The sequence below is a fragment of the Oncorhynchus keta genome, chromosome 29, assembly GCF_023373465.1.
Source record: "Oncorhynchus keta strain PuntledgeMale-10-30-2019 chromosome 29, Oket_V2, whole genome shotgun sequence".
In the NCBI taxonomy this organism is placed as follows: Eukaryota; Metazoa; Chordata; class Actinopteri; order Salmoniformes; family Salmonidae; genus Oncorhynchus; species Oncorhynchus keta.
In genome coordinates this window covers 32,692,147-32,835,340 of record NC_068449.1, presented here as the reverse complement: position 1 = coordinate 32,835,340, position 143,194 = coordinate 32,692,147, and the positions used below count along the sequence as shown (strand labels likewise).

At 41.8% G+C, this 143,194-nt stretch overlaps 7 protein-coding genes across 18 annotated transcripts in view; 5 read left to right on the top strand and 2 right to left on the bottom strand.

The window, feature by feature from the left end:
• Positions 1-22,885, bottom strand: part of sec23a (Sec23 homolog A, coat complex II component) — a 26,152-nt gene extending 3,267 nt beyond the window's left edge. The window contains exons 1-14 of one of the 3 annotated variants that reach the window (XM_052486454.1): positions 22,866-22,885; positions 21,174-21,409; positions 20,743-20,887; positions 20,101-20,417; positions 19,826-19,970; positions 18,563-18,721; positions 18,163-18,278; positions 17,743-17,866; positions 12,531-12,611; positions 9,798-9,887; positions 5,412-5,518; positions 4,481-4,634; positions 4,256-4,333; positions 2,435-2,596 (exon numbers count right to left, since the gene is read on the bottom strand). In XM_052486454.1, coding sequence (XP_052342414.1) covers positions 2,435-2,596; positions 4,256-4,333; positions 4,481-4,634; positions 5,412-5,518; positions 9,798-9,887; positions 12,531-12,611; positions 17,743-17,866; positions 18,163-18,278; positions 18,563-18,721; positions 19,826-19,970; positions 20,101-20,417; positions 20,743-20,887; positions 21,174-21,394 — 1,899 coding nt within the window. In that variant the 5' untranslated portion in view covers positions 21,395-21,409; positions 22,866-22,885. Of the gene's footprint in view, positions 1-2,434; positions 2,597-4,255; positions 4,334-4,480; positions 4,635-5,411; positions 5,519-9,797; positions 9,888-12,530; positions 12,612-17,742; positions 17,867-18,162; positions 18,279-18,562; positions 18,722-19,825; positions 19,971-20,100; positions 20,418-20,742; positions 20,888-21,173; positions 21,410-22,028; positions 22,643-22,676; positions 22,842-22,865 lie in introns of those variants that run through there. The other 2 variants (XM_035743318.2, XM_052486453.1) reach the window with 2 other exon arrangements.
• LOC118362741 (adenosine receptor A3) lies at positions 6,265-9,779 on the top strand. Its single transcript, XM_035743320.2, has 3 exons — positions 6,265-7,101; positions 7,788-7,941; positions 8,551-9,779. The coding sequence occupies exons 1-3, from the start codon at positions 6,408-6,410 to the stop codon at positions 8,828-8,830; spliced, it is 1,128 nt and encodes a 375-aa protein (XP_035599213.1). The 5' UTR covers positions 6,265-6,407; the 3' UTR covers positions 8,831-9,779.
• A 932-nt stretch (positions 22,886-23,817) lies between the features above and the next one.
• On the bottom strand, positions 23,818-35,310 carry LOC118362738 (signal recognition particle 54 kDa protein). 7 transcript variants are annotated; one of them, XR_008086285.1, is made up of 17 exons: positions 34,241-34,664; positions 34,050-34,147; positions 33,826-33,917; positions 33,627-33,711; positions 32,906-33,010; positions 32,727-32,793; positions 32,572-32,629; positions 32,293-32,443; positions 31,949-32,097; positions 31,722-31,822; positions 31,525-31,611; positions 31,294-31,367; positions 29,534-29,642; positions 25,017-25,187; positions 24,637-24,732; positions 24,226-24,371; positions 23,818-24,083 (listed from the first exon to the last, which is right to left on the bottom strand). XR_008086285.1 is itself a non-coding variant. In XM_052486450.1 (17 exons), the coding sequence occupies exons 3-17, from the start codon at positions 34,125-34,127 to the stop codon at positions 24,280-24,282; spliced, it is 1,515 nt and encodes a 504-aa protein (XP_052342410.1). In that variant the 5' UTR covers positions 34,128-34,147; positions 34,241-34,347; positions 35,005-35,310; the 3' UTR covers positions 23,818-24,279. The 7 variants fall into 7 exon arrangements, 5 of the variants coding, with proteins under 5 accessions (XP_052342410.1, XP_052342408.1, XP_052342411.1 ...); XM_052486450.1 differs by adding an exon at positions 35,005-35,310 and having other exon boundaries at positions 23,818-24,371; positions 34,241-34,347; XM_052486448.1 differs by adding an exon at positions 35,072-35,310 and having other exon boundaries at positions 23,818-24,371; positions 34,241-34,347.
• A 16,755-nt stretch (positions 35,311-52,065) lies between these two features.
• LOC118362737 (bromodomain adjacent to zinc finger domain protein 1A-like) lies at positions 52,066-96,503 on the top strand. 4 transcript variants are annotated; one of them, XM_035743313.1, is made up of 26 exons: positions 52,066-52,224; positions 52,513-52,664; positions 54,162-54,440; positions 61,976-62,116; positions 62,330-62,428; positions 62,557-62,644; positions 62,807-62,941; positions 63,225-63,294; positions 65,053-65,198; positions 65,336-65,431; positions 68,430-68,568; positions 68,761-68,907; positions 69,097-69,192; positions 69,864-70,088; positions 70,211-70,579; positions 71,574-72,152; positions 72,820-72,992; positions 77,559-77,704; positions 80,241-80,407; positions 80,876-80,950; positions 82,553-82,800; positions 90,120-90,307; positions 90,430-90,812; positions 93,171-93,343; positions 95,180-95,267; positions 95,439-96,503. In XM_035743313.1, exons 2-26 carry the CDS (start codon positions 52,552-52,554, stop codon positions 95,609-95,611), a joined length of 4,536 nt encoding a protein of 1,511 aa, XP_035599206.1. In that variant the 5' UTR covers positions 52,066-52,224; positions 52,513-52,551; the 3' UTR covers positions 95,612-96,503. The 4 variants fall into 4 exon arrangements, with proteins under 4 accessions (XP_035599206.1, XP_035599203.1, XP_035599204.1 ...); XM_035743310.1 differs by having other exon boundaries at positions 93,168-93,343; XM_035743311.1 differs by having other exon boundaries at positions 52,088-52,224; positions 52,478-52,664; positions 93,168-93,343.
• A 205-nt stretch (positions 96,504-96,708) lies between these two features.
• On the top strand, positions 96,709-100,209 carry LOC118362736 (cofilin-2-like). The gene is made up of 4 exons (XM_035743309.2): positions 96,709-96,877; positions 98,049-98,356; positions 98,522-98,598; positions 98,977-100,209. Exons 1-4 carry the CDS (start codon positions 96,875-96,877, stop codon positions 99,087-99,089), a joined length of 501 nt encoding a protein of 166 aa, XP_035599202.1. The 5' UTR covers positions 96,709-96,874; the 3' UTR covers positions 99,090-100,209.
• A 5,204-nt stretch (positions 100,210-105,413) lies between these two features.
• LOC118362735 (sorting nexin-6-like) lies at positions 105,414-125,091 on the top strand. Its single transcript, XM_035743308.2, has 14 exons — positions 105,414-105,531; positions 105,686-105,736; positions 113,540-113,644; positions 114,303-114,413; positions 114,716-114,837; positions 115,049-115,172; positions 121,081-121,176; positions 121,465-121,570; positions 122,452-122,527; positions 122,645-122,684; positions 122,887-122,973; positions 123,155-123,314; positions 123,670-123,755; positions 124,021-125,091. Exons 1-14 carry the CDS (start codon positions 105,526-105,528, stop codon positions 124,072-124,074), a joined length of 1,224 nt encoding a protein of 407 aa, XP_035599201.1. The 5' UTR covers positions 105,414-105,525; the 3' UTR covers positions 124,075-125,091.
• A 200-nt stretch (positions 125,092-125,291) lies between these two features.
• Positions 125,292-132,162, top strand: eapp (e2f-associated phosphoprotein). Its single transcript, XM_035743307.2, has 6 exons — positions 125,292-125,498; positions 125,959-126,146; positions 127,697-127,807; positions 127,948-128,065; positions 130,067-130,192; positions 130,348-132,162. Exons 1-6 carry the CDS (start codon positions 125,428-125,430, stop codon positions 130,652-130,654), a joined length of 921 nt encoding a protein of 306 aa, XP_035599200.1. The 5' UTR covers positions 125,292-125,427; the 3' UTR covers positions 130,655-132,162.
• Positions 132,163-143,194: the final 11,032 nt, after the last annotated feature.

Sequence of the window (143,194 nt, the reverse complement as noted above, 5' to 3'; positions counted from 1 at the left end):
AAAAAATCTGTCAGTTTAAGCTAGAGATATCTTTTTTTTGTTGCACAGGCTGGGTTTGTCTGACCATGATAGATCCCAAAAATCGGTATTCTCGTGTACCGTCGGAACTATTATGACCCCTCTATGGAAAGGTGAGACTCTCACGAAGGTGTTCTCCGTTTTGCACTGCAACCTCAAAAAGCAGTACCAGTCAAAAGTTTGGACACACCTACTCATTCAAGGGTTTTGCCTTTATTTTTTACAATGTTTTACATTGTAGAATAATAGTGAAGACATCAAAACTATTAAATAACACACATGGAATCATGTAACCCAAAAAGTTTCAAACAAATCTAAATATACTTTATATTTGATATTCTTCAAAGTAGCCACCCTTTACCTTGATGACAGCTTTGCACACTATTGGCATTCTCTCAACCAGCTGCATGAGGTAGTCACATAGAATGTATTTCAATTACCAGGTGTACCTTGTTCAAAATTCAAAAAGCACTCGCACATCTGAGCAAACTTCTTGCAGGTGCATGGCAACAGTTGAACAAGATGAATGAAAAAGGAAACCAAACACTGCTCTTGATAGTATCACTTACGTATTGGCCTCACGGACTTCGTCAGAGCCCTGATATGTAAGCTTATTAAAGATCAGTGATACTATCAAGAGCAGTGTGCAGTTTCCTTTTTCATTCAGGTGTACCTTGTTAAAAGTTAATTTGTGGAATTTATTTCCTTCTTAATGCATTTGAGCCAATCAGTTGTGTTGTGAGAAGGTATGGGTTGTATACAGAATATAGGCCTATTTGGTAAAAGACCAAGTCCATATTTTAATGCAAAAACAGCTCAAATAAGCAAAGAGAAATGACAGTCCATCATTACTTTAGGACACGAAGGCCAGTCAAAGCGAAAAAAACCCATCAAGCACGATGATGAAACTGGCACTCATGAGGACCGCCACAGGAAAGGAAGACCCAGTGTTACCTCTGCTGCAGAGGATAAGTTCATTAGAGTTACCAGCCTCAGAAATTGCAGCTCAAATAAATGTTTCAGAGTTCAAGTAACAGACACATCTCAACATCAACTGTTCAGAGAAGACTGCATGAATCAGGCCTTCATGGTCAAATTGCTGCAAAAAAAACTACTAGGAAAAAGGAAAGGAAAGGGTACAACTGAAAAGGGTCTTCTGCATTTAACCCAACCCAGTGGGTTAACTGCCTTGCTCAGGGGCAGAACGACAAATTCAAGGACACCAATAATAAGAAAAGACTTGCTTGGGCCAAGAAACACAAGCAATGGACATTAGACCGGTGGAAATCTGTCCTTTTGTCCAAATGTGAGATTTTTGGTTCCAACTGCCATGTCTTTGTGAGACGCAGAGTAGGGTGAACGGATGATCTCTGCATGTGTGGTTCCCACTGTGAAGCATGGAGGAGGTGTGATGGTGTTTTGCTGGTGACACCGTCTGTGATTTATTAATAATTCAAGGCACACTTAACCACAGCATTCTGCAGCGATGATTCCATAGGTGTTATTTCATAGTTTTGATGTCTTCACTATTATTCTACAATGTAGAAAATAGTAAAACTAAATAAAGACGCTTGGATGAGTTGGTGTTCTAAAACGTTTGATTGGTAGTGTATATATATTTTTTTTATATACCATAAGGGGTCCTAACATTCTAAATCAAATAGCTAAATGATCCTTGATAATAGCTAAATGATCTCTGCCCCGGCTTAAACTCTTAAGGATTAACTACTGTTAAATAACTTACCCTTTTCAGAGACGTGTGTACTACGCTGTCACTCTGTAAGGTGTTAAAATCCAAACTGTTGATAATTGCACTGAAAGGAGCGCTGGTCCGGAACACACTACTGTACTCACACACTACACTCACATCATTAACAACATAACCTCAAGCTTATCTGTAAGAAAAGGACCAAGGTATTAGTGCTCTCTCTCTCTGTTGACCTAGGCAACACAGATAAGCCTGCAGAATGTGAGTGGGAGGGGGATGAGAAAGTCAGAGATCGCAATCTTAATGTACGAGCTAGTCTTCTTATGACATTTAATACATAAGACTAGCTACAGTAAGCCAAAGCAACCCTGATTTATGTTTATAAAGAGGAAGGAAAGCAAATTTCATGTTTCAATAGAAATAAAAATATGTGTGTCCAACTGTGTGTGTCCAACTGTGTGTCTCCCCCGTCCCCGTGTCTCCCCATGTCCCCTCCCCGTGTGTGTCTCGTGTATGTCTGTCCGTGTCCCCGTGACTTCCCCCGTCCCCGTGTCTCCCGTCCGTCCATGCATCCCCCCCGTCCGTCCGCCTGTCCGTGCGTCCCCCCCCTGTCCATCCGCGCGTCCGTCCGTCCGTCCCCCCCCTGTCCATCCGCGCGTCCGTCCGTGCGTCCCCCCCCTGTCCATCCGCGCGTGTGTCAGGTCTTACCTCTGGGGGCCCGTTGAAGGAGTAGGCGTAGAGAATGGGTTGTATCATGATGAGAGACTGGGTCAGGTCCTGACGCATGAACTGGTGTCTGTAGTATGAGCTCTCATCTGGGCTGTTGTTGAACACTTGCAGGAAAGGAGATCTTCTTAGGTGGAACATAAACTGAGGGACAAAGGAAAAGCTATAATGTGCTTTTTTTAAATACTCTTTATATTAAGCCTGAAACATTACTTTAAAATAAAGATGTTAGCTCAAAGATATGTATCATACATCTGTGTACAGTCCTGGCCTAAAGTTGAGAATGACACAAATATTAATTTCACAAAGTTTGCTGCTTCAGTGTCTTTAGATATTTTTGTCAGATGTTACTATGGAATACTGAAGAATAATTACAAGCATTTCATAAGTGTCAAAGATTTTATTGAAAATTACATGAAGTTGATGCAAAGAGTCAATATTTGCAGTGTTGACCCTTCTTTTTCAAGACCTCTGCAATCCGCCCTGGCATGCTGTCAATTAACTTCTGGGCCACATCCTGACTGATGGCAGCCCATTCTTGCATAATCAATGCTTGGGATTTGTCAGAATTTGTGAGTTTTTGTTTGTCCACCCACCTCTTGAGGATTGTCCACAAGTTCTCAATGAGATTAAGGTCTGGGAAGTTTCCTTAGTTATCACGTTTGCCTTATGGCGAGGTGCTCCATCATGCTGGAAAAGGCATTGTTTGTCACCAAACTGTTCCTGGATGGGTGGAAGAAGCTGCTGGAGGATGTGTTGGTACCATTCTTTATTCATGGCTGTGTTCTTAGGCAAAATTGTGAGTGAGCCCACTCCCTTGGCTGAGAAGCAACCCCACACATGAATGGTCTCAGGAAGCTTTACTGTTGGCATGACACAGGACTGATGGTAGCGCACAACTTGTCTCCCAGGACAAGCTTTTTTCCGGATGCCCTAAACAATCAGAAAGGGGATTCATCAGAGAAAATGACTTTACCCCAGTCATCAGCAGTTCAATCCCTGTACCTTTTGCATAATATCAGTCTGTCCCTGATGTTTTTACTGGAGAGAAGTGGCTTCTTTGCTGCCCTTCTTGACAACAGGCCATCCTCCAAAAGTCTTCGCCTTACTGTGTGTGCAGATAGATAGATGCCTGCTGCCATTCCTGAGCTGGTGGTGCCCAGATCCTGCAGCTGAATCAACTTTAGGAGATGGTCCTGGCGCTTGCTGGACTTTCTTGGGCGCCCTGAAGCCTTCTTCACAACAATTGAACTGCTCTCCTTGAAGTTCTTGATGATCCAATAAATGGTTGATTTAGGTGAAATCTTACTGGCAGCAATATCCTTGCCTGTGAAGCCCTTTTTGTGCAAAGCAATGATGACAGCATGTGTTTCCTTGCAGGTAACCATGATTGACAGAGGAAGAACAATGATTCCAAGCACCACCCTCCTTTTGAAGCATCCAGTCTGTTATTCGAACTCAATCAGCTGATCTCCAGCCTTGTCCTCGTCAACACTCACACCTGTGTTAACGAGAGAATCACTGACATGATGTCAGCTGGTCTTTTTGTGGCAGGGCTGAAATGTAGTGGAAATACTTTTTGGGGATTCAGTTAATTTGCATTGCAAATAGGGACTTTGCAATTCATCTGATCACTCTTCATAACATTCTGGAGTATATGCAAATTGCCATCATACAAACTGAGGCAGCAGACTGTGAAAATGTATATTTGTGTCATTCTCAAAACTTTTGGCCACGACTGTACTAGCTACAAGTGTCGTTCCACTAAAGAGCCAACCAGCCTCTCAGCCCATGATCACTTACCTGGGGATAGAGAGAAAAGGTTTCTGAGAAGCGGAAAGAGTTGGGATCATCCTTATGATAATCTCCAAACTTCTGACACTAGAACGGAGAGGAAAAAAGGCAATTCAAACCCATTATAAACCCTGCCTGCAACTGAGTCCACACTTCAAAATGTCACACTTAATCCCACAATTTCCCTGTGCCTGCTAGCCTGGAAATTTCTACTTTGCCCCGTCTCAGTCCTACCAGCCGGATGAGCTGCCTGTCCAGCCAGCGAAGCACATCAGGGCCCTCCTCGGTCTCAGCGCGGTACACAGCCAGTCTAGCCATCAGGATGGCTGAAGCCTCCTGGTCAAATGATGCTGCAATAGTCTGGATCTGGGTCCCTGCATCTGCCCAGCTGGGGGGGGGAGGAGAGAGTGAGGAGAGAGCTCAAGAGAGAAACAACCTACATAAGCATTGTTGATCATTTGACACACTTATGTTGTTTGTTTGTAAGGTTCTCCTCCACAATGAAAAAGTAATACCAACACAATCTCTACCATAGATTTTATGGAGAAATTAGTTAAGGGACATTACGTCAGATGTTACGGTTCTGGTTACCTTGGCATTGAAAAGCCCTTTGCCATAATAAAGCCGGTAAATTAAATCCCATACTGTAATTTAAGTCTAGATAAATTGAACTGATCTTTTAAAACAGCCTGGGAATTACTTTTTATATCCACACACATTTCCTCTCGCAACTGCCCTGTCACATGTTAAGCATTGTAGCTAAATAAAGGTTAAATAAATAAAACACGTCTCATGCTAACAAACATGAACTGCATCATTGATCATAACCCATTGAGAGTCTTTACAGTAGTCACATGACTGAGAAGAGTCAGTCAGTGTCTTCTAAATACATGTGTGACACTAACAACCAAGACCATCTCCTCCTCTGACCAGGGGAGAAGACAACACAACAACCACTTTACCCCTACCGTGTTGCTATGGAAACAAGGTGAGCTTGCAGACGCAGCTCCATAGTGGAATGAAAAGTGGCAGATAAACCTTAAAGTCCAGCAGTTACTTTGAAAAGAAGACGTGCTCTTAATGATGAATCAAATCCATATGTTTGTGTAAGTTTTTATCTGAAGTGAGACAAATCTGTAGTGTGTGTGTGTATACATATATTTACTTTCTGGCAGTGGTGGTGACTCGAATGCGTTTCTGTCCACTGGAGTGTTGGTACTGTGTGACATACTGGACCGCTCCTCGGCCCCCCTGGGGAATAGGTGCATTATGCTACAGAGACAAAAACAGTTAGGAAATAATCATTAGAAAGGCATCCCATTAGAAGTGCACATTCTATAAAAATGTAAATTACCCATCTATATAAACAAACATACGTGGTTCTTGCCGGTGAGCTTTATTCAAATAATTTGCCGTGTACAAACACACACAACTGCTACGACCTTATGGACAGCCAGAGAAGAATAACAACTTTCAGAAGAATTGAAATAATTAGGCTATATGAGGGGGCTTAAAGCAGAAAGGAAATAATGAATGATTGGGCACTTAGATTGAATTAGAGGCACACTTCTTGCCAATTAACCCAACAACACTCCAGAGTCAAATGGCTCATTAACTGTGCGGCAGCCATTACAGTGGAGAGGATATTGGATCTCAAGCTTCTGTGTACACAGGCAGCACAACTCCTCTACATCCTCTCTCCCTCTCACACAAGGCTGCGTATCCACACACCAGCTCCTTGACTGTTTGCCTCCATACTTACACCATTAGGGCTGAATATTTCGGTTCTCATAGTTCTGCTGCTTGAGAGGCGGGATGTGCCGGGCTGTTTCACCCTCCCTGCCTCAATCTGAGGTAGAGAAGGTGTACAGCAAGGCAGAGAGGAGCTAGCTCAGCCCTTCGAAGGACAGCTAGAGGACTTGGAGAGGAGCCTCCCCTCCCAGAGCACAGCGGGAGACTGACACAACAACAACCCCACAACCCCCCCACCCCCCGAGGACCAGCCCACGACACACACAGAATAACGTGACTTCACACTTCAGCCTCAGTCAGTCAGCCAGCCAGTCGGGTCAGTGGGAGCTCATGGCCTGAACCAGGCGGGAGGAGAACGTGCAGCCAGGCAGCCCAGGGAGGACTTCTCTTCCACCAGGAGGTCGGGAGGATGCAGCCGGTGGCCCTGGTATATGCAGCTCTGATGGTGGTCTCCAGTCTGTTCTCTGTGTGTGGTAACGTGGTTCTACTTCTGGTGGTTCTTCTCAACAAGGAGCTCCATACCGAAACCTGGGCCCTGACCTTGAGCTTCTGCCTGAGTGACCTCGCCCTGGGTCTCTCAACCATCCCCTTCGGAGCCCACAACAGCCTGCTCAGGCCGCAGGGCTACCCCAGCGACGGGTACCTCTGCCAGGGCAGCGCCTTCCTCTACCTGCTCCTTCAGCTGGGCTCTATCCACTCCCTAACCTGGGCCACCGTCGACAAGTTCACAGAGATCTGCTTCGCCCTGAGCTACAGCACCATCTGCACGGCCAGGAGGACCAGGGTGGTGCTGGTCCTGGTGTGGCTCTACGGTCTGATCAACGCAGCCTTGCCACTGCTGGGCTTTGGCCGCTACACCTACAGCAGCACCAGGTTCCTGTGTGCCCCCAGCTTCCAGCCAGACTACAGGGGCTTCAGTCTGCTCTTCATAGTGGTCGGGATCATAGCACCCATACTCATCATGTGCTCCATGTATGCGTACATTGTGTATATTGCGAGGAAACAGGTGCGCCGAGGGACGTTTGTTTGCAACGACCAGCACTGTTTTTATGTCCCTGCTAAAAACTACTTCAGGAGCTCCATAGTGATGGTGGCAACTGTGGGTGAGTCTCATTGGTGGTTACATACCAGTTCTAACCTTGTGAATAGTACAGTGAAACTCTCGGTTTGGTGCTGTATTCAGACAAAGCAAGGCATTTGAGATATATGGTCATTCTGAGCAGATACACAGATTAAAAGCCTTTTAGCAGATAACATTTCAAGCAGATAACATTTCAAGGTTGCTGTTATTATTGACATTTTTCTGTAGGCTACAATTCTGGTCAAATTCAGTATTTTTGAAATGGTCAATGTGCTATTATTAAACAATAAGGCTAAGTGCTGCTCTTTCGTCACGACGCAACGCGGAGTGCCAGGAAACAGCTCTTAACCGTGGTATATTGGCCATATATCACAACCCCCCGAAGGTGCCTTATTGCTATTATAAACTGGTTACCAACCTAATTAGAAGATTATGTTGTCATACCCGCGGTATACAATCAGCATTCAGGGCTCAAACAACCCAGTTTATAATAACATAACACACTAAAATAAGGTTAGTTATTTTCGAAAAAATATATATATATCATGCACACACTAAATAGACTTCTTCATATCAACATGTAATGTTACCGAAATTAATCTAATAACTCATTTCAAGAAGATTACTCTTGACTCGCTATTCCAATATATATATTTTTTAAACGTAATTACTCTAATAATCTCCCGTCTTAATGCTCTCCATTGTCAGTGTTCCTGCTGGTGTGCTGGCTGCCTTACATCACCACCTGTTTCTATGAGACGTTTAGTGGCCATGAACCGCCAGCAGCAACCTCAGCCGTAGCCACCTGGCTCGTCCTCTTCACCTCCTCACTCAACCCTTGGATCAACTCCATGACGCAGAAGTAAGTAATAGCGCAATAGCCCCAAACAAAGTCACAGAAATATAAAGAGTCATTTCAATGCCAAGAAGAACAAGGCTCAATCTTATGAAGCTGTTTCACCTCAATATCCCTGTGGCCCATCAATGGCCACATAAAACCAAAATCAGACGGAATTTATTAATGATCAACTCCATGTGCAAGATATAAGGAATAGCCAATGGCCCAGTCATTCAATAATATACTGTCATTCTCCCTTATTCAAAAAATATGAAGACTAGTCCAATTTCCCCCCATATCTCAAGAGTAAGGCTCAATCTTGTGCAGATGATATAACGTAATAATATGAAGGCCCCTCAATAGCCACTTGAAACCAAAGTCAGAGCGAATTGAGAAGCTAGCTCCAATACATTTCCAAATGAGGGCTGCTGAGAGGTGAAATAGCTGAGAGCGTGAGATGATGAAATGAGCTTCTCAGTGTGGGAGCAGAGCCGTTTCTGGCTGCACTACAGATGTTATATGGTTAATGGTGGCTTATTTTCTCTCTCCCTGATTAAATCTCCATCTCCCTCCATTCCTTTCTCTTCCCCCCCTCTACATCTTGCTCTCTCCATTTCTCTCTATCCCTCTCAGGCGGTACAGAGTAGCTCTGCAGAAAAGTTTGAATAAAATACGACAGCTGCTTCAGCACCGGCTGATGAACGCCCACCCACAGAGCAGCGCCATCCAACTGGAGATAGTGAGCCATAATCACCACCACATCGCCAAGCCATCACTATGGTCAGATGATTCCAAGCCAGGTTCACCAGAGACTAGATCCATGTCGGAGGTGACCATGGAGGATAGTAAAGACACTGGGGACAGTAAGGGCATTACACTGGACCAGGTCTGTCCCTGTGGAACCATCTGTTAAAATTACTAGACTAACTACATACTTGATTTTATGGATCCCAGGAATCTCTGGAAGACAGTGGCAATTGTTACTATCCTGGCTAAATAAATACAAATCAATGAATTAAATGAAAGGTTGGGACTAATCAACAAGGGAGGACTATACCAAGGAACACTGTGGCGACAAGAGGCGACAGTCTCCAGTTTGCCGAATGTGAGGTCATTGTGGTCTTTAGTGGCCATACACCAAGACTGACATTGCTATCCTATCTGTTCAGTTTCGGATGAAAAAAGTTTGCTTACAATTTACATTGTTTGTTTGAACTACAATGTTTAAACTACAATATTTGAATTACACTGCCGACTGTGCTAAACTATTTATAGAGAAACACTGTCAGAGATGAAGTCAATCCGTTTACAGTCAATAAATATTCATCAAAACAAATAATACGGATTCATAAAATGACAATTGTGTTCTTCGTTAATGAATATACCATGGGCAACACAGTCTAAAATCATTGACATCTAGCTACCAGATTAAATCTACCAGATTAGCATAACTGAAAATACTGAGTTAGAGTGAATGTGATCATCTCAATGACATTTCAGAACCATCTTGTGCAAGCTACTGTTGGTACGCTTTATAAAGAGGCCAGTGGTTTCATATACGAGCACACCATCTGGTGGCATAGTGATGAAACTGGCCAGTACAGCAGTAGAATATCATAGTACCAGAATAGCTAGTATGCCCTCTGGTGGTGCAATTCAATTATCTAAATCTTTGGCACAAGTGAAACATTTACATTTTAGTCATTTAGCAGATGCTCTTGGCAAACATGGCTCCGTGGGCCGCCTAATCTCAGATTTGTGTGATATAAAACGACTACTCAGGATCCTTCCTTCTCACTCCTGATCACAACAGAAAGCAAAACATGGCATTTGACAAGTAGCTTAGTGATCACAATTCAGAGTGTAATATGAACGCATACCTGATTGACCACCTCAAAGTACACTGCCAGAGTGGTGTTATGATCAAGACCACAGATCTTCCATTGAGAGGTGCCCCCTGTTCCAATTTCCTGTTAGGAAACAGACAGACGTTTTCATAATCAGAATGACATTGTTCTAGAAGAGATCAGAAAGGGATCTCATTCAGTAGAAATTCAGGACACAACATTCTGGACCACTTCATTTACAAAAAAGGTTCAACTGGATAAAAGTATCATTCAAAACATGATTACTGTACTGTTCTGCATATCTGCACATGGATGTAGGTCATTTCCATTGAAAAGGACCCATGAGCACCAACATGGGAAGTTCATAGCAGCATGTCAAATGTAAGATAAGAGTATATTTGAGAAATTAAGGAATATATGTTTTCACCATTTCCATCTTAACATTTTTTTTTTAATAAGCAAAGGCTTTGATTTCTTGAAAAGGGATCTTAGAAAACATTAACATTATCATAAAAAGTCTTAAAAGGATATTATGAATACGTCAAAACACATTGTGTTTACACAATGAATATTAACATTTATATTTAGGATCATTTTTCCTGCTTTCTGTAAGTTTAAGAAACATTGCCTTGTAATATTACGAGATAAGAAGCTGTTGATAGACACTAAATGCATTTTTCTCAGATGGCAGAACAGCGCTTTATGTGGCTATTTGTGCCTTGAATGTTTCGAGAGCTGTGTTAGCTAGTAAAATTTGTGCTGTCTTTAGTTTGGCTTGCAGACAAAATCAATGACGGCCCTTTTAGGCTAAATACAGCTACCAAAACATCTTATAATATTATCTTATAAAAACACTATACATGGTTAAAACATTTAAGGGTACATCTGGATCAGTAAAAGGACTGGCAAAATATGTTGCTTATGCAAGGACGAACACTGAACACGCAAATAGTTCTGTGTTTTGTGCACCAGTGTTATACAAATGTAACCAAGGTGAAACATAGTAACGTCAGAACGTTGCTTGGTAAATTACCCAAAGACATGCTATGATTTTGATTCTAAAAATCTGAACTTCGAGAAATAAATGAATATGCAACTTTTACAAGTTTTGAACCAGTGTTCATATTCATAACACATTCTAAACATAATGATGTTGAAACGTTCCAGTTTGGTTTCCTGGGTCACGGAACAACAGATTTTTGGTGGGTGGCCCTTGGACTATTTAGGACACATTACCATGAAGAGAATGACATTCTAATCCATAATTAAGCATTTCTGTGTAGTACAGATTAGGGACCCATGATGAAATTCCATTACCAGGGGTTTAAATCCACTAACATCCAACAATTTCAAATATTTTACTGAGTTACAGTATATAAAAGGAAATTAGTCAATTGAAATAAATTCATTAGGCCCTAATCTATGGATTTCACATGACTGGGAATACAGACACGCATTTGTTGGTCACAGAAACCTTTAAAAATATATATATTTTTTTAAACTGTCAGTATCTGGTGTGACCACAATTTGCCTCATGCAGCGCGACATCTCCTTCGCATAGAGTTGATCAGGCTGTTGATTGTGTCCTGTAGAATGTTGTCCCACTCCTCTTCAACGGTTGTGCATTAGTTGCTAGATATTGGTGGGAACTAGAACACGCTGTTGTACATGCCAATCCAGAGCATCCCAAACGTGCTCAATGGATGACATGGCTGGTGAGTGTGCAGCCCATAGAAGAACTGGGACATTTTCAGCTTCCAAGAACTGTGTACAGATCCTTGCGACATTATCATGCTGAAACATGAGGTGATGGCGGCGGATGAATAGCACGACAATATGCCTTGGGATCTCGTCATAGTATCTCTATGCATTCAACTTGTCATTGATAAAAATACAATTGTGCTTGTTGTACGTAGCTTATGCACGCCCATACATCAGCAAACTGCTGGCCAACACTACGCCATACACTTGGTCTGAGGTTGTGAGGTCGGTTGAACGTACTGCCAAATTCTCCAAAACAACATTGGAGGAGACTTATGGTAACGAATTTAAACATTCAAATCTCTGGCAACAGTTCTGGTGGACATTCCTGCAGTCAGCATGTCAATTGCAAGCTTCCTTAAAACTTGAGACATCAGGGAAATTGTGCTGTGTGACAACTGCAAATTTTAGAGTGGCCTTTTATTGTCCCCAGCACAAGTTGGACCTGTGTCATGATCATGCTGCTTAATCAGCTTGTTGATATGCCACACCTGTCAGGTGGATGGATTATCTTGGCAAAGGACAAATGCTCGCTAATAGGGATGTAAACAAATTTGTGAACAACATTTGAGAGAAATTAGCTTTTTGTGCGTATGGAACATTTCTGGTATCTTTAATTTCAGCTCATGAAACATGGGACCAACACTTTACATTACACAACAACCAAAATAGATGGATTTCAAAGTCAAGGTGTCAGCTGACACCCCCTTCTTTCTGCAGACATCTTAATTCAGAGCAGATATTTAACAGAGTTTTGGGGAAACGTGGTCACAAACTAAGGGAGAGTTTACAGAAATTGTGTTAAACTTTGCATCTGTACAGTTCTTCCAGTAAATGTTTTTGGACCATTTTCAGTATAAATTGACAAAAGTAGTCCTTCTACATAGATTTGTTTTACATTTGAAAACCAATGATTTTTGTTTGGCATACATTTTGAGTACCGTTACCGTGAAATTGCCCTGTAGATTATTAGGGCACTGGTCTATGTATTTGAAGTGGACTCACATTTTCAGATACACACGGTCCTTTGGCATTTAATGACACACATGGCCCGATGGCTCCTGAAATCTTGATCTCTCGAGATGTCTGAAATTAAGAAGGATATTACAACATGCAGTTGAAGTCGGAAGTTTACATACACTTAGGTTGGAGTCAGTAAAGCTAGTTTTTCAACCCCTCCACAAATTTCTTGTTAACAAACAATAGCTTTGGCAAGTGGGATAGGACATCTACTTTGTGAATGATGCAAGTAATTTTTCCAACAAATGTTTACAGACAGATTATTTCACTGTATCACAATTCCAGTGGGTCAGAAGTGTACATACACTAAGTTGACTGTGCCTATAAACAGTTTGGAAAATTCCAGAAAATGATGTCATGGCTTTAGAAGCTTCTGCTAGGCTAATTGACATCATTTGAGTCAATTGGATGTGTACCTTTTATTTAATTTATTTGACCATTAACTACGCAAGTCAGTTAAGAACAAATTCTTACTTTCAATGAAGGCCTAGGAACCGTGGGTTAACTGCCTTGTTCAGGGACAGAACGACAGATTTTTACCTTGTCGGCTCGGGGAATCGATCTTGCAACCTTCCGGTTACTAGTCCAAAGCTCGAACCACCTGCTTCCCCGCCCTGCTGTACCTGTGGATGTATTTCAAGGCCTACCTTCAAACTCAGTGCCTCTTTGCTTGACATCGTGGGAAAATCAAAAGCAATCAGACAAGACCTCAGAAAAAAAAGTCTGGTTCATCCTTGAGAGCAATTTCCTAACGCCTGAAGGTACCACGTTCATCTGTACAATCAATAGTACGCAAGTATAAACACCATGGGACCACGCAGCCGTCATACCGCTCAGGAAGGAGACGCGTTCGGTCTCCTAGAGATGAACGTACTTTGGTGCGAGAAGTGCAAATCAATCCCAGAATAGCAGCAAAGGACTTTGTGATGATGCTGGAGGAAACGGGTACAAAAGTATCTATATCCACAGTAAAATGAGTCCTATATCGACATAACTTGAAAGGCCGCTCAGCAAGGAAGACGCCACTGCTCTAAAACCACCACAAAAAAGCCAGACTACGGTTTGCAACTGCACATGGGGACAACGATCGTACTTTTTGGAGAAATGTCCTCTGGTCAAAAATAGAACTGTTTGGCCATAATGACCATCATTATGTTTGGAGGAAAAAGGGGGAGGCTTGCAAGCCGAAGAACACCATCCCAACCGTGAAGCACGGGGGTGGCAGCATCATGTTGTGGGGGTGCATTTCACAAAATAGATGGCATCATGAGGCAGGAAAATTATGTAGATATATTGCAGCAACATCTCATGATATCAGTCAGGAAGTTAAAGCTTGGTCGCAAATGGGTCTTCCAAACGGACAATGACCCTAAGCATACTTCCAAAGTTGTGGCAATATGGCTTAAGGACAACAACGTCAAGGTATTGGAATGGCCATCACAAAGCCCTGACCTCAATCCCATAGAAAATTTGTGGGCAGAACTAGGTCCCAAGAAACAAAGAGATCTTCTGTTGAATCTGACAATTAATCTTGATAGTTGTACAGTCGTCTCAAATAAATAAAACCGTTACTCTGGACCCTGATCTCTCTTTTGACGAACATGTCAAGACTGTTGCAAGGACAGCTTTTTTTTCATCTATGTAACATTGAAAAAAATCTGAAACTTTCAGTCCAAAAATTATGCAAAAAAATTCATCCATGCTTGTGTTACTTCTAGGTTAGACTACTGCAATGCTCTACTTTCCAGCTCCCCAGATAAAGCACTAAATAAACTTCAGTTAGTGCTAAATATGGCTGCTAGAATCCTGAATAGAACCCAAAAGAATTGATCATATTACTCCAGTGCTAGCCTCCCACACTGGCTTCCTGTTAAGACAATGGCTGATTTCAAGGTTTTACTGCTAACCTACGAAACATCACATGGGCTTGCTCCTACCCATCTTTCCGATTTGGTCTTGCCGTACATACCTACACGTACGCTACGGTCACAAGATGCAGGCCTCCTAATTGTCCCTAGAATTTCTAAGCAAACAGCTGGAGGCAGGGCTTTCCCCTATAGAGCTCCATTTTTACGGAATGTGAGAGACGTACCCATGTGAGTGACGCAGACTCGGCCTCAACCTTTAAATCTTTATTGAAGACTAATCTCTTCAGTAGGTCATATAATTGAGTGTAGTCTGGCCCAGGAGTGTGAAGGTGAACGGAAAGGCTCTGGAGCAACGAACCGCCCTTGCTGTCTCTGCCTGGCCGGTTCACCTCTCTCCACTGGAATTCTCTGTCTCTAACCCTATTACGGTGGCTGAGTCACTGGCTTACTGGTGCTCTTCCATGCCTTCCCTAGGAGGGGGGGGCGTCACTTGAGTGGGTTGAGTCACTGACGTGATCTTCCTATCTGGGTTGGCGCCCCCCCTTGGGTTGTGCCGTGGCGGAGATCTTTGTGGGCTATACTCGGCCTTGTCTCAGGATGCTAAGTTGGTGGTTGAAGATATCCCTCTAGTGGTGTGGGGGCTGTGCTTTGGCAAAGTGGGTGGGGTTATATCCTTCCTGTTTGGCCCTGTCCGGGGGTGTCATCGGATGGGGCCACAGTGTCTCCTGACCCCTCCTGTCTCAGCCTCCAGTATTTATGCTGCAGTAGTTGTGTCAGGGGCTAGGGTCAGTCTGTTATCTCTGGAGTTCTTCTACTGTCTTATCCGGTGTCCTGTGTGAATTTAAGTATGCTCTCTCTAATTCTCTCTTTCTCTCTCTCAGAGGACCTGAGCCCTAGGAGCATGCCTCAGGACTACCTGGCATGATGACTCCTTGCTGTCCCCAGTCCACCTGGCAGTGCTGCTACTCCAGTTTCAACTGTTCTGCCTGTGGCTATGGAACCCTGACCTGTTCACCGTACGTGCTACCTGTCCCAGACCTGCTGTTTTCAACTCTCTAGACACAGCAGGAGCGGTATAGATACTCTTAATGATCGGCTATGAAAAGCCAACTGACATTTACTCCTGAGGTGCTGACTTGTTGCACCCCCGACAACTACTGGGATTATTATCATTTGACCATGCTGGTCATTTATGAACATTTGAACATCTTGGCCATGTTCTGTTATAATCTCCACCCGGCACAGCCAGAAGAGGACTGGCCGCCCCTCATAGCCTGGTTCCTCTCTAGGTTTCTTCCTCGGGAGTTTTTCTTAGCCACCGTGCTTCTACACCTGCATTGCTTGCTGTTTTGGGTTTTAGGCTGGGTTTCTGTACAGCACTTTGAGAAATCAGCTGATGTAAGAAGGGCTATATAAATACATTTGATTTGAACTGAAAAAGCGTATGCGAGCATGGAGGCCCACAAACCTGACACAGTTACACCAGCTCTGTCAGGAGGAAAGGGCCAAAATTCACCCAACTTATTGTGGGAAGCTTGTGGAAGGCTAACAAAAACATTTGACCCAACTTAAGCAATTTAAAGGCAATGCTACCAAGTACTGTTTGAGTGTATGTAAACTGCTGACCCACTGGGAATGTGATGAAAGAAATGAAAGCTGAAATCACTCTACTATTATTCTGACATTTCACATTCTTAAAATAAAGTGGTGATCCTAATTGACCTAAAACAGAGATTTACTAGGATTAAATGTCAGGAATTGTGAAAAACTGAGATTAAATGTATTTGGCTAAGGTGTATGTAAACTTCCGACTTCAACTGTATTTGCATTTTGCATACAATTCTATTTGGTGAAAACATTAAGAAATATGACATTTTCCATAATATTTAATGGATCAAATCACCTATCAATGTGGCTCTGTTCCAATATCCAGACTTACACACTATGTAAAACAAATATATTGTAGCGGTATGTTAGCGTGGATAATGGAACACAGTGGCGGCTTCTGAAATGGCAAGCGACTCTCTATACAGTGCCTTCAGAAATACACATTTTTAGCAGATATTATTGCGGTTGTAGCAAAATCCTTGTATTCATACCCCTTGACTTATTCCACATTGTTTTGTTACAACCTGAATTCAAAATGGATTAAATATGTTTCTCACCGATCTACACACAATATCACATAATGACAAAGTGAAAACAGGTTTTTAGAAATGTTTGCAAATGTATTGAGAATTAAATACAGAAATATCTCATTGACATAAGTATTCACAGCCCTTTGCTTTGAGAAGCTCCAAATTGAGCTCAGGTGCATCCAATTTCCTTTGATCATCCTTGAGATGTCAATATAACTTGATTGGGGTCCCCCTGTGACCAATTCAATTGTTTGGACAGGATTTAGAAAGAAACACCTGTCTATATAAAATCCCACAGTTGACAGTGCATGTCAGAGCAGAAACTATACCACGAAGTCCAAGGACCTGTCCATAGATCTCAGAAATAGAATTGTCATGAGACATATCTGTGGAAGAGTATAAAACACTTTCTAGAGTGTTGAAAGCTTCCAAGAGCACAGTGATCATCATTGGGAAATGGAACAAATTTCAACTACCCAGACTGCCTAGAGCTGGCCGTCCGACCAAACTGAGCAACCGGACAGTGGTCAGGGAGATGACCAAGAACCCAACGACCACTGACAGAACTACAGAGTTCCTTGGCTGAGATGGGAGAACCTGTCAGAAGAATATCTCTGGTGAAGTGCTGTAATATTGGCTTTATGAGAGTGGCAAAAGCATAAGGCAAAATATTCTGCACTCTTCTACAGAAAAGACTCTTTGGCCTGAATGCAAAGCGCTATGTCTGGAGAAAACCAGGCATAGCTAATCACAGCCTGAATTCAAAATCTATGAAATATAAATTCTCTCTCCCCCATCTACACACAATACCCTATAATGACAAAGCGAAAGCATGTTTAGACATTTTGTATTTTTGCAAATGCTGATAGACATGCCCAAGACTACTCAAAGCTGTAATAGCCATGTCTACAAAGTATTGACTCAGGGTTGTGAATACTTACGTATTTATTTTCAATACATTTGTAAAAACATCTAAACATGTTTTCAGTTTGTCATTACAGTGTATTGTGTGTAGCTGGGTGAGAACTATTTATATATTTTTAAATATATTTTGAATTCAGGCTGTAACAAAATGTGTAACAAGTCAAGGGGTATGAAAACTTTGAAGGATTTGTATAGTGCACTACTAACTAGTACACTCTATAAGCAGGGTACCATTTCAGATAGAACCATTGCACTGACTGGCTCTACCTTTATCTCCAGAGTGCCTGCGAAGGCCATCTTGAAGGCTCCAGACACATCTTTGGTAAAAACCCTCTGGAAGGTTTGTTTGAATAGTGAGGTGGTGAAAGAGTCCGCCATCACCATGTAGCCTCTGCAAAAACATATATACGCAAACGAGTTCAACGATAGTGTGAATCTCAGAAGCTTTTGGTTGATTCCTTCCTCCTCAAAGCATCAGAGGAGAGCACTGGAGAAGATCTGAGGTCAAACTCTCCCCTCACTATGGGAGAAGACAGCGATTGACGTGTGTGTTCTGCGTACCAAATGGCACCCTATTCCCTATATAGTGGGCTACTTTTGACCAGAGCCCTGGTCAAATGTAGTGCACTATATAGGGAATAGGGTGCCATTTCAGACAGAAGTTCACCAAACAGAAAGAGTCCTCACCCAGTGTGATTGGAACAACACTTCATTTCCAGCAGTCCAGTCTGGTCCAGAGCGCATGCATAGATGTCTATGATGTGGCCATTGGTGGAAGCACGGCTCGCCAACGCCTCATAATGCTGAAAATGAAGGAAAGGGTTTTTATACATATCCAAACTTTTACAGGGGCAGGACAAAAAGAGGATCCAATATAGAGAATTAAGAAGTGCCTGTTTGTAATTTATGCAAAAAAAAAACAAATACACATCTAGCCATTAACTGGTTGTCTCACTTTAATGTGCTGTAAGACTACTTGAGCATTTAATCATCATTTACAGACAGTGGCAACAGACCTGAAAAAAGTTCAGATCATGGTAAACCCATCTTAATAACAGGCAAAGCCAAAAGGTTGAGACAAACTTACTTTGGTCCCCTTCTTCATGAACTTGGCATTGTCCTTCTCAATGTCATGCCAGGAGCGAATAGGGGCCTTCAGCTCATCTCCTACCACCATGCCTGGGCCCTGAGTGGCTGGCCCACCGATGAAGGTCATGATGCGTGCCCCAGTGTTAGGGAAGGTACACTGGAGGGTGAATGGATGGTGGAAAAAAGGGACACTATTACAAAACATTTCTATGAAGCTAAGTAAACAATAAACCAAACAATGACTAAAGCCTGTAATCGTGACCCCATTACCACAGCGTAATAGTTTTAAATCTTACAAATCCCACTTAATACAGCGGAACACAGGGAAACATGAATTTGAAGTAGTATGGGGGGGCTGATTTGACAAAACAGTAATATTGAAAATGGTGTCATTGAAATATGGACCTTTGTATTTTAATCACAAATCATATAGTTTTCTAAACCTTTAAAACACTTTGAAAGCGCTTGCTTAAGTCTGCCTGGGATGCCAGTTGGACAGAGTTCGCACTTATGCAACGTTTTCCATTGGTGCAGTTTATATATATATATATTTTTTTTTTCTCCCCAATTTCGTGGTATCCAATTGGTAGCTACAGTCTTGCCTCATCGCTGCAACTCCCAAGGCGAAGGTCGAGAGCCGTGCATCCTCCGAAACACAACCAAGCCGCACTGCTTCTTGAAACAATGCCCACTTAACCCAGAAGCACCAATGTGTCGGAGGAAACACCAAACACCTGGCTACTGTCAGTAAGCACTGTGCCCGGCACGCCACAGGAGTCGCTAGAGCGCGATGGGACAAGGACATACCTGCCGGTCAAACCCCCCCCCGAATGACGCTGCGACAGTTTCTATTTTATTTAACCTTTATTTAACTAGGCAAGTCAGTTAAGAACAAATTCTTATTTACAATGACGGCCTAGGAACAGTGGGTTAACTGCCTTGTACAGGATCAGAACGACAGATTTTTACGTCGTCAGCTCGGGGATTCGATATAACAACCTTTCGGTTACTGGCCCAACACTCTTACCACTAGGCTACCTGCTGCCCCATGGGTCTCCCAGTCGCAGCCGGCTGTGACAGAGCCTGGACTCGAACCCAGAATCTCTAGCGGCACTGCCTTAGACCACTGTGCCACTCGGGAGGCTACCATTGGTGCAATTGTGCCAGGCAAAATCAATCAAGCCAAAGTGCTTGAAATATTAAAATACTATTTGAACCCAGGTCTGCAGTGAGGTAAGTTATATTTCTGTCCAGGTCTTACCTCCAGCAAGCCAACAGCGATGGACATGGCTGATCCTAACGAGCGGAGGGGCCGTTTTCCCTGAGTGACAGGCCAGGGATCTCTCTGCAGCTCTCCAAGCAGGTCTGTCAGGTTCATGTCAATCTTCTGGACTGGCTGGAGGAATCTAAGCAACAACAAAATGGAAATAAGTTCTAAATATTATTATTAAATTAAGACTTTTTTGTGTCACCAAATGATTTTAGTATATGTACTGCCAAGTCAAAACAATGCTGTAGCTATGTAGAGTGGTTTGCCTGTTGGAGAGGGGGGCCTGTGGAGCTTGTGGTCCCCGTCCTGCCTGTGCAGCAGTGGGCTTGGTCAACCCCAGCATCTCCTGCAATTGTTTGGCATTGAGGTCTTTGGTTCCCCTGAAGACATAGCTCTTAGAGATGCCCTCGCAGCCCAGCTCGTGGACTTGGATCATGCGTCCAAAGGTGATGAGGCCCACCAGGGCCGTAGGAGGAAGCAGGGATAGGGACATCTGTAAGGACTCTTTCAGAGCCTGCAGGTCCTCATCCTCCATGCAGGTGTCCACCACATACAGGAAGACAAGTGGCATCAGGGGACCTCTCTGTGGGGGCCAGGGAAGGCAAACTCAGAGCCATGGCATTGCATGCTTGATTTTATGTTCTAAATGAGAACTATTGAATCTCTGTAGGAGAGATAACGAAGGTAGGTATGCAATTATCTGGTATGCTGTTGTATCAAAATGAAGGCCTATATCTAATTTAGATTCAATCAAAATACTGTATTTGTAATATATATATATATTTACTTTACAAATACAGTGTTTTGATTGAATCTAAATTGAATCTTGAATCTTGCCTAGTTATATTATATATATATATAATAAAATGCTGGTTATCTAGATAGTTGTGATCAAACGGAAATCCTACCTGGACCACATATTCAATGGTGGAGAACTGTGGCAGCAGCTCGGCTGGCTGGTTGACATCTGATATCCCAGCATAGGTAGGAGGAAACTGATTTCTCTGATAGCAGAAGTTACAAGCCCACAGTTTGGCTCTGTAATCCACTTGGCTAGGTTGAGAGACCAATTAATAGAGTTCAAAGAGAGAAGGACCAAACAGTTTAGGCTACAATTATTTTATCAGTGTGAACCTTTTGAAGATTGACCAAGGATATGTTCAGTACAAATCACCTCACGATGACAGTTATAAATTCATAAGTATAAGGGAATTAGGAAAATAGAGAACATCAAATAATTTGCTTTAACTTTCCCCCAATTCCCTGGTTTTCCAGGAAGTTACCCAGATTTTGCAACCCAATGTATAAGTAAGTGAATGAGGATTGTTGCCTCACTTACCAGAGGGGGTTGAGGACAGCACGGCAGGTCACCCTGCTACACAGCACAGGCTCATACTGGATGGGGGGCAGATCTGGCCGCTCTTTCAGGGGGGTGAACAGAGAGGCAACGGGGACCACCATGCGGGTGGCCTCCAGACGACTAGAGGGCCAGACATTCCAGCTGAAGCGCACCCCATCACGCTCCTCATTCTGTGCAATAAACTCCGGGAAGGTCGCCATACCACCCTCAGAGAACTGCAGACAGAGAGAGGGAAAGGTGTGTCTGCATGTTATTGCAATAGACTATACATTTTACAGTCATGATTGCATTGGATATTTCAACATAGCATGAATTATATAATAGTCCACGGCACTGCAATGAGTCTTATGATATGATCCATTTAAAAAAAAATAAAAAAATACCCCCCTTCCTTTTTGTTATTTATTATTATTTATGTACTTTGAGATTTTTCTGTAGAATGAAAATCACTTTACAAATGTAATAAATTATTATAATTGCCTGGCTTGGATGTTTTTATTAGCCTAGTTATCTGTTCTGAGTCCTGAGATATCCTTTAGGACTTTGAGCATAATGTTACACTCCAGCACACTTACTACCAATTTGAATGTGTCATATCATGGAGCAGAGAAAATGCAGCCAAATATGAACCTATGGGAAAGTCTGTCTTAAATCTAACTGGGGCTAAACCATGGCTATAACAAAAGTCCAGAATATGATCCTGACTGTGACCCACTTTTTCACCCACTGATCAAATCTGTTTAAAATTACTTACTTTGAAAACACACTCTGAATCTGAATAAATAGAAGGGTATACAATAACGTCAGTTTAGTTTGTACTGAACCATCACTTACCTTTGCTTTTTCCAGACAAAATATTTGACCAAATGAGATTATCAGAGATGGAAATGATCACAAATCCTTAGCCTAACTCTAACAAAAAGCTATTTCAAAATTCTAACACTGACTGTATTGGGCTTTTATCTAACTAGCAAGCTGACCTGAATCAAATGAAATCAATTGTGAATCAATCAACAGGCTTTACAAATTGATGCTGGATTACAAGCAAAGCTGTTTTGATTGAATATACACAGCAAGACACTCCACCAACAACATTACTGCAGATAGCTAAGTACTGTTGAAGTTAGCTAGCGTGGTAGGTAGCTGGCTGGATAGCGAACTACATAACACGGGAACGCTAAAACCAAATGTTTAATGTTTCAGGGTGGATATCCTAGTTATAAAAAAAAAATGTGCCAAAGTCTAAAGTGCTTTCACCATGGCATGTTAGCAAGCAGTACGTTAACTAGTTACGCCGCTAACTAAACCACCGGCACCCGCAAATGCAATGTGTCAAACATGTTTTCACCCTGCTTCAACTAACAGCCAAACTACACTTTGTCAGCTAATTAGAATTATATTCAAAATACGAATAAATTGTGAAAACACAGTAAAGATATTGCTAAGTCAACAGTTAAAACAAATAGCAGAATATTGAGCTACCTAATATCCTCAGACGAGTTCCACACTGCTACTGGTGACAGTGAGTGAACAGCGCCCAGCACACAACGTAGGACGTGACAACGTAGCTAACAAAACATGGCTGCGGGAAGCAATGCCACGTCAAGAGGGTTTTGGCTCGAAGGGATACAGTTTGTCAGAATTTACTTTTTGTAGCAGGTTAGAACTTACGCAGCAGGTATGGATAAGTAACGTAGCAGGTTATGAGAATGAGATCAATGTTAGGAAAAGGTTTAGGGGTAGCTAAAAAGCTAAACAAATAATTGTTCACGCCAATTTGACATAAACTGTATCCCTTCTAGCCACGACCCGTTAAGAAGCGTGTCCAATCATAGGCCCTTACCCCAAATAGTAGATTAATTATCAGGTGACATGTTCATGTTTTCCCAACAGTGATTTTTTGGGACGTGTGTGGCTTCTTTCCAGAGAATTATCTATATGAAACAGTTGTCCTGCTTGTTGGACCGATAAGAGTGAGCCTCTTGGCTCCATGTTTCTTTTTGAATAAATTCAATATGTTAAGTGCTCGACTTGGACTGAAAAAGGGTTAGGGATAATATGTAGACGCAACAACTCTGCAAAACCTTTGAGCTAATATCAGTGGTGGAAAAAGTACCCACCTGTCATACTTGAGTAAAAGGAAAGATCCCCTTGATATGAAATAACTCAAGCAACAGTTACCCAGTAAAATGACCAGTGATGTTCTCTTGATAAGTGTGAGAATTGGACCGTTTTGGTCCTGCTAAGCATTCAAAATGTAAGTACTCTTGGGTGTCAAGGAAAATGTAGAGTAAAAAGTACACACTTTTCTTTAGGAATGTAGTGAAGTAAAAGTAGTCAAAAATATAAATAGTAAAGACCCCCCCCAAAAAAAAAAAAAAAATAGTAAGTAAGTGGCACTTTAAAGTATTTTACTATAAAAGGTGCCTGGTACTTAGTTCCAGTGAGCTCCTGCCCAAGTAAAGCACTTGCTGGGATAAACATATCAATCAGTAATGTCAAATGTAAAATTTAGCCTTTCTGCTCAATATCCTTGAAATGCAGTGACCCAACAAGTACACATTTTAATAGTCATGCAAAGCGTTTAATTGATAGGGCAAATATGAGCGAAAAGGAGACTGGCTTTTAAAAACATTGCAAGACAAATTTTATTATAACATTTTCAAAAATAATTTTCACAAACTAATATCAGCATACCCATTCACCAGCTCTCCAAATAAGGGTTGTGTTTATGGCACAAAACATAAAAAAATATTGCAACAAAATAAATGCGTATCTTATTGGACAAGTCCAGGTGGTGCCTCCCGGTTTCATGCCAATTTCTTCCATTTGGTTCCTAATGGATATGACCCCACAATTTCTGTATCTTGGGGACCTCATTTACAATTACTGTAAAAATCAGAGAACTTGTTTTAGTTATCCTGACCTGTAAATATGCTTTCTGCATCATTTTATACACAAACGTGTTCATGAATTATATTACTGAGGCAAAAATAACACTGCTCTCCTTCTTGCTAAAGCATCACCACACCTTGCTGAATCCAAATGACAACCTTTTTATTTTGCTGTGTTAAGGCTCAGTGGTTCACATGTTGTTGAATCCCATCATCCCTTTCATGTTGCCAGCTGCACCCTGTTGGAACTGTCTCATCATGGACTGGAGACCAGCCATCCCACCTGAAGATGAGAGAAAAGAAATCAGTTAAACTCGACAGCAAGGTGGCGAGGATGAGAATAGCTAATCTTAATCAAATTATTATTTGGGGTGCAAGGTGATTTGTAGATCAGGGATACCATGCAGTCTATGCATTATATAACATCCATGTCATTACATTTGTACTGACCATATTCAAATCATTGAACTAATCTAAGTACAAAGTAACAAAGGAATAGTTTGGGAAAAGTGACATGACATAAAAATGGAAGTGAAAGTCATGCCTACCCATATGGTGGAGAACCCTTGGGTCCATCATCTTTGCCATCTGTTGGTTTAACTTAGCCATCTGAGAGGGGTTGACATTCTTGGACATGTCACCACCTGTAAACATGTTTTTTAAAAATTGAGACATCGCCTACTACTTGAAGAAAGCAAAATTGTGTTAGTGGACTAGTGCTTCAGTTTCAGGGCTGTGTCTGAAAACATGACTAGCCATGAAATCCTTGCTTTGTCTGTTCTCGTTTCCTCTTCTCACAAAGTGCAGTTGAAGAGCCAAGGCCCTTCCCTCAGACCTCTTCCAATGTGCTTTGAGAGGGGCAGGGGGAAATGGAGGAAGCAAGGATTTGACAACTAGTAATGTTAATATGCATCCAAGAAGTGCATACCTTTGAACAAGCCCTTGATGCCACCCATCTTCTTCACCATCTGGGCGAACTTTGTGTACTGGGTGAGCAGCTCCTGGACGTCCCTGATGGCAACCCCAGAACCCCGCGCAACTCGGGCAATTCGGTTCGGCTGCTTGGTGAAAAGCTTTGCACCGTCTTTGTTGTCAAGTTCTGCAAAGAAAGAATCCATGGTTAGGAAAACAATTACACATCTTGTGTAACCTTTGTTTGTAATTTACTGTTTATTGACGAGAGGGTTAAATACACTACCGAGTTGCACCCTCATTTGTCCTCAGAACAGCCTGAATTCATCGGGGTATGGACTCAAGGTGTCAAAAGCGTTCCACAGGGATGCTGGCCCATGTTGATTCCAATCATTCCCACAGTTGCATCAAGTTGGTAGGATGTCTTTTGGGTGGTGGACCATTCTTGATACACATGAGAAACGGTTTAGCGTGAAAAACCCAGCGGCGTTGCAGTTCTTGACAAACCCGTGTGCCTGGCACTTACAGCCATGGCCCGTTCGAAAGGAAATTCAAATGGAACTAACGCCATTTCAGCAACATTAGATCTTATTCAAATTTGTTCATATATAAGAAGAATGACCATTTTTGGAGCATTTCCTGACATTTCCTGCATAGCCATTTTCAGGTCTCTCCAGAGATGTTCGATTGGGTTCAAGTCCGGGCTCCGGCTGGGCCATTCAAGGACTTGTCCCGAAGAAACTCCTGTGTTTTGTCTGTGTGCTGAGGGTCAACGTCCTGTTAGAAGTTGAACCACCGCCCCCAGTTTGAGGTCCTGAGCTGGTTTTTGTCAAGGATCACTCTGTACTTCACCCCATTAAACCTTTCCCTCAATCCTGACAAGTCTCCCAGTCCCTGCTGCTGAAAAAAAAAAAAAAAATCCACAGCATGGTGCTGCCACCATGCTCACCGTAGGGATGGTACCCCTCCAAAACGTGACGCTTGGTTTAAATCAGACCAGAGAATCTTGGCCTCGGAAGAAATGGCAGCAGTTTTACAGGCGTCTAGCCAATTGTGCAAGTGTGTTTTTACGCGTTATTTGTAATTTATTTTGTACGTAACGTTTCTGCCACCATATCTTACGGCAAAAAAAAGAGAAACAGAGCTTCTGGATATCAGGACAGCGATCACTCACCTCGGATTAGACTAAGATATTTTCTTCAACAAGCAGGACGCACAGGATATACTGCAAACACCCGACAAGGCCAACATCCCAGTTATTGGCAAGAGAAAGCAACGCAGGAACAGAGGACACAGAGCAGAGGGCCTCATAAGCATCCGCAGAAGGTGAGTGGGAAAGGTGCTGTTACTATCAACAATACTCCAACATACAATCATTGGTAGGATATACGTGATCGTATCTCGTCCAAGGGGACATCAAAAACTAACATCTTATGTTTCATGGAATCGTGGCTGAGTGATAACATGGATATTCAGCTAGCGGGATAAAACAGCACACTGGCTAGATAGAACAGCACACTCTGGTAAGGTGTGTGTGGGGGGGACTGTGCATATTTGTCAACGGCTAGTACATGAAATCTAAGTCTCAAGATTTCGCTCACATGAATTAGAATATCTTAAACTGTAGACCACACTATTGCCTAGAGAGTTCGCAGCTATACTTTGTGGCTGTTTATTTACCACCACAGACAGATGCTGGCACAAAAGGAAATAAACAGGAACCTGTTTATTTCCTAGTGGCCAGAGACTTTAATGCAGGGAAACTTGAATCCGTTTGACCAAATCTGTTAAAAAATGTGCAACCAGAGGAATAAAAAAAAAAAACTAGAACACCTGTCCTCCACACAGAGAAGCGTACAAAGCGCTCACTCGCCCTCCGTTTGGTAAAGCCGACCACAATTATATCCTCCCGATTTCTGTTTAAAAGCGAAAACTAAAGCAGGAAGCACCAGTGACGCAGTCAATAAAAAATAAAATAAAAAGTTGTCAGATGACGCAGATGCTAAGCTACAGGACTGTTTTGCTATCACGGACCGGAATATGTTCCGGGATTCCTCCGATGGCATTGAGGAGTACACCACATCAGCCATTGGCATCATCAATAAGTGAATCGAGGATGTCGTCCCCACAGTGACTGTACATACATACCAACCAGAAGCCATGGATTATAGAGCTGCCGCTTTCAAGGTGCAGGACTCTAAACCGGAAGCTTATAAGAAGCCCTGCTATGCCCTCCGACGAAACATCAAACAGGCAAAGTGCCAATACAATGGCTAAGATTGAATTACACTACACCGGCTCCGATGCTCGTCTTATGTGGCAGGGCTTGCAAACCACTAGACTACAAAGGGAAGCACAGCCGCGAGCTGCCCAGTGACAAGCATACCAGACAAGCTGAATCACTCTATGCTCTCTTCAAGGCAAGCAACACTGAGGCATGCATGACAGCGTCAGCTGTTCCGGACGACTGTGATCACGCTCTCCGTAGCCGACGTGAGTAAGACCTTTAAAGTCAACACTCACAAGGCTGCGGGGCTAGACGGAGTACCGGGACGTGTGCTCACCAACTGGCAGGTGTCGTCACTGACATTTTCAACATGCCCCTGATGAGTCTAACACCAACATGTTTAAAGCAGACCACCAGTGTTCTTGGGCACGGTTCTTGGGTACCGGAACGCCAAGTCCAGGACCAAAAGGCTTCAGGCTTCCCAAGCCATAAGACACCTGAACAGGTAATCAAATGCTACTCGGACTATTTGCATTGTGTCCCCCCCAACCCCTCTTTTACGCTGCTGCTACTCTGTTTATCACATATGCATAGTCACTATAACTATACATTCATGTACATGCTACTTCAATAAGCCCGACTAACCGGCGCCTGTATATAGCCTCGCCACTCATTTCACCATTCTTTTATTACCTTATGTATTGTTCCCCTAATACCCATTTAAACATTTGCACTGTTGTTAGGGCCTGTAAGTAAGCAATTCACTGTAAGTAGTATTCAGCACATGCGCCAAATAAACTTTGATTTGAGAGTCCTTTAGGTGCCTTTTGGCAAACTCCAAGCGGGCTGTCATGTGCCTTTTACTGAGGAGTGGCTTCCGTCTGGCGACTACCATAAAACTCCGGAGCTGTCAGTGACCATCAGGTTCTTGGTCACCTTCCTGACCAAGGCCCTTCTCCCCTGATTGCCATCTGTAGGAAGAGTCTTGATGGTGCCAAACTTCCATTTAAGGATGACGGAGGCCACTGTGCTCTTGTAGACATTTTTTTTGGTAGCCTTCCCTAGAGCTGCGCCCGAAGACAATCTGGCCTCGGAGCTCTGACAATTCTGTCGACCTCATGGCTTGCTTTTTGTAATGACATGCACTGTCAACTGTGGGACCTTATATAGACAGGTGTGCCTTTCCAAATCATGTCCAATCAAGTTGTAGAAACATCTCAAGGATGATCAATGGAAACATGATGCACCCGAGCTCAATTTAGAGTATCATAGCAAAGGGTCTGAATACTTGTGTAAATAAAGTATGTTTATTTGTAAAACATTTACAAACATTTCTAAAAACCTGTTTTTACTTTGTCATTATGGGGTATAGTGTGTGGATTGATAAGGGAAATAAGTTACCCATTTTAGAATAAGGCTGTAACATAAATGAAAAATGGGCCTGAATGCTTTCAGAATGCAGCCAAAGAAATTGTTGCTGTAATAGGTCTTTCTTTTTTGCATTGTGTTTTTCGGTTATTCATGTCAAGCTTCAAAAACCAAAGCCAGACCACAATATTTTAGCAGCCTAGCTAAGACTGTGGCATGCGTCTTCACACTTTCCCGCCGCTGCAAATGGGACACACGAAAGCAGGGCAATTGAAGTGGAATTCACCAAAGTGACCGCATCAGGCTGTAACTTAATAAACTAAATGACTCTACTAATTTAGAGTCACTTGTGTGTGCTAGCCTATTAGCCACGTTATGACTTGTGATCATAAACCTTTCTAATTTGATTGTATTGACATTCCCAGCCTTAGTCATCAGTTCTTGTTCAAAATATTTTGTCATTGAAACTGAAATGGTGCATCCCAAATGGGTGGCAGTAGCAAACAATGTACCAGGTCAACTGTGATTTACAACCTGATGCAATACCTAGAAATGTATTGGTGAATTATATGAATCATGCATTCATCTGTCAACAATACCTTGTAAAGTAATGTAGTCAAATATAACCTATTCTTAAAACCTCTGAAGTTAATTTTGAAGTATAAACTGGTAAATTTACATTTGACAGATATGAGGATTGTTTCAGATCTGCAAAGTAGTTAAAAATGATGTCAATGCCACTTTAAATATCTTGTCCTGCCTATTCACCCTCTGAATGGCACACACACAATCCATGTTACATTTGTCTCAATAAGAAAGCCTCCCCTTCATCTAAACTGATTGAAGTGGATTTACTATAAGGGATCATAACTTTCACCTGGATACACCTGTCATGGAAAGAGCAGGTTCCCAATGTTTTGTACACTTAGTGTATTTACCTTGGTCATTCATGCTGTCCATAATTGTCATGAGTTTCTTCAACCTGGCCATGGACTCCTGCTCGTTACCTTTGCTCATGAAGTCCGTTCCGAAACCTGGGATCATACCCTTGTGACAATAACAGAAGTAAGATTAGCATCTTATGTGATTAGAATAATATACAGTGCCTTCAGAAAGTATTCACACACACTTAGTTTTTCCACATTGTTGTTACAGCCTGATCTTTAAATTGAGATTATGGGGTAGTGTGCGTAGGCCAGTGAATAATGTCAAGTGGAATTATTTTTTATACAAATTAATACAAGAAAAAAATCAAATGTATTGAGTCAATAAGTATTCAACCCCTTTGTTATGGCAAGCCAAAATAATCTCACGAGTAAAGATTTGCTTAAGTCACATAATAAGTTGCATGGGTTCAGTGTGAGCAATAGTGTTTAACATGACTACTGAATATCTGTACCCTACACATACAATTATCTGTGAGGTCCCTCAGTCGAGCAGTGCATTTCAAACAGATTCAAGCAAAGACCAGGGAGGTTTTCCAATGGCTCGCAAAGGGCACCTATTGGTAGATGGGTAAAAAAAAAAAAATCAGACATTGAACATCTCTTTGAGCATGGTGAAGTTATTACACTTTGGATGGTGCATCAATACACCCAGTCACTACAAAGATTCAGGCATCCTTCTAACTCAATTGCCAGAGAGGAAGGAAACCACTCAGGGATTTCACCATGAGGCCAATGGTGACTTTTAAACAGTTACGGAGTTTATTGGCTGTGATAGGAGAAAACAGAGGACGGATCAACATTGTAGTTACTCAACACCAACCTAATTGACAGAATGAAAAGCAGCATGTACAGAACAAAAATATTCCAAAACATGCATCCTGTTTGCAACAAGGCACAAAAGTAAAACTGCAAAAAATGTGACTAAGCAATTGCATTCCTGACAAAAAGGTAAAGTGTTATGTTTGAGTCAAATCCAATACAGCAGAGTACCGCTCTCCATGTTTTCAAGCAGTGGTGGCTGCATAATGTAATGGTTATGCTACGACTGGGAATATTTTCAGGATAAAAGAATAACGGGATGAGCTAAGCACATGCAAAATCCTAGAGAATAACCTGGTTCAGTCTGCTTTCCACCAGACACTGGGAGATTAATTCACCATAAAGCAGGACAATAACCTAAAACACAAAGGCCAAATCTATACTGAAGGTGCCTACCAAGAAAACCGTGAATGTTCCTCAGTGGCGAAGTTACAGTTTTGACTTAAATCTACTTGAAAAGCTATGGCAAGACCTAAAAATCGTTGTCTAGCAATGAGGAACAACCAATTTGACAGAGCTTGAAGAATAGAGAAAATGTTACACAATCCAGGTGTGGAAAGGTCTTAGACTTTTCAATACATTTCAGCGCAAAAAAAACCAAACAAAGTTCACTGTCATTATGGGGTATCGTTTGTAGATGGTTAAATAAAATCTGTTGAATCCATTTTGAAATCAGGTTATAATGCAAAATGTGGAATAAGTCAAGGGTGTATCAATACTTTCTGAAGGCACCAAAACATTTAAGTAGCCATTATTTACCATAATCAGGGCAAATGAAAAACAAGGGATACAGTTGACCGTTTCGAAAAGGCCTTCGCGCTTAAACATTGACAGTCTGGTTTTATCTATTGCATGAAGCCCTATAAGAAATAAGCTTTATAGTTTAGCGCAGATCATTATTTAAATAGGGATTCAGGTTGCCGTTTATTTACCATGATCTGGCCAAATGGTCCCATCTTCATGATGTTCTGAAACTGCTCGTACATGTCTCTAAGAGTGAACTGACCTGTGGCACAAATTGTGATTAGAAGATGCTTATAAACAATGTGACCCAACAACTATACCACATGACAATGTATAACTGTTATGGACTGCAGAGCATAAGCATACCCTATGTGGGTTATTATATGGGGCCTGCATTACAGTGATGATCTCATTCTCACCATGTTTCAACTTGTCAATCAACTCCTCGTTGTCATCCAGCTTGAGTTCGTTGACTTTGTCGATCAAACCTTCAATGTCTCCCATGCCTGAGGACAAAAATACACAACTCAAGAGGTTGTACAAAACAGGTTAAGAAAAACGACATGCCATGTGACCTCTTATGATTACACTTTATTCAAAAGGGTTCACAGCTTACCCAGTAGCTTGCTGATGAAGGGTTGGGTCTTAAATGGCTCCAAGTCATCAATGTGTTCACCAGTACCAATGAAAATGATGGGACTCTTAGTAGCAGCCACTCTAAAAGGAAACATGAGCACGAAATGTCCGGCTTAGCATTGAGTTGATGCATTCTGCAGTATTAAAGGAAACTCAGTTCACCATAACGTGGATAAATTGTTTGAGCAAAGATCACTATTTACGTACGCACTGAGAGCACCACCACCTTTGGCGTGGCCATCTAGCTTTGTCACTATAACTGAGGAAACTTCTACTTTGTCTTTGAAGGCTTTAGCCTGTGCTTCACAAGCTTGACCAATGGAGGCATCCATCACGTACACAATGTTGTCGGGTTGCTGGAGGAGAGAGATGCATGCTTGGAGTGAAACCATGCATTAGTACATTTTCTTTGGAGCATTACATTTTATAATGACAATACTAAAGCTTAGGGTGGCAGAGAAATCTAAATGTCCCTAGAGATTACGTTTAGCATTAGTTTACTGTATTGATGATATTGAAGGGGTCTGGATAGTTATCCGATTGTTACCTACCACTGCATTGGAAACCTGTAACATCTCCTCAAAAAGGGAATCTTCTTGCTTGTGTCGACCACTGGTATCAACAATAATTATTTCAAAGCTCTCATTCTTAAACTTTTCCACACCTTCCGCAGCTATGACGACAGGGTCCATCTCTGTATAACTGGATATAACAAAGTTAGTGTACTGTATATGCAAGCATTAGCATGAAAATCTAATATCACAACAACAAAAAATTACTTGAGATGGATCACCTAGCAGAGAAGCAACCAAATGCAAAGCATGTCATACCTTCCATAGAATGGAATCCTGGCTTTTGTTGCATTTTGCTTCAACTGATCAAAAGCACCTGCGCACACACAAAAAAGGCTGTAGACTTAGTTGCTATTGCTCATTTCTTTCCAGATGGACTATCAAACAGATAGAGGAAGATAATGAAACTTCACCAGCTCTAAAAGTGTCAGCGCATATCAAACAGGTTTTCCACCCTTTTCTTTGGTAGTAGTACGCCAGCTGTGGAAACAGTATTCAATACATTAGTGAAATGAGCAAAGGTATAATACATTTTGGACAAATGGCCAACTGAATTACCTTATCTTTAGGCTGATATCCAGGAATGGCTCACCTTGGAACATGTTGTGGTTTTCCCACTGCCCTGAAGACCCACAAACATGAGAACATTGTTCTTTCCCTTTGTGGGTGTCCAAGCCTTGACACCTGGATCCACCAGCTGAGACAACAAGAGCAAAATCTTAGACAAATAAACAAACACTCCCATCCAGTCAAATGTGACTAACACATAAGCATTGCATCTTTGTCAAAGATGTGAAGTGAGAATGTAGGGGTGCGTCTCACCCAACCACATAAGCTTCTTAAAAATAAAAGTGTAAACAAGCCATCTGATCTGTGACCCATATGAAACATAAATTGATAGCATCTATAGCCAAGAGTAGGCCTTCCCTAACTAAGGATGTATAGCTAAGTGATCAAAATGTTAAAATACAGCTATTTGGGTCCTTTGATGAATTAAGCTGAGGGGGGGGAATGACAGGTTTGACTGTACAGTAAATAAACAAAACTGATTACTTATGTTATAGTTGACTCATTCAAAACACCTCAGAATAGCAATAGACCACATGACTTGAAAACAACCACTATGGAAATATCCATGAAGTCCCACCAACAGCCGGTAGTCAGACATCTACCCAAGTTTTCTATCAAACCTTAACTTATTCAGTTACTTCACACTGGACCATCATTGAACCAATAATGTACAGAGTTATTCTAAGTTTCACACAACACTAAATGACAAACATTGAATTAATAATTGTCAGAATGAGACAGACCTTGACCAGCTCCTTGAACACAGAATGCTGGATCATTCGCCTCTTGTTCAGCCCAGAGGCCATCTCCTCCAGGTCAATGGCTGACCTGTGGTCAGAAAAAGTACATTAGCTGGAAACATTTTGAATCTACGTTTTAAAAAATCACATAATTCAGCTTTATCTACTACATAACAGTGTGTGCCTGAATATTGTTACTCACTTGACATTTTCTCTGAGCTGCTTCACCAATTTGATGTTGACATCAGCTTCTAGGAGGGCAGCACATACCTCTTTCAGCATTGCATTTAATACCTAGAGAAAAAAATAACACAATCTATGGGAAATACATAGTCTGGCGTGGGTGAAACCTGTCTTTAAAAAAAGTATATATATTTTTTTGTTGCCAAAAGTTGAACCAAAAACAAGAGTTCTGATATGATATACCTCCTCATTGATGATGGTGGCATTGCTCAGGGATCGCAACGCCGAGGTTATTTTTCTTCCCAAGTCGGCTAACACCATATTGGCAGTTCTTGTGGAACCTGGAATAAGTATTTGGAATAACAAGCTTGTTCTGTCATACTGCCAACTACTACAACCACTGGATAATAATGTTTTCGGGGAAAGGGCCTTACGAATTCAGTTGAGAAATACGGCCTCAATACTGAGGGGGGACCCCCTTGTCGCCACACCTTTCTTTCGCTGCCTCTTGTGATCAAACGTCCGTGGTTGACTTCCTAAACTGAGCAGAGAACATAAACAATGTGACAAGCCAACTCCGTTACCTAGCTAACATTAGTAAACAGATGGCTAAGACAGTATGGCAGGATCTTAAGTCACACAATTAACTACCAAAATACAACACTTGCAACTAGACATTTATTGAGCGATAGCATTGACACCGCTTGTAAAGCTAGCTAAATTGCGAGTTAACAAGCTAACGGTCGCATCAACAACTGCGGTGATGAGGCAGGGATTCGCCGAGCATGCGGATCCCGACAGCATCATTTAATTCGATATATAGCATTTAAACAGTAGATGACTACTACATTAGAATTATTATAAACATAAAGATCGTTACATCAGGTTTACTAACTGGCTTGAGATAACTAACCAGAAAAAAACACTAATAAAAATGAGCGTCATCTACAATCTAAAATACCCCCGTTCCTATCTACTTCCGGGTTCATGTTTACCTCTTTGTGACCCCTGGATTTGAAAGTAGTGCAAATGTTTTTAAAAAATCCCTACGTGGCGTAAACTATCGTTTTATTCAACACGCGTTCATTTCCTTTGTAAAAAAAATGCTGTATTTTCTACAATAGGTTAAATGAACTAAATAACATATACGAAACACACTCAATTTTCACCAATAATAATAGTTAGCAAATTCTCGTACCTCTTCAAATATGTATCTGGAATTTGACACATGCGTTACGAAAATGTAAGCTTGAGCAACTATTTACCTCAGTCATGAGCAATTGTATGTAGCAAAATATTTGTTGAATAACTTTTTAGACGCAAAAAAATAAAATCCTACAATTACTCTCCACAGTTAATTCCAAGGACCTGCCGAAGTTGTTTGGCTGGATGCAAAAAAAATGTATTTAAGGCTGGTTGGAGGCGATATTGAAGGACGAATGGAATTGCATTCAGCATTTATCAAAGTCGATACTCGGGACTCCAAGCGGTGCGTGTTTAGTTTTTCCCCTAACAATATATAGCTGATAAAAATGATCTAAGCCTGATGATTAGTTTATTATTTGAGTCAGCTGTGTAGTGCTAGGGCAAAACCCCAAAAGTGCATCCCTTGGGGTCTTGAGGACAGGTTTGCAAAATCATGGTAAATGGAACGAAGTCAAACATGATTTCCATATGCTTGGAACGTTCCATTGATTTCATGCCAGCCGTTACAATGAGCCTGTCCTCTTATAGCCCCAACATTAGATACATTATTGAGTCTAGCTCTCGAGAACCCAAGGGGGCATTTAGTCATCCCTTGGGTTCTCAATCACTGGTGCACAACACGCCCCGCAAGGTTGTCCCCCTCCCCAGATAGCATATGAACAGGTCATAAGCCATGGCAAAAAAAAAACTGAATTACAGGGAATTTGCTGTAAAACTGCTAAATGTTCTCTCAGCCTCATGGCAAATGTGAAGAATAACAGGAAATTTGCTATAAAAATGCAAAATGATCTCAGCCTAGAATAGCATGAGATTAGCTATACAACAGCACATTTCTTTCAAATAAATAAAAAACAGAATTAGCTTATTTACATAAGTCTTCAGACCCTTTGCTTCTGTGACTCGCAATTGAGCTCAGGTGCATGCTGTTTCCATTGATCATCCTTGAGCTGTTGCTACAGCTTGATTGGAGTCCACCTGTGGTAAATAAAAGCACATGCCTGTCTATATAAGTTCCCACAGTTGACAGTTCATGTCAGATCAAAAACCAAGCCATGAGGTTGAAGGAATTGTCTGTAGAGCGCTGAGACAGAGCTCTGGGGGAAAGGTACCAAAACATTTTGGCAGCGGTGAACGTCTCCAAGAACACAGTGGCCTTAATTTTTCTTAAATGGCAGTTTGGAACCACCAAGAGTCTTACTAGAACTGGCTGCCCAGCCAAATTGAGAAATCGGGGGAGAAGGGCCTTGGTCAGTGAGGTGACCAAGAACCATATTGTCACTCTGACAGAGCTCTAGAATTCCTCTGTGGAGCTGGGAGAACCTTGCAGAAGGACAACAATCTCTGCAGCACTCCACCAATCAGGCCTTTATTGTAGAGTGGCCAGACGAAAGCCACTCCTCAGTAAAAGGCATAAGACAACCTACTCTCAGACCATGAGAAAATAATTATCTGGTCTGATGCAACCAAGTTTGAATTTGGCCTGAATGCAAAGCGTCCCTTCTGGAAGAAACCTGGCAGCAGCATGCTTTGGGCATGTTTTTCAGCAGCAGGGACTAGGAAACTAGTCTGGATTGAGGGAAAGAAAGTGAGCAAAGTACAGAGATCCTTGATGAAAACCTGTTCCAGCGTGCTCAGGACCTCAGATTGGGGTAACTGTTCACCTTCCAACAGGACAACGACCCTAAGCACACAGCCCCCAAAGCAGTGTCAGAATGTCCTTGAGTGGCCCAGCCAGAACCCGGACTTGAAACCAATCGCACATCTCTGGAGAGACATGAAAATAGCTGTGCAGCAACGCTCCCCATCCAACCTGACCGAGCTTGATCCTCTGCAGAGAAGAATGGGAGAAACCCCTCTTATACAGGTGTGCCAAGCTTGTAGCTTCATACCCAAGAAGACTCGACGCTGTAATTGCTGCCAAAAGTGCTTCAACAAAGTACTGAGTAAAGGGTCTGAATACTTACTGTATGTAAATGTGATGTTTCAGTTCTTTTAAACATATTTTACATTTCTAAATCTGTTTTTGCATTGTCATTGTGTAGGCACTTTTAAAATATATACATTTTAGAATAAGGCTAACAAGATGTGGCTGAAGTCTAGTGGTTTGGATACTTTCTGAATGCAGTTTGTGTACAGTTGCTGGACATTGGCTTCAATAGCAATGTTTTCTCAGCCTCGTGGTAAAAGTAGCATGACATTAGCTTTACATTCTTCTTTTTGCATCTTGCTCAGACCATGCTGGTCGGTTGAAAGTGAACTACAATCTTGATGTTATGGTTTAGAAAGGTTTAATAATCCTTGTCCAAAGAGTTTTATTTTACCAGGTTAGTCAGCTATCCTTTGCAAATACAAAAGATACACTAACTGGACACATCAGCAAAGTTGCAACCTGTGTTTTCAGTAAACGCAGCCTCCACCCAAAGGTATTACACATTTTAAAAAACATTTTATGTAACCTTTATTTAACCAGGAAGGGCTCATTGAGATTCAAATCTATTTTTCAAGAGCGCCCTGGCCAAGAACCATTGCATTCACAAGAGTATAACAAAATAAAAAACATCAAATTAAAAACATTGACAGGTCAGGGAGTCAGCTTCAATCCTTCATCAGTGATTTAAAAACACCAATCGGGACAAGTTCTTCCAGTTAAAGTATTTTGTAAGGTGTTCCAAGACGTTGGCGCAGAGTACTTAAAAGCCCTTTTACCAAATTCAGTTCGGACATTTGGAACAGTTAACAGGATAAAGTCCAGCGAACGAAGAGAGTACCCTCCACATTTCTGAACAATAAAAATGCCCAAATAAAAAGGTAGTAAACCCCAAATGGCTTTGTAAATAAAAGTATACTGGTGACTGAGCCTAGGATTGACTAGAGAAGGCCAACCAACCCTGGTATACAATGTGCAGTGGTGTGTAAGGGTTTTGCAGTTTAAAATAAATCTCAATGCACCATGGTAAAGAGTGTCAATTGATCTCAAACACTAAGCGGAAGCATTCATATATAAAATATCCCCATAGTCTAGTAAAGGCATAAATGTTGCTGATACTAGCCTCCTTCTGGCTTCAAAAGAAAAACGGGCCTATTCCTAAAATAAAATCCCAATTTCAGCTTAAATTGTTTTGTAAATAGTTGAATATGCAATTTAAAAGAGAGGCCGTCATCAATTAAAATTACAAGATATTTATATGAGGTTACAATCTCAACATCCGTGCCCTGACAGGTAGTAATAGGTGAAAGTTTCAGAGGTCTATTTCTTGCATTAGAAAACACTATTAGTTTAGTTTTGTCAGTATTGAGGATAAGCTTCAATTGACACAAGGTATGTTGAACAGTATAAAAAGCAGTTTCCATGTTCTGGAAAGCTTTTGTAAGAGATGAGGCACAACAGTAAATAACAGTATCATCAGCATAAAAATGAAGTTGTGCATTTTGGATATTTTTGTCAATCATTTATATAAATAGTGAATAAGAGAGGACCAAGTACAGAGCCTTGGGGCACACCATTCAAGACAGACCATTTAACAGACATAAGCCCATCAAATTGAGTGCACTGAGTTCTATCAGGCAGATAGTTAGCAAACCATGCAACTGCATGCTCCGAAAGACCTACACTCGGCAATCTCTGCCTTAGTATAGCATAATCAACTGTATCAAAAGCCTTAGAGAGATCAATAAAAAGTGAGAGACAGTGCTGTTTTTTGTCAATGGCTTCAGTGATATCATTTAAAACCTTCATGGCTGCTGTAATTGTGCTATGCTTCTTCCTGAAGCCCGATTGGTACATTGATAAAATAGAGTTAGTAAATAAAAACACTTTTAGCTGTTCACTTACAAGGGTTTCAAGCATTTTCAACAGGGGTGACAGCTTTGAGATTGGCCTATAATTATTTAAAAGAGTTGGATCTCCCCCTTTTAAAAGTGGTAGGACATATGCTGATTTCCAGATCTTTGGAATTTCATTACATTCCAGGGTTAGATTGAACAGATATGTAAGTGGTTCAGCTATGAAATAAACTGCCAGATTTCAAAAGCAGGGATCCAGAAGATCAGGACCTACAGGCTTTCTCTGATCTAAGGATTTCAGGGCTTTATGTACCACCTGCACTGAGAACGGCCAAAAGCTAAAAGTTTGACCAGCTCTCACTGGTTCATCCACACAGAGGACATTGAGACAGAGGACATTGAATCAAACAGCCTACCAGATGATACAAAGTGCACATTGAAACAATTCAGCATTTCGGTTTTGTCATATATAGCAACAGAGTCCTTCAAAACACAACGGTAATTCATTAACATGACTGTTACCAGACATAGACTTAATTAATAGCCTTCCAAAACTTTCTAGGGTCATTCAGGTTATCAGTGGTAACAGACATAAAATATTCTGATTTGACCTTCCTGAGAAGAAAATAACTGCCTAAAAATAAGCCAATCATCATCAGAACATGATTTCCTTGCTTTAGCCCAGGCTAGATTACGGTCGTGAATAACACAAGACAGCTCAGAAGAAAACCATGGATTATCCCGCCCTTTAACCTTGAACCTGCAGAATGGGGCATTGTTTGTTTACTATTTGGGAAAAACCACCATGAAAGAATTTCAAGGCAGTTTCCACATCAGGGATAAGCTCAGTCTTGCTCCAGTCAAAATAAAACAAATCATGAAAGAAAACCTGCTCATTAAAACACTTCAAATTTTTCTTACAAATAAAACGCGGGTTTGTCTTTGGAACCTTAGTATTTCTAACAGCAACAACAGCACAATGGTCACTTAAATCATTACAAAAAACACCAACCACAGAATATTTATGTGGAACATTTGTCAATATCAAATCAATCAGGGTAGATTTATCTGGACATTTAAGATTTGGGCGAGTGGGTGAGTTAATCAACTGGGTAAGATTCATAGAATTACAAAACATTTTTAAATCATCAGAAACCGGCTTTAACCAACACCATTTGAGATCACCAATCAAGAGTATTTCACTGTAAAGAAGTTTAGACATGAGGTGCATCAAAGAAGAAAATGCATCACCGAGAGCAGAGGGGGGTCTATAACAGCCAATCACAGTTATAGAGAGGCCCTTTGAAACCTCAATATTCAAAGCAAGAAATTCCAACTGTTCACAAATAGTTTCAGACTTTGCCACACTTACATACTTTTACCTTGCACTCCCATTTCTAATGAGCCATTCGACATTTCCATATGGGAACATGTGGTATTCAAAACATTTGCGCGCAACTTTGCTGAACTGCGTACAGTAGGTGGCTTTTTTGTATTTGAACAATGTTTTCTCTCAGATTTGAAAGTTCAACTCCAAATGTTTACAAAACCGTATCCTAATCGAGGTGTATTAACATTTAGACAGTGTGTTTGTGTGATGTCGGGGCATTCCCCTTACACAGCAGATGTATAAGTGAATTGACACTAAAGCACTGCCGTTACCGTCTATGAATGGGCTATATTGAGCCTAAATCAACCAAAAGCAATTTTAGCATGTAAATCTTAATGGGGCAAACTATTTTTTTTTTCTTTTTCTGACGCATCATGCATGCCAGCGAAGCCACAATACATAAATTGCGCTATAATGGTGACAAACTGCCCACAGATTTGTCACTCATTCCACGGGAGGCATTGTCTGCTGTTTTTTCTTCATCTTTGACATGATGGTGGTCCGCAAACGTTAAAGGTGCATGCCGCTACCAACTGTGCTGGAGTGTGGGCACTCACGATTTTCTAAATCTTACATAATTCTGAGGGGGAAAAAGAGCCCTATTAACTAGTAGTATACCCCCCTCCCCCAAATCCTTCCTAACTTCAATGACCCTACGCTTCAGTCCTTCCCTCCCTTCAACATACAACAAATGCGCCACCGTTTCCTCAACCGTACACTGCAGACACAAACCATTCACTTGCTTGCCAACCAGGTGTAATGAGTTCAATGTCCTTAAGGCAATCGACCAAACGCCACCTCTTCCTTCCTAATCTGTTCTTGGAATCTTGGTCCACTGACCTTTCTTTGGAGGGCATATAAATGACACATCTATCAAAATGGCTCTGATCTTACATTTGGCCTCACCTCCACCCAGTGGAACATCAATTATCTCTCGTTTTTAAGATCTTTTGGCTAACTGGTCTACAATTTCATTCCCTTCCACACCTGAATGTGCTGGGACCCAGCAGAATCTCACTGCTACACCCAGCCTCTACCTCTAAATTCTCCATAACTCCAATAGTATATCACTCCTATTAGATTTACCAGATAAACTATTTAATATAGACATAGAATCTGAGCATAATATAACTCTAACAGGTTGTACGTGCTCCACCCACTGGAGGGCAACTACAGTTCAACTGAGTATACTGAAGGCCTTCTACATACAGTACCAGTCAAAAGTTTGGACACACCAACTCACACAAAGGGGTTTTCTTTATTTTTTTTCTACATTGTAGAATGATAGTGAAGACAAACTGTGAAATAGTGACCAACCATATCACCCTGCATACCACTGCTGGATTGCTTCTGCTAAGCAGGGTTGGTCCTGGTCAGTCCCTGAATGGGAAACCAGATGCTGCTGGAAGTGGTGTTGGAGGGCCAGTAAGGAGGCACTCTTTCCTCTGGTCTAAAAAAAATATCCCAATGCACCAGGGCAGTGATTGGGGACACTGTGTAGGGAGCTGTCTTTCAGATGGGATGTTAAACGGGTGTCCTGACTCTCTGAGGTCATTAAAGATCCTATGGCACTTATCGTAAGAGTAGGGGTGTTAACCTCGGTGTCCTGGCTAAATTCCCAATCTGGCCCTCAAACCATCACGGTCACCTAATAATCCCCAGTTTACAATTGGCTCATTCATCCCCCTCCTCTCCCCTGTAACTATTCCCCAGGTCGTTGCTGCAAATGAGAAAGTGTTCTCAGTCAACTTACCTGGTAAAATAACGGATAAATAAAAAATTAAAATTAAAAAAATTAAAAAGTGTTTATAAAATCCAAAAATATTTGAGATTCTTCAAAGTAGCCACCCTTTCCCTTGAAAGCTTTGCACACTTTTGGCATTCTCTCAACCAGCTGCATGAGGTAGTCATCTGGAATCCATTTAAATTAACAGGTGTGCCTTGTTAAAAGTTAATTTGTGGAATTTATTTCCTTCTTAATGTGTTAGAGCCAATCAGTTGTGTTGTGACAAGGTAGGGGTGGTATAGAGAAGATAGCTCTATTTGGTAAAAGACCATGTCCATATTATGGCAAAAACAGCTCAAATAAGCAAAGAGAAACGACAGTCCATCATTACTTTTAGACATGAAGGACAGTCAATCTGGAATATTTCAAAAACTTTGAAAGTTTCTTCAAGTGCAGTCACAAAAACCATCAAGCGCTATGATGAATCTGGCTCTCGTGAAGACCGCCACAGGAAAGGAAGACCAAGAGTTACCTCTGCTGCAGAGGATAAGTTCATTAGAGTTACCAGCCTCAGAAATTGCAGCCCAAATAAATGCTTCACGGAGTTCAAGTAACAGACACATCTCAACATCAACTGTTCATCAGGCCTTCATGGTCGAATTGCTGCTAAGAAACCACTACTAAAGGACACCAATAAAAATAAGAGACTTGCTTGAGCCAAGAAACACGAGCAATGGACCGGTCTAATGAGTTCAAATTTGAGATTTTTGGTTCCAACCGCCGTGTCTTTGTGAGACGCAGAGTAGGTGAATGTATGATCTCTACGTGTGGCTCCCACCTTGAAGCTGTCACGCCCTGGCCTTAGTATTTTCTTAATTATTTTGGTCAGGCCAGGGTGTGACATGGGTGATTTATGTGTCTTGTCTTGTCTAGGGGTTTATTAGATTTATGGGGTTGTGTTTAGTAGAGTTGTCTAGGAAAGTCTATGGTTTCCTGGAGTGGTTCTCAATCAGAGGCAGGTGTTTATCGTTGTCTCTGATTGGGAACCATATTTAGGCAGCCATATTCTTTGGGTATTTTGTGGGTGATTGTTTCCTGTCTTTGTGTTTGTTACACAAGATAGAGCTGTTTCGGTTTTTCACGGGTCTTGTTTTGTAAATTGTTTGTATTTTTCCATCTTTCATTAAAGATGTATAAAGATAACCACGCTGAATTTTGGTCCTCCTCTCTTTCACCAGAAGAAAATCTTAACAGAAGCATGGATGGTGTCTGGGTGCTTTCCTGGTGACATTGTGATTTATTTAGAATTCATGGCACACGTAATCAGCATGGCTACCACAGCATTCTGCAGCGATATGCCATCCCATCAGGTTTGCTATTAAAGGGACTATCATTTGTTTTCAACAGGACAATGATCCAACACACTTTCAGGCTGTGTATTTGACCAAAAAGGAGAGTGATGAAGTTGTATCAGATGACCTGGCCTCCACAATCACCTGACCTCAACGCAATTGAGATGGTTTGGGATGTGTTGGACCGCAAAGCGAAGGAAAAGCAGCCAACAAGTGCTCAGCATATGTGGGAACTCCAAGATGGTTGGAAAAGCATTCCTGTTGAAGTTGGTCGGACAAATGCCTAGAGTGCAAAGCTGTCATGAATGCAAAGGGTGGCTACTTTGAAGAATCTCAAATCTCAAATATAAAATGTGTTAACTTTTTTGGTTACTAAATGAATCCATATGGGTTATTTCATAGTTTTGATGTCTTCACTATTATTCTACAATGTAGAAATTAGTAAAAATAAAGAGAAACCCTTGAATGAGTAGGTCTGTCCAAACTTTTAATTGGTACTCTGTGTGTGTGTATGTGTATGTGTATATATATATATATATATATATATTAGTTGAAGTCAGAAGTTTACATACACTTAGGTTGGAGTCATTGAAACTCGTTTATCAACCACAAACCTGACTCAGTTACACCAGCTCTGTCAGGAGGATTCACCCAACTTATTGTGGGAAGCTTGTGGAGGCTAACTGAAACATTTACCCAAGTTAAACAATTTAAAGGCAAGCTACTAAATACTAATTGAGTGTATGCAAACTTCTGACCCACTGGGAATGTGATGAAATAAATAAAAGCTGAAAGAAATAATTCTCTCTACTATTATTGTCACGTTCTGACCTTTAGTTCTTTTATGTATTTGTGTTAGTTTGGTCAGGGCGTGAGTTGGGGTGGGTAGTCTATGTTCTTTTTTTCTATGTCGTATTTATGTGTTTGGCCTGGTATGGTTCTCAATCTGAGGCAGGTGTCGTTCCTTGTCTCTGATTGAGAACCATACTTAGGCAGCCTGTTTTTCCCACTTGAGTTGTGGGTAATTGTTTACTGTGTCTCCACCATACAGAACTGTTTAGTTTTCGCTTCTGTCTTTCACTTGGTTGTTTTGTATTTTCGTGTTCAGTGTCTTTTCATTAAACACGACGAACACTTACCACACTGCACATTGGTCTGATCTGTCATACCCCTCGTCAGATGAAGAAGAATTTCGTTACAATTATTCTGACATTTCACGTTCTAAGAATAAAGTGGTGATCCTAACTGACCTAAAACAGGGAATTTTTACTAGGATTAAATGTCAGGAATTGTGAAACAGAGTTTACATGTTTTTGACTAAAGTGTACGTTAACTTCTGACTTCAACTGTATACTGAACAAAAATATAAACGCAACATGTAAAGTGTTGGTCCCAGAAATGTTCTATACGCACGGAAAGCTTATTTCTCTCAAATTTTGTGAACAAATTTGTTTACAGTCCTGTTAGTGAGCATCTCTTATTGCCAAGATAATCCATCCACCTGACAGTTGTGGCATATCAAGAAGCTGATTAAACAGTCTGATCATTACACAGTTGCACCTTGTGCCGGGGACAATAAAAGGCCACTCTAAAATGTGGGGTTTTGTCACACAACACAATGCCACAATGTCTCAGGTTTTGAGGGAGTGTGCAATTGGTATGCTGACTGCAGGAATGTTCCACCAGAGCTGTTGCCAGATAATTTAATGTTCATTTCTCTACCATAAGCGACCAACTTCATTTTATAGAATTTGGCAGTACGTCCAACTGGCCTCACAACCGCAGACCACTTGTATGGCGTTGTGTGGGCGAGCGGTTTCCTGATGTCAATGTTGTGAACAGAGTGCCCCATGGTGGTGGTGGGGTTATGGTATGGACAGGCATAACCCACGGACAACGAACACAGTTCTTTTATTGATGGAAATTTGAATGCAAAGAAATACTGTGATGGGACCCTGAAGACCATTGTGAGGCCAATTATTTTTAAGGTATCTGTGACCAACAGATGCATATCTGTATTCCCAGTCATGTGAAATCCATAGATTAGGGCCTAATTAATGTACTGTAACTCAGTAAAATCTTTGAAATTGTTGCCTGTTGCATTTATATTTTTGTTCAGGATATTTTTCACTGTGACCTGCTACTGCTGACTATCAGGGAGTGAGTTGTGGGGAGGGCCGGAGGGGTGTACTGTATGTGTGTTGAGCACTGGTTGAGAGAGCGCTGCAGCAGGCAGCTGAGTCATGGAGACAGCAGCACCGGCTTACATCGAGACAACTTTGTTCCAGTTGTAGGTAGGAAGGCTATTCAGATTGGTCGTGGAGACACCTATTTCCAACCCATTTTCCAAATCCCAAATCAATTTGTGCCACTTGTGTAGCCTTCCTGGATATGGCAAATATTTTTAATAAATAGCTAACTTCAGTTTGTTGTTGTAGACTTGTGTTATTAGGCAATTATAAATATCCATGTTTAGTTAATTAAATTGGACATTATCAATTGCGGTCATGGTCACAGATCTATAGCAAATGTATCATTTAGGCGAATTTCAGTTTACATTTACATTTACATTTAAGTCATTTAGCAGACGCTCTTATCCAGAGCGACTTACAAATTGGTGCATTCACCTTATGACATCCAGTGGAACAGCCACTTTACAATAGTGCATCTACATCTTTTAAGGGGGGTGAGAAGGATTACTTTATCCTATCCTAGGTATTCCTTAAAGAGGTGGGGTTTCAGGCGTCGTGGGGGAGTTTGTTCCACCATTGGGGGGCCAGAGCAGCGAACAGTTTTGACTGGGCTGAGCGGGAACTGTACTTCCTCAGTGGTAGGGAGGCGAGCAGGCCAGAGGTGGATGAACGCAGTGCCCTTGTTTGGGTGTAGGGCCTGATCAGAGCCTGGAGGTACTGAGGTGCCGTTCCCCTCACAGCTCCGTAGGCAAGCACCATGGTCTTGTAGCGGATGCGAGCTTCAACTGGAAGCCAGTGGAGAGAGCGGAGGAGCGGGGTGACGTGAGAGAACTTGGGAAGGTTGAACACCAGACGGGCTGCGGCGTTCTGGATGAGTTGTAGGGGTTTAATGGCACAGGCAGGGAGCCCAGCCAACAGCGAGTTGCAGTAATCCAGACGGGAGATGACAAGTGCCTGGATTAGGACCTGCGCCGCTTCCTGTGTGAGGCAGGGTCGTACTCTGCGGATGTTGTAGAGCATGAACCTACAGGAACGGGCCACCGCCTTGATGTTAGTTGAGAACGACAGGGTGTTGTCCAGGATCACGCCAAGGTTCTTAGCGCTCTGGGAGGAGGACACAATGGAGTTGTCAACCGTGATGGCGAGATCATGGAACGGGCAGTCCTTCCCCGGGAGGAAGAGCAGCTCCGTCTTGCCGAGGTTCAGCTTGAGGTGGTGATCCGTCATCCACACTGATATGTCTGCCAGACATGCAGAGATACGATTCGCCACCTGGTCATCAGAAGGGGGAAAGGAGAAGATTAATTGTGTGTCGTCTGCATAGCAATGATAGGAGAGACCATGTGAGGTTATGACAGAGCCAAGTGACTTGGTGTATAGCGAGAATAGGAGAGGGCCTAGAACAGAGCCCTGGGGGACACCAGTGGTGAGAGCGCGTGGTGAGGAGACAGATTCTCGCCACGCCACCTGGTAGGAGCGACCTGTCAGGTAGGACGCAATCCAAGCGTGGGCCGCGCCGGAGATGCCCAACTCGGAGAGGGTGGAGAGGAGGATCTGATGGTTCACAGTATCGAAGGCAGCCGATAGGTCTAGAAGGATGAGAGCAGAGGAGAGAGAGTTAGCTTTAGCAGTGCGGAGCGCCTCCGTGATACAGAGAAGAGCAGTCTCAGTTGAATGACTAGTCTTGAAACCTGACTGATTTGGATCAAGAAGGTCATTCTGAGAGAGATAGCGGGTTTAATTGTGGACTTTTCCCTGAAATGAGTTGTTGGCCTATCAGGGGCTTTAGGCTATAGCTCAGCAAACCATGACAAAGTTGAATTGCGATTATAAACCCAGATTTTTGTCAGTAGCCTAAGGCTATTGAAATAATTAGCCAATCTCTCAAATTGGGCATTTATAACGGATTGTAGTCTGGCACATAATAACGGCACAGTTGCCAGAAAATAGCCTAACATTCGTTTTTTAAATTTCGTCAAAGTGTTTCTGGCAGATTTCGAGATAACGTTATGGAAAAAGGTTTTAATGGATAAATGTGTCAACTCCTCTCTTGCGGTTGAAAAAAACACTTTGGTATACTTTTCAGGCCTTGTGGCAGGATTTGAGAGGTCACTGGGCTATATATTTTAACTAGATTTGGCAACCCTGGATGACACACATGGGCAACTAACAGCTTACTACACAACATACACTTAGTATTACTTTCTTAGCTACAGTATCCCTGGCATATTACAGCATTTATGCAGCAGCATAAAATAAATATTTTTGGACTCACAGTTGTTGTGCTCACTTGAACAAGTGACCAGCGGTCCTTCTTGTGGGTAAACTTTGTCATCAAACTCTGTCATCAAAGCCTGGCATTCTCTGGAATGAGTCATGCTGGATTGACAGCATGGCCAATCTATTATACATTTTCTAGCCCAAGGTGTTGCGTGTGAATGTTTTGAAGCCTGGAAAATAGACCCTTTCAGACAGATATTTTAAATGCTTATACCCAGACTCTGATTCCACTTATTCTGCTTCAGTCATTACCACGAACCCTCTCCATCTAATAGCAGGTAGGGGGAGCAAAATAGTGATCGCTTTGCCACGGATTCCTTCCATACCACTCATTGTTGAATTAGCGATTTCCGACTTGTAGTGTAATGTTTATGTCCAATGGCAGATGAGCCCCCGAGATGATTTATCTATCATTTCTCTTCATATGGCAAGGATTGAAAAGGATTTTGCTGTCGATCGTCAACGTGATTCGTAGTGATGACTTCTAGCTAGCTTTTGATTTTAAGATTTTTAACATATGATGTTGACATGATCAGTCCAATCAAAGCTATGGTAGACATAACGTGATTTGACATTATTTTATCTGTGGCCAGTAGAGCCCAACTGTCATAATAATACCCATAAAACCTAGCGGTCAAACAGGGAAATGGTTCTATTGGTTTTCCCACCATTTATTTTTCCCATTGAATATTTTATAAACAGATTTTAGAAATAGGATTACAGCAGAAGTGCCTGTCCAAGAAGGCTCTCAAGGTCAGAGTCTGTTGTGTTTTGTGTAACTTACCCTGGCGCGACGGATTCGGATTCCAAAATGCTAACTAACATCAAAATAGATATCATACAAAACTGCAAATCCCTGCAAGCTCCAGCACGTCATCTATTGCTGACACATTTGCTAACAGGTATTGTGTCAATTTAAAACTTGCACAAGACAGTTCACAGAATTGTCAATTTAAAGAAATGTTGCCAATTTATTAATTACCACATTTATCTAACATTAGGTAGTTAATCCAGAGATTCTTACCTTTCCCTTGATTCAGCAGTCTCGTCCAGATCAACATGGCATTTGTAGTTCTTTATGATAGCCACATTACCAGCTAATTAGCGGTTCTTTTTTTGGGGGGGGGGGGTATATACAGGTGAATATATTGATAAAGGTCACCGTGTCCGAAAGAGACTTACATGGATATCAAAATGTCATGCCATGGGAAGCCTACACAAAACCCAGCATACTCTAGGACCTTGAGCCTTCTTTGACTGGCACTTCTGCTGTAAATATATGGCAGAACCCAAAGGGGCTTGAACTGCCTGGCTCTCCCTGTAGATTCTGTGGTGATGTAGTGTCCCCATGAGTGACAAAACACTGAGCAAATCACGGTGCAACTAGAGAACATCACCAACGCCTATGTTCTGTGCTTTCGCTGGCTGCCCTTCCAACACAAAACATTGAGCTAGGCTGACTCACTCAAGAAAGAGACCATGTTTGTATGCAGCTTTATTTACTCAAGGATATATAGATATTTAAAAAAACAGTCTGAATTCTATTTCATTTTTATTTTAAGCATAACAGGTGAGACTCAAAACACCTGCACTGAATGACCATGTTCATGTATGATAATATTGACTCAACTGTATAAATTTAGCTACTCTTTTTTTTTTTTTTGCAGATAAAGTGGATGATGGGTTGGTTGACAATCAAAAGGTTATACTTCAAAGTACTTCATAGGATCTCAGGATAAGTCTTCTTTTGGAGTCATTGGCTATTCAGAAGGTGTGTAACAGTAATTGCTTTCATGATACAACAATCACTTTTACACCAGATTTACTAGCTGGGGTTCTTGTATTTGGTGCAAGGTGTGTATACATTTTTATTTTCAGTGAGGAATCAAATAAAACAAACTACAGCGGGATGACTTCCTGCTTAAAGGCTTCAACAAAACATAGGCCTAATTATGTTTATCATTAATTAATTACTCAGTCCCAGCAGAACCCCCAACCCACACTGCATGAGGATGCTTTCCTGTATGTCGAGGAGACAGTAGATACACTCTGTGAGGAGGGCAAGATGAGCCATAACCACTGCCTGAAATGTGGCTCTCACAGAACAGCTCCCATGGGCAGGTTTGTTGCCTTGCATGGCCAACTATTGTACTTACTTGAGTTACACTGGCCTATCAATAATTAGTAGATGTGTAAGATGAGGGTCAGGTTATAAACCTCATATAGCAGCATTGTGTCAAAATGAATGTCTATTTTTGATGTTTCTATTCTGAGTTCATCTCTCACTCTTCCATACTGGAGCTCCAGTTCCTGTTCCAGCATATCCTACCAGTGACTGGGAGACTAGTGGTGGACAATATTGCAGGAAAATCAGTTTCATGAATGCTTTGGCACAAAAGTATTTGTTTGTGCTTCAGGGGTACCTGTACAGCTCTGCAGCTCGGCTTGTTGGGGTAGAGATCAGTGCAGAGTTTATCAGGCTTCAAAATATGGCTGTGGAGAAGTATGGTTTCAGTGACCGAATACAGATAAAGTGATCATTAGTACCCCCTGTATATTGCCTCGCAACTGTTACTTTATTGTTGCTCCTTAATTATTTGTTATTTTTCAACAACAACGTTTTAAACATTTTATTTTTTTATTTGAGTAAATACTTAACACATTTTTTTCTTAAAACTACATTGTTGGTAAAGGGCTTTTCAGTAAGCATTTCTCTGTGAGGTCTACACCTGTTGTATTCTGTGCATTTGACAAATACAATTTGATTTGAGTTTGTCTCTTGAACTTATCTTTGTCTTATATTTTTGAAGACTATAAGTGCCACAGGTGTCTCTATTTGTCTCACATTTCCCCAGGTCATCCATGCAAATAACATGACTCAGGATTCCCTGTTACAGAATTCAGATTTTCTCATCATGAACAATGTGTTTGAGTACTTTCTACAGCCCAATGATCAAATGAAGTAGGTAAACATTGGACACCATTACCCGGGGTGTATTCATTTGGGCACACTGTTTGCAACTGATTACAGAAATTAGTGTTTCTTATTGGACAAGTCTAAGTAGTCCCTCATTCTTTCAGTTCGTTTAAAAAAAAAAATGTGATGACCCAGACCACCATGAAAGTACTCCACTTGTGCTCTATTGATTATAGTTTCAAGTCTCCAGGAAGCACTTTCGTTACTTCATTACTTAGTTGGGGCGGCAGGTATCCTAGTGGTTAGAGTGTTGGACTAGTAACTGAAAGGTTGCAAGATCAAATCCCTGAGCTGACAAGGTAAAAATCTGTCGTTCTGCCCCTGAACAAGGCAGTTAACCCACTGTTCGTTCCTAGGCTGGGATTGAAAATAAGAATTTGTTCTTTACTGACTTGCCTAGTTAAATAAAGGTTAATAAAAAACCTTCAGTCAGTATGCTGTCTGTTTTCCACACTTTGAGAATGTAATGTTTCTATGATGTGTCACGTCAAGCATAATGCACACTTATAATGCTGTCCTGTGCTCGTCCTTCAGGGAGGGATCAACCTTAGCCAGTGAGTAGATAAAGTACCTCTGGATTACCACGTCTATCTGGGGAAGGACGGTGGCCCGGACGCATTCAAAGAGATACACCTTTATAGGATCTGTGACCCCCGAGTGAAGACCAAACATCCCTTCAGACTTTCTGTCCCTTGGAAATTGACTTTCTGCTGCAATGTAGATACGCTTTCGTATAGGACTGTGCCTTATCATATCATGTTCAAGGAATACCAATCTATCAAGATGACCAAGTGATCTGTGACAGGCTATCCAAACTATCACTGGGATAATGTCATGTACTTTACAATTCAGTGAATTCATGGGAGGGTAGCATAATTGTGCAGAAATTGGCTAGTAACTGGCACCAGCTGTAAGAAAATTCTGTTTTGCCTTCCAACAGCATGGCCTTGCCTCTCAATCACTGAACCCATTATTTTTGCAGCAATTTAATAGTGCTTCATTTGGACTCTGTGGCCATTGTAATTACAACAACTTTGAGGATTTGGCACCTTGGTTATAAAGCTCTGTACCTACATCAGACAGGCATCATGCAGTCACCATGTTGTGCAAAACAAGCAATCGACACCACCTTGAATATAGGCCTTCAATAACCCTCAATATTCTGTTTATCTGCTATAATGTTGGAACTGATTATGATGACTTTCACTTAGATCTGTAAAAATGCTGTATGCTCTAGTTCAGTTGTACAAAATATGGCTTCTTCACTCTTTTGATGTTCAATGAACATAAACGTGATTGGTGGTGATGAAGCGAGTGACGGGACAAACAACCAATAAAAGATTCTTCACTCAGGCCACCCCCCACCCCAAACGCTTCCTTGTCTGTGAACAACTAGAGCTGATCAAACTTGTCGTCAACACCGTGTCGGTCCGCTGGAGAAGTGGGGCAGTCCGCGGACTTTTTGTATATTTCTCCCGCGTATTATCGTTTCAACGATACACAACTGAACCGGTAAACCTCTCTTGGATTCTTCCTCTTGTTTGAACATCGGCGTTTTTATTGATAGTATCAGAAATAGATTGTCAGTCATTGAGCACATTTTCATGTGGTTGGAATAGCTTCACTTTTGTGTGTGAGACTGACTGGGAAGCATGTGTCATTAACAAAGGCTGGAGTTCCTCTTAAATTGTCGTCAATTTTTACAATATTCGGGTCATTGCCCTTTGTTTATTGGCTATGTTTCCTGTTAACTTTTATGTAATAGGTCTTTCTGGCCTTATTTTTCTCTCTTTTTGAAAGTCAAGAGGACCGATCAAGAGAAGACGAAGATAAAGAAAGATGCCGCTTCTCCACAGAAAGCCTTTCGTCAGACAGAAGTCCCCAGCGGACCTAAAACCAGATGAAGAAGTATTCCTTTGCAAAGTCACGCATGAAATCTTCAGGACTTATGAGTACGTGAAGTCCAAACGAATAACTTAATTACAATTTCAGAATCATTATAGAAAAGCACTATCAAATATTGTCTCAACTCGAGTGAGAAAAGTTACACCGAAGTGACAGCAAACGTTAGGTAACCTTACTTAGCTAAAGTCAACTGCAATGTTGGAAGCGCGACAAAGTACTTACATTAAAGATATTCAAACTAGTTTATAATAGTATTGTCTGACTCGCACCTACTCAACTAGCCATCAGATGAAATGGGTCAGAACTGCAATTTATATCCGGTTCGGTTATTTGTTAAGCGTAACGCTAGCTAACTAAATCATTGCTAACTAGCTAGCCAAGCGGCTACTAGTGTTGAAGCGAGTAGCTAACGTTACCTCTACTAGCCGAGCTAACCAAGTATTTAGTTGGGCCTGCTAGCCGGCTGGAAGCTAGCACTGCAAACTATTAAACTTGAGTCGACTTTAATTTGAGTTCAGGTTGTTATTGCCACAATGTATTGTAATATCTGTCGAATAACATGTTGATGTAGTTAACCAATCTTGTTGAAAGTTATGGGACGGTTCTCTGCTCACAAAAGTCGAAGGATGAGAGCAAATTTGCTCCTCGCAACTTTTCTGTCTCAGTTAGCGTGAGAAACGTGGTCGGGGCTATTGTTGTGTGATTGTTTATTGTAGCTAGCTAACTAGGAATCAAAATGCTAACTGTGTTATATAGTTGATAGTGAATATTTTGGGGGGCAAATTGTTACCCATTGACGACGACACATTTTTGACTTACCAACGAATAACAAACTCAGACAAAAAAGGTAAACAATGGCACCCAGATCCATATATTGGCCATGGTGGTTTTTATTGCAAATTTAGTACAGTGATGGACATCTTAGTTTTATTATTTAAAAACTATTTAGATGGAGTATTATAATATTTGTTTTTGTTTAAAGTATTTTTGAGGTATGGTGTCTTTTGGAATTGTGTTTACTCGTGACAGATTTATCAACATGACTAAAGAAACTTCAGGTTTTTCAAGATCCTATCTTTGTGCAGAGACCTTGGAAAAGCCTCAAGTTTACAGTATACAGAGATAAGCAAGGCATAAATTGTATGCAACAATGTTTTCAACAGTGATCTGGGGAGCATGGGTTTTCCTGGCATCCAGTGATTATGTGGGCAACAATATTTTGCCTCTGTCCAGAAAACTTGCAAAATTGGTGAACACTTTCATTTCATGCTGTCACACATTAGGGCCCTGGTTGAAAGTAGTACACCAGTGGAGGCTGGTGGGAGGAGCTATAAGAGGACAGGCTCATTGTAATGGCTGGAATGGCATCAATGGAACGGTATCAAACACATTGCACTGAAGGAAACCACATGTTTGACTCCGTTCCATTAATACCATTCCAGCCATTACAGTGAGCCTGTCCTCCTATAGCTCCTCCCACCAGCCTCCACAGTAGTACACATTAGGGAATATGCAATGACCTGAACCACCCTGTCTCCCCACAGTGAGTTCTTTGAGAGGACCATCTTGTGCAACAGCTTGGTGTGGAGCTGTGCGGTGACAGGCAAGCCTGGCCTGACCTACCTGGAAGCCTTGGAGAGTGAGAAGAGGGGCCGTCGTAGCCTGCAGAGCTTCCCCTCAGCCCTGGTGGTCCCCTTGCTGCACCTCACAGCACTCACATACCGTACCCGGCTCCACGAGATCTGTGATGATGTGTATTCTTATGCCAGGGAGAGGTTTTTTCCTGGGGAGATCGTGGATGTTGTGAACCGCTCCGGTACCAGGTAAAGTGTTGATTTATCCATATGACCTCACCTAGCATCATCAGCTTTAATTTACTGTACTCTGATGATCTTACCTACCCTCATCACAAGTGTTGTTGGTTTTATCCATATGACCTCACTTCAGTGTCATCAGTTTCACTTTTCTCCATTTGGTTTTAACATCTTCTTGAAAGTGTTCAATGCCTTTTACTGTCTCTCCTTACGAGCCACTGATGATTTCCCTATTTAGCCGAAGGAGTATTAACTAAATGTTTTATGTTCACTAGCATTACCTTTGACAGTAGATTCCAGCTCTTTGACAGTGGAATCGTGTACTCTGTAATAAACAGATACATTGTTTTGTCAACATGGTTGAGTTGGCCATGAGCTGTTTGGAAATGGGCACTAGAGGAGAACTGATGACTGGGTGTGGTCCAATGACGTCTGTGTCCCTCAGTCATATCTGCCAGCGTTGTCTGTACAATACCCACAGGTCATGCTTATTTAGCAAGGCTCCCAAAACTCTAACCATTAACCCTCATACCACCAGTCTGTAATCCTTTGGCTGTTAGGTTATAGAATCTACTGAGCATATGGATTAAATCACTATAAAGGGCCCTCTTCTGTATTCTGAGAGGAGATCAGTCAGCCATCGTGGGCTGACCTTGCTATTTGGAGATAGCTCCACCCACTCACTACAGTGGTGTTAAGGCGAGTGCTGTGGTTGGCTAAGCCAGCACAAGGAGTTGTCCCAGACATCACCTCATCACGGCTTGGCTGTAGGGAACGCAGAGAGCCAGCCAGACAACAAGAAACATGGACCCACAGCAGGGGAGGAGGGAGGGAGAAGGCGTAGGGGAAGCAGGCGTATGCAGGGACAATTGCCATGTGGCTTCTGGCTGGGCTGGGCTCTGAGGGATTTACTCAGCCAACATGCTCTTGTCAGTTGTTTCTGACTTGAGTGCTTAGCCTGATGTGCTTAAGTTAAATGCCTGTAAGCAGGTTCAGTGTTTCTGGCCTCGTTTTTCAGTTAGGCCAGTGGATTAGGTATTAGTGAGGGCATGTCTCAAGTTACAAATACTCTTGTTAAAGTCTGGGCATCTACCAATGACTATTTTCTTTCAATTCTAATACCATGATTATTGTTACAAGTACAGTTACTAATAGTTACTATACTTATTTCATTCAAGATTGGATTATTATTTTTGAGCCCCACTGATAAATCGGTTGACAGATTTATTATTGGCCGATAATAAGTCTAACAGAAATATTTGTATCAGGCTTTATTCCACCGGTAAAGCACCAATATTATGTACATAGAATGAACAAATACGTGTGCTAATTTGTCAATGGTTGCCTGAAGACGGTGCTCAACGAGCTCCTCATTGAACATCATTCATTCTGTAAGTCACAACGTGAGAGTCAGTGGGCATAGTGATTTGACCTGTGAGCAGCTTGCCAGCGACATTATATTTGAATAAGTAAGTCATCAAAAGTACGCTCAAGCAAGCAGCCCTGTCCTCAACACATGCTCAATTGGTTAACGTTAGCAGGCTAGCTAACCGTAGTTAGGCTCTATTTAGCCAGCAAGGTAGTTAGCGTAGCTAGCTAGCAAGCCATCTGTGCTACTTATGTGTGACCCTGGACTGGCGCCAAAGTCAACATTGACTCATCCTTCATACAGACAATAGGCCCAGACAGTAACAGTATTATGTTAGTGGGCTTATTTAGTTGACGCAGATATTACCATTCGGGCCATGTGTTTTATTCATGATGAGAAGATTAGCTAAATTGGAAAGTGTGACTAAAACCAGTGCGGTGAGCATTTCTTTAATGTTTTGTCATCAGCGCATGCCATTTGCAGTTGAAATGTATAGCCGATATGTTTTGTATTGAGTAAGTGTAATTTGCATTATGGTTTAAGTAAGAACATTTTCGTAATTAACAGCTACCGTGTGCTTGTCATATCAGACAGTGCATTGTGATCACAAGTCAGAGATAGAGAGAAGAGATGGAAATCCCATTGGGAAATGAATGGAGGACCGTGTAATGCTGCAGACGGTTGACCAATTGCATTCACATTGTCATGTTGCGTCATGCAGTTGCTACGGTAATCGTCATGCAATCTCTTCTTGAAGTCGTGGGTGAGTCAAAACCTGGCCATTTTCCTCTGTTGCGATTCCAGAGCTATACAATATGACAGAACAAGCTAATTATCTGACATTTCTGAAAATATTTGTAAAGTTGTACTTGTTAATGAAATTCATGGTAATGTGTTTTTGAGCTAGTGCCCCATTGACACCCATACACTCTGTGAAGAAGAGCTCTCCTTGTCAGAGTTGCCCAGAATGCACTGCATGGTCCATTGACGATGCATTAGAAACGTACACAATGGGTGTTAATACGATTCCAATGACGTTTCCCCATCTCCTCAAAATAATATATAATAAGTATCTCTGAACAACCTCTCCTTGCGAGATTAGTGTTTCTATGGTAGCCTAGTGGTTAGAGCGTTGGTCCAGTAACCGAAAGGTTGCGAGATCGAATCCCCGGGCTGACAAAGTAAAAATCTGTCGTTCTGTCCCTGAACAAGGCAGTTAACCCTTTGTTCCTAGGCCATCATTGAAAATAAGAATTGGTTCTTAATAACTTCTTATGGCTTGGGGGCAGTATTTCGACGTCTGGATGAGAAGCGTGCCCAAAGTAAACTGCCTGTTACTCAGGCCCAGAAGCAAGGATATGCATATAATTGGTAGATTTGGATAGAAAACACTCAAACTTTTCCAAAAATGTTAAAATAATGTCTCTGAGTATAACACCACTGATATGGCAGGTGAAAACCTGAGGTTTGGCAAAAATCCATCCAGGAAGTGGGATTTTGTTGATGTGGGTAGTTTTCAATTGAATGCCTCGTATCTAATGGGTTAGGACCCAGATTGCAGTTCCTATGGTTTCCACTAGATGTCAACAGTCTTCAGACATTGTTTCAGACATCGTTTCTGGCTTGTTTTCTGAAGAATTAGACCTTTCTGTCAGTGGACTGTAGAATAATGCAGTTCTGGTTTGCGTGCGTGACCGAGTGCGTGCCCTTCGTTGTTTTCCCTTTCTATTGAATACGCTTTTGTCCGGTTTAAATATGATAAATTATTTAGACAATGACAACCTGAAGATTAATTATAAACATAGTTTAACATGTTTCGACGAACTTTACCGGTACTATTAGGATGTATTCGTCTGCATGTTTTGACCGCCTTTGAGCCAGTGGATTACTGAACAAAATTAGCCAACAAGAGTTTTTGGGATATAAAGAGGGACTTTATCGAACAAAACAAATATTTATTGTGTTTTTCTGCATTTTGTTATGTTACAGCCTTACTCTAAAATGGATTAGATTAAAAGTTTTCATCGTCAATCTACACACAATACCCCATAATGACAAAGTTAAGCATTTTTTTGCAAAAAACTAAGTATTCAGACCCTTTGCTATCAGACTCCGACTTCAGGTGCATCTGGTTTCCATTGGTCATCCTTGAGACGTTTCTAGTTCTCCTGTGAATTCAATTGATTGGACATGATTTGGAAAGGCACGCACCTGTCTATATAAGGTCCCACAGTTGACCGTGCACGTCAGAGCAAAACCAAGCCGTGAGGGCATAGGAATTGTCCGTAGATCTCCCAGACAGGATTGTCAAGGCACATATCTGGGAAGGGGTACCAAAAATGTTTTGCAGCATTGAAGGTCCCAAAGAACACAGTGGCCTCCAGCATTCTTAAATAAAATAAGTTTGGAACCACGAAGACTCTTCCTAGAGCTGGCCATCTGGCCAAACTGAGCAGCCATGGGGAGAAGGGCCTTGGTCAGGGAAACCTGATGGTCAGAGCTCTAGAGTTCCTCTGTGGAGAAGTTTGTCCTTCTGGAATGTTCTCTCATCTCTGCAGCATGCCACCAATCAGGCCTTGATGGTAGACTTGTTAGGAGGGAAGCCACTCCTCAGCACGCTTGAAGTTTGCTTAAAGGCACATAAAAGACTCTCAGACCGAAAGAAACAAGATTCTCTGGTCCGATGAAACCAAGATTGAACTCTTTGGCCTGAATGCCAAGCGTCTCATCTGGAAGAAACCTGGCACCACCCCTATGTTGACGCATGGTGGTGGCAGCATCATGCTGTGGGGATGTTTTTCAAAGACTGGGAGACAGGATTAAGGGAAAGATAAACAGGGCAAAGTTCAGAGAGATCCTTGATGAAAACCTCAGACTGGGGCAAAGACTGAATAAAATGGTGCCGGAGAAGATGGCAGATGTTTTACTTGCCCTCAGATGTTTATTTTTTTATGTTGGCTTATTTGCATTAAACTTATTTTGTACATGATGTTACCACTACCGTCTCTTATGACCGAAAATAACTTCTAGACTTTAGGACTGCAATTACTCACCACGGACTAGCAGAATCCTCATTTTTGACCCAAAAAGATACGCTGCTTCATACGCTGCTTCATTTCTGACGCGAAGGATACGCTGCTTCCTCGGGAACAAGCCCCGGTCCCTGTGATCTGCGGAGAAAGAGGGGCCGAAGGTCTGGCTGCCTTCTGAGAATTCACAGGTGATCAAATAAACTCCTACTTCACTCCATTCTGCTAGCAAATGTGCAATCTTTGGACAATAAAATAAACTAGTTATGCAGAAGATTGAACTACCAACGGGACACTAAACTTTAACATCTTATGCTTCACGGAGTTGTGGCTGGACGACGACAATATCAACATGCACCTGGCTGGTTATACGATGTACCAGCAGGATAAAACGGCAGCGTCTGGTAACACAAGGGGTGGTGTTCTATGTATTTTTGTAAATAGCATCTTTTGCACAATATCTAAGGAAGTCTCAAGCTATTGCTCGCCTGAGGGAGAGTATCTCATGATAAACTATAGACCACACTACCTGCTAAGAGTTTATCGGTTTTCTTCGTAGCTGTTTACATACCACCACAGTCAGAGGCTGGCACTAAGACAGCATTGAATGAGCTGTATTCCGCCATGAGCAAACAAGAAAACGCTCACCCAGAGGCAGCGCTCCTAGTAGACGGGGACTTTAATGCAAGAGAACATAAATCCGTTTTACCTCACTTCTAGCATCATTTTTATGCGTGTAACCAGAGTGGGAAAAAACTCCAGACCACATATACTCCACACACAGAGACAAAGCTCTTAGAATTATGGTCAGACTTGACAAATTTATCTTCCTGCTTACAAGCAAAAAATTAAAGCAGGAAACAAGTGACTAGATCAATAAAAAAGTGGTCTGAAGAAGCAGATGCTAAGCTACAGGACTGTTTTGCAAGCACAGACTGGAATATGTTCTGGGATTTCTCCAATGGCTTTGAGGAGTAGACCAAATCACTCATTGGCCTCATCAATAAGTGCGTTGACGACGTCGTCCCCACAGTGACCGGATGTACATACCCCAAACAGAAGCCATTAATTACTACTTCTATACTCGCTTTGAGGCAAATAACACTGAAACATGCATGAGAGCACCAGCTGTTCCGGATGACTGTGTGATCACGATCTCCGCAGCCGATGTGAGTAAGACATCAGCATTCACAATGCCGCAGGGCCAGACGGATTACCAGGACGGTCAGGGCATGCTCGCAGTACACAACTGGAAGTGTCTTCACTAACATTTTCATCCTGTCCGAGTTTGTAATACCAACATGTTTTTAGCAGACCACCATAGTCCCTGTGCCCAAGAACACTAATGTAACCTGCCTAAATGACTACCGACACGTAGCACTCACATCTGTAGCCATGAAGTGCTTTGAAAGGCTGGTCATGGCTCACATCAACACCATTATCCCAGAAACCCTAGACCTACTCCAATTTTTTACCTCCCCAGCAGATCCACAGATGATGCCATCTCCATTGCACTCCACACTGCCCTTTCCCATCTGGACAAAAGGAACACCTATATGAGAATGCTGTTCATTGACTACAGCTCAGTGTTCGACAACATAGTGCCCTCTAAGCTCATCACTAAGCTAAGGACCCTGAGACCTAACACCTCCCTCTGCAACTGGATCCTGGACTTCCTGAAGGGCTGCCCCCAGGTGTTAAGGGTAGGTAACAACACATCCGCCACACTGATCCTCAACGCAGGGGCCCCTCAGGGGTGCGTGATCAGTCCCCTACTGTACTCCCTGTTCACTCATGACTGCATGACTGCAACACCATTCATTTTGCAGATTTCACAATTGGTAGGCCGGATCACCGACAATGACAAGACTGCCTGTAGGGAGGTCAGAGACCTGACCATGTGGTGCCAGGACAACAACCTCTTCCTCAACGTGATCAAGACAAAGGAGGTGATTGTGGTCTAAAGGAAAAAGAGGACTGAGCACGCCTCATTCTCATCGACGGGGCTGCAGTGGAGAAGGTTGAGAGCTTCAAGTTCCTTGGTGTCCACATCACCAACAAAGTAACATGGTCCAAGCACACCAAGACAGTTGTGAAGAGGTCTCAAACGCCTTTCCTCCTCAGGAAACTGAAAAGATTTGGCATGGGTCCTCAGATCCTCAAAAGGTTCTTCAGCTGCACCATCGAGAGCAACCTAACTGGTTGCGTCGCTGCCTGGTATGGCAACTGCTCGGCCTCCGACCGCAAGACTCGTACTGGACCGTTCGCACGACCCTCTGTAATCACTGTGGCCAAGCTTCCTGCCATCCAGGTCCTCTATACCAGGCGATTTCAGAGGAAGGCTCTGAAAGTTGTTGAAGACTCTAGCCGTCCCCAGCCATAGTGTTCTCTCTGCTACCGCGCGGAAAGCGCTACAGTAGCGCTAAGTCAAGGTCCAAGAGGCTTCTAAACAGCTAGTACCCCAAAGCCATAAGATTCCTGAACATCTAGTCAAATGGCTACCCAGACTATTTGCAGTGCCCCCTCACCCCCTCTTTACACCACTGCTTCTCTCTGTTTTATTCTATACATAGTCACTGTAATAACTCTACCTACATGTACATACTACCTCAAATAACCGGTGTCCCCTCACATTGACTGTATCGGTACCCCCACTGTATATAGTCTCGCTATTGTTATTTTACTGCTGCTCCTTAATTACTTGTTACTTAAAGCTCTTCTTATTTGTATTTTTGAAAACTGCATTGTTGGTTAGGGGCTTGTAAGTAAGCATTTCACTGTTGTATTTGATGCATGTGACTAATAAAATTTGATTTGAGGCTGTAATCGCTGTCAAAGGTGCTTCAACGAAGTACTGAGTGAAGGGTCTGAATACTTATGTAAATGTATTTCAGTGTTATATTTTGAATAAATGTTAAATTCCAAACTGGTTTTGCTTTGTCATTGTGGGGTGTTGTGTGTAGTTTGGGGGGGAGCTATCTATTTTAGAATTAGACTGTGGATAAGTCTGGGTCTGCATATGTGCTGTATATTGGTAATCAGTGACTTTTGCCTCCCCAAAAGCTGTTATCAAACCCCAAAATCCCATATTGGTTCAGCTCTAGTGTTTTTCATTCCATTAAATGTGTTTGGGATCTTTCCTTCAGGCAGCCGTGTGAAATCCTGGATGTACAGTCTCCCCACCATTCCAACAAGCCGGTCAATGGGCACTCCAAACTTCAGATGGACGGGGACTCCATAGTCATCAGTGACAGTGACGAGGATATCCCCAAATCAAAGGCCAATGGGTCAGTCCGTAAGATTCGCAATTCAAAGCTGCCTCTGAAATGTCACCTATTCCCCATATAGTGCACTACTTCTGACCAGAGACCCCCAACCTTGGTCAAAAGGAGTGCACTATGTAGGGATTAGTGCGCTGTTGTGAATGCACACAGTCTTTATCCATGTCCATTTTGGCTTAGATAAAAACCTTTTTGGCTCTTCTCCCCTTATGTCTAAAGGAAGAAGAAGAAATCTGTCAACCCTTCTGTGTTCAAGTACAAAGTGCAGCCCATCAAGGAAGGCAGTGAGGCCATATTCACAAAGGCTGGTCAGATGAGGTGAGTCGTGAGACGATACATTTGCCTTCCTGCCAAGCAGCATATATTGTTATTTGACAGTCAATCTCCCCCCGTTCTTTTTAAATATAACTAAGCGTTATACCTTCTCTCTTTCGCACTTATTTTAGCCGTAAGAAGAACACGTTTTCCCGGGACAGATTAAAGTTGCTGCTCAAACAGCACTGTGAACCACAGAATGGAGTCATCATGCTCAAGGTATGATTTAACTCTAGAGTTTTAATGAAATGCCAGTTGGTGTTCCTTTTTAAGCAAAAACCATGTGGAAAACAGGATTGTCTTGTCACGTTCATTTGAATCCAGTAACTGTCATTTTTCTCTATAGTGTTGCTTACTGTTTCTTGTTTGTTTCACCCTTAGGGATCAACTGTTTCTAAGTACAAGTTGTCAGAACAGCACTTCTCCCAGTTCTTCCCTGACGAGCCCCCTGTGTTTGTCTTTAGTCCCCCTCCTAAAGGGCGGGGCAAACCCAAGAATGTTTCTTCTCCTGGAGAGGTGAGGATTGGCAATGTCCTCATCCCAAATGGCCCTATTGGCAGGCCTTGGTCAAAAGTTCTGCACTGTATAGGGAATAGGTTGGTGTTTGGGACACATGCCATATGTAGAACTGTTGTCAAGCATTACTCAGTGAAGATATAACCATTTTATTACATTGTAATGATAACCATTATGGAAGTCCAAAAATTATAACAGTTTTCTCCAGTAGACTTGTTCGTAAAGACCTCCATGATTTGTAAAGCTTCTCAAGACTCAATAGCATTTTCATAATTTCCTTTAGATGGGATACAACTTACTGAAAGCAGCAGAGAAGCTTCGTCTGATGCAGCAGAAAGAGGAGATGGCTACGGGTGAGTCCAGTATATTATAGTAGATAATAGTTAGCATGTAAGTGCAAAAACTGGTGCACAGTTGTCATGTAAGTTCTAATGAGACTGTCCCAAGATATGTATGTATGATCCCACAATTTGGTTGCCATGTGTAGAGTGCATTCGGAAAGTATTCAGACCCCTTGCCGTTTTCCACATTTTGTTACAGCCCTGTTCTAAAATGTATTAAATATTTTTTCCCACCTCATCAATCTACTCACAATAACCCATAATGACAAAGCAAAGACAGGTTTTTAGACATTTTTGGTAATGTATTTAATGTTTCTTTTTAAAAACACCTTATTTACATAAGTATTCAGACCCTTTGCTATGAGACTCGAACTTGAACTCGGGTGCATGCTGTTTCGATTGATCATCATTGAGATGTTTCTACAACTTGATTGTAGTCCACCTGTGGTAAATTCAATTGATTCGACATATGGAAAGGCACACCTGTGTTTTTAAGATCCCACAGTTGACAGTGCATGGCAAAGCACAACCAAGCCACAATGTCGAAAGAATTGTCCATAGAGCTCCGAGACAGTTTTGTCGCGACACAGATCTGGGGAAGGGTACCAAAACATTTCTGCCGCATTGAAGGTCCCCAAGAACAGAGTGGCCTCTATTTGTCTTAAATGGAAGAAGTTTGGAACCACCAAGACTCTTTCTAGAGCTGGCTGCTCAGCCAAACTCAGCAATCGGGGAGAAGGTCCTTGGCAAAGAACCCGATGGTCACTCTGACAGAGCTCCAGTGTTTCTCTGTGGAGATGGGAGAACCTTCCAGAAGGACAACCATCTCTGCAGCACTCCACCAATTAGGCCTTTATGCTAATGGACAGCCGGAAGCCACTCCTCATTAAAAGGTTAATGACAGCCTGCTTGGATTTTACTGAAAGGTACCTGAAGGACTCTCAAACGATGAGAAACAATATTCTCTGGTCTGATGAAACCAAGATTGAAGTATTTTGCCTGAATGCCAAGCTTCACATCTGGAGGTAACCTGGCACCATCCCTACGGTTAAGCATTGTGGTTGTAGCCTCATGCTGTGGGGATGTTTTTCAGCGACAGGGACTAGGAAACTCGTCAGCATCGAGGGAAAGATAAATGGAGCAAATTTGAGGTCCTTGATGAAAACCTGCTCGAGAGCACTCAGGACCTCAGACTGGGGTGAAGGTTAACCTTCCAACAGGACAACGACCCTAAGCACACAGCCAAAACAACACAGGAGTGGCTTTGAGAAGTCTCAATGTCATTGAGTGGCCCAGCCAGAGCCCAGACTCGAACATCTCTGGAGAGATCTGAAAATAGCTGTGCAGCGACACTCCCCATCCAACCTGACAGAGCTTGACAGGATCTGCAGAGAAGAATGGGAGAAACTCCCCAAATACATGTTTGCTAAGCTTGTAGCGTCATACCAAAGAAGACTTGAGGCTGTAGTCGCTGTCAAAGGTGCTTCAACAAAGTACTGAGTAAAGGGGTAAATGTGATATTTCCGTTTATTTTTTTTATACATTTACAAAAACATCAGAACCTGTTTTTGCTTTGTCATTTTGGGGTGTTGTGTGTAGCTTGATTAGGGGTGAAACAGATTTAATCTGTTTTAGAATAAGGCTAATGTAACAATGAATACTGGGTTCTGAATACTTTTCGAATGCACTGTATCTATATATCCAGAATAGTCCAGAACCATCACATTTTAATCAGTATGTTTTAGTTACAACAATAACTATTTTGCTCAGCACATGAGAAGGCCAAGCTGAAGAGGGAGAAAGAAGATAATCTGGAAGCCAAAAAGAAAGAGAAGGAGGACAAAGAAAAGAAGAGGGAAGAGATGAAGAAGATGTTTGAAGAGGAGAAGCAGAGGAGGAAAGTGGAGAAGGAAAAAGTGAGTTGTTATGAGGAACTTTTCTTTGGATCAATTTCATTGTTTAATTTACATTTGATTTGTACACCATACAACTTCTCACGTCTCATTTTACTTAATATAGGTTATACTGTCTATATCATTATACTGTATTGCAGGAGAGGGAGAAGCTGAAGGAGGAAAAGAAGCAATACGCAGAGCGACTGAAGATATGGAGCAAACCCAGAGAAGACTTGGAGTGTGAAGACCTGAAGGTGAGCAGCCCCTGAACATCCTTAGCTTGTCTTTATTTGGCCTCATCCTCTATAGTTGAAACATGTTTACATTTTCTATTAAATTCAATAGTTTTGTTTTCCTGGGCCCAGAGCTGTTTGTGCTGTATATCCAGTTCACATCGGCAGTATGAGTTAGCTATACAGCACAAACGCACCTGGAACCAATGTTCCCTCAATTTTTCAGCACTGCGAGCAAATTCAGATTTTGGTGCAACTGCCAGCGTGCCGTTACTGTGAACACTGATGCTGTACCTGTTTTTAAGTTAGTTTCAGACAGTGGTCCAGTAGGCTACTGTGGCAATTTGATTGTAATGTTGGCCTACCAGTGGCCTACCATAAAAAAACAATATAGAAAATGCATCCCGTAACATTTTAACATGGAAATAGCTGTTCTATCATTCAGCCTACAGTAGTTGTCAATGTGTGATGTTCAATGTAGGCCTACATTCCATGAGACTTTTGAACAAAACATGCAGAGCTTGACCTGTTTATCCACTTGTCCTTCAGACAAAGCAGGTGACAATGTTTTATGTAAGTAAACTACTTTACAAAATACAATGCATTATTACAGAGAATCAGACTAATTATGCTACCCTTTGCATATTGGTCACTTGGCTTATTCAAGCCTGTCTCAAAATACAATACTGCCCCTTTAAGACAAAAAAAACTCTTAACCTCACTTGCTTTTCCAAGACTGCTAGAAATGTACATGTTTTGTGCTCTTGTTGGAAGCAATCTCCCCCCCATTGCTGACTACAAAACATATATAACTGGGATACGAAGTCACTAACTAGCAAAGGATATGAACAAATGTGCGCGTATGACTACTCTCGCTTTGATCTCAAACCAAGCGCATCTACTGACCACTCATGCTTTAAACAGAGTCCAGTTGAAATAGCTTGTTAGAAACTTATGGGTTCGTAGCTTCATCCCCGTAGCGTGCACACCCACAAACACCAATTGATTAATGGACTGCTGAATGCGCACTACCGTTCAAAAGTTTGTGGTCACTTAAATGTTCTTGTTTTTTAAAGAAAAGCACATTTTCTTCCATTTACAATAACATCAATGATCAGAAATACAGTGTAGACATAGTTAATGTTGTAAATGACTATTGTAGCTGGGAACAGCTGATTTCTAATGGAATATCTACATCGGTATACAGAGGCCCATTATCATCAACCATGTCAACCATGTTCCAGTGGCACTTTGTTAGCTAATAAGGTTATCATTTTAAAAGGCTAATTGATCATTAGAAAACCCTTTTGCAATTGTTAGCACAGCTGAAAATGATTGTTCTGATTAAAGAAGCCATAAAACTGGCCTTTAGACTAGTTGAGTATCTGGAGCATCAGCATTTGTGGGTTTGATTTCAAGCTCAAAATGGCCAGGAACAAATAACTTTCTTCTGAACCTATTCAGTCTATTCTTGTTCTGAGAAATGAAGGCTATTCCATGCAAGAAATTGCTGAAGATCTCGTACAACGCTGTGTACTACTCCCTTCACAGAACAGCTCAAACTGTCTCTAACCAGAATAGAAAGAGTGGGAGGCCCCGGTGCACAACTGAGCAAGAGGACCAGTGGCCTACCATCAACATTAGTCTAGTTTGAGAAACAGATGCCTCATAAGTCCTCAACTGGCAGCTTCATTAAATAACATCTGCAAAACACCCGTCTCAACATCAACAGTGAAGAGGCCACTCTGGGATCCTGGCCTTCTAGGCAGAGTTCCTCTGTCCAGTGTGTGTGTCCTTTTGCCCATCTTAATCTTTTATTTTTATTGGCCAGTCTGAGATATGGCTTTTTCTTTGCAACTCTGCCTTGAAGGGCAGCATCCCAGAGTCATCTCTTCACTGAGAGATCTGGCTGCAATAAAGAGATTCTCAGCTTCTTCTTTTTTTTCTGCTCCAAAAAACAATTGCTGCAGGCTCTAGTTTTGTCTAATCTTGATTATTGTCCAGGCGTTTGGTCCAGTGCTGCAAGGAAAGACCTAGTTAAGCTGCAGCAGACCCAGAACAGAGCGGCACGTTTTGCTCTTCATTGTAATCCGAGGGCTGATATAAATACTAAACATGCCAGTCTCTCTTGGCTAAGAGTTGAGGAGAGACTGACTGCATCACTACTTTTTATAAGAAACAATGTGTTGACAATCCCAAATTGTTTGCATAGTCAACTTACACACAGCTCTGACACACACACTTATCCCACCTTGCATTCCACCAGGGGTCTTTTTTACAGTCCCCAAATCCAGAACCAATTCAAGAGGGTGTACGGTATTTTTTTAGAGCCCTTATTGCATGGAGCTTCCTTCCATCTCATATTGCTCAAATAAACATCAAACCTGGTTTCAAAATCAGATAAAGCAACACCTGTTTTGTGTGGACCCCAGGAAGAGTAGCTGCTGCTTTTGCAATAGCTAATGGGATCCTATTAAAATACCAAATGGCAATAGTCTATTTGCATATAGGCCTACTACAGCTCTGATTGGTTATGCTGTACCGGTCTGTGTAGAGTACAGGCTGAGTCTTGCATGTCATTGCAATAGAATCCTGCTCTGACTCATTCTGCCTACAATAATGTATTGCGTACTAAGTACTGTACCTTGCATTAAAAGTGGCTAATATTGCATCGATTTGATCACAATTCCCACAGTAAAGAGACTGGGTTTCCCCCCGTTAGTTAACACTATCAATCTCGTGCTTTTCTGCACGGGCTGATATTTATTCTGCATGGCAGTCCTGGGGAGCTATGCGCACGCACACTGCTTAGAGGGAACATTGTCTGGGACCATGCTAGTTATTAGGGGGTTGGGACACGATCAAGTTTGGGAAACATTGTCCTACATGTTCTCTAAATTGGTATGTGGGATTGACTGAATGGTATAACCATTATTGTTAAATGACTTGTTCTCAATGAATTACTAGTTAAGTAAAGAATATTTAGGCTCCTGACTCACTCACTCTCCTTCATGTCCAGAATCTCCCAGCCCCAGTCCCAGTGAAGACCCGTCTGCATGCAGAGCTATTTGGAGACGCCCTCATGGTACTGGAATTCCTCAAAGCTTTTGGAGAGCTCTTTGACCTGAAGGATGAGTTTCCAGAAGGCATCACACTCGGTGAGAAACACTGGCAAAACTTATTTTTAGTCACCGGTCCTGCACCTTTTAGTTTTATCACCCATGTTTGCTTTTTGAGTATAGTTTGTCAATGCTTGTGTGAAAGTACGCTGGTACAGTGACCGTCTGGTTGTGTGTGTTGGCGTGTGTCAAGAGTTTTCTGACTGTGGGGCCCTTGTCTCTGTGTTCCAGAGGTTCTGGAGGAGGCCCTAGTGGGGTCGGACCCGGAGGGGCCGCTGTGTGAGCTGCTCTTCTTCTTCCTGTCGGCCATATTCCAGGCCCTGGCTGAGGAGCAGGAGGAGGTGGCCCGCGACCAGGTGGCTGAGGCAGACGCCAAAGGTAGGGATAGAAACGGACCTCTACAACGCTTGTTTAGTATCAACTAGTAAACCCATTGTGATTGTTCACCAAATAGACTTTGGATGTTATCAATGGTGACATTTCATCCAGGATGTAGGATTGACTGACTTATAGCATCATGGTGAAATCTTAGTTTTCATTGAGGTAAATCGTCTTCCTTGTTGGCAGATCTGAGTGAGGCCCTGGATGATGATGCGGACCCCACCCAGTCAGCCATCAGTGCTGTGGCTTCTCTGGCTGCTGCCTGGCCTCAGCTGCATCAAGGTGAGAGAAGGACAACAGTCTTTAATATAGTCAATGTTCATATACAACTATTTGAGCATTTTTTTTCCTTTTGTACTGAGAGCCTGACTCTACTGCAGTGGCTCCCAAACTGGGGGGGCGCTCCCTGGGGGGAGATGAGGGGTCTGTACGGGAGGGACAACGATAACTGTCTGGCTTTAAACTTACTCTTGGAAGTTGTAATAGTAGAATGCAGAAAGTGCAATTTCTCAATTGGGTAGTGTATCAGTTCCTCTGGTCTTAGAGCTATGTATAACTTGTCAGAAATGTCCAGATCAACCTGCCCATGTCAGCCTCTGTTTTAGATTTTTTTTAGCCCATAAATAATTTAATTTTTAATTCTCAAATATCACGTGAATACACATTAGACATTGCAAATGTATTGTATGAAAATAAGCTTGAAACCTGTAAGATTCTCTCCACCAACAAGAGGGGTGTGAACAGTTTGTTATGAACCGTGTTTGTTCCCATAGAAATAGACATGGCGTGCGCAGGATGTTCCCCAATGCTATGAGGGGGGGCCCCGAGTGATGAAGTTTGGGAACCCCTGCTCTACTGCACATGACTCGGGTCTCCATAGGATGCAGTCTTTTAACTATATACAGTAGTATAAACAATAACTATACAGTACATGACTCTGTCGGTGTCTGTAGGCTGCAGTCTGAAGCAGTTGGACCTGGACAGCTGTACTCTGTCCGAGATTCTGAGGCTGCACATCCTGGCATCGGGGGCCGACTGTAACTCCGCAAACTCAAAGTTCCGCTACCAGAAACAGGGAGGCTTCGGCTCTACAGACGACCCCTGTGTTGAGCTGAGACTGGCTAACCCGGCTCTGATCAAGAGGCTTTCCTGCACTGCTGTCTATGACCTGCTGCCAGGTGAGACTGAGAGACACACACCGATTGAAGCCACATGACTTTGGGTAACACTGCAGTGATCGTACAGGGTTAACGCCTTGAGTGTAGCATGAGTTTAATGGATCTGTGGTGTTCTGTCCCAGGTGAGAAGCTGAAGATCCTCCATGCGTTGTGTGGTAAGCTGCTGACTCTGGTGTCTACCAGGGACTTCATAGAGGACAGCGCTGACGAGCAGAGACAGGCCAAGCAGGAGCTCAGGGAACTGAAGGCTGAGCAGCACCGCAGAGAGAGGGAGGAGGCTGCCTTCAGAGTCCGCAAGAGGAAGGAGGAGAAGTTGAAAGAACAGGAGATGAAACTGAAAGAGCTGAAAGACAAACATGAGAAGCTGATGGAAGACGAAGGAAGAAATGGCTACATGAAGACTGAAGAGATGAACACCAGCACTGAGAGCCATGGGGAAGAGAAGACCGAGGATGAAGAGGAGCAGACAACCAACAGCAAGACTAAGAAGCGTAAGTAATAGCCTTCAGTCCTCTTACCCTAGATGTACATACTACTAGCAATTAGAGGTCGACTGATTATGATTTTTCAAAGCCGATACCAATTATTGGAGGACCAAAAAAGCCGATTTAATCGGACAATTTAAAATATATTTTTTTAAATGTATTTGTAATAATGACAATTACAACAAAACTGAATTAACACTTATTTTAACATCATATAATACATCAATAAAATCAATTTAGCTTCAAGTAGATAATGAAACATGTTCAATTTGGTTTAAATAATGCAAAAACAGTGTTGGAGAAGAACGTAAAAGTGCAATATGTGCTATGTAAGAAAGCTAACAGCACAAAAGTGCTGCTTGAATGAATGTTTACGCGCCTGCTTCTGCCTACCACCACTCAGTCAGATGCTTGTATGCTGTCAGATTATATGCAATGCAGGACACGCTAGATAATATTTAGTAATATTATCAACCATGTGTAGTTAACTAGTGACTGTTTTTTATAAGATAAGTTTAATGCTAGCTAGCAACTTACCTTGGCTTACTGCATTTGCGTAACAGGCAGCCTCCTTGTGGAGTGCAACGAGAGAGAGGCAGGTCTGTATTGCGTTGGACTAGTTAACTGTATGGTTGCAAGACTGGATCCCCCGAGCTGACAAGATGAAAATCTGTAGTTCTGCCCCTGAACGAGGCAGTTAACCCAATGTTCCTAGGCCGTCATTGAAAATAAGAATGTGTTCTTAACTGACTTACATAGTTAATTAATTAAGCCCTAATTAATCGGCCATTCCGATTAATCGGTCAACCTCTACTAGCAATCCTAGAAGGCTTTCATGTAGTGTGACTCGATCAATTGTTGTGGTGAACAGTAAAATGAATGCAAATGTTTTGGAACTGGAATGTTAAACAGTTCTGTGGTCCAGGTCTAAATGCTGTAAACTATTTTCCCCTTTGGTTAATCTCATTATTGCCATTCTAACATAGACATTTGATTTCAGCCGTAGAGAAAGAATGCAATCCCAAGGAGAAGCAGCCTAAAGACGAGCCTAAAGAGGTGAGCCCAGAGGAGCTTGCTCAGCAGCAGCAGAGGGAGAAGGAGCTCCAGGAGAAGATTCAGAAGGCTGCAGCCTGCACCTATATCCTCCCCCTGGGGCGCGACCGACTCTACCGCCGCTACTGGCTCTTCCCCTCCACACCAGCCCTCTTCGTGGAGGACGACTACTTCGGCCTGACAGAGGACATGTTGGAACCCCAGGAGCCAGCCAAGGCTGAGGGGATGGAGGTGTCTCCGAACAAGGCCAGAGAACCAGAGGACCTCTCCCAGACAGGCTGTACCCCAGGCCCTGTCTCCAAACCTGTCCTCCCAGCCCTTGTCCAGAGCAGCTCTGCTCCCCCAGTGAACCGTCCTAACCGGTGGGCTTTCTACAGCAGTCCCCAGGAGGTGGAAATGCTGCTTGAGGCCCTGAACCCACGGGGCCACAGGGAGAGCAGCTTGAAGGAGGCCCTGGTGCAGGAGAAAGAACGTATTGCGCAGCTCCTCGGTACCGCTGCAGCAGCTGATCGCTACCACCGCACAGGTACTGACAACTACAGTCCACCAGACTATAGAGGAGAGGCCTCTGGCTATAGCAACTTGATCCAAATGGCCAATCTCTTTCTAACATCAACAGGCTGCGTTTACACAGGCAGCCCAATTCTGATACCCCCCCTAATGTTTCTTTTGACCAATCAGATCTGCGAAAGAAAGATCAAGTAGATAGCTAGGTAGCTGTTTAGCTTTCTGGCAATTAGTTAGCTACCACATGTTCTTCTCAAATTGTCAACAGAGTAGCTAGCATGGCCAGTCGCGTGTCCAGGAATCTGATTTATATCTGATTTTTAAACCACTACAAATGTAGCTTGAAATATCAGATTCCATGTCCTTTTTGGCTGTTCAGACGGAATGAAAAAAGAACGGTTTCGACTCGGATATGCAAGAAATTGGGATTTGAGTCACTTCAAACTGCCAATGTGAACAAGGCTTTAGTTGGAAAAATATCAGAATTGGGCTGCCTGTGTAAACACAGCCCAGTTGTCACTGACTCCATGTGGACTCAGGTCCACTAGCTTGCCTCACTGCACTTCAGCAGAGAATCACTGAATGATTGATTGACTGAATGAGTGAGTGATGGTTTTCAATTCAAGTGTTCCTACTGTATGTTTGGTATATTCACTGTTTTGCCTATATGTTTTTTTTGTTTGCAGATATTAAAGCAGAGGCTGCTGGTAGCAAAGTGGTCTCGGCCAGGTCCAAGGCTGCCCCTGCTCTACTAGAAGGCACAGCGGCTCCTGCTGAGAAGTTCATGGGCAACAGGCTGAGAGACCTGCTGCTAGATATAGAGGACCGCATCTACCAGGGTACACTGGGTCAAATCAAGGTTAGGAGTAGTGGTGGCTATTCGGCATGATAAATGTCCAATAGGGTGGGGGCAGGGTAGATGTCTGAGGGGGTGAAAATGTCAGGGGGGTGGGGGGCAGGTACCGAACTTGTGGTGGCTATTCAGCAGGCTGATGGTCTGGGGTTAGAAGCTATTGGTCAATCTGTACCTTTTAGCCATGATGCGCCTTTACTGCTGTGTCTGAGTGATGGAAGCAGGGAGAACAGGCTATGGCTCGGGTGGTTGAGGTCCCTCATCTTCTTGGCCTTCTTGTGACACCTGGTTTTGTAGGTGATCTGGAAGGCAGGCGGTATGGTACGTTCGTCTGAGCATACCACCCTCTGTAGTACCCTGTGGTCAGCGGCGGTGTTGTTGCCGTACCAGGCTGTGATGCAGCCGGACAGTATGGTCTCAATGGCTCTCCTGTAGAACACGTGAGGTTTTCTTGGGGACAGACCAAATTTCTTCAGCCTCCTGAGGTTAGTGTCGCTGTCGTGCTTTCACCAGTGGCCATGTGGTTTGACGCCTGTTGATGAAGATGGGGGCGTGCCCAGCCTGGTTACTCCTGAAGACCACAATTTACTCCTTTTTTTTTGTTGCTGACATTGTGGGAGAGGTTGTTTACCGGTCACCACACCGTCAGTGCATACCTCCTGCCTGTAGTATGTCTATGGAATGTCAGAGCAATAGGTGAATTGGAGAGGGTCGAGTGTGTTGAGGTGATGTAGTCTTTGACTAGCCTCTCGAAGCACTACATGATGACGGAGGTGAGGGCTACGGGTCGGTAACAGTTCAGTTTTCCTTTTCTTGGGCATAGGGATGATAGTGGACATCTTGAAGCAGGTTCGGATAACGGCCTGAGTTTGAGGCATTGAAAATGTCGGAAATCACAACAGCTAGCTGGTCTGCATGTGCTCTGAGGGTGCGGTTAGGGATGCCGTTAGGGCTCGCAGCCTTGCGACGTTTAACAAGCATGTAGTCCTCAGGGGACTCTCCTCGGCAGCTCAGTCGTGAAGCGTGAGGAAAAAGGTGTTTAGCTCGTGTGGTATGGGCGGCTTTGGTATCCGCAACTTGACTGGCTTTCTTTTTGTAATCCCGGATCAAAAAAGGCCCTGCCACATTTTTTTACGAGTCTGGTGACTAAGTCTGCATATGTATTGATGTTCTCCCCATAGGTGACCTGGAACATATTCCATGTGATCAAAACATCCATGGATAATGGATTCTGGTTGGTCAGACCAGCACTGTGCAGACCTGACCACCAGAACTTCCCTATTGAGTCTTTGTTTTTACTTGGTATGGAGCAAAATTAAGTAATGGACTTGCTTCCTTCCATTCAGCCACAAGAGCATTACTGAGGTCGGGCACTGATGTTTGGCAATTAGGCCTGGCTCGCAGTCGGTGATCCAATTCATCCCAAAGATGTTCGATGGGGTTGAGGTCAGAGCTCTGTGCGGGCCAGTCAAGTTCTTCCACACCGATCTCGACAAACCATTTCCATATGGACCTTGCTTTGGGCACAGGTGCATTGTCATGCTGAAACAGGAAAGGGCCTTTTCCAAACTGTTGCCACAAAATTGGAAGCACAGAGTTGTCTAAAATGTCATTGTATGCTGTAGCTTCCACCAAACTGTACAGTTGGCACTATGTGTTTGGGCAGGTAGTGTTCTCCTGGCATCCTCCAAACCCACATTTGTCTTTCGGACTGCCAGACGGTGAAGCGTGATTCATCACTCCAGAGAACCCGTTTCCACTGCTCCAGAGTCTAATTGAGGCAAGCTTTACACCACTACAGCCGACGCTTGGCATTGCGCATGGTGATATTAGGCTTGTGTGCGGCTGCTCTGCCATGGAAACCCGTTTCATGAAGCTCCCAATGAACAGTTCTTGTACTGACGTTGCTTTCAGGCAGTATGGAACTTGGTAGTGAGTGTTGCAACAGATGACAGACCATTTTTATGCATTTCAGAACTTATGCATTTCAGAACAAGTGGTAGGCTTGTGTGTGGCCTACCACTTTGCGGCTGAGCCGTTGTTGCTCCTAGGTGTTTCCACTTCACAATAACAGTACTTCTACGTTCAAAGTTACTGACCTCTTCAGTAAGGCCATTCTACTGCCAATGTTTGTCTATAGAGATTGCATGGCTGTGCTCTATTCTCTATACCTGTAAGCAACGGGTGTGGCTGAAATAACCAAATCCAGTAATTTGAAGGGATGACCTCATACTTTTGTTTATAAACGTGAAGTGTTGGTCCCATGTTTCATGAGCTGAAATAAAAGATCTCAGAAATCTTGCGTACACACACAAAGATTATTTCTATTTTGTGCACAAATTAAGATAATCCATCCACCTGACTGGTGTGGTATATCACGAAGCTGATGAAACAGCATGATCATTACACAGGTGCACCTTCGAATCAAATCAAATTAATTTTTATATAGCCCTTCGTACATCAGCTGATATCTCAAAGTGCTGTACAGAAACCCAGCCTAAAACCCCAAACAGCAAGCAATGCAGGTGTAGAAGCACCTGCAGAAGAATTAGAGAGAGCACACTTAAATTCACACAGGACACCGAATAGGACAGGAGATGTACTCCAGATATAACAAACTGACCCTAGCCCCCCGACACAAACTACTGCAGCTTAAATACTGGAGGCTGAGACAGGAGGGGTCAGGAGACACTGTGGCCCCATCCGAGGACAACCCTGGACAGGGCCAAACAGGAAGGAAGCACCTTGTGCTGGGGACAATAAAAGGCCACTCTAAAATGTGCAATTTGTCACTTCACACAATGCCACAGATGTCTCAAGTTTTGAGGGATTCTGCCGGAATGTCTACCAGAGCTGTTGCCAGAGTATTGCATATTAATTATTTCTCTACCATAAGCCTCAACATCGCTTGAGAGAATTCGATAGTATGTCCAACTGACCTCACAACTGCAGACCACATGTATGGTGTTGTGTGGGTGAGCTGTTTGCTGATGTCAGCGTTAAGAGCGTGGGCATGCATAAGCTACAGACAAACAACAAAATTGCATTTTATCGATGGTAATTTGAATGCACAGAAATACTATGACGAGATCCTGAGGCCGATTTTGTTTTAAGGTATCTGTGACCAACAGATGCATATCTTTCTTTTTTCCCAGTCATGTGAAATCCATAGATTAAATTCTAATTAAGTAGAGCATGGCGCTTGTAACGCCAGGGTAGTGGGTTCGATTCCCGGGACCACCCATACGTAGAATGTATGCACACATGACTGTAAGTCGCTTTGGATAAAAGCGTCTGCTAAATGGCATTTATTATTATTATTATATTATTATTAAAGTTGACTGATATCCTTATATGAAGTGTAACTTTTAATTGTTGTATGTTGCGTTTATACTTTTGTTGAAGTCCCCCTGGGTACGTGGTCTCCAGCTTGTTCAGGGTCCAATGAAGATATTTGTATATATTTTTGGTGTCTGCTTGGGGCTGGATATACACAGCTGTGGCGATAATCACTGACATTACTATCGGGAGGTAAAAAGGACGAAATTTGATGACCCTGTATTCCAAGTCGGGTGCATTTCCCCCATCACACCCGTTGTTATTGGTCATAAAGTAGAGCCCTTCCGTCTTTGTTCTTGCCAGAGAGCCCTCTTCCTATCCTCTTAATGAACTGTAAAACCCTCTGTGTATAATCTGTATGTGTACCATGGTGCAAAGGGGCATTTTTATGGTACACTGGCTCTGGTTGGTCAATAGTTCTTTCTCTGATTGATTAATTGCTTTATTTCACATAGTAATACCGCTGCACCATCGAGACCATCCTGACCAGTTGCTTCACCGCCTGGTATGGCAACTGCTCGGCATCTGACAAAAAGGCGCGACACATGGTAGGGTGTACGGCCCAGTACATCACTGGGGCCAAGCTTCCTGTCATCCAGGACCTATATACTAGGCAGTGTCAGAGGATGGCCAGAAAAATTGTCCAGTCACCCAAGTCATAGTTCTCTCTGCTACTGCATGGTAAGCGGTACCGAAGCGCCAAGTCTAGGTCCAAATGGCCACCGGACTATTTACATTGACACCCCCCCACCCCTTGTTTTACACTGCTGCTACTCGTTGTTTATTATCTATCCATAGTCACTTTACCCCTACCTACATGTACAAATGACCTCGACTAACCCGTACCCTTGCACATTGACTCTGTACTGGTACCTCTTGTATATAGCCTCGTTATTGTTACTTTTTATAATTTTTTACTTTATTGGACTGCATTGTTGGTTAAGGGCTTGTAAGTAAGCATTTCACAGTAAGGTCTACACCAAATTTGATTGTGAGATGCAGCAGAAAAATCAGTTCTTCATTGTTAGTAATGATTAGGTATTTACATGGTATTTGAAGACAAAATTAATGAGCTGTTATGAGGGATTTATATACAGTGGTAGGCAGAGTTATGAATTGAATCTGAATGCTTTCCAATTTTCCTCCCAAACTTGAAAAATGGACATGTGATTTTCAGGAAATGAGAACATTGGTGACTATTTGATGACATCTCTGGTTGGTCATGTATTGTAGGTGATGGAGAGGAGTGAGTGGAGGAAAGCACTGGAGGAAGGCCACTATGAACTACTGAGCCCCGAGTTGAAGGACAATGGTTTTGGGAAAGGAGAGAATGGTGACGTGGAGAAAATGGACATCAATTGTAACGTGAAAAAAGACGGGTAAATGCTGTACATCCACCACATTATGGTCTGAATTTTGTACTACTGTCTCAAATTGTGCACCAAGAGGTTAACTAGATATAATTAATGGTTATATTGATGAGTTGTCCTTATGTCTGATAAAAAGACAGCTACCATATACTTAAATGAATTAGATGTTATTTCATACTATATATTTTATCTGCAAAGTACACTATACAGTACATTTACATTTACATTTAAGTCATTTAGCAGACGAAAAGTATTCAGACCCCTTGACTTTTTAGTTTTTTACATTACAGCCTTATTCTAAAATTAATTATTTGTTTTTTTTCCAACAATCTACACACAATACCCAATAATGACAAAGCAAAAAGATGTTTAGACATTTTTGCAATTTTATAAATGTACTGAAATATCACATTTGCATTAGTATTCAGACCCTTTACTCAGTACTTTGTTGATGCACCTTGGGCAGCAATTACAGCCTAGAGTCTTCTTGGGTATGACGCTACAAGCTTGTCACACCTATGTTGGAGGGGGTTCTCCCATTCTTATCTGCAGATCCTCTCAAGCTCTGTCGGGTTGGATGGGAGCGTCGCTGCACAGCTATTTTAAGGTCTCTCCAGAGATGTTAGATCAGGATGCACTGGAGCGCAATTTCGAGTCTGATAGTGAAGGGTCTGAATATTTACGTAAATTAAGTATTTATATTTTTTATCCCCCCCCTTTCTTCCAAATTTTGTGATTACAATCTTGTCGCAACTCCCCAATGGGCTCACAAGAGAGGCAAAGGTTGAGACATACGTCCCCCGAAACATGACCCGCCGCGCTTCTTAACACCCGCTCGCTTATCCCGAAATCCAGCTGCACCAAACACCGTTCAACTGACGACTGAATTCAGCCTGCAGGCTTCCGGCCCATCACAATGAGTCACTAGAGCACAATGAGCGAAGTAAAGCCCCCCTGGCAAAACCCTCCCCTAACCCAGACGATGCTGTGCCAACTGTGCGCCGCCCTTTGGGACTCCTGGTCATGGCCGGTTGTGACACAGCTTGGGATCGAACACCAGGCTGTTGTGACACCGATGTAGTGCCTTAGACCTCTGCACCACTTGGGAGGCTTGTTTTTTTATTTTTAATAAATTAACAAAAATGTCTGAACTGGTTTTCGCTTTGTCATTATGGGGTATTGTGTAGATTGAGGGGAAAAAACATTTAACAGGCTGTAAGGTAACACAATGTAGAAAAGGTCTAGGTGTCTGAATTCTATCCAAATGCACTGTATTTAAAAAAAGTATGTGGACACCCCTTCAAATTAGTGGATTTGGCAGTTTTAGCCACACTTGTTGCTGAAAGGTGTGTAAAATCAAGCACACCGCCATGCAATCTCCATAGACAAACACTGGCAGTAGAATGGTCTTACTGAGCTCAACGACTTTCAATGTGGCACCATCATAGGATTCCATCTTTCCAACAAGTCAAATTTCTGCCCTCCTAGAGCTGCCCCTGTCAACTGTAAGTGCTGTTATTGTGGCTCACGCTTAACAATCTGGCAGTTATATGGACTAATCTGGGTTTGGCGGATGCCAGCAGAATGCTACTTGCCCCAATGCGTAGTGCCAACTGTAGACTTTGGAGGAGGAATACTTGCCCGGGGCTGTTTTTCATGGTTTGGGCTAGGTTCCTTTGTTCCTGTGAAGGGAAATCTTAATGCTACAGCATGCAATGACATTATAGACAATTCTGTGCTTCCAACTTTGTGGCAACAGTTTAGGAAAGGACCTTTCCTGTTTCAGCATGACAATTCCCCTACGCACAACACAAGGCCCATAGAGATATGGTTTGTCAAGATTGGTGTGGAAGAACTTGCTGGCCTGCACAAAGCCCTGACCTCAACCCCATCGAACACCTTGGGATGAATTGGAAAGCAGACTGCGAGCCAGGCCTAATCGCCCAACATCAGTGCCCGACCTCACTAATTTCTTGTGACTGAATGCTGCGTGGACTTGCTTCCAATGTTATGAAATCTAGTGGAAAGCCTTCCCAGAAGAGTGGATGCTGTTATAGCAGCAAAGGGGGAGACCAACTCCATATTAATGCCTATGATTTTGGAATGAGATGTTCGACGAGCAGGTGTCCACGTACTTTTCTTCATGTAGTGTATATATTTTATTGACTCCCAGAGACGAAAGCATAGGATCAGTAAAAAAGCATGTGCAGTTTGAATATTTCGTTGGTCAGATTCCAGGAGCTGAAGGGAGAGACCAAGAGGTTAGCTAGATAGAAATATGGTTACAGTGAGTTAATTAAGAAAAGGCATAGGTACCAGACAAGTAAAAATTTGATGTTGAACTTGTTTTTCATATATGGTTTGAATAGAGAAGCTCATGTCCTCAAATGGCAACAGCTGGTTCAATAAGAGTTCCAAATTCCACATAGCTTTCTGTATTTTCTTTACTTGTTATTACATCCCCACTGTATCTTTGACACCCAGAGGAAGATCTTTGTTGACACCCACAGTTGAACACAGTCTCTTTGTCTGCTCCATGTTCCAGTTTACAGGTGTCATTGTTCAGGATACAGGAGCTAAAGGGGGAGAGTATGAACGCTGCCTCCAGCCCCAGTACCCCTCAGCTGGTCAACAACACAGTCCACTACCTGGCTCAGGCCCTGGCCCACATCCAACAGGGCATCGAGAGGAAGTTCCTCAAGGCTCCACTGGGTAGGCCAGTAAAGCTCACAGAACTTTCTGTAGAGAAGCGGTATTGTCCTTATTGCACCCTATTCCCTTTAAAGTGCACTACTTTTGACCGGAGCCCATAGAGAATAGGGTGCCATTTTGGACACAGTGTGCATTGTATTAACTTTGAGCTGCAGATTAAGGCATTCAAAAATGTAAATTGAGAATCTCTATTAAAATGCTGTTTAGGTCAAGCTTTTGGTCACTGAGACCTTTAATCAGAGCATTTCATAACAGACCGTAACTGCCAGACTGGCAGGGAATAAGTGCCACCTGTGATTTAATGTCTGCTCAGACCTGTATTTTTCACACACTAAACTGGTCATTAGAAAGGTCCATGCTTATTACATTTTAGTGTTTAGAGCTGTTAATGATATGTTTGATGTTCAAATGTATCTTGTGGACGGTCATGGCAAACCAGTGCCTCATCTTATGTTGTCCCCTCAACAGGAGATGAAGACTCTAAGAAGGACCAGAAGGCAAAGAAGAGAGACAAGAAGAAAGATGAGGATCAAAACAGTGAAGGTAAGGTTGATAGCAAGCAAGGAAGGCAAAATCAGCACTATGGATTATATCTATACACGCATACATACACACCCAGTACCAAGGTTTATTTTGTACTATTCTCTACATTGTAGAGTAATAGTGATGATATCAAAACTATGAAATAACACGTGGTAACCAAAAAAGTGTTAAACAAATCAAAATATATTTTAAGTTCTTCAAAGTTGCCACCCTTGACAGCTTTGCATACTCTTAGCATTCTCTAAACTAGCTTCATGAGGTAGTCATCTGGAATGCATTTCATTTAACAGGTGTGCCTGGTTAAAAGTCAATTTGTGGAATTTCTTACTTTTTAATGCGTTTGAGCCAATCAGTTGTGTTGTGACAAGGTAGGGGTGGTATACAGAAGAGAGCCCCATTTGTTTAAAAGACCAAGTCCATATTATGGCAAGAACAGCTCAAATAAGCAAAGAGAAACAACAGTCCATCATTACTTTTAGACATGAAGACTGTAGGGAAAGCATTACAGGTGAAGCTGATTGAGAGAATGCCAAGAGTGCAAAGCTGCAATCAAGGCAAAGGGTGGCTACTTTGCAGAATCTCAAACATAAAATATTTGTTTTTTGGTTACTGAATGATTCCATATGTGTTATTTCATGGTTTTGATGTCTTCACTATTATTCTACAATGTAGAAAATAGTAAAAATGAAGAAACCCTTGAATGAGTATGTCAACTTTTGACTGGTACTGTAAAAAATATCTTAATGATACCAATCTGAAATAAGATAACAATAAAATATGTACACTGTGTACAAAACATTAGGAACACCTAATATTGAGTTGCATCCCATTTTGCCCTCAGAAAAGACTAAATTTGTCAGGGCATGGACTCTACAAGGTGGTGAAAGCGTTCCACAGGGATGCTGGCCCATGTTGACTCCAATCCAGGTTCGATCACAACCGGCCGTGATTGGTTATCCCATAGGGCGGCTCACAATTGGCTGAGCGTCGTCCGGGTTTGGCTGGTATAGGCCATCATTGTAAATAAGAATTTGTTTTTAACTGCCTTGCCTAGTTAAATAAAGGTTAAACATATATGTTTTTTTTATGCTTCCTGTGGGGGGTGGACCATTCTTGATACACAAGGGAAACTGTTGGAAATGAGAACCCAGCAGCGTTGTCGTTCTTGGCTCACTCAAACCGGTGTGCCTGGCATCTACTACCATACTCCGTTTGTCTTGCTTATTCACCTTCTGAATGGAGCAAGTACACAACCCATGTGTCAATTGTCTAAAGGCTTAAATCCTTCTTTTTACCTGTCTCCTCCGTGTCTTCTTCACTGAGTTTGAAGAGGATTTAACAAGTGACATCAATAAGGGATCATGGCTTTCACCTGGACAGTCTTGTGGAAAGAGCCGGTGTTCCTAATGTTTTGTACACTCAGTGTGGGTTGGTGTATAATTGCATGCTGTTGTTCTGACAGTATGTTTGTCTCCCCTCCCCTCAGGTGGTTTTGACAGTGGTGGGTTGGTGAAGACTGTTGACTTGTGTTGTAGATGATGGTGAGGAATGGAGGACTGCTCCATCCTATGATGTGTCTGACTGTATGTTTCTGTCCCTCAGGAGGTAGTGACAGTGGTCGGGTGGTGAAGACGGTCCAAGAGCGTTGGAGGGAGTCTCTGCTGGGCTGTTCCAGCCTGTCTCAGGTCTTCCTCCACCTCTCCACCCTGGAGCGCAGTGTCATCTGGGCCAAGTCTCTGCTCAACGCCCGTTGTAAGGTCTGTCGCAGGAAGGGAGATGCAGAAAACATGCTGCTGTGTGACAGTTGCGACAGAGGACACCACATCCACTGTGTCCGCCCCAAACTCAAGGTAGGCTGGATGATGCTTTTCTTCACACATGGCCTAAAGGGTTGGATGACGTCAACCTTAGTCCTATGGTGCTTAGGTACCCATAAAACATTTTGATATACGATGGTATCGCCCCATTGGTCAACCAGTTCTGCCTTTTAAAAAAAATATATGATTTGAAATGGATAGCTAGCGTGAACTAGCATGCTACAGGAAGGACGAGGGGAATCATGGCAAAATATATTTTGGATCCTTTTATTTTTTTGTAGTATTTTCCTCTGTTGGAGCTGTGGCTAGTGATACATTTATTACATCCCATTTTTAAATTAAGTGGCTAGAGAGTTGAGTCAGTATGTTGGCAGTAGCCACTCAATGTTAGTGATGGCTGTTTTTAACAGTCTGATGGCCTTGAGTTTTTCAGTCTCTCTCCTTATACTGACGCTTAGCTTGTTTGATTGCCTTGCGGATGGAATAGCTACACTGTTTGTATTCAGTCATGTTTCCGGTCACCTTGTCATGATTAAAATCAGTGGTTCACGCTTTCAGTTTTGCGCGAATGCTGCCATCAATCCACGGTTTCTGGTTGGGAAAGGTTATAATAGTCACCGTGGGAACAACATCACCGATGCACTTGCTAATAAACTCGCTCACCGAATCGGCGTATACATCAATGTTGTTGTCTGAGGCTTTCCGGAACATTTCTCAGTCCACGTGATCGAAGCAATCTTGAAGCGTGGAATCCGATTGGTCGGACAAGCGTTGAACCGACCTGAGCAGGGGCGTTTCCTTTTTTACTTTCTGTCTAGGCTGGGAGCAACAAAATGGAGTCGTGGTCAGATTTGCCGAAATGGAGGGCAAGGTTTTTTTCCTATGCGTCATAGAAGTTAGAGTAGCAATGCTGCCAGCCCAGGTCGCGCAATTGATATGCTGGTAAAATTTAGGGAGTCTTGTTTTCAGATTAGCCTTGTTAAAATCCCCAGCTACAATGAATGCAGCCTCCGGATAAATGGATTCCAGTTTGCAAAGAGTCAAAGTTTGTTCAGAGCCATCGATGTGTCTGCTTGGGGGGGAATATATACGGCTGTGATTATAATCGGACATTTGATGGTGAACAGAAGGACTTGAGTACCTGTATGTTGTTATGATCACACCACGTCACGTTAACCATGAAGCATACGCCCCCGCCCCTCTTCTTACCAGAAAGATGTTTGTTTCTGTCGGCGCGATGTGTGGAGAAACCCGCTGGCTGCACCGATTCCGATAGCGTCTCTCCAGTGAGCCATGTTTCCGTGAAGCAAAGAACGTTAGTCTCTGATGTCCCTCTGGAATGCTACCCTTGCTCGGATTTCATCAACCTTGTTGTCAATAGACTGGACATCGGCGAGAAGAATGCTAGGGAGTGGTGCACGATGTGCCTGTCTCCGGAGTCTGACCAGAAGACCGCTCCGTTTCCCCCTTTTACGAAGTCGTTTTTTTGGGTCGCCGGCTGGGATCCATTCTGTTGTCCTGGGTGAAAGGCAGAACACAGGATCCGCTTCGCGAAAGTCATATTCTTGATCGTACTGATGGTGAGTTGACGCTGCTCTTATGTTCAGTAGTTCTTCTCGACTGTATGTAATGAAACCTAAGATTACCTGGGGTACTAATGTAAGAAACAACACAAAAAAAAACAAAAAACTGCATAGTTTCCAAGGAACGCGAAGTGAGGCGGCCATCTGTCGGCGCCGGAAGTAGGAAGGCACGATCTTCATACTGAAGTGGGTGTGAGAGGGGATTTTGTAGCGTGGCTCAAGCACTTTCACCATATTTTTAAACCCTTTGTTTTCCACAACAGAGTATGGCCTCATGTCTGCAGCAATAAACATCCCAATAGGTTTGGTGATGGCTTTAGTCCAGTCTGATTCGGCAGCAAAGGGCTTAAATGCCGCGGTGAGAAGTTGTCTCTTGGCTGAGTTGACTCTCGTCACTGACACACCAGGGTGATGACACTTTAAATTTGTGGCCACGCTCAATGTATTTCCATGATCATACGACTTTCTTATGGTACAATGCCTACACACTGTAATGGTGTTGTCCACCACCCTTCTTCCGTCATCATATTTGACAGGGAAACCAAAATGCTCCCATACATGAGACTTAATGAAGCGGGAGGCTTTTCCAGTTCTTCAGCTCCTCCCACTAGCCATGGCTGTCACTGCTCTTTTTTCTTCTTTGCTTTTTGCAACACGAGCATCCAGGATTGATTCGTTGGGATTCAACATGCCCCGTTCTCGTGAACATTACACACAACTGTTCTTAATCGAATCAACCTTCAGGCTTCAGAGTAAAACACAGCATCTGTCTTGTCTTTATCTTTTCACTGCAACTCTGCATCGAGATGAAGGGAATTATTACTTTAAAAAGTAACAGTGACAGTAAAACTGTTTCACACTGATGGTTCAACAATTGATCTGCGGTTCACATGCATGGTGACCGTGGGTGGTGATAAGTACGGATCACTGCTCAACTACGGTCCTCTACACCACCAGTATGTATTGATATTTAGGCTGTGTGCCTTTTTTGTAATTTATTTTAAACTGTATGTAGTTCTGTTCTTGAGCTGTTATCTGTTAATGTTCGGTATTATGTCATGTTTCAAGATGTGTGGACCCCAGGAAGAGTAACGGCTTTTGCGACCTCTAATGGGAATCCTAATAAAATACCATTCTGTAAATTGTAACGTATATTTATTGAAGTAGGATATGCAGGTTATAGGAATAGGCCACCTGGCATGGCCCTGCTGTGGGCTTGCCCGGTCATCGCTTTACTGTGGGCTGTGCCAGTCAATTTGAAATCAGCTGTACATCAGTCATTATGTCGTCACTCGGGCTAGGAATTGCCAGGACCTCACTATATGATATCACAATACTTGGATGCCTATTTAAAAATATTTTTTATTGGGTTTCAAATGTTCCAAATGTATTGCTCACCATCGAATTAAATTTGATTTGTCACATGCTTTGTAACAACAGGTGTAGACTATCAGTGAAATGCTTACTTAGGGGCCCATCCCAACAATGTAGAGATAAATAATATAAGGTATAAATACACAATGAGAAATGATATCTTGGCTATATGCACAGGGCTACCAGTTCTGAGTTGTTGTGCAGGGTTATGATATTGAGGTACATATACAGTGGGGAGAACAAGTATTTGATACACTACCGATTTTGCAGGTTTTCCTACAAAAAATCCAGAAAATCACATTATGATAAAGTAGTTAATTAGCATTTTATTGCATGACATAAGTATTTGATCACCTACCAACCAGTAAGAACTCCGGCTCTCACAGACCTGTTAGTTTTTCTTTAAGAAGCCCTCCTGTTCTCCACTCATTACCTGTATTAACGGCACCTGTTTGAACTCGTTACCTGTATAAAAGACACCTGTCCACACACTCAATCAAACAGACTCCAACCTCTCCACAATGATAAAGGCCAGAGAGCTGTGTAAGGACATCGGGGATCAAATTGTAGACCTGCACTGGGATGGGCTACAGGGCAATAGGCAAGCAGCTTGGTGAGAAGGAAACAACTGTTTGCGCAATTATTAGAAAGTGGAAGAAGTTCAAGATGACGGTCAATCACCTTCGGTCTGGGGCTCCATGCAAGATCTCACCTCGTGGGGCATCAATGATCATGAGGAAGGTGAGGGATCAGCCCAGAACTACACGGCAGGAACTGGTCAATGACCTGAAGAGAGCTGGGACCACAGTCTCAAAGAGAACCATTAACACACTACGCCGTCATGGATTAAAGTCCTGCAGCGCACGCAAGGTCCATCTGCTTCAGCCAGCGCATGTCCAGGTCCGTCTGAAGTTTGCCAATGACCATCTGGATGATCCAGAGGAGGAATGGGAGGTCATGTGGCCTGATGAGACAAATAGAGCTTTTTGGTCAAACTCCACTTGCCGTGTTTGGAGGAAGAAGGATGAGTTACAACTCCAAGAACACCATCCCAACCATGAAGCATGGAGGTGGAAACATCATTCTTTGGTGATGCTTTTCTGCAAAGGGGACAGGACGACTGCACCGTATTGAGGGGAGGATGGATGGGGCCATGTATCGTGAGATCTTGGCCAACAACCTCCACTCAGTAAGAGCATTGAAGATGGGTTGTGACTGCGTCTTCCAGCATGACAATGACCCGAAACACACAGCCAGAGCAACTAAGGAGTGGCTCTGTAAGAAGCATCTCAACATCCTAGAGTGGCCTAGCCATTCTCCAGACCTGAACCCCATAGAAAATCTTTGGAGGGAGCTGAAAGTCCGTATTGCCCAGCGACAGCCCCGAAACCTAAAGGATCTGGATCTGGTGAAGGTCTGTATGGAGGAGTGGGCCAAAATCCCTGCTGCAGTGTGTGCAAACCTGGTCAAGAACTACAGGAAACGTATGATCTCTGTAATTGCAAAAAAGGTTTCTGTACCAAATATTAAGCTCTGCTTTTCTGATGTATCAAATACTTATGTCATGCAATACAATTAAAATTAATTACTTAAATCATACAATGTGATTTTCCGGATTTTTGTTTTAGTTTCCGTCTCTCACAGTTGAAGTGTACCTATGATAGAAATTACAGACCTCTACATGCTTTGTAAGTTGGGAAACACAGCCTATTTCGCAGGTTATCAAATACTTGTTCTCCCCACTGTAGGTAGGGATAAAATGACTAGGTAACAGGATAGATAATGAACAGTAGCATCAAATGTCTGGTGCGGAGAGACAAGCGAGCCATGAGAAAACAAGTTCTCTTTAACTCGGTCAACTTGGTACAACATGCTATGGGGAGTGGCACTCTCGAGACCTCGGTTGAAGGATCTTACAATTACGCCTGACAAGAACAATAAAATCCACTTCTTGTTGGAAGCCTTCCACAGGTGATACGCGTGAGGCTCAGATTCATTCCTTCAATTATTTAGCTCTTCACTTCATTTACAGTAACGATTCATGATACTAAAACAAACAATACTAACGCGAGACTGTCCTGCATTGCTGCAACTAAACCGTCCCATAGAGGTAGAGCGTGCTCACCCCCATGGACGTTGTGTGCTGAAGCTTGTACTTGTTTTCTAATATGTTTTTTAGTTAATCTTCAGTTTATTAGTGCAATGAGTAAGATGGCTAAAAGAACGACCTAGATGATGATGGCTAAGCTGGGTTCTGGGTCATGCCTCCTGTCCGGGCTATAGCATTTTTCTGAAAGATACTCGCTCTCTGTGTAGTTTCTCTGCTTGGAGGACGCTCGGGCGGCTATCGCTCAACCGGTCTGTGTGCACATTGCCACGTACTGTGTACAAACTCTCTGGAAAGACTTGTAGAATTCTTTGGCTTTCCTTTTCAGGGACCAGAGATAGGGTGGTCAGCGCAAATGTCTTGTGTGCCTGCGTGTGGTGCATGGTGTGGCTGCCTGCGCCCAACCCTGGCAATGTGTGCTCTGTCGCCGGTTACGGGAGGCTTTTTGAACAGCGGGAGCGGCCAGGTTCGATGGGTAACCCCCGCCGCCTGTCTGCCTCGGTCAAGCACAACTTGTTTCTCTTCCCAGACTTGTTGAAGGGTCCGTTCCCACCTCGGTGATCTGGTCCTACGTTGACTTTTGAGATCGGGCTAGCTAAACGAGCGCCGCAAAGCATGCTAGCCAGGTTGGCTAATTTGCAGAGGTGAGTTAGCTATTACCGTGGCACATATCTGATTGACCCTCCGCAAAAACACTACTGTGACAAGTTCTCCCACGTTTGGCCAATGGGATCCTACATCAGCCATTGCCAGAGCCCCCTGTGCCCGTAAAGGGGCCGGGCTTCATGCATGGCAGCACAACACATGTTGGAAGCTTGTCCATGTTTAATGCTCCCCCGTCTGTTGTCCCAGGCGCCCGGGCAGAATTGGCAAGCGAGGCCAGAGATTTTGTTCCTATGGGCTAGAGGTTTACACCCGAATATTATTGCTACCATTCCATCTACAAGGTCACCCTCCGCGAGAGGACTGTATGGGTATAAGTGGCCTGCATTTGACCACTTTTGCCAAGATCAAGGACTTGTTCCTTTTTGGTGCTTTATAAGGGGCATCCTTATGTTTCTACATGAGCTTTTCAAGCATTCTCTGCTTTAAGTGTACATGGCTGCTGTCTGAGTTTCATGTGGGAATTGACGGAACCTCACGGGCACTCACTTCCTGACGGTGTGGTTCCTGAAAGGCGTGTGCGGTCTCAAACCTGTCTTTAAACCTATTGCGCCCACATGGGACTTGGCGCTGGTTTGAAGCATTGTGCGGCCCCCTTTGAGCCTCCGGAGACGGTGGATCTGAAGATCCTCTACAACAAAACCTACCTGCTCATGGCTTTGGCCTCGGCCAAAAATATTGGGAACCTCTTATCCGTACACCCTTCCTGTACGCCGCTTGTGGAAGGGCGTTCTCTAAGCAGTGTCTCTCCAGCTGGATTGTGGCAACTATCTCGATGGCATATATAGGCAAACGTTAACTAGCGGTGTACGCGCCCACTCCACCATGGGTCTGGCAACGTCATGGTCGTTGTTTAAAGGGTTGACTTGGAGATATGTTTGAGCATCACTGCACAATTTTGTGAGGTTTTGTCGCTTGAATGTCACTGCTCTCAGTAAAGCACAGTGTGCTTACAGCTGGGTCAGGGGAAGTCACAAGGCAGCGCTCCTTAATCACAATACCCGCATCTCGCGTGGTCAGGTCTGGGTTGTCTGCCATGGGCCGTTTAATTTAATATCAATTGGGGTTGGCTTGGGGGGGGGGGGTGACTATTATTTCCCCATAGAATATGGTACTGAAGTTGACTGACTGAGAGACAATGTGATGTTATGACTATAACTACGGTTCCCTGAAGGAGGGAAACAATGTCCCGCACTACCAATTCCTGGGCTCGGTGAAGAGGGGCCTTTTAATTTAAGGAATGAAGCAGAGCGCTTTTTAGCCCGTGGAAGGCGGCACTTCCAGTGAGGCACGGGTTTCATCGGCCTTGTCAGGTGTGATTGTAGAGCCTTCAACCGAAGTCGCGTGAGTTCGGCTCCCCATAGTATGTTTTACCGAAGTTGACTGACTGAAAGGCATCAGTAGTCATAACGTTACATTTTGGTCAGTCATCATGGAAATAAGTGCCAAACAAATTGTCTCTATTTAAAAAGATGGAAAACAAGCTATGAAGTTGAAATAGTTGAGTTTTGGTGCCGGTACAGCCAACTAGCGCCAAAATAATATTGCAACATTGTCTATACGATATATTGTCAATATATGTAACTATCTAAACCTCTCCCTTGCTCTATCCATATTTTGTCCAGGCTGTCCCAGAAGGGGACTGGTTCTGCCCAGAGTGCCGTCCCAAACGGCGAGCCAACCGCCTCACCTCCCGCCAACGCTCCTCTGTCGACTCTGATGAAGAAGTGGAGGAAGAGGAGTCGTCAGAGGATGAAGTGGAAGAAGAATCGGAGGAAGAGGAATCGGAGGAGACCGAGGATGAAGTGAAGAGGTGTGTTTTGACCGTCACTATACTTGAAATTGTATTAATTTACTATAATCTTAAAACCAAAACATTGTATTCATATATCCGAAGTTTCCCTTCCTCAATTCAGCCTCCCTCTTCTCCTATAGTGTCACTAAAAAGGGCCGGACTGCTGTGAAACCTCCTGTGCCTACTACCAAAGGCAGTCGGTCAAATAGCAGGACCACCAGCAGCACCAGTCAGTCCACTCCCCGGAGCCAGCACACTACCCCCAAACAGGCCCTCTCAGCTGGGAAGGGAGCCTCCGCGAAGTCCTCAGGGAAGAAGCCCACCCCAGTCTCCAACAAGCCCACCCCAGTCTCCAACAAGCCCACCCCAGTCTCCAACGGCAGACGCCCACCACGGCCAGGCAGCAGAGTCAGCTCTCGGATCAGTCACGAGATACTGGCCTCCAGCGGTACCTCCAGCAGGACAAGCAGCCAGCCTACTCCATCTCCTTCTCAGGCAGACTCCCGTAGAAGACCCATCTCCGGTAAGACCAGATCTGTGAAATGTTTCTGTACAGAAGTGTTGAATGTTAATTTTGTCATGTATAGTGCCTTCAGAAAGTATTCATACCCCTTGACTTATTCCATATTTTGTGGTTTTACAGCCTGAATTCCAAATTGATTAAATATAAAAAATGTCTCACCTCTACACAAATTACCCCACATTGGCTAAGTGAATGTGTTTTTAGAAATAATTGCAAAATGTATTAAAATTAAGTTCAGAAATCTGTTACATAAGTATTCACAATAGGGCTGCCGAAGTGGCCTAAGAATCATATTAATTGAATTTTTTTTCTCTTTCTCAGAGTAAGCCTTGTTGTACAGTTAAAGGTCAGATACATTATTTCTGATTGAAATGCAGTGTAATGAATACAGGGCTTGTGAAATAATACTTGTGCTTAATATAAATAAGCATTCCACAGTCAAGACCAACTAATTATTTTATCAAAATAGTTTAACCTGCTTTTTTGCAATCACTGATCAATCAGGCTTTCGTATCTATGAAAATGTCCTTTTTGTTACAGATTTAACCAGAACCATGCGTAATGCACATTCACTTCTTGTAGCAGGCATCATAGAAAACACAGGTCTCATAAACAGTCTCTTAAGAACAAGCCAACGTGCTAGTGAGTATCCAGCTAATCTTTATAGGAATCTTTATTTCACGTTTAGCCAACTTGGATCAATTTGTTAGCTATTTACAGTTTAATTGTAATGAACTCACCCTTCTGTCATAAATTATTTGAACAGCATGCTAGCCTGTCCACTTTGTTCAGATGTTTAAATCAAGCAGCTTACTTTATTTCTCAGAATGAGATTTGTTTTATGCTTTTTGCACATTTATAAAACACAGCTAGTTTAAGTCTTTGGCTAAAATGCTGCTAGCGGTATGTGGTACCACAGTGTGGCGCACCACCAATTTGAGCATACATTTTCCAGAATCAATGTTCATTAATATACTCCTGTTTTAGTAGTGTCTGCTGCATGCAATTTGAGCAATTCAGACAGGCTTTTGTTAGAAAGGTTTACTTCTCTATTACTGTGTGAGCAAGAAGCGAAGTAGTTGACTAGCCAAAATCCCAATGTGTTTCTATAGGTTTATTTTGGCCCTAAGCTTGTCCACCTACCTTCCCGCCTCTGGAACAATGGCTCCCATTGTTATGGTAGTAGAGACATGCGCATCTTGTCATTATATACAGATATCTGGTGTAAATGAGAAGACCAAAAAGACATACGAACTAGCGGACATAAAAACAAAATTAAAAACTTGATTATTGCGATACAGGCATTTGGAATATCGCACAAAAACCTACATTTGAATTAATTCAATATATCACCTTAATTCACACCCCTGGGTCAATACATGTTAGAATCACATTTGGCAGCGATTTATAACTGAGTCTTTCTGGTTAAGTCTAAGTGCTTTGCACACCTGGATTGTACAATATTTATTAATTTATTAATAATATCCAATATTTTTTTAAAGAAATTCTTCAAGTTGGTTGATGATCATTGCTAGACAGCAATTTATGTCGCCATTGATCTTCCAGACGATTTTAAATGAAAACTGTAACTAGGCCACTCGAACATTCAACGTAGTCTTTTTTTTCTTTTCTATCACAGCCAATAAACTAACTGTTTTAAAGTCACCATTTTCCTTGTGGGGAATTCCCTGAAATGCCTCCTCTCCAGCAATGGAGTTAGGAAGGACACCTGCATCATTGTAGTGACTGGGTGTAATTAATGCATTGTCCAAAGTGTAACTAATAATTTCACCATGCTCAATGTCTGCTATTTTATCTTATCCAATCTACCAATAGGTGCTCTTTGCGAGGCGTTGGAAAACCTCCCTGGCCTTTGGTTGAAATTCATGTTTCGACTGAGGGACCTTACAGATAATTGTATATGTGGGGTACAGAGATGAGGTAGTCGTACACTGAGTCCATGCAACTTATTATGTTTTCACTCCTGGACTTAATTAGGCTTGCCATAAGACGTTGAATACTTATCAACTATAGACATTTCAGCTTTTCATTTTTTATTAATTTTACGTTATGGGATATTGTGTGTCCAATCTACCAATAGGTGCTATTTGTGAGGCTTTGAAAAACCTCCTTGGCCTTGTGCTTACACAGCCTGAATTTGTTAAATGGAGATTAACACAAAATGTGAAAAAAGTTGAGGGGTGTGAATACTTTCTGAAGGCTCTGTAGCGCTTAAATCCTCAGGGAGGTGTCTTCAGTTACACAACTTCCTTCTAATTGAGTCATTTTTTATTTTTCTCAGACAGTTCACATCTTTGATATTCACAATCGGCTACATCTTCTCTGTTCCTCCAGCAGAGGTCTCCCCCAAGCTGGTCCTGACTCCCTCAGTCTCAGGTTCTTCGTCCAGTCGCCGCAGCTCAGGGAGGAACCTGGGAGTCCATGAACTGTCTGCCTGCGAGCACCTGACCGTAGAGCTTGTCAGACATGAAGACAGCTGGCCCTTCATGAAGCTCGTGTCCAGGATACAGGTAATACATGACTTTTTTTAAAGGTACATTTCTTTCTGTTCCAGCCTGGCTCACAGAGAAACACATATGCTCGCATGCACTTAAAGACACACACACACACAGGCAGCACTCCTATGAATACACTTTGAATACAACTAGCTACCTCACTATGGACGCCTACTATCTAACTCAAGGGTTTCCCATCTTTTTTTCCCAGGGCCCCCCTTTTTTCACATTGTAATTTTTTGTTTTTAAACTGAATTCCTACAATTCTATGTAGTTTAACAAGAATCATGACATCTTATAGGTAGGCTATTCAATGATATGTAATAATGGATAAGGAAAATAAATCCCCTCAATTTAATGATTCATATTTTCTTTTACTAAAAGTGAATAGATCAATTGATGGCGAGAGTCACACATTGTGTAAGACTACTTCCTAAGCAAAGTCCATTTATTTTACTCCTCGACTATAGGTCGTAGCGCAGCTTCTGAATGTGAGAAATCAAAAATATCCCCATATGCATCAGTTGCGTCTTCTGGCATCTTACCTCATGTTTCTATTTATGCATCATTATAGATCTATATAAACAATCGCAAATGTATCTATTTTTTAAAGTGTTGTTTTTTTTTTTTTTTTTTTTTTTGCCCTCAAATCAGGGACGGTCCTGGTTGGTGGGTCAATTAGACCATTCCCATTTCATGCTCATCTATCTAAAACATTTAGTTTAACTATTTTTGTAAGTTAGCTGGCTGGCATTGATCTTACAATATAACAGGTGTTGGAACCAAATGTATTTTCCAGTCGTTTCGTTCGGAACAGAATATATATATTTTGTTTTTCCACTTTTCCGACCAGCAAAATAAAGTAATGGTTTATGAAGTTCCTTTTTAAACCACGTTTAGCTTGACATTAAATTACTTCACCAAGGACTGTGAATAGAGCAGTTTTTTTATGCAGTGGGCAAAAGTTAGTTTACCTGCTAGTATGGGGCAGAAGAGGTGACTGACAATAAAGCAGGTGGGGAGAAAGTGAGAGAGGGCTGAGGACAAAGGCCTGCTTTGAAGCGCTGGGCATCTTATTGTTATGACATGCATTATCTGAACTAGGCCCATAGAATTATACCTACGGAGGACCAGCTTCTATGAAGGAACGTTGAATGTCTTTAGAGAGTTGGTTCAATGTTGGACCAAAACTAGAAAGCTAACAGGCTTGTGTGTGCAGAGCGGTACCAGAACTAAAGCTGCAATCCCCCCCTTTTTTTTAGGTGACACTGTTTTCTACACCAGCTTCAAACAGCAGGAAATAATATTTTTGGTTATGGTACAATTACTCTACATTATACTTGTTTGTTTTGTCACAAACTGGAATTAGAATTTTATCAGCCAGGAAATGGCACAGCGATTTCTACACACTACACCTTTTAAACACGTCTTACCTTTTTTGTAGTTAATACATTTTATGTAAAACATAACTATAGTATCCTTAACTAGTGTTGAAAAAGTTAATCCATTGTTTAATTAAAAATGAATCTCGTTTAACGTCAGTAGTAGGCTAGTAGACTATGCTTCGGGAGAGGCAGGTAGCCTACGCGCGTGCACACAATGGCCAAGATTTTCCGCTGGAAGGTAGACACTGGAATTAACTGTACGGGCAGCAAATGCACATCAATCTCCAAATGCTTTTGGTTACTTGGACAGAAAAAGTTCACGTTGATCGACTGGAGGCAAAGACGCACACAAAAATTAACTACAGCGCATTTTCTATGTTTGCGGGCATGTGACAAATAAATGTTTATTTGATTAGTCGTGCGTTTACTTGTATACCCTCTGATTTATCTGTCCTCACTTCTGCAGGTTCCAGACTACTTCGACATTATCAAAAGACCCATAGCTCTGAGCACTATCAGAGAAAAGGTCAACAACTGTGAATATAAAACAGCTAGTAAGTTGATTTTTTTTCTTTTACCTAAACCAACACAAATTAAGACTTGAACCATTTCCTTGTATATTGATTACATTTTTTATCAGCATGAAAAATGAGTTTTATGCGGTCATGGTTCTGCACACCAGATTTGAAATTATTTCTCATCTTTTTCCCCCTCCTATCTCACAGCGGAGTACATTGAGGACGTGGAGCTCATGTTTGCCAACTGTTTACAATACAACCCTCGGCACACGAATGAAGCTAAAGCAGGAGCAAGGCTCCAAGCCTTCTTCAACTCAGAAGTCTCTAATCTGGGGCTGGCAGACCGGACCACTCCTCCACAGAAGCGGCCCCGGATGTAAAGCTGACTGACTGAAACTACTGGGTTGTATTCAGGCACACCGTTGCAAGAATTGAATTGATTTTGCGACAAAAACAATGTTTGTTATTGGATACTTTTTTTTGTTGTTTTTTACCTTTATTTTATCAGGGAGTCATGCTGAGACCACGGTCTCTTTTACAGATGAGCCCTGAATGACAGAAAATACACACGGTCATAATTCAGGTAGTCCTTCTGTTTCGTTCTGTTTTCTTCCTTTTTGTTTCTAGTGAATATGATCGTGCATTGTAAAGTCTGAACATTCCCAAACCATTTTGGAAGTGTAAATATCATACCCTCTCAAGATAAGGCAGGAACAACTATATCGTTGTAAAAGTATTTGCACTGAATATTTCAAAAAGCCTTTCTATTCGTATTCACTCAGGGTAAACAAATTGTTGTTTGAAACCAGGTTTCAACAGTGCATTTATATTTTGTATATTGGCAGCATTCCTAGACTACTATTTTTGTGCACATACTTTTTGTACTTCAGTTGATTTAGCTGAATTAAGTATTGGAACTTAATATGGACAGTTTAATTTTAGTTTCATAATATTGAACATTTTACATCAACTGTTTCATGTTCCCATCTTTCAGTGAAACACTACACTGGAAACCGATATTATTTCTTATGTCCCTTATTTCCTATCATTCATTGGTTATTTATTTCGTTTTAAATGCAATAACTTTATTTATATTTCTATAGAACATGTTTTTGTAAAGAATTATTGGTCTAGTTTTGAGTTCAGTCTTTAGAAACTGTTTGGGATAGGGTCTAAATACTGAGTGTTTTCCCCCTAACTGTCACCTTTGCTTTGTATTTGCTATCGTGTACATTTTCCTATATATAAAAATAAATAGACTTTTGTTTAATATTTCTTGGTCATCTCTCACTTTTGTTGCCAATGTTTTCTAAATAATTGTGAGGCGTATTGTTTTTTGGGGAGGTGTCCATTTTTAGTAGGGTTAGAAAATAACTTGCCGCTGCCTGCATGCCTGAGTTGAATGTAGAAGTGGAAGTCCTTGCTTAGCTTTATTGTCATCAGTATGTCATAGGATAAATTCCTCCTATCCCATTCCTGATCCCGCCCGCTGCAAGTGCAGTGGCTCATACTGGCGCGCCCCTTACCACCACCTTTCTCCCCCGCTCTCTCCCAGTCCCACACACCCGGTCGGCTCGTCCAAACATTACCATATCTATTTCCCCACATAATCGCAAATCACACGGGACCGACGATCGGACATCATGGTAAACGGCTTTACTTTTCTAGCTAGATGTTAGGTAGTTTCTAGTTCGGTGTAGATGGAACTTTTTGTAACTTTGTTACACTGGGCTGTTTTCGAAAAACGTTGCTTGCTTGCATACCAATGTTTGATTGCTGGGTTTAGTTGCTTTGGACATTCCATAGTGATTAGCTGTAGCTACGAAGTTTGTTTCAAGTTAAATAATATACCGTTGTAAATTTCTAAAATCAGTTCCAGTTTAGGATTGCTGCAAGGCCTGCAGCCTAAGGCGGCCATTTTAATGTAATTATAGCGCAGTCCTCTGTCTAACGGTAATCGCTAAACTTTCAGCTCATGAAGACAAGTTGGCTTCTCGCTAACGTTAAAACCAATCCTGCTGGCAATCACATTTTCTACGCTATAAGCTTCTGTAGCTAGCTGGTTATAGATGATCGACTAGATTACTTGAAATGGTCTTACAGGTCTCCTGTGCTGTTTGATTGCACTCGAGTCAAGCTAATAACGCGCCCATGCGGATTTCCACGCTTGTTCCCATACTAGCTAGTTTGCTGCAGTGGTCCTTGACACATGCAAAAGGTTGCTGGACACAGTGCTAGCTAGTTTCCGGTCTTATTCTCTGACAGTTGCTAGGGTGGTGGTCACTCAGTGGTCAGCGACTACTTTTGTGATAGAGGGTTGTTAGCCAGTACACCACAGTGTTGGAATGTCCAATTGCCATGGATTCCTGTTCGAATTGTCATAGCTATTGATGGAACACTTTGGCCAGCTGACATAGCCTATGTGGCATGCAAAATGACTCAGCAGGTGTGCTGGCAGGTAGTGTCAGAGTGAAAGTGTTGATTCATTGTAAATGAGTGTCAAAGGAAAGGAAGGTTATGATCAATGCTGCAGTCACTTGTTATTCAGTCTGCATGACTCGTATCGGTAGCTAATTCTATAGCTACATAGTGTATGTGTAAATGTTTGCGTTTCTTATGCCTTCTAATAGTGACCCCAGGGAAAGCATTTCCCATTTCCATGCTGTTTAGCTATGGGTCTAGATTCAATGTCCACATAATAACGGGACATGATAATAACTATAGTGTCTCAGCAGCATTGTTCCCTGTGTTTACTAGCTATCGAACAGGGAACAACCTTATTGAAGGCTGCCATTTCATTCCCCCCTCTTCCCACAGGCCTCTGGTGTCACTGTCAACGATGAAGTCATCAAGGTCTTCAATGACATGAAAGTCAGGAAGTCATCCTCTACCGAAGATGTAAAAAAGCGTAAAAAGGCTGTGCTGTTTTGCCTCAGCGATGACAAGAAGAAGATTGTTGTGGAAGAGGGCAAGTGGATTCTGGTTGGTGACATTGGGGAGTCGGTGGACGACCCATACGCCTGCTTCGTCAAACTTCTACCTCTCAATGATTGCAGATACGGCTTATATGATGCCACATACGAAACAAAAGAATCCAAGAAGGAAGACCTGGTATTTATATTTTGGTACGTTTGGGTGTTGTAATGTAAGGAGAACCATAGCTTGGTGGCCCCAGGTATAAAAAAGTTTGAGAAACACGGTCTTTGACTTTGGGTAAAATAACTGATACTTTCATTTGTGTGGTATGGAATAAGGACGTTAGTCTTATTAAATTGTTTCTCTCATTCCAGGGCACCTGAGGGTGCTCCCTTGAAAAGCAAGATGATCTACGCTAGCTCTAAAGATGCCATTAAAAAGAAGTTCACAGGTGAGTGACAATGGCTATATCAAACTGCTATTCCTGTATGTTTGACCTGATATCGTATGATCGTGCTCAGTAATTTGTTCAGGTGAATTTGCATAGTCTAAACGGTTAACTTCTATTTTGTTAGAACAATTTAGATGTTTTTTTTACCGACATAAGTTGTTTTCTTTCCCGATCTATGTTCTATAAAAGTTTCATGGCTGTAGCTATTGAAGTTATTCAAAACACCATTCAATTTGAACCCCAAAGAAAGTTTTTAAAATGTGGTGTCAAACCAAATTCCCTCTGACACCCCTGCAAATGATTGAAAGGGCCTTGTTCGTATTCAACATGACAGTATAAAATAGATGGCAATCAGCTCTATACATCTCTTTCTTCCAGGTATCAAACACGAATGGCAAGTCAACGGATTAGACGACATCCAGGACCGCGCCACCCTGGCAGACAAGTTGGGAGGAAACGTGGTGGTGTCACTCGAAGGGTTACCATTGTAAACGGAAAATACTACGTGCCATCTGGATTCCAGACGCTTTCACCTTAGCAGTTGTGTCTATATAATTTGGTCCTAAAGGAATAGCTGTAGGCTTTTATTTTGTTCAGTTTTATTATCTTTTTTTTTCTTTTTTTCGCACAAAGGAGATCTCATTAACATATGCAAAAGCCTACATGTTATTTTGCCAGCTGACTTAAAAAAAAAAAAAATCCTGGTATTTTTTTTTATTTTCTTTTTTTTACCTTCGAGGAATGTTCACTCATCAGGTGTTTTGCCAAACAAATATGTACAGCAGCACCACACTACCTGAGATTAATAACACTCCCAAAACAAAAAGTTTAGCACTGTTTTTGCATTCTTTGCCGCCTAAACAGTGAATAGATGCTCAGTAGAGTAGGAAAATGTGAACGCTTTCTATAATGCCTTGACAGTCATATTCACTGCCCAGGTTACAGCTAAAAGCAAGTTTTTTTGCACTAATTAGGTTTTTCATATGACTGACGTATTTATTTGAAGTGTTCTATCGTATCCAATATGTTATTCAACCTGGCAAAACACGTAATAGACTATGCATATATAAAGCACTTTTTTGTTTATACACTACAAGTTGAGACAAAAAAGTTTCGAATAACTATAAAGAATATCTATATTTATGTCAACTAGAGATGTTACCTCAGTTTTCATTCCTGTTATGCATATGGACAAGAACAGATGAGTATTTGACTGTTCAATTGCCACCTTACTTTCATTTGAATGTACAGTACACCACTGTAAAAAGGAGGGGTTGTGGTTGCATTTATTTTTATTTTTTACACTAAACAAAATAATTCAAATATATCAGTAAAGATGGCAATATGTGCATTTGGAGCATTAAGTGGAACATTGTTTTTGAGATCAGGTGAGGAGGTTGCCACTTTGCAATAAAACCTTGTGGCAGATAACAGAAAGAAGTGTCTTCTGTTCTGGGTTGTCTCTGAGTGTATCTGTTCATTAGGAGGCCTGAGAAGCAATAAAGAGATACATTAATGATTTCCTCTAACAGGAAACAGAAAGATCTGGTCTATATGCTATGCTATATTGCCTTGGTTATTTTTTTATTCAATTAAACCAGATGCAGTGAGTGAGTGACAATCTAATGGGCTCTGTTCAGGAGGGCAGCTACAACTTAACGGAACATTCTGGTATCAATATATTGTGTGTAATTGGGAATAATTTCAGCTCTATACATTATATTTTCTGTGTGAAACTCCAAATGGAAATAAGGTGGTTTCCTTGATGCTTCTTATGTCTAATTTCTACACTGTTGTGTGTGAAGCCAAGCTAGTAAGGCTATTTCTGTACAGCAAATCATTACTGACCAACCTCCGATCATACTGTATGCCATTGTGAATAGGAGAACTGTCAACTTATGTCATTGAAATATTTATAGATTGAATCATATTTTTATGTAATGCTCTTTCAACCTTAGAGAACTGCAGTTTCCCAAATTAATCAAAGCACCTTTTTTATACTCTCCATCTAAGTTTCAATGAACAGCCAGGCCAGTCTGCCCCTGTCCCTTCATTTGAACAGGGCCAAATGCTTCTAGGAAAGAGCGAGTGGTGCGTCTTTTACTGCAACTGGGCTGGGGGCCAGGCCTGCTGCCTTCTGCCTGTAGAGAACTTGATCTGCAGGCAGTGAGCAATCCTCTGCTGGTCAGAGCTATTTATGGCCAACACATGCTTTTGTGTCTTGTCATCGTTGTCCACAAATGGCAAAACTGGACAAGCTTCCAAAGAGCAGCGAAAGGGAAGCCCTGGTAGAGGAGAAGAGTAGCACATTAAGGTACACACGCTTGCCGCCCGCTACCAAGAATGCTTTTGACACTCAAAGAACAGAATAGGAAAGAAGGGGATGGAAAAATCACATAGGAAAAAAATCCTTGGTGTATTAATATAAGATGTTGTAAACCCCTGCTTATGGGAAGTATCTAACGCAACAGATGGCCCAGTCCTGTGACAGCTGAAATATATGGTGTAGGTTGGCGTTGGTGTCACACCAAATAGACTTCAAACAAACTCTTGATTGTATCTCTGTCTGGACTGACTACGCTACAACTTAGTGAGCAACAAGTATTATCCAATGGTGTCCCCAGTGTCTAGAACGTTGTAGTCTACTAGTCATGGTTAGGTAACCTAGTGGTTAAGGGCGTTGGGCCAGTAAACCAAAAGGTCGCCGGTTTGAATCCCCGAGCCGACTAGGTTAAATCTGTCCATATGCCCTTGAGCAAGGCAACCCTAATTGCTTCTGTAAGTCGCTCTGGATAAGAGCGTCTGCTAAAGGACTAAACATGTAATAATGTTATGAAACTGGTCTGAAGGCTACTGCTGTATAACTTATCTTATACGGGCTAGTCACACAAACATGCCTATTGAGTAAGGGAGTTACTTTTGTCCTCCGAAGAGGGAAGGTGGTGGATGGGCCGATTGATAAAATAAAAATGTATGAGGATATTATTAGGAAGGTTATTTATTTTCATACTTTGTGACTTTTTTGTTGTTGAACTTTCATCTTCTAGACACTGCCACATCAAATGCATCCTATAGCCTGGTGGAACCAGCCCTGCATCCTTTGCTCAGGCATATCATTTATGTTGGTCTTAACTAGTCTAAAAATAGTTTTAAATAGTCTAATCAATATATCCAATACATTTGTCAACGAGCCAATTAAAGATTAAATCATAACTATTTTCCTCTTCAGTGGAAAATTCCATGAACTTTTCCCTACTGTGTCTCTATATGAAAGATACTGTGTTGAATTTAGAATGTGGTCTCTCTCAGAGCACTTCATGTAGACACCTACAGTACATGTAAGCCCTTATACCCTCATGCATATGTTAAACAAAGTGCCTGTTATTCATGTCAACTCAGAATATGTGTCTGGACAAGAAAGATGAAAATAAACAAGTGACCTCTCCTTGCTCTCCACAAGATTCTCCATGCTAACAAGATGAGCACAGCCAGCCAGCGCATGTAGCTTGTCATTCAGCGTTATCATCATATGATACAGTCATACATCATTATAGTCAAACAATATCAGGGATGTAATGATGAAAGGGCCTGCAGTATCTAGGTGTGTGGATCAAATCAAAGTGTATTTGTCACCTGCAAAAGAATCTTGCAGGTGTAAACAGTACAGTGACATGCTTACTTGCAAGCTCTCCTTAACAGTGCAGTACATGTGTACAATCTAAATGACAAATATCAAAGTCAGATGACAAAATCTAAATATTACCAAGTAATAAAAAGTAGTAATAATAGTAATATAAAACTAGTTGTGGAGATCAAACTGTTATGTATCGTTATGAAGCAACAATTAGTGTTGTCACAGTTCTGCACTATGTCAAAACATATTTCTCAATTTGAAATGGCAAAATAAAACAAGCCATGTTGATGATGTGATTAAGTTACACTCAAGTCTAGAATTGATTTGATTCATTACATTGTGGTTGTTTTGTATAATTGCATCGCATCACAGAAAGTTAAAGGGTCAATCAGCACTTGAAACCATAACAAAGCGTTTCCCCGCCACTGTTTAAGTAAAAAGCTGAGGGACGGGGCGAGAGAAATGTAATCACTCTCAAATTCATAGACAGAGCTATGGATGCAAGGACTAACCATCCATGATATACATATTATAGTTTGATATTTTTTTAAGGCTAAACAGTGTTTGTTTACATTTACTTTATTTTGAAAGATTGGAGTAAAACAAGCTCATATTTTAGACTCAGATGGAATACGACAGTTAAACTAAACTGATGAGGCATTTAGAAGTCATTTTCTTTAAGAATCAATGGATGTAGAAACTGCTGATTGCCCCTTCAATATAATGAATATTTAAAATATTACTTTTAAGGTAAGAAAGAAAAAATATTTTTGTAGTTTATTACATGTTAGTACCATGGCGTCACCAAACCATAATATGCACACAGACTTGTTGATCAAAGATTATTATAATTGTGTGAGTTTAGTGCCGTCTAGTGTTCGTTATATATAAACCAGGCTTTATGTATTTGAATCCAATTGTAAACAGCGCACTGACCAAAGATCATACCACAACGATATAGCTCCGAGACAAGGAGTTTTTGTATTTATTAATTAAGGATTCCCATCAATCATCCTGGAGTCCAAACAAATAAGGCAAAAATGTAATAAAACTACATTATTTTACCTTTACCTGCAGAAGCAGGCACGTAAATATTCATTCAAACAGCATTTTCGGGCCTTTTGCCAGCAGCTCTTCGTTGTGTGTCAAGCATTGCGCTTTTTATGATTTCAAGCCTATCAACTCCCGAGATGAGGCTGGTGTAACCGAAGTGAAATGGCTAGCTTGTTAGCGGGGTGCGCGCTAATAGCGTTTCAAACGTCACTCTCTTTGAGCCTTCTAGTAGTTGTTCCCCTTGCTCTGCATGGGTAACCTGCTTCGATGGTGGCTGTTGTAGTTGTGTTGCTGGTTCGATCCCAGGGAGGAGCGAGGAGAGGGACGGAAGCTATACTGTTACACTGGCAATACTAAAGTGCCTATAAGAACGTCCAATAGTCAAAGGTTCATGAAATACACATTTTATAGAGGGAAATAGTCCTATAATAAATACAACCTAAAACTTCTTACCTGGGAATATTGAAGACTCATGTTAAAAGGAACCACCAGCTTTCATATGTTCTCATGTTCTGAGCAAGGAACTGCAACGTTAGCTTTCATACATTGCACATATTGCACTATTACTTTCTTCTCCAACTCTTTGTTTTTGCTTTATTTAAACCAAATTTGAACATGTTTCATTATTTATTTGAGGCAAAATTGATTTTATTGATGTATTATATTAAGTTAAAATAAGAGTCCATTCAGTATTGTTATTGTCATTATTACAAATAAATCGGCCAATTAATCGGCATCGGCTTTTTTGGTCCGCCAATAATCGGTATCGGAGTTTAAAAATCATAATCGGTAGACCTCTATTTCATTCCTGTGCTGTTCGTAAATACCCTGGTAGGTTGACTGATAACCTGAACCAGGTTGCAGGCACCGGTTATAGTTTGAAGCTTTTTCTTGAGTGGACAGCTTGATGAAAGCCAATCAATATTTTGGTCACCCACAAAATATACCTTGCTCTTGATATCAGATACGTTATGAAGCATTTCACACATATTATCCAGATACTGATTGTTAGTCTATAGCAACTTCCCACAAGAATTGGCTTTAGGTGAGGCACTTGAACCTGTAGGCATATTACTTCAGCAGCATTTGGTATGAGATACTCTATGACTCTGAATATAAACAGAAACACTTCCTCCATTGGCATTCCTGTCTCTTCTAGATATGGTATAACCATGTACTGCTACCAGTGTATCATCAAAGGTATTATATAAGTGAGTTTCAGAGATAGTCAGTATATGAATGTTGGATTGAAAGAGGCATTCAAGGGAATTCGAGGAACATAAATTAGGTTACTTACATTGACTGCTGACACCCCTGGGACAATGTACATTTGCAGCAGCACTACGATCTCAGCGACACAATGGTAGGGATTATCTGAGCAGGGCTTGGGTCATGGATAATTCATTGTCTCAACGCGGCCTTCAAGTGTGTGGACAGGGTCCAGTACAAGCCTCTTTCCCCCTACGCTTAAGACAGAGTATAGCTCTTTGATTCTGTTTTCCCCCTTCCCACACCCAGCTTCTTCTATAACAAACACAACAGAACTGATATAATTTGGGGTCAGCTGTTCTGGACTGTCAGATTGATGTTTCTAACCAACACACATTGTTCAGTTCATATTCTGCGGGGTGGTAGGTAGAGAGGCAGATCAGTAGCCAGAAGATTTATGTCTATTCAATTCTATTTTTACAAAATACAGTACTGTATATTAGGTCAATTGATATATATGAGCTATGGCAATGTACCACACTGACGAAAGACTACAATAAACCCTCTTAATACACCTGACGACCTGGTTGAATGGAGGAGAATTAGGGAAAAAGTAATGCAATTCAAATAATAATGGAAAGCCTTTTGCTGTTGATTCTTAATCAATGGGCTCATCTAGATCACATGATATCTTACCTACAGATTCAGAGAGTTAACCAAAGTCACAAACGGGTGTTTTGTGTTGCAAATGCAAATCGAATCCCCAAAGGACAAATAACCCACTTCGATGGATCTATCCATGAAGGTTATAGACAATGTTTAAACCTTTTTAATAGTTTTGTGAATGTGTTGGGATGACACTGTGAGAGTACAAATATTTGGAAGAGCCTAGTAGTACTCGTGAAGTGACTACTCTTGGCCCCACTTGAACGTTTGAATTGAAAGCTCTTCCACACTATTTACTGACTTTGGCTCCACCTTCTCAGATCCCTCCGTCACACGACTTCCTCACTATTCCACCCGCAGCAGCCATGATGGTAGGTGTTATACACAATTTACTCTAGCTAGCTAGCGCACCTTATTGTTTTATATGTGCAATCATCTGACACATTCATCAATAAACGATGATTTGCCCATTGAAAGTTAATGTGGCTAATGCATGTCCTGTGACGCCGTATTTTGTTTACCTAGCAAGAAGGGCTGGACGATGGTCCCGATTTCCTCTCCGAGGAGGACAGAGGAGTAAGTTTTTTTTTCTTTGAATTAAAATACAAATATTTATTTTATTTGTATTTTGATCTTAACAGTTCGATCAGCTATTTATATTATTTGTATTCTGCAGTAATTCATTATTGCACGATTTAATCAGCTGTTAGACAAGTGAAAGCCGTGGCTAACAGACGTCAAATTTGTTGATTAGCTAGCTACTGTTAGCTAAGCTAGCCAGCTTGACCACATCAGGAGTCAGTTGACTTCCTACTAGCTGGCCAGCTAGCTGGCAACTGTTACAATCCATTAGGTAGCTAACTAACGCTAGTTACCGTTTGTTAACAATGAACATAAGCTTATTTTAACTGCTCACTGTATGAATAACTATATTGCCATTGCTAACTAGTAACAGACCCATATACCTATGCACATTTATTAGATTTCTGTTATTGTTTTGCAGGATGGCTTGCTAGCTAAGCTAGGAAGTGCATAGCCCAATAATGTAAAGTTATTCATACTTTGTTAGTGTCACACCTTATGTTATTTTCAAAGGTAGACCGGCTCTGGCAGCCAAAACAGCTAAAAACTCAATCTAAACGTGAATCGATTATCAATTGCGATACGGTTCTTGAAACATAAAGCCCTTTACTTTCATATCACATCAAACCCTTACCAAAAAATATTACCGTTTTGAAAGTGCAGTCAACTGTGGTATTTTGGATGCAGTAATTGAAGCACAGTGCCGTTATACTGACTGCACTCTGACTGCAATCTTTTTCACACATGCAAAATCTACACTAACTGTGTACACTGTTTTAGCCGGCTTTATCACAGTTGCAGGCGACAGTATTTTTCAGCTACAACAAGTTTCTGGCGGCCTTCTTCCGTTTCACACAGGTGTTCGGAGCATGCTAGATAGCTAACTAGCAGAGGTGGTCGCCTGCTCCCGCTTGTCTTTCCTTAAACATGCGCTGTAACATGGAGATATGGCCGTGTGGGAACACTAATCCCAACCCTATTGAAGGTGTGTAGTAATTGAACTTATCGTTTATTTTTTTAATGATTAGTTCTTGCTGATATGAAAGATATGTTTCCAAAACCATACCGCAAGCGATACGTGTTCATGTTTAGAGCATGCCTCGGGGGCTCTTAACAAAAGTCCCCGGGAAGAAGACACCTTCATCCATAGGCACTAAAGGTAGTTAGCATCTATGAATGGGTTAGGACGTGCACAGCTTCTGAGTTGGCTAGTAAGCCAATACATAGTCTGATTAATCATGCTGTAATACACAATTAATTTGTATACAGCTCGACGCTAATGCCTAGAAAATCATGTAAATGTTCCTTATAAGCCAGAATGTTGAATAAAATCACATTGAAATTTACCGGTTGTCTGTGCGGTTTGTCCTTCAGCTGCTCAAAAGTTAAGACGAATAAAGTATTGTGTACCCAACTCCTTAGAGAACCGGTAGGTATATGGTTTGGTTTGGCACGGAGGTAAAGTTTGTTTTATTGGATATTCGGTTTTCTCTTGTCAATAGCTATTGACCCAAGCGTGCCATGACATGAATATGTTTTTGTTCTTAACCAGGAGAGGATGAAGAACAAGCGATACCTTTTTTTGTGTGTGAATTTGAGATTTATTTTAAGATTGAAATCCAATTCATATACGGTGCCTTCGAAAAGTATTCAGACGCCTTGACTTTTTCCACTTTTTGTTACGTTTTAGGCTTATTCTAAAAATGTATTGAATTGTTTTTCCTCCTCATCAATCTACACACAATACCCCATAATGAAAAAACAATAATAGTTTAAAAAAAAAATGTTTTCACATTTATTACAAATGCAAAACTGAAATATCACATTTACATACAGTACCAGTCAAAAGTTTGAACACACCTACTCATTGAGTTTTTCTTTATTTTTTACTATTTTCTACATTGTAGAATTACAGTGAAGATATCAAAACTATGAAATAACACATGGAATCATGTAGTAAACAAAAAAGTGTTAAACAAATCTAAATAAGATTTTTATGAGTTTCTTCAAAGTAGCCACCCTTTGCCTCTGACAGCTTTGCACACTCTTGGTATTCTCTCAACTAGCTTCATGAGGTAGTCACCTGGAATGCATTTCAATTACAAGGTGTGCCTTAATGCGTTTGAGCCAACCAGTTGTGTTGTAACAAGGTAAGTATGGTATACAGAAGGTACTCCTATTTGGTAAATGACCAAGTCTATATTATGGCAAGAACAACTCAAAAAAGCAAAGAGAAACGACAGTCCATCATTACTTTAAGACATGAAGGTCAGTCAATTTGGAAAATTTCAAGAACTTAAACATTTTCTTCAAGTACTGTCGTAAAAACGATTAAGCCCTATGATGAAACTGGCTTTCATGAGGACCGCCACAGGAAAGGAAGACCCAGAGTTACCTCTGCTGCAGAGGATAAGTTCATTATCATTCTGCAGCGATACGCCATCCCATCAAGGTTTGCGCTTAGTGGAACTAGCATTAGTTTCTCAACAGGACAATGACCCAACACACCTCCAGGCTGTGTAAGGGCTATTTGACCAAGAAGGACAGTGATGGAGTGCTGCATCAGGTGACTTGGCCTCCACAATCACCTGACCTCAACCCAATTGAGATGGTTTGGGATGTGTTGGACCAACAAGTGCCAACAAGTGCTCAGCATATGTGGGATCTCAAGCATTCCAGGTGAAGCTGGTTGAGAGAATGCCAAGAGTGTACAAAGCTGTCATCAAGGCAAAGGGTGGCTACTTTGAAGATTCTAAAATATAAATATATTTTCATTTAACACTTTTTGGTTACTACATGATTATGTGTTATTTCATAGTTTTGATGTCTTCACTATTATTCTACAATGTAAAAATAAAGAAAAACCCTTGAATGAGTCGGTGTGTCAACTTTTGACTGGTACTGGAAGTATTCCGTACTTTGTTGAAGCACCTTTGGTAGCTATTTGTATTATTGGTATTCTGCAGTAATTCCTTATTGCATGATCTGATCAGCTGTTAGACAGGTGACATCCGTGGCTAACAACAGACGTTTGTTGAATAGCTAGCTACCGTTAGCTACAAATACAAAACTAAATACTCATTTACATAAGTATTCAGACCCTTTGCTCAGTACTTTGTTGAAGCACCTTTGGCAGCGATTTACAGCATCGAGACTTCTTGGGTATGACGCTACAAGCTCGGCACACCTGTATTTGGGGAGTTTCTCCCATTCTTCTCTACAGATCCTCACAAGCTCTGTCATGTTTGATTGGGAGGGTTGCTGCACAGCTATTTTCAGGTCTCTCCATAGATGTTAGATCGGGTTCAAGTCCGGGCTCTGGCTGGGCCACTCAAGGTCATCCAGAGACTTGTCCCGAAACAACTCCTGTGTTGTCTTGGCTTTGTGCTTAGGGTTGTTGTCCTGCTGGAAGGTGAACCTTCGCCCTAGTCTGAGAACCTGCTCCAGAGTGCTCAGGACCCCCTGTACTTTGCTCCGTTCATCTTTGCCTCGATCCTGACTAGTCTCCCAGTCCCTGCCGCTGAAAAACATCCACACAGCATGATGCTGCCACCACCATGCTTCACTGTAGGGATTGTGCCAGGTTTCTTCCAGACGTGACACTTGGCATTCTGGCCGAAGAGGGCAATCTTGGTTTCATCAGATCAGAGAATCTTGTTTTTCATGGCCTGAGAGTCTTTGTGTCTTTTGGCAAACTCCAAGTGGGCTGTCATGTGCCTTTTACTGAGGAGTGGCTTCTGTCTGGCCACTCTACCATAAAGGCCTGATTGGTGGAGTGGTGCGGAGATTGTTGTCCTTCTGAAAGTGTCTCCCATCTCCACAGAGGAACTCTAGAGCTCTGTCAGAGTGACCATCAGTTTCTTGGTCACCTCCCTGACCAAGGCCCTTCTCCTCCGATTGCTCATTTTGGCCAGGCGGCCAGCTCTAGGAAGAGTCTTAGTGGTTCCAAACTTCTTTAATTTAAGAATGATGGAGGCCACTGTGTTTTTCGGGAACTTCAATGCTGCAGAAATGTTTTGGTACTCTTCCCCAGATCTGTGCCTCGACACAATCCTGTCTCGGACCTCTACCAACAATTCCTTTTACCTCATGGCTTGCTTTTTGCTCTGACATGCACTGTCAGCTGTGGGACCTTAAATAAACAGATGTGGGCCTTTCCAAATCATGTCAAATTAATTGAATTTACCACAGGTGGACTCCAATCAAGTTGTAGAAACATCTCAAGGATGATCAATGGAAACAGGACACCTGCACTCAATTCCCAGTCTCACAGCAAAGGGTCTGATACTTGTGTAAATAAGCTATTTCTGTTTTTAATACATTTGCTAAAATTCCTAAAAAAAACTGTTTTCACTTTGTCATTATGGGGTATTGTGTGTAGATTGCTGAGGAAAATAGCATATTTAATCCATTTTAAAATAAGGCTTTAACTTAACAAAATGTGGAAAAAGTCAAGGGGTCTGTCTTGGAGTCTACAAATCATTAAGAACACCTTATTCATATGGAAGAACAGCCTCAAGTTGTCAGGGCATGGACTCTACAAGGTGTCAAAAGTGTTAAACAGGGATGCTGGCCCATGTTGACTCCAGTGCTTTCCACAGTTGTCAAGTTGGCTGGATGACCTTTGAGTGGTGGTCCATTCTTGATACACACAGGAATCTGTTGAGTGTGAGAAACCCAGCAGCGTTACATTTCTTGACACAAACCAGTGCATCTGGCACGTACCACCATAACCCGTTCAAAGGCACTTAAATATTTTCTTGCCCATTCACCCTCTAAATGGCACACATACTCAATCCATGTCTCAATTGCCTCAAGGCTTAAAAATCCTTCTTTAACCGACTCCTCCCCTTCATCTACACTGATTTGAAGTGGATTTAACAAGTGACATCAATAAGGGATCATAGCTTTCACCTGGATTCGCCTGGTCAGTCTATGTCATGGAAAGAGCAGGTGTTCATAATGTTTTCTACACTCAGTGCATATTTATATTGTCATGGCTTGCTTGGTTCAATAGCTATTGACAAGAGGAGACCGAATATCCAATATAAATTGTCATTTCCATCTAAACAAAAATGATCTCCAACATGTTAAGTTAATAGGACTATATTTTTGAGATTAAGATATATATAAATCTGTAAAACATTTTCCATCCTAAAAATTAGGAATAAGCAAAGGTTTTGATTTCTGGTCAAACAGATTGGAAAGGGTCTTAGAAAACGTCTAACAGAAAGTCTTAAACGATATTAAAAACACAATCATGTTAAAGTTAAGACCCCTGCCTACTAATATGAACACTTATATTTCGTTTTGGATAATTACTTTTCTAAATGTACACTACCGTTCAATAGTTTGGGGTCACTTAGAAATGACCTTGTTTTTGAAAGAAAAGTAAAACACGGTGAAGAGTTGACTCCGGGTTGCTGGCCTTCTAGGCAGAGTTCCAGTGTCTGTGTTATTTTGCCAAATTTAATCTTTTCTTTTTATTGGACAGTCTGAGATATGGCTTTTTCTTTGCAACTCTGCCTAGAAGGCCAGCATCCCGGAGTCGCCTCTTCACTGTTGACGTTGAGACTGGTGTTTTGCGTGTACTATTTAATGAAGCTGCAAGTTGAGTACTTGTGAGGCGTCTGTTTCTCAAACTAGACACTCTAATGTACTTGTCCTCTTGCTCAGTTGTGCACCGGGACCTCCCACTCCTCTTTCTATTCTGGTTAGAGCCAGTTTGCGCTGTTCTGTAAAGGGAGTAGTACACAGCGTTGTACGAGATCTTCAGCAATTTCTTGCATGGAATAGCCTTCATTTCTCAGAACAAGAATAGACTGAATAGGTTCAGAAGAAAGTTATTTGTTCCTGGCCATTTTGAGCCTTTAATCGAACCCACAAATGCTGATGCTCCAGATACTCAACTTTTCTAAAGAAGGCCAGTTTTCAACTGTGCTAACATAATTGCAAAAGGGTTTCTAATGATCATTTAGCCTTTTAAAATGATATACTTGGATTAGCTAACACAATGTGCCGTTAGAACATAGGAGTGATGGTTGCTGATAATGGGCCTCTGTACGCCTATGTAGATATTCCGTGAAAAATCTGCCGTTTCCAGCTACAAGTCATTTACAACATTAACAATGTCTACACTGTATTTCTGATCAATTTGATGTTGTTTTAATGGACATAAAATGTGCTTTTCTTTAAAAAACAAGGACATTTCTAAGCGACCCCAAACCTTTGAACAGTAGCGTAAGAAAAATTGCCGCCTTTGTAATTCCGTTATCAAAACCCACATCTTTAAGATATTTTCTAATTTTTCTTCCTCATGAGGGAGGATAATGAAAGTTCACAGAAATAACAATTCAAGTTAGATCTACCAATTTAGTGTTTTTACTGATATCACATTTGATCATGAATTATTAAGTGATTTAAACAGAACGGAATTGCTGCAATTGAATTGGTTACAAACCACAGTTGGGTGAACTGCTGCTGTCCTCCCTTCCACTGGCATCCTGTTATGTTCAGCTCGTAACTTTTTTCATTCTCTTTCCGTAATCTGGTGGTCAAAGAAGGACAGTGAAAACATTCTGGACAACCCCTCCCTCTCTCGTTAATGTCACCTCTCCCTGCTCCAACTGCACCTACCACCAACCCTCTTTCCATCTACTGTAACAGGTATCCTAACCCACTGAGCACCGACCAACACCGTACGTCCATGGATTATTATTTCAGATTTGGTCTGGTCCGGACCAACCAAATATGGTCTTGTTTAGAGGCGGAGCTCATTACAATAATAGTCCATGTGTAGAATAATACCAAAATATGCATAAGAAAGATATGGCATATTTCTACCTTTTACAGTGCATTTGGAAAGTATTCAGATCCCTTGATCTTTTTCACATTTAGTTACATTACAGCCTTATTCTAAAATGGATTCAATCGTTTTTTTACCTCACTAGTCTATACACAATACCCCATAATGACAAAGCAAAAACAGGTTTTTTGAAATATCACATTTACATAAGTATTCAGACCCTTTACTCAGTACTTTGTAAAAGCACCTTTGACAGCGATTACAGCCTCGAGTCTTCTTGGGTAGGAGCTTGGCACACCTGTATTTGGGGAGCTTCTCCCATTCTTCTCTGCAGATCGTCTCAAGCTCTATCAGGTTGTATGGGGAGCATTGCTGCACAGCTATTTTCAAGTCTCTCCAGAGACATTAAATCGGGGTGAAGTCTGGGCTCTGGCTGGGCCACTCAAGGACATTGAGACTTGTCCCGAAGCCACTCCTGCGTTGTTTTGGCTGTGTGCTCAGGGTCGTTGTCCTGTTGGAAGGTGAACCTTCGCCCCGCTCTGGAGCAGGTTTTCATCAAGGATCTTTCCCTCTGCAATCTTGACCTTGACTAGTCTCCCAGTCCCTGCCTCTGAAAAACATCTCCACAGCATGATGATGCTGCCGCCACCATGCTTCACTATAGGGATGGTATTGGCCAGGTGATGAGCGTTGCCTGGTTTCATTTGGTATTCTGAACCATATCCCTACCGACTCTCTCTAAAGTTGTGTAAACAATACTTTCCTGTTGATATTCTGTCTAAAATTTTGAGCAGCAATCTACACACAAGGCGCACAGACAACCGGTAGAGTAAGTTTATATAACATTTTATTTAACATTCTGGCTTGTAAGGAATATTTCCATGATTTTGCAGGCATTCGTGTCAGGCTGTATATACCAAATAATTTTGTTGGTGATTTTGTCATTTGCTCATCACTAAATACAATACAATATCCGTTACAATATTTTGCAGCCTAGGGCAGTCAATGTTGACCTCCAAACTGATGCAACACTTCAAGTGGACATTTCTGATGCGTTGAGTGAGCGGGACAAGGTTAAGTTTACTGTCCATACTAAGGTAAGAGAGTTCAGCTACCTGTCTATTTATTCCTATTTGCCCTGGCACTTGGCAAATGAAAGGCCAATCATGTGCCTTTTTATGGCTGTATGAATCGAGACTCATGTCACATGACTTGCAATTATGTTCCTCCTCAGCAGTCATCTTATCTCCACATTCATGTTGTCTTCTGAAAATAAGTGTGCGTGTATGCAAAATCAGCTTTGTTGATTTCATGGAACGGAACGGAACGCAAATGAAGATCTAAGGTTAAGAAACTGCATGATGGCATTCCACTCCACTTAATTTTCTATGCAGAGAGAATTCCAATAGTCATTCATTTCCTGTCACTGTCAAAGTGTAACCTCATGTCATGGGTTTATTTGTTTTTACGGCTGCTTTTATAATGTTTCAAGGACTCTTGTGAAGGAAGGAATTCATTAATGATTCAAAGGGTTTAGTCACTGTCTTTAGATGATCATTGTGATCATCATTGTGTCCAGATCATCTAAGTTTTTCCCATTTAAAAAAATAAATAAATTGAGCTGCACATTCTAATTGGCAGAAAGATATTTTCTGAAGACCCATAGAGAAATGCTCTATTCTGTATTTGGCTCTGTTTTTCAGTATGTGTTCTATGATTGATGTCTGATTCCTATTACTTTGTTTTACCTTCCAGAGCACTCTTCCTAACTTCAAGCAGAATGAGTTTTCAGTGGTGAGGCAGCATGAGGAGTTCATCTGGCTCCATGACTCTTTCGTGGAGAATGAGGAGTATGCAGGCTACATTGTAAGTACTGAGCCCCATCCAGGGTACTCTGCCGCCCCCCCCCCCCAAATGGCACTCTATTACCTATATGGTGCACTACTTTTGACAAGTTGTGCACTATATGGGAATAGGGTGCGATTTGGGAGATTACTGTTTTGGCTTTTAGGATTGGCTTATAAACTTCGGGGTTTTAGAAAACAACTAAATTATTCATTGTCAATTCCCTTTCTCATTAAAACTGTCTGGTGTCATGGAGTAATGAACTTAGCTTGATGTTCATTTCCAAGAAACTGCTGATTTAACTGTGATTTGTTGAATTGTAGATTCCCCCTGCCCCACCAAGACCTGACTTCGATGCCTCTAGAGAGAAGTTACAGAAACTGGGGGAAGGTGAAGGTTCCATGACCAAGGAAGAGTTCACCAAAATGAAACAGGAACTTGAAGCGTGAGTTCATGTTCATTAGGTCACATAAAACAAAAAGTTAGGATAGTACAACCTCATTTCATGCTCTCTGTGTTTTATAACCTTCCGTGCCTACTTGACACGACCCACGTTGCTCGTACATTGTTTGTGTGTTTCAGTATAGTGGTTTGGTTGGGATACTTGGATGCACTGAATGCCATTGGTTCATATCTTGGCTATATCTGTGTTTCAGCGAATACTTGGCTATCTTCAAGAAGACCGTGGCGATGCATGAAGTGTTTCTTTGCCGTGTGGCTGCCCATCCTGTCTTAAGGAAAGACATGAACTTCCATGTCTTTTTAGAGTACAACCAAGACGTAAGTGGGGTTGAGATGACCAATTTAGGATTTAGATTTCCAGTCAGGTCCAAAAGTATTGTCTCCCTTGATAAAGATGAGTCAAAAAGACTGTTTAAAATAAATAATACAAATACTGAGCTATATTGTATGCTCCAATGTTTTTGAAATTATGTTATTTTAAACTAATACAAATCAAATTCAATTGTATTTGTCACATGAGCCGAATACAACCTTAATGTGAAATGAGTTCAGAAAATATTTACTTAATAAATTAAGTAAATTTTTTAAATAACAGGTAACACAATAAAATAACAATAACGAGGCTATATACAGGGGGTACTGGTCCTGAGTTAATGTGCTGGGGTAAGGTGACTATGCATAGATAATAAACAGCACGTAGCAGCAGTGTAAAACAAGGGGTGGGGGGGTGTCAATGTAAATAGTCTGGGTGGCCATTTCATTAATTGTTCAGCAGTCTTATGGCTTGGGGGTAGAAGCTGTTAAGAAGCCCTTTGGACCTAGACTTGGAGCTGCGGTACCGCTTACCATGCAGTAGCAGAGAGAACTATGACTTGGGTGACTGGACAATTCTTCTGGCCTTCCTCTGACACCGCCTAGTATATAGGTCCTGGATGGCAGGAAGCTTGGCCCCAGTGATGTACTGGGCCGTACGCCCTACGATGTGTAGCGCCTTACGGTCGGATGCCGAGCAGTTGCCATACCAGGTGGTGATGCAACTGGTCAGGATGTTCTCGATGGTGCAGATGTAGAACTTTTTAAGGATCTGGGGACCTATGCCAAATCTTTTCAGTCTCCTGAGGGGGAAATGGTGTTGCCGTGCCCACTTCACGACTGTCTTGGTGTGTTTGGACCATGATAGTTTGTTGGTGATGTGGACACCAAGGAACTTGAAGCTCCCGACCGGCTCCACTACAGCCTTGTCGATGTTAATGGGGGCCTGTTCAGCCCTCCTTTTCCTGTAGTCCACAATTAGCTCCTTTGGCTTGCTCACCACACTGTCAGGTGTCTGACCTCCCTATAGGCTGTCTTATCGTTGTCGGTGATTGTTGTGTGGTGAGCTGTTGTGTTGTCAGCAAACTTACTGATGGTGTTGGAATCGGGACTAAGCACGCACCCCTAAGGGGCCCCAGTGTTGAGGATCAGCGTGGCAGATGTGTTGTTGCCTACCCTTCCCACCTGGGGGCAGCCCGTCAGGAAGTCCAGGATCCAGTTTCAGAGGGAGGTGTTTTGTCCCAGGATCCTTAGCTTAGTGATGAACTTTGTGGGCACTATGGTGTTGAATGTTGAGCTGTAGTCAATAAAAGCATTCTCACATACAGTACCAGTCTAAAGTTTGGACACATCTACTCATTCAAGTTTTTTTTCCTACATTGTAGAATAATAGAGAAGACATCAAAACTATGAAATAACACATGGAATCATGTAGTAACAAAAAAAATGTTAAACAAATCCAAATATATTTTATATTTGAGATTCTTCAAAGCAGGCACCCTTTGCCTTGATGACAGCACACTTGGCATTCTCTCAACCAGCTTCACCTGGAATGCTTTTCCAATCATCTTGAAGGAGTTTCGATGTCTTCACTATTATTCTTCAATGTAAAAAAATAAAGAAAACCCTAGAATGAGTAGGCGTGTCCAAACTTTTGGCTGGTACTGTAGGTGTTCCTTTTGTCCAGGTGGGAAAGGGCAGTGTGGAGTACGATTGAGATTGCGTCATCTATGGATCTGTTGGGGTGGTATGTGAGTGGGTCTAGAGTTTCCTGGATGAGGGTGTTGATGACCAGCCTTTCAAAGCATTTCATGGCTACCGATGTGAGTGCTACGGGAATGTTACCTTCACTTTTTTGGGCACAGTGACTATGGTGGTCTGCTTGAAACATGTAGGTATTACAGACTCGGCCAGGGAGAGGTTGAAAAGGTTGTCAGTGAAGACACTTGCCAGTTGGTCTGCGCATGCTCTGAGTACACATCCTAGTAATCCGTCTGGCCCCGCGGCCTTGTGATGGTTACCTGTTTTAAAGGTCTTGCTCACATCGGAGAGCGTGATCACACAGTAGTCTGGAACAGCTGGTGCTCATGCATGCTTCAGTGTTGCTTGCCTCGATGCGTACATAAAAGGCATTAAGCTCATCTGGTAGGCTCACGTCACTGGGCAGCTCGCGGCTGGGTTTCCCTTTCTAGTCCATAATCATTTGCCAGCCCTGTCACATCTGACAAGCATCAGAGCCGGTGTAATAGGATTCAATCTTAGTCCTGTATTGACGTTTTGCCTGTTTGAGGGCATAGCAGGATTTCTTAAAAGCATCCGGATTAGTGTTCCGCTGGATGTTGCCTGTAATCCATGGCTTCTGGTTTGGATATGTACGCACGGACACTGTGGGGACGACGTCGTCGATTCACTTATTGATGAAGCTGGTGATTGAGGTGGTATACTCCTCAATGCCTTAGGATGAATCCCAGAACTTATTCCAGTCTGTGCTTGCAAAACAGTCCTGTAGTGTAGCATCCGCGTCATCTGACCACTTCTGTATTGAGCGGGTCACTGGTACTTCCTGCTTTAGTTTTTGCTTGTAAGCATGAATCAGGAGAATAGAATTATGGTCAGATTTGCCAAATGGAGGGAGAGCTTTGTATACGTGTGTGGAGTAAAGGTGGTCTAGAGTTGTTGTTTTTTTTGTTTTTTGTTTTTTTCTTCTCTGATTGCACATGTGACATGCTGGTAGAAATGATGTAGAACGGATTAAAGTTTACCTGCATTGAAGTCCCCGGCCACTAGGAGCGCCGCTTCTGGATGAGCATTTTCTTGATTGCTTAAAGCCTTATACAGCTCATTGAGTTTGGTCTCAGTGCCTGCATCAGTTTGGTGTAAAAGGGATGGCTTCAAATAATATAGGTGAAAACTCTTTTGGTAGATAGTGTGGTCTACAGTTTATCATGAGGTTCACTACCTCAGGCGTGCAATACCTTGAGACTTCTTTAATATTAGACATTGCGCACCAGGTGTTATTGACAAATGGACACACACCTCCACCCCTTATATTACCAGACTTAACTGTTCTGTCCTGCTGATGCACGGAAAACCCAGCCAGCTCTATATTATCAGTGTCGTCATTCATCCACGACTTGGTGAAACATATTACAGTTTTTAATGTCCCATTGGTAGGATGATCTCGAACGGAGTTCCTCCGGGTTATTTTCCAGTGATTATACCCATACCAACTGCACAATATGGTGGTGGATCTTTTATTTTATGGGGCTATTTTGCTTCCACTGGTCATGGAGCGCTTTTTAAGGTCAACGACATCATCATTAATTCAAATCCAATTTTATTGGTCGCATACACATATTTAGCGCATGGTATTGCGGGTGTATCGAAATGCTTGTGTTCCTAGCTCCAACAGTGCAGTAGTATCTTAACAGTTCACAACAATACACACATCTAAAAGTAAAATAATGGAATGGAATTTATAAATATTAGCACGGGCAATGTCGGAGTGGCATTGACTAAAATATAGTTGAATAGAATACAGTATATACAGTTGAAGTCGTAAGTTTACATACACTTAGGTTGGAGTCATTAAAACTCGTTGTTTCAACCACTCCACAAATGTCTTGTTAACTAACTATAGTTTTGGCAAGTCGGTTAGGACATCTATTTTGTGCATGACACAAGTAATCTTTCCAACAACTTGTTACAGGCAGAACATTTAACTTATAATTTACTGTATCACAGTTCCAGTGGGTCAGAAGATTACAGACACTAAGTTGACTGTGCATTTAAACAGATTGGAAAATTCCAGAAAAATATGTAATGGCTTTAGAAGCTTCTGATCGGGTAATTGACATAATTTGAGTCAATTGGAGGTGTACCTGTTGATGTATTTCAAGGCCTACCTTCAAACTCAGTGTTTGTTTACTTGACATCATGGGAAAATCAAAAGAAATCAGCCAAGACCTCAGAAAAACAATTGTAGACCTCCACAAGTCTGGTTCATCCTTGGGAGCAATTTCCAAACACCTGAAGGTACCACGTTCATCTGTACAAACAATAGTACGCAAGTATAAACACCATGGGACCACGCAGCTGTCATACCGCTCAGGAAGGAGATGCGTTCTGTCTCCTAGAGATGAACGTGCTTGGGTGCGAAAAGTACAAATCAATCCCAGAACAACAGCAAAGGACCTTGTGAAGATGCTGGAGGAAACGGGTACAAAAGTATCTATATCCACAGTAAAACGAGTCCTATATCGGCATAACCTGAAAGGCCACTCAGCAAGGAAAAAGCCACTGCTCCAAAACCACCATTAAAGAAGACAGACTTCGGTTTGCAACTGCACATGGGGACAAAGATTGCACTTTTTGGAGAAATGTCCTCTAGTCTGATGAAACAAAAATAGAACTGTTTGGCCATAATGACCATTGTTATGTTTGGAGGAAAAAGGGGGATGCTTGCAAGCTGAAGAACACCATCCCAGCTGTGAAACACGGGGGTGGCAGCATCATGTTGTGGGGGTGCTTTGCTGCAGGAGGACTGGTGCACTTCACAAAAAAATTATGTGGATATATTGAAGCAACATCTCAAGACATCAGTCAGGAACGTCGCAAATGGGTCTTCCAAATGGACAATGACCCAAGCATACTTCTAAAGTTCTGGCAACATGGCTTAAGGACAACGAAGTAAAGGTATTGGAGTGGCCATCACAAAGCCATGACCTCAATCCCATAGAAAATTTGTGGCAGAACTGAAAAAGCGTATGCGAGCAAGGAAGCCTACAAACCTGACTCCGTTACACCAGCTCTGTCAGGAGGAATGGGCCAAATTTCACCCAACTTATTGTGGGAAGTTTGTGGAAGGCTACCTGAAATGTTTGACCCAAGTTCAAAAATTTAAAGGCAATGCTACCAAATACTAATTGAGTATATGTAAACTTCTGACCCACTGGAAATGTGATGAAAGAAAAGGTGAAATAAATCTCTCTACTATTATTCTGACTTTTCACATTCTTAAAATAAAGTGGTGATCCTAACTAACCTAAGACAGGGAATTTTTACTAGTATTAAATGTCAGAATTGTGAAACTGAGTTTAAATGTATTTGGCTAAGGTGTATGTAAACTTCCGACTTCAACTGTACATAAAGAGATGAGTAAAGCAGTATGTAAACATTATTAAAGTGACTAGTGTTCTATTATTAAAGTGACCAGTGATTCCATGTCTATGTATATAGGGAAGCAGGACTCTAAGATGCAGGGTTGAGCAACCGGGTGGTTGCCGGCTAGTGATGGCTATTTAACAGTGTGATGGCCTTGAAGATAGAAGCCGTTTGGAGAACACCCAGTACCAGGACATTTTAGCCAAAAATCTGTCTGTCTCCGCTAGTAGGCAGAAAATGGCTCTTCCAGCAAGCCAAAAACCCCAAACACACAGCAAAATTCACAAATCAACATTTTGCAATGGGTATCTGTCTCTGGACTTGAATCCCATTGAAAACAGTGGTTGGTAGTCCATATGCTCAGAAGAAGGATATCAAGGATCTGGAAAGATTCTGTGTGGAGGAATGGTCTAAGTTACCTCCCAATATGTACTCTAATCTTACAACATTTTAGAAAAAGGCTCAGTGCCGTTATCCATGCAAGGGATTTAATACAGTCTTTTTTTACTCATCTTTATGAAGGATGCCAATCATTTTTAACCTGACTGTATTTTGGTGACGATTGTAGCTGTGGAAATGTTATTAGACAAGCTCTCTCTCTCTCTCGCTCGCTCGCTCGCTCTCACGTTTCTTTTAACTTTAGATAACTCAAAAGGCTAGTCGAATGTGCCTGAAAACATATGCCATTTCCTTACCTTGTCTTAGTTTTATCATTGTCAGTTTGTCCTTACTCAACCTCTTTTGTTCACAGCTGAGTGTCCGAGGCAAAAACAAGAGGGAGAAGATGGAAGATTTCTTCAAGAATGTGGTGAAGTCAGCAGACGGCGTGTTAGTGGCAGGGGTGAAGGTGAGTTGGGTTTGCTTTTCTGTGTAAACCATTCCTCCACTCTTTTCTATGTAAATCCATTCAGCCAAGTAAATGGGGATTGAACTTGCTTTGAGTTTTATATTTGAATGAAATCACAACATAAGTATTTTGCGACTTACGCATTGGTTGAAAAACATTGTTTAGCATCATGAATGGTGCTCACATTTTGAATAAATGCAGTTGTCAAAATCTATCTTCAGATTTGTATTTAGTCTTTAACAGTTAGTATTTGTATAAAGTTTGACATAATTGTCTTTTGGATTTCAGGATGTAGATGATTTCTTTGAGCATGAGAAGACATTCCTTTTAGAGTACCATAATCGTGTCAAAGATGCCTCCTCCAAATCTGATAGAATGATCAGGTCTCACAAAAGTAAGTCTCCTCACTGTGTCATAATCTCCACGTGCTAGGTAAGCTTTCTGCTGTATAAATGGATTTTAATCAGTTATTGAGCATGAGATTGATTTGAGTAATTCCAATTGAAAGTATTGAAATTACGTTTTGGCTGTGAACTTTTGGTGAGTCACTTTGGTATCACGTTTTAATGTTTGTGGAAATCCGCCTGTTTGTGCTTGTGGTGTGCGTTGTATTTTAAGTCTATTTTCTGTTTCATATCAATTCGCTGACAAATATGGAAATGGGTAAGTTGTTTGGTTATTTGTAGTTGGGTCAGTCGGTCTTAAAATGTTTGGGATGACAGCCGACTCAATTCTAAACTTTGTCATGTTCCTAAAAAATGTTTTGGCTGAGCACAATAACTTGTAAATTACCTGGGTTTTTTGTAGCCATATTTTTTGTCCAACTTTTTATATCTTAATAGGTAAGAGCCATGAGGTTCCCTTTTAGTCTTTTGGGAAAAAAATGTTCTACCAGTTTTTTCACACCTAAATCCTGCTTTGACAGCTTCAGGAAACAAAATTCCCCTCAGAAATCTAGTCCTCTGTCATTCCCAAGAATCAGACAATACATCTGTCATGTCCGCAGCTTTGTGTAGGAGCTACTATGTATGTATGTAACCTGATTTCCACAGCATTAAAAAAATGATACTGTGTTTGAAAAGTGACTCCCTGCGTATTTGAAATTGTCCTGCTGCAGATGTTTTATCATTGTAGGTTATTTTCTGAAAGATGTTTGCTTGCATTTTATTGATATATTTTGTACATGATTGACCGACCATCTGTGTGTGTGTGAGTATGGGGGTTGAGCTGTTATTTGAAATGTAATGTGATCTAATGCAAGTTCCTCTGTTGAAGATGCTGCAGATGATATCAATAGAATCGCCTCCACACTGTACACTTTAGGAACCCAGGACTCCACAGATGTGTGCAAGTATGCAAAGAGTTTCCCCTTTTCTCTCCATACATTGTCTGCTGCCAACAATCTACAATAACTCAAAAATATCATCTAGAAACTATAGTAACTCAAATGCAACTTACTGTTTTCCAGATTTTTCTTGAAAGTCTCTGAGCTGTTTGAGAAAACACGGGTACGAGGATTTCTCTTTAATATTGTGTTCTATGTATGACGCAATTTTGTCAATTTGTTGTGTACCAGCTATGGACACCGAAGCATAGGCTATGATATACATTATAGGCAAAAACTAGACCTGTGGTGACCGGTGGTGATTGGTCACAATGTAGATCTTGTCTAAAGTTCACAAGTTTCTGCTGGTGTCCCTTCCTCTACAGAAAATAGAGGCTCGAGTGGCTGCAGATGAGGACCTGAAACTTGCCGACTTACTGAAGTATTATCTCAGGGAGTCACAAGCTGCTAAGGTACCTAACATGACCCTGCTTTTCTTAATCATCAATCAATTATGATTAGATACCCTGGTCAGTTATCAGATACCCTGGTCAGATACACTGGTCAGTTATCGGAGGTATTCTCTGACCATTTTCATCAGACAGTGTTGTAGTGTTAGTATTAATGTGCTCTATGGAATCTGCTGTTCTTCAGGATCTATTGTATAGACGAGGGAGGGCCCTGGTAGATTACGAGAATGCAAACAAAGCTCTGGACAAAGCCAGGGCAAAGAACAAAGATGTGCTTCAGGCAGAGACCAGCCAGCAGGTGTGCTGTCAGAAGTTTGAGAAAATCTCAGAGTCCGCAAAGCAAGGTACTTTATCCACTTTCTTTATATATATATTAATTTTTTTCCTGGCTAAATTATTGCTTGAGAAATGGCTCTTTGCTAAGAAGCTATTTTTGTTTCTTTTTTACAATTTTAATTTTAAAACCGGCACAGTAAGGTACTTAATTGCTACCCAGAAATGATTTGATATTGAGATAAAAACCGCTGCATTGGACCTTTTTAGCAGTATTAATAATTCAAGGCTTTTCATACTTTTCCAAAAAGTATCCCTCCCTGTTGAGAATTATATCAGACTCCCAAGTTTTGCATGTAAGAGAAGCTTAACCAGATTAGGGATGTAGAGGGGTGAACCTGATAATGTTCTGCAATTCCGGAATAGAGCTTATAGACTTCAAGACGAGACGAGTAGCAGCCTTCAGAAAGAACTTGGTGGAACTTGCCGAACTGGAACTCAAACATGCTAAGGTCATTTTTTTTATTATACATGGTTGTCTATTAGCGATTCTATCAAGTCTGTATCACAACCGGCCGTGATTGGGAGTCCCATAGGGTGGCGCACAATTGGCCCAGTATCTTCCGGGTTTGGCCGGTGTAGGCCGCCATTTTAAATAAGAATTTGTTTTTAACTGACTTGCCTAGTTACATTTTTTTTTAATAAAATAATTAAGACTTCCAAAACAGATTTTTCCCCAGGTTTAGGCTAATCCTCTTTCTCGCTACTTCTCCACAGGGTAATTTACAATTATTGCAAAGCTGTGTCGGGGTCCTCAAAGGAGACACTTAGGTCTTTACTGAAGGTTCACTGTACAGAGCTTTGGTCTTCACTGAGAAGATGGAAGAGAGAGCATATCTGGGGTCCGTTTGTTTTCAGGATGTCTGTTCGTATTCATCACCGGAGACACCGAACTCCACCCACAACCCCCCTAAAACGTGAGGAAGCCGCAGTGGAATACCTGCAATATCCACACAGCACAAGAACCTATAACTTTGTTAAATCACGTCAACTTTTTCATTGTTAACAGCAATCATATTTTCCATGGGAATCTTCTCTCAATCTATATCACGTCATGTCTGTCCAGATTGATGATTTGTTATTATTTTGCTTAGTGTAATCTTTGAGGCCAATAGTTTCAGTAAACCATTTTTCCGTGATGCTGCTCAGTTACTTTTTCATTCATACTATTATTGAAGTGTATTGTCACTAAAAGCCTTGTACATGTTGTATTAGTTCTCACTGTACTGCTAATGATTGTTAAAATTTTTACTAATACTTTTGTTTTTCAGTAATTTCATAGTTATGTTCTTTTTTCCATTACAGACAAGTAATGCTTCAGTATGTTTGCCTTAATGTAGAGTAAGCCTATCAAGTATTGTTAAAAAATAAAAAATAAAAATAAAAAATTCATACGTTTTTTGTTTTTCCCCTTTTTTTTTTGAAGTGCACTGTAATATGAATGTTGTTTTCCTTCTGTGACCAAAGCTTCCATTTATTTAGATGGAGAAATGCTGAAACAAATGGTTGTACTGATGATGATTAAAATGATTATGAAAATATTAATAATAAATGATACTGTTTACCTTAGAACCGTCCTGAACATATTTTATGAAATGTTTTGACTAGGCTATTTGTTGTCCATCTATCTAGTTGTAAACATTTTTAATTTTGTATATTTTATGACTCCGAGAAACATGGAAGAAAAGCCAGGGGAAGCCAATGGAAAAGTACCTTCAATATCATATTAAACTCCATTTCGACTGTTCATATTAAGGTTGAATAAAAAGATGATTGCCACTTTTTAAACTGCTTGTACTAGGTTGTTTCTTTCATCTTGAATGTGTGGATTATGTTGTGTAGATCAGTGTGGGGGGAATCTACATTTCATAAATGGAAGGGGGTGAATACTTACACAAGCCTCTGTATTTGAGCAATCCCCTTTTCTAAAATCGACAGTTGCCTGCTAGTTTTGAACGCCTGGGACTTTTACTTTGAAAAGCGCAAATCGGAAGTAATGTGAAATATCAGGAAGTAAGCTACAAGGTCCTGGCGACGAAGCTTTATAAAGTTTCCACCTTTGTTTACCTTTACTTTGACCGTTCTCATAACTTCATTTGCTAGCTAGAATTCATAAAATACAAAATGAACAGACAAGTAGAGTATGATTCATATGAGATAGAGGAGCCAAGTGATGAAGAAAGAGCTGAGGACAGGTAATTGTGGTTGCATGGTTTGACGTTAGGTAGCGTTTGGCTAGCTAGCACACTAAGAACGCAAGCGGGTCGTCCAATGCAAGCATGGTTGCTGGTGATGCTATCTACTTAACGTTAGTACCCGAACAGTAACATGCAAACCGATTTCAATGTTAAATGTTTGGGTACAGTATTGTTTCCATATTCTATAGCTTGATTCGCTTGAAGGCCCATAACGTTCAATATTAACGTTACTTGGGCACTGAAGTAGGGGTTGGATCTGTGAACCAGGGTTGGGGTCAATTCCATTTCAACAATTGACTGGATTTAAATGTAATTGAACCCAGTCCTGTTATAAATAAGTATTTTATTATTAGGGCGCAAAGTTGTGAGTGTTGTTCAAACAGGATCTGACCAATGACTGTTCAATATGAAAACTGTATGACATCAAGACCCTCCTAATTTGTTGCTGTATTTCCAGCTCTGAGGATGAGCTGGATGTGCTCTTGAACGGGACCCCGGATCAGAAGAGGAAGCTCATCCGAGAATACTTGACTGGGGAGAGTGAGTCCTCCAGTGGGGATGAGTTTGAGAAAGAGATGGAGGCAGAGCTCAGCACCACCATCAAGACTATGGAGTGCAAATGGGCGCCACCTACAGCACCAGCAGGTGGGAGTTTTCTTCTAGCATCAATAGTTATTTTGTGTCTTTTTGGCTGCCGGCCGCAGCAATGCACACTGTTGTTCTGTTGTGAATAGAGAGAACACTTCAGCTGCATTTACTGGCCTTGGGTCTGGGAGCATCTAAAGCTAATTTCCTGCATTTCTACACAATCTATGACCCTTTGGGGGTCACTTGTACTGTACATAAAAATAGAATATGTTTCTAAATACTTCTACATGAATGTGGATGCCACCAAGATTATGGATAATCCTGAATGAATCGTGAATAATGATGAGTGAGAAAGTTATAGACGCACAAATATCATGAGCATAGTGTTATATACAGACAGTGCACCATGACAGATCTATAACGTTACATTGCTATGCTGACTATGATTGGGGTGGAAATAATATCTAACATTAGCCAACTTTTGGCAGCCATAACGGTACATCAACTGGTGAAAACGAGCCAAGTTAATGTACTTCCGTTGAAACGGGAAGAAACTAAGGTTACAGAACATTTCCATAAACACAACATCTGTTAGATACTGCTACCTGACAGATTGCTAGAGGCTAGAGCTGAACTGGCTGTTAGTTCATTCACTTCAGACAGAACGTCAGTCGATTCGAGATGGAACATTACCTAATGTTACATGTCAGTTACACTACTAGCTCAGCACTGGGAATAAATAACTATTTTTCTGTTAAGTTAAAGAGCAGTTACCTTTCCAGCTCATTCAGTCAAATAAAGAGTAGCCAGTTTCTGCTCAGCTTGCTTTTACAATTCGGGGGGGGGGGAGCGGAAGCGGAGCACAACACACACACACAGACAATAGCTGCCTCTGTTCGCGCACACTGTGGTGTCCACGCATTCCTAAATCAAACCGGCTGAAACCACCAAACAACCTACCGCGCTGAGGCCCCCCTCATGGTCTTAAAGCACAGCACACCAATGCCTGTTTTTGTATCACAATGCAATGATAAAACTGGGAGGGACAAAAACCTTCCCAGTGAAAGTTGCGCCCCTGTCTATCAATAATATTGTACTGCTAGGGCCTCCCGTGTGGCGCAGTGGTTAAGGGCGCTGTACTGCTGCGCCACCAGAGACTCTGGGTTTGCGCCCAGGCTCTGTCGTAACCGGCCTCGACCGGGAGGTCCGTGGGGCGACGCACAATTGGCCTAGCGTCGTCCAGGTTAGGGAGGGTTTGGCCGCTAGGGAAATCCTTGTCTCATCGCGCACCAGCGACTCCTGTGGCGGGCCGGGCGCAGTGCGCGCTAACCAGGGTTGCCAGGTGCACGGTGTTTCCTCCGACACATTGGATGGCGCTGTGTTAAGAAGCAGTGCGGCTTGGTTGGGTTGTGTATCAGAGGACGCATGACTTTCAACCTTCGTCTCTCCCGAGCCCATACGGGAGTTGTAGCGATGAGACAAGATAGTAACTACTAAACAATTGGATCCCACGAAAAAGGGGTAAAATTCACAAAAAATAATTAATTAATAATAATAATATTGTACTGCTGTACTTGTTAATAACAGTGTCCATTTGTCCATCCCAGGAGAGGCTTTGGGTACCAATGACAATGCTGCAACGCCTGGGTTACCACAGCCAGAGCTTTATGACAATGTTTATTTTGACTCTGATTCCGACGAGGAGGAAACTGCTCCAAGTAAGTGTGTAGCTAGAATTAATCTGTAAACCAAACATAGACTCTGAGGGTACAGATTAAGCCCTAACCTTTGACTTAAAAGGACAGAGTCCTATTGTTGTACAGATGATGCGATACAATTGTTTGATCCTCTTCTGCAGGCAGTTCCTCGGGTCAGAGACACAGGAAACAGCGATCCATCCCCACCAACGATGAACTGCTGTACGACCCGGATGAGGATGACCGGGATCAGGCATGGGTGGACGCCAAGAGGAGGAGGTAAGCGATGCATCCATCATACAAAATGTTACAAAAGTATTTTTGTGTGTAATAACAGGGTGAAGTTTGAAAGAATATCCAAATATTTAAGGTCGGTTTCTCGGACACAGATTAGTAAAGCATGCTCAGTGGAGAATTTGCATTGATCGTGCTTTTTAGTCCATGAGTAGGGTTGGTTGTAGCCACATACAGTGCCTTCGGAAAGTATTCAGACCCCTTGAGTTTTTCTACATTTTGTTACGTTACAGCCTTATTCTAAAATGGAATAAATAAAACAATTTCCTCAGGAATCTACACACAATACCCCATAATGACAAAAATGAAAACAGGTTCATAGAAATTTTACCAGATTTATTCAAACCAAAAACAGAAATACCTTATTAACATAAGTATTCAGACCCTTTGCTATGAAACTCGAAATTGAACTGTTTCCATTGATTTTACTTGATGTTTCTACAACTTAATTGGAGTCCACCTGTGGAAAATTCTATTGATTGGACATGATTTGAAAAGGCACTTACCTGTTAATATAAGGTCCCACAGTTGACAATGCATGTCAGAGCAAAAACCAAGCCATGAAATCGAAGGAATTGTCTGTAGAGCTCCGAGACAGGATTGTGTTGAGGCACAGATCTGGGGAAGGGTACCAAAACATTTTGGCAGCGTTGAAGGTCCCCAAGAACAGTGTCCTCCATTGTTCTTGAATGGAAGAAGTTTGGAACCATCAAAACTCTTCCTAGAGCTGGGCAAAATGAGAAATCGGGGGAGAAGGACCTTGGTCAGGGAGGTGAGCAAGAACCTGATGGTCACTCTGACATTGCCGCTTTCCATGATGTCTGTTGTCTGTAGCTTGTGAGGTGTGGAAACACTTAGTTGCTTTAATGGATTTTGTCTTGTTGCTTTTTGTTCTATCTGTATGCTATGTCTGTATGCTATAACTGCAGTTGAAAATGAGCCGGCTGGCTAAAACCGGCACTTTTACTGAAACGTTGATTAATGTGCACTGTCCCTGTAAAAATAAACTCAAACAGAGCTCTAGAGTTCCTCTGTTGAGATGGGAGAACCTTCCAGAAGGACAACCATCTCTGCAGCACTCCACCAATCAGGCCTTTATGGTAGAGTGGTCAGACGAAAGTCACTCCTCAGTAAAAGGCACATGACAGCCCTCTTAGAGTTTGCCAAAAGGCACCTAAAGACTCAGACCATGAGAAACAACATTCTCTTGTCTGATGAAACCAAGATTGAACTCTTTGGTCTGAATGCCAAGCGTCACGTCTGGAGGAAACCTGGCACCATCCCTACGGTGAAGCATGCGGGTGGCAGCATGCTGTGGGGATGTTTTTCAGCGGCAGGGACTGGGAGACTAGTCAAAATCGAGGCAAAGATGAACAGAGCAAAGTACAGAGAGATCCTTGATGAAAACCTGCTCCAGAGTGCTCAGGACCTCCGACTGAGGCAACGGTTCACCTTCCAACAGGACAACAACCCTAGGCACACAGCCAAAACAACGCAGGAGTGGCTTCGGGACAAGTCTCTGAATGTCCTTGAGTGGCCCAGCCAGAGCCTGGACTTGAACCTCATCGAACATCCCTGGACGGACCTGAAAATATCTGTGTAGCAACCTTACAGAGCTTGGGAGGATCTTCAGAGAAGAATGGGAGAAACTTCCCAAATACACTTGTGCCAAGCTTGTAGCGTCATATCCAAGAAGACTCAAAGCTGTAATCGCTGCCAAAGGTACTTCAACAAAGTACTGAGTAAAGTGCTGGGTCTAAATACTTATGTAAATGTGCATTTCATTTCATTTTTTATACATTTTCAAAAATTGATACAAAACTGTTTTTGCTTTGTCATTATGGGGTATTGTGTGTAGATTGGTGAAAAAAAACAGTTTAATCAATTTTAGAATGTCTAACCTAACAAAATGTGGACAAAGTCAAGGGGTCTGAATACTGAATGCACTGTATGTCAATTATGTTCCCCTATTGCCTATTTGATCAGGTACAACGAAAAGAGAAGATTGCAATCTTCACGAAACAGAAGAGGGCAGTCCCAGGGGCTTCCAAGTAGCGATGCTGTCCTTAACTGCCCAGCATGCATGACCACGCTATGCCTCGACTGTCAAAGGTTGGAAATAGAGTTTATTTGGCTGTGAATATCATCTTGAACTGAACTCACAGCATTTTACACAGCCAAACATTACACCCACTACAATTGTAAAGGTTGAACAATTCTGGAAAAGGATTTGTCTCAATTGACCTCTTGTTTGTTTTTGTCTACAGGCATGACAAATACAGGACCCAATACAGAGCCATGTTTGTCATGAATTGTACAGTAAACAAAGAGGAGATTTTACGGTACAAAACGCTCAATGAGAAGAATCTGAGGAGCAGAAAGAGGAGGAAGGGGCGTCAACCAGAGCCAACAGCGTCAACCACAATGGAAGCCACAGATTCAGGAGCAGTGTTGGGGATGGGCGGAGAGGAGATCTACCATCCCGTTCAGTGTACGGAGTGCTCCACTGAGGTGGCAGTGCTCGATAAGGACGAGGTCTACCACTTTTTTAACATCCTCGCCAGCCACTGCTGAAGATGCACTGTTGCGATATCCCTGATAAGACTTTTGGTGTCTGAATGTACATCTTTTTATGGTATTAGACAGGGGTGTAAAGTTTATGTAAAGATTTGATGTACAAGCATTGGCCTCCAACATTTTATTAAGTTTACCCCTATGGTATTTATTCTGTTTTTTTTATATTTAGAACCAAAGATTTGTATATCTTCACACTGTACTGTCTTTGGTTAGGGTATGGACGTCCCAAGGATTCCGGATCGCAATAACCATTTGTAAATCTGATTAGAGTCGGGACAGGAAGTGGAAACCGCCCTTTGCGCGTCGCTTTTTCATGTGATTCGAGATTGGTTGAGAAAGAAAGCCGTTAAACATCACTGGGGGGATTAATCTGCACCGGTTGATGGTTGATTGCATTCGTTTTGGAACCGGGCTGCCTCCTGGATGTGAGCTAGGTGCCCTGTTCGAAGCCCACAGGGATATTTGGCTCAAAACAAAAGGGATGTAATTGGCATATTGAGGATGGAGTCGATTCTGTGATTTCACATGCAAAAGTGATTGCTTTTGATAAACGCTTTATCTACCAAGAAATAATCGGCAATCACAAAAAAGACAGAATAAATACAACTTCAAGTTATGGCGTTTTTGAAGTTATCTGGAAGAAAATATCCTGGTTGTGTTACCAATATATTCTCGTAACGGCTTTATACATGTTGAAGCCTTGGGTGAGAACCATCTTCAGTATCCTTTTTGGTTCCAGAATAGTTTGAAAATAACTAGGCTACTAGGTATTTTAGCCGGATAGATAACTAACTACAACCCCTTGCCTTGTAATTTCGAATAGTTAGCAAGTAGCCTATTTGTTGGTTAACATTTTATTGCTGAACAGTAGACTATGAAACGATAACATTAGGCTATAGCTACTAGCTTAGGTGGTCACAGTGTAGCCTACTGTTGGCGCATTCAAGACAACTCGGTAATATCCGACATAAAAACTCGTAGAAAGATGAGGCCAGGGTTTTCCACTTGGTCAAATCCCGATGTCAGTGATCAGGTTGTAAAGGGGGAGCTCTAGAAAGATGCCAAGTTGGATGACCTTTCCAAAAAAAAAATTTTTTTTCAGTCGTAGCTCGTTTTTTCCGAGTTCCCAGTTGTTTTGAATGCGGCATCTGTCTCACCTGCATCCATAAACGTGTGCATGCGCAACTATTGAGAATTTTAGAACTCCGATCTCATGGATTTCAAAGATTATTGCAGTCATTGGTGTAGACTGATTTGATATGTTAGGCTACTCAAGTAAGTTGGAAACTGTTCAAAAAGAGGTGAGGAAGATATGACTATCAAATTAGGCTACTGTTGATCACAACACTGAACAATTATGACTGAAGAATGATTTTATCCCTTTCATAGGCCTGATAAGCAGTGGTGTCTTTTTTTCCTTTTTTTTAGCAGTGGTGTGTATTCATGGATGCCAAGGGAAGCCAGGCTCCCCCCAAAAATGTACCAATAAAAATTCAAAACATAAATTGTTTTATCTTTCATAATGTTCATAATCTTTCATAATGTGTTTCATAATTTTCCTTTAATTCCCGAGGCTGTATGTATCTCACAGGAGAAAACATCAGCGCGTGCGAAACAGCGCCCCTCTGTATCTGTAGGCCATCTATCTGATGCTGTCTGACATTGTTGCCACCCGTAGCATTGAAGGCAAGCAAAGCCAGTGAGCATCTGGCCTCCCTTGATTTAAAAAATAAATAAAAAGTATAACAAATTTGCCAACCAGCATTGAGGTGAACTGAGCGAGCTCAACTGTGAATGGTCCTGGCGCACCAAAAAAAGGGAAGCCACCTTGGATTTTGGCATCAATCCTATCAAATCCCCTTGAGAGGATATGTCATTGACAGAAAAACTCTTGTTGTGTTGTCCTCTGGTGGCTAGCTAAATTAGCCATGGATGGGGATAAGGATTTGGAATTGTGGTTTCACTTAATCATGCGTACTGGCCAATAATTATAACGGCGATTCTGATCCAACCATTCATTCATACATTGTTGTGCACCTGGCCTGAGAGGATGGAAGTTCAATATGTAGCTAGATGTAAAAGGCTAATGTTAACTAGCTAACGGTGTCAGAGAGACTATAGTAGATGGTTGCTGTCAAAAAGTGAGTGAGTTGTTCCTGTGTCCTGTGTTTGGGCTGTTTATTACATCCTGTCCGGATGTTCTCACGACATTTAGTGTGTGCTTATGTAACTTGATAGTGCAGCTGTTTCTTTGAAGTAAAGCACATGTTTGAAAGAAAAAGTAATGGCTTGGTGATTGATGTGTAGTGACCTTGTTGAACTTAGAAGAAAATGTGTTTGAACATTTGAAACAGTTGGGAATTGTTGTAGTGAATTTACGGCGCTGCTGTGTAGTGATCTTGTGACCCCTTGTAGAATGAACAGGAAAAAGTCATTTCCCGGTAGGTCTGCCTGAGTTATAAGTAAGTCTTCGACTTGTCCTGTGAACACTATGACAGAGAAGAAGCCTCAAGGGAGATAAACCACAGAAAACTACAGAAAACAGGTGTATTGTGTCCTTCATGTCTGGGCCACAATAACAAAACTATTGATGACATTCTTTGTGATGCACCTGGTTGTTTTAATGGTGTGATTGATATGAGTGAAGGCAATATTGATCTCTTCAGTAGTGTATAGTCCAGACTCCAAAGTTACAGTTTTAGGTTGTTCTGAATTCAATGGCGCATATGCCACCAAATCTGTTAGTTCGTATGTATTTTCAAATGCTTGCACTACTCTGTGCCTGTCTTTAGCTTCAGGTGGCAAGATTAGTGCTTGATATGATTAAACGAGTGCAACAATTTTTCTACCATCGTGAACATTTACGAAGATGGTCCCTTCTGTCATCTAGACAAAACTTGGGTTTAAAGGCAAGAAGGTTGATCTATCACCAAAAATAGAACGTTCGAAGCCTAGGAGACCATGGAGAGCCTGCATGGAAGAGACGATGTCTGATGTCCCCGCCGCTTGAAGACAGGGATTTGGAGACTGATGGGGTTGGTGTCAGGTTACGATAGGCCCCCGAAAAGGAGGAAAATGCTCATTCTACTTTAAACCCCTTTTTTTTTTTTTTTTTTTTTTACAAAATTAACATGTAATGTGTAATAATAACATGTATGGTCTATATAAAGGTTGAGTAATACACATTAGTGTCATAGTTTATTATTTAATATTGCATAGTAAACTTGAATCATTGTAATATGGATGTTTAAATGTCTGTACTAAAGGTTTTGATGAAAACGTTGTTTACCTTCAATGAATTAGTCTTTCCCGTTGGGTGGGTGTTTGTGGGGCCTGGTAGCATGGGGTGATGTCAAGCTGTGGGTGTTACAAGTGGACGAGGGCCGAGGTCAAGGCATTATTTTCGAAGAAAAATACATTTAGAAAAATAACAGTCTTTCCTACAAAAAAGTATTATACAAACATTTATAGGGTAATAAAGTGTAGTATTGTGTAATAATAATATATATGATTTATATAAAGATTTCGATTTTTTAAAATGTGATATAGTTAAATATTGCATAGTAACTTTTAATAAACTGTAATCATTGTAATATGTATGTTTAAATGTCTGTACTAAAGTTTTAGAAGAAAATGAAAAGGTTTGAAGGAATTTTTACATTTACCTTCAATTACATAAATCTCTCCCTCCATCTTTCCTCTTGCATGTTAGTGTGTGGGGCTTGGTTGCAGGCGTGGTGTCAGGTTACAAGCCATGGGTTTACATTTTTTTAAGTACATTTAACCTTTATTTAACTAGGCAAGTCAGTTAAGAACAAATTCTTATTTACAATGTTGGCCTACACCAGCCAAACCCAGATGATGCGGGGCCAATAGTGAACCGCCCTATGTAACTCAAATCACGGCCAGTTGTGATACAGCCTGGATTCAAACCAGGGTATCTGTAGTTTTAAAGAAAATGTCATTTACCTTAAATGAAATCTCTGTCTCTGTCTGTCTCCCCGATCTGCTTCTCTCTCTCTCTCTCTACACAAGAGCCATTGGGTTCTTGGGATGTGTGTGTGTGCGTGTTTGGGTGTGGAAAGTCTTTCATGCACCTCGTTTATCCAGATTTAATGGTCAATAGGTTGCTAATCTAGGGGGTCCCTTACACACAAGGGAACTATATGTACACAAGTGTATCCCCAGGTGTCTTTGAAACAACTGCTTTACAAGTGTTTCACCTTAACCCTTTTAAAAATAGTTCCCAGAGGGGCGTCCGGGGGGCTGCCAGTGGGTGTCCGGGGGGATGCCAGTGGATGTCTCAGTCAATCAAAAAAATAATAACTCCAGACGCCTAGCTCCCTCCTCTTTGAAAAGGTCATTATACTCTTTAAGATGGGCCCTTTACTTGACTTCTTAAACAGATAATTATGCTCCCTTAATAACCTTTTGAAGCAGTGGGCTTAATCAGGGGCTTGCAGAGTGTTTCTTGGTAGTCTTCAGCATGCAAGCCTCCCCCTTTTTCCTCCAAACATAACAATGGTCGTTATGGCCAACCAGTTCTATTTTTGTTTCCTCAGACCAGAGGACATTTCTCCAAATAGTATAATCTTTGTACCCATGTGCAGTTGCAAAACGTAATCTGGCCTTTTTATGGTGGTTTTGGAGCAGTGGCTTCTTCCTTGCTGAGCGGCCTTTCAGGGTATGCCGATATAGGACTCGTTTTACTGTGGATATAGATACTTTTGTACCTGTTTCCTCCAGCATCTTCACAAGGTCCTGTTGTTCTGGGATTGATTTGCACTTGTTGCACCAAAGTACGTTAATCTCTAGGAGACAGAACGCGTCTCCTTCCTGAGCGGTATGACGGCTGTGTGGTCCCATGGTTTTAATACTTGCGTACTATTGTTTGTACAGATGAACGTGGTACCTGCAGGCATTTGGAAATTGCTCCCAAGGATGAACCAGACTTGTGGAGGTCGACAATTGTTTTTCTGAGGTCTTGGCTGATTTCTTTTGATTTTCCTGTGATGTCAAGCAAAGAGGTAATGAGTTTGAAGGTAGGCCTTGAAATACATCCAAATGTATACCTCCAATTGACTTAAATGATGTAAATTAGCCTATCAGAAGCTTCTAAAGCCATTACATAATTTTCTGAAACTTTCCAAGCTGTTAAAAGGCACAGTCAACTTAGTGTATCTAAACTTCTGACCCACTGGAATTGTGATACAGTGAAATAATCTGTCTGTGAACAATTGTTGGAAAAATTACTTGCGTCATGCACAAAGTAGATGTCCGAACTGACTTTCCAAAACTATAATTTGTTAACAACACATTTGTTGAGTGGTTGAAAAACGAGTTTTAATGACTCCAACCTAAGTGTATGTAAACTTCCGACTTCAACTGTACACACCACACATGGTTTGGACTTAAAAAAGAAGACACCATTAACATGTCAGATATAGTTTAAATGTATTCATTTTTGAGTTTGCATCCCAATATGACACTTTAAATACATCACAGAAGACTGAAATTTAACAAAACGCCTATTGTGTTTATTGAGCTGTACACTGAGATGCTCAGCTGGTCAATATTCCCCTCCAGTGATTCCCCAACACCTTGTCAACATGTGCCCCAAAAATGGATCAGATTTTCCTTTTAGTCTCATCTGACCAGAGTACTTTCTTCCATATGTTTGGGTAGTCTCCCACATGCCGTTTGGCGAACACCAAACATGTTTGCTTATTCGTTTCTTTAAGCAATTGCTTTTTTTCTGGACGTAAAGCCCAGCTCTGTGGAGTGGCCTTAGACCACTGCACCACCCGGGAGGCCACTTCTTCCATTTTTTAAATAATGGATTTAATGGTACTCCGTGAGATGTTCAAAGTTTCGGATATTTTTTTATAACCCAACTGAGATCATGTGACAGAACATGTGACACTTAGATTGCACACAATTATGTGACTTCTGATGGTAATTGGTTGCACCATATCTTATTTAGGGGCTTCATAGCAACAGGGATGAATACATATGCACGCAACCACTTTTCTGTTACATTTTTTTTTGCAAATGATTAATTATTATTTTCTTCATTTCACTTAATCAATTTGGACTATTTTGTGTATGTCCATTACATGAAATCCAAATAAAAATCAGGTTGCAATGCAACTAAATAGGAAAAACGCCAAGGGGGATGAATACTTTTGTAAGGCACCGTAAATGGAGAAAGTTTAGCACTGTTGCTACTCTCCCTAGGAGTGGTCGTCCTGCAAAGATGACTGCAAGAGCACAGCGCAGAATGCTCTATGAGGTTAAGAAGAATCCTAGTGTCAGTTACAGACATACAGAAATCTCTGGAAGATGCTAACATCTTTGTTGACGAGTCTACTATACGTAAAAAACTACACAAAATTGGTGTTCATGGGAGGACACCATGGAAGAAGCCACTGCTGTCCAACATTGCTGCACGTCTGAAGTTCGCAAAAGAGCATGTGGATGTTCCACAGCGCTACTGGCAAAATATTCTGTGACAGATGAAACTAAAGTTGTGTTGTTTGGAAGGAACACACAACACTTTGTGGAGAAAAAAAGGCACAACACACCAACATCAACACCTCATCCCAAATGTAATCCATAGCGGAGGTAGCGTCATGGTTTAGGGCGGCTTTGCTGCCTCGGGGCCTGGACAGCTTGCTATCATCGACGCAAAAATTAATTCCCAAGTTTATCAAGACATTTTGCAGATTAATGTATCTGTCCACCAATTGAAGCTCAACAGAAGTTAGGTGATGCATCAGGAAAACAACCCATTATTTAGATGTAAATCAAGAGAATGGCTTGAACAGAAGAAAATACGCCTTCTGGAGTGGCCCAGTCAGTTCTGACCTCAACCCGATTGAGATGCTGTGGCATAACATCAAGAGAGGGGTTCACACCAGACATCCCAAGAATATTGTGGAACTGAAACAGTTTTCTAAAGAGGAATGGTCCAAAATTCCTCCTGGCCGTCGTGCCAGTCTGATCTGCAACTACAGAAAACGTTTGTTTGAGGTTATTACTGCCAAAGGAGGGTCAACCTGTTATTAAATCCAAGGGTTCACATACTTTTCCCGACCTGCACTGTGAATGTTTACACAGTGTGATCAATAAAGAGATGAAAGAGAGATGAAAACGTATAATTGTTTGCGTATTATTAGTCTAAGTAGACTGTATTTGTCTATTGTTGTGACTTAGATGAAGATCAGATCAAATTTTAGATTTTGCAGAAATCCAGATAATTCTAAAGGTTTCACATTATTTACCTTCCCACTGTAATGTGTTACATAACTTTACGTAATACTCTCTCTCTCTCTCTCTCTCTCTCTCTCTCTCTCTCTCTCTCTCTCTCTCTCTCTCTCTCTCTCTCTCTCTCTCTCTCTCTCTCTCTCTCTCTCATGACATTGACCCCTGAGTGTTGAACCTTTGCCCACTCTATAGCCACCCTGCTGGTCAGAACATCTTGAATAACAATAAGGGGCACATGCACTCTTAAATGTGCACTCTGCACAGCCCTCGGAATATGGTTCCTCTCACATTTTAATCCTAGTTTCATGGCATTTAGGGAGTGTTTCCTAGATGCTGTGCTTCGGCAAATGCATTGACTGTTCTTAGGTTTTAGACTGGGTATCTGTAAAACACTTTGTGACAACTGCTGATGCAAAAATGGGTTTTAAGAAATACATTTGGTTGATTGACAGGTTTGTATTATTATCATGTTACAGACAAGACATACCCAGAAATGTCAACGTCTTGTCACATGCTCGAACCGGGGTCTTAGGGATAAACCCCCAGAAAGATTACATGAGCTTGGAGGAGCTGACCGTGAGCTGACCGACTTCTCTGTACAGCAGCCCCAGACAATCATGTACAGTAGCTCCAATTTACAAGAATGGGTATACAGGGCAGTGATGATTTTTTTTATTTTCACATTGTGTACAAGCATGTATTTCAAATCAAATGTTATTGGTCACATACACGAGTTCAGCAGATGTTATTGTGTGTGTAGCGAATTAAGAACATTTGATTTGGAATTAAGAAAATATAAATATTTGGACGAGCAATGTCAGAGCTGCATAGACTAAGATACCATGAGAGGAGTAATGCAAAATATGTATACATTATTAAAGTGGCCAGTGATTTCAAGTCTATGTATATAGGGTAGCAGCCTCTAATGTGCTAGTGGTGGCTAATTAACAGTCTGATGGCCTTGAGATAGAAGCTGTTTTACAGTCTCTCGGTCCCATATTTGATGCACCTGTACTGAATTTGCCTTCTGGATGATAGGGGGGAGAACAGGCAGTGGCTTGGGTGGTTGTTGTCCTTGATGATCTTTTTGGCCTTCCTGTGACATCAGGTGCTGTAGGTGTCCTGGAGGGCAGGTAGTTTGCCCCCGGTGATGTGTTTGGCAGAACGCACCACCCTCTGGAGAGCCCTGTGGTTGAGGTCGGTGCAGTTGCCGTTACAGGCGGTGATACAGCCCAACAGGATGCTCTCAATTGTGCATCTGTAAAAGTTTGTGAGTGTTTTAGGTGCCAAGCCAAATTTCTAATAATTTCTAATAATCAGTAATCAGGCCTACTACTGTTGTGTCGTCTGCAAACTTGATGATTGAGTTGGAGGCATGCATGACCATGCAGTCACAGGTGAACAGGGAGTACAGGAAGGGGCTGAGCACGCATCCTTGTGGGGCCCCAGTGTTGATGATCAACGAAGTGGAGGTGTTGTTTCCTATCTTCACCACCTAGAGGCGGTCCGTCAGGAGGTCCAGGACCCAGTTGCACAGACCCGGGGGAATGAGATCCCCATTCAGACCCAGGGTGGGGTTCAGACCCAGGGCCTCAAGCTTAATGATGAGCTTGGAGGGTAATATGGTGTTGAATGCTGAGCTATAGTCAATGAACAGCATATTCTTACATAGATATTCCTCTTGTCCAGATGGGATAGGGCACAGTCTGTCTGTGGAAAGCAAATTGAAAATTGAGGCAGAAAGCAAATTGAAATGGGTCTAGGGTGTCAGGTAAGGTAGAGGTGATATGATCCTCAACTAGCCTCTCAATGCACTTCATATGATGACAGACGTGAGTGCTACTGGGCGATAGTCATTTAGTTCAGTTATCTTAGCTTTTTTGGGTACAGGAACAATCCTGGACATCTTGAAGCAAGTGGGGACGGCAGACTGGGATAGGGAGAGATTGAATATGTCCGCAAACACACCAGCCAGCTGGTCTGCGCATGCACCAGGTGTTTGATGTATTTGATACCATTCCACTCTTTCCACTCCAGATATTACCATGAGCCCATCCTCCCCAATTAAGGGGCCACCAACCTCCTGTGGTGTTGACTGATGGGGTGTGTCTTGTCTGTTTAATGAACAAAATAACCAACTATTGATTTCATTTGGAGCAGCAGAAACCCCCACCGAGCAAGCAACATCTGCTTCTATGGGCACAAGCACTGTTCATGACAAATTGTTCACACCCCTCTTATTGGTGGAGAGAATTTAGCAGGCTTAAAGCTTATTTCCTGCAATTCTAAACATTTTGCCATGGGCTGCAAAGAAAGTTTTGCAGTTTTAAAGCACATTTTCATCTAATGTGTATTCATGTGATATTTGAATGACAAAAAAATTACAGCAATATCTATGGGCCAAAAAATCCCCAAAAACATATGGCTCAAACATATTTGTTTACCTTTTAGTGTGTGTAATTTACTGTATTTATAGGCTACTTGGGATGTCACTTTTTAACAGGAACATTTAAAAAATGACTGAAGGACGTTCCAAATGTTTATAAAACTGTATCACGTCCGAGGTGTATTTGGGTTTTAGACAAAGCATTTGGCCAGCGTCGGAGCATGGGCAAAATCCCCTCGGGAGGCAGACTGCTTCGGGAATAGACGGTATTATGTTTAATAACATTTACCTTCTATTTGAATGTGCTAAACTGTAGCCTGCTTGCCCTATTCATTCCATAGGATTAGCCTATAATAGTTATAAGTATTGGTCAGTTTCCTTTACTTGTTTCTCAGACTCCATCCTGATATCTGTGGCAGTGATGGCGGTGAACGCGGGTTACGTACGTGTTCATGCCTCAGCACATCATGGCTATACTACATTACTTTGAGATGGTTCAATGACACAAACCGTACCCACGCCTGAGTGCGCCTGTGACTGCTGTCCCCATGGAATTATAATGACTGATCATTCCAATTCTATGGATGTCATGTGGACCTGGAGGACAGACCGAGAGAGAGAGAGGATCTCATTCCATTCCCTGGCACTATTTATTCTGTGCTGGTCATCATGAACAGTGTTCTTGGACAGAAGGGGGTGAGGGGAGTACAGAGAGGAGTGCAGTGGCACATCCAATGTTCTAGGACATGAAACCATTGTTGTCTTCTGAGTTGCCTTGCGGGTTTGCCCAGCAAATGTAACGTTTTTTTTTCCTATTGCACAGATATCCTTATTATTAACCGTACCTTTTTATAAATCTATTCTCTCCTGCAATTGTGCCACAGATGGCATATTGTCTCACGTATGTGTATATTAGATTGTATGAGATTGTATACATATCTGTAGAGTTTTCGAGTTGATATGTTGGGTAGCGAAAATGTTATATTTGTTTTGCAACTGAGCAGTCTCAGACTGGAAAACCACATTTTGGCAGCACTACTGAAGCTTACTGTGATATTCTCTTCCCTGTAATATATGTAACAAAAATGACCCAATGTCTGTGTTCTGAGTCCTAAATCTCATAAACTATTTTTTTTTAAACGTTAATGTTTCAGAAGTGTCATTTCGGCAGACACATACTCTAAAATAAATCTGTATTTAGTGTGGGGAATTTTTGTTTAGTCATTTCCTGTACATCTAGAAAAGTCTGGAGTATGAAATTAGTGGAGTTAGGAGAATGAATACAGTTCATGGCATTCATTCACGATTCCATTGAGCATTTACCTGTGTCTCTGTCATTTGGTTTATGCGAAAGATCATTCCTGCCTTGAAGGCAATGAGATAACAGTATTTAGTTTCTGTATTCTATGCCTACAGCATATTGTGTTGTCCACTCAGCCATCAATCAAAAGGTTGGTGGGAGTGGCTATAATAATGAATAACCAATGACCACATTCAACACTGACACAGGCTCCAAATGAAAATAGCAGCGGGTTACTTTTTAAACTTGGGGGATGAGGATGTTCTCACGTACACACTCTGCACGGTACATGGAGTTTGTACTATAACTCTCAGGTCTAGTGTAAATAGAGTGCTCAGCCCGCCAGTGTTGCAATTAGAATTAAGCTCCCTCTGAGCTAAAGCAGCAGTTCAGCTGTTGGCGAGGGAGGGACAGGGAGGGAGGCTGATGTAAAACAAAACCTGTTCACCCTTCACATTACATCCCTGTCTTGGGTCGTGTAAGGTCATGTTCAGTAGGCAGAAGAAACCCATTTTTTTAACACAGATACTGTTATTCAATGGAACACAGTTTTTGTTGCAAAACATTTTGCCACGGGGTGTCCTACTGAACACAACCCTGTTCTGTTGCTTCTCAGCAGAATCCATACCTACACGCTTCACTGACACAACTGTTGGCCAGAGCCTTCAAATGTGACTGTAACCTGTAAGGTTGTGCTGGGACTTTCTTAGTCATGCACATTAGGCCAACCTGGACTCAGGGGTAAACATAACATAGTAAATGTAAATCTGTGAAATGCAAATTAGTATGATATGTTACATATTAATTTGTGGATGTCCATCATCCATTTTATGTTACAAATTTGCATGATATATACATTTTTAGGCAAGTCAGTGGGCAAGTCAGTTAAGAACAAATTCTTATTTACAATGACAGCCTATACCAGCCAAACCCAGAAAACACTGAGCCAATTGTGCACTGCCCAATTGGACTCCCAATCACAGCTGGCTGTGATACAATCTGGATTTGTACCAGGGTGTCTGTAGTGACGCCTCTAGCACTGAGATGCAGTGCTTTAGATCGCTGCGCCACTCGGGAGCCCAACATATGATTCCGGTGAAAGAAATTGCCCCACTATGGAAATCAAATGCCTGTGTTACGAGTGTACTGATATAAGTAGGACACGAGACATCCCTGCAACTTTGAGAAAAAACACTTGATACCGGAATTGTGCCTGGTCATCACTAGTTACCACAGCCACAAAATAATAAACTCTGCCATTTTCTACAATTTCTCTTCACTGGGATGAATTTTAAACCCGAGCCCTACACATGCCCACACAATTCAGTCCCTACCCTATCCAGACCCGATTGCTTCTGCCCAAATGAAAGCCCAGCCCTGCCCGAAACCACTTCCTCCACTAGTAAATCCATAAATTGCTCCTCTGTCAGTCACTCACTCCCTGTGTGCAGGGAGCTCGCTCTGCATGCACTCTGGTCATGGCTGCTCTGAATTGGTGAGTATTCATATCAATGCCTCTGCTTGGGCTGCTCTGCTCAATGAAAAGGCATGAGAAAGCAGTGAGCTGAACTCCAACAAACTTGTG

Coding starts and splice junctions, on each gene's coding strand:
- eapp (XM_035743307.2), top strand. CDS start 125,428: ATGAACAGACAAGTAGAGTATGATTCATATGAGATAGAGGAGCCAAGT. Junction 127,808..127,947: donor CGAGGAGGAAACTGCTCCAA/GTAAGTGTGTAG, acceptor CCTCTTCTGCAG/GCAGTTCCTCGGGTCAGAGA. Junction 130,193..130,347: donor CTATGCCTCGACTGTCAAAG/GTTGGAAATAGA, acceptor TTTTGTCTACAG/GCATGACAAATACAGGACCC.
- LOC118362738 (XM_052486450.1), bottom strand. CDS start 34,127: ATGGTGTTAGCCGACTTGGGAAGAAAAATAACCTCGGCGTTGCGATCC. Junction 32,630..32,726: donor CGCTGACACTTTTAGAGCTG/GTGAAGTTTCAT, acceptor GTGTGTGCGCAG/GTGCTTTTGATCAGTTGAAG. Junction 31,368..31,524: donor GATTGACAAGTTGAAACATG/GTGAGAATGAGA, acceptor TTTGTGCCACAG/GTCAGTTCACTCTTAGAGAC.
- LOC118362736 (XM_035743309.2), top strand. Junction 98,357..98,521: donor GACCTGGTATTTATATTTTG/GTACGTTTGGGT, acceptor CTCTCATTCCAG/GGCACCTGAGGGTGCTCCCT. Junction 98,599..98,976: donor CATTAAAAAGAAGTTCACAG/GTGAGTGACAAT, acceptor TCTTTCTTCCAG/GTATCAAACACGAATGGCAA.
- LOC118362741 (XM_035743320.2), top strand. CDS start 6,408: ATGCAGCCGGTGGCCCTGGTATATGCAGCTCTGATGGTGGTCTCCAGT. Junction 7,102..7,787: donor AGTGATGGTGGCAACTGTGG/GTGAGTCTCATT, acceptor CTCCATTGTCAG/TGTTCCTGCTGGTGTGCTGG. Junction 7,942..8,550: donor ATCAACTCCATGACGCAGAA/GTAAGTAATAGC, acceptor TATCCCTCTCAG/GCGGTACAGAGTAGCTCTGC.
- LOC118362735 (XM_035743308.2), top strand. Junction 114,838..115,048: donor ATGAAACAGGAACTTGAAGC/GTGAGTTCATGT, acceptor TCTGTGTTTCAG/CGAATACTTGGCTATCTTCA. Junction 122,974..123,154: donor GGGAGTCACAAGCTGCTAAG/GTACCTAACATG, acceptor GCTGTTCTTCAG/GATCTATTGTATAGACGAGG.
- LOC118362737 (XM_035743310.1), top strand. CDS start 52,552: ATGCCGCTTCTCCACAGAAAGCCTTTCGTCAGACAGAAGTCCCCAGCG. Junction 68,569..68,760: donor TCCAGAAGGCATCACACTCG/GTGAGAAACACT, acceptor TCTGTGTTCCAG/AGGTTCTGGAGGAGGCCCTA. Junction 69,193..69,863: donor CTGGCCTCAGCTGCATCAAG/GTGAGAGAAGGA, acceptor CGGTGTCTGTAG/GCTGCAGTCTGAAGCAGTTG.